At 35.7% G+C, this 144,179-nt stretch overlaps 2 protein-coding genes and 2 pseudogenes across 2 annotated transcripts in view; 2 read left to right on the top strand and 2 right to left on the bottom strand.

Moving 5' to 3' along the window:
* Positions 1-27,472: 27,472 nt before the first annotated feature.
* LOC145276990 (stabilizer of axonemal microtubules 1-like) lies at positions 27,473-107,026 on the top strand. The gene is made up of 5 exons (XM_080128559.1): positions 27,473-27,763; positions 95,837-96,010; positions 98,025-98,137; positions 102,677-102,763; positions 105,756-107,026. Exons 1-5 carry the CDS (start codon positions 27,726-27,728, stop codon positions 106,727-106,729), a joined length of 1,386 nt encoding a protein of 461 aa, XP_079984685.1. The 5' UTR covers positions 27,473-27,725; the 3' UTR covers positions 106,730-107,026.
* On the top strand, positions 42,214-42,330 carry LOC145277150 (5S ribosomal RNA; annotated as a pseudogene).
* LOC145277355 (5S ribosomal RNA) lies at positions 65,020-65,136 on the bottom strand (annotated as a pseudogene).
* A 28,586-nt stretch (positions 107,027-135,612) lies between the features above and the next one.
* LOC145276989 (uncharacterized) overlaps positions 135,613-144,179 on the bottom strand; it is a 110,673-nt gene continuing 102,106 nt past the window's right edge. Inside the window, exons 13-14 of the mRNA XM_080128557.1 lie at positions 143,244-143,337; positions 135,613-135,849 (exon numbers count right to left, since the gene is read on the bottom strand). Coding sequence (XP_079984683.1) covers positions 143,273-143,337 — 65 coding nt within the window. The 3' untranslated portion in view covers positions 135,613-135,849; positions 143,244-143,272. The remainder of the gene's footprint in view (positions 135,850-143,243; positions 143,338-144,179) is intronic.

Below are 144,179 nucleotides of genomic sequence, written 5' to 3'. Positions count from 1 at the left end.
CAACTGTTTTTGTACACCTTCCAAGATCGCCTGAAAATACGCCTGGAAATTTCTTTTTTAACTCCCTCTTAAGTTTTTCTGCCTGCATATTTGAATCCCCAACCTTCTGGCAAAAAGAGCTTAAAAACAGATCCCATCATTTAAACCTTTTGAACAGATCAATTCCAAAGAGGTTATTTGATTTCCGCATGACAAAAATTTTTGCTTTTTCGGTTTTATTCTAAAAAGAAATATTCGTCAATAATTCTCCTTCGAAAATCATTTTTCACCACTGACGCTTCTCGCCGTTTTATGTGATTTAATCATAGCAGGTCTCCCAAGCTTCTTCCATGTATGTACATTAATAATGGAAATGTCAGACCCGCTATCAAACTGTAGTCTTACTTTCTTTTTAAACATTTTAACCTGTACATATCTCCGGATATTTCATTCTTTAGGTTCAATTTTTGTAAGTTTAATAGATGTCTTCTTTCTACCAGATTTTTTTCTACATGCCCTTTCTGGTAGCATATGTCACATTGTTTAAATTTGTAGGGACACTCATTGTACCAATGTTTATCTCCACACCTCCAACACGGTCCAGTTAGATCTTTTCCCTGTTTTTTTCCTCTGGATATTATTTTAAGTCAATTTTTTAGTTTGATGGATTTTTTTAATGTACGATACTCCGCTTTCCTCTATGTCACGACTGTCCTGTTTCAACGCAACAAACCGTTCACAGTCGTCCGCTAAGCTTTGTAGTTTTAAATTCAGCTCGTTTTCAAGTTTATTTAAAATACGCCGCCTGATTTCGGCGTCTTTATTTAAGACCAGCCTTTGCACAAAAATTAGACATTTAAAATTATCTGATGATAATTCCTCAAGTTTAAAGTCATCGCAATGCTTGTTTACTATACTTGCATAAGTAGTTTCGATTTCATCGTTCCAATCTGTTGTCATAACACAATAGTAAAAGAAGAAAATCAAGTCGAGGTTGGTTTAACAAACGAATTGTCTTAAGGTACAAAGGTAGGAATACGGGTATAACTGACTAGCGCTCAGCTAGGCAGTAGAGTACTGTCGCTCATTCTCACCGGTATAGATCATTAAATAATTTCTCTCTGATAGGCTCATAAGAGTAGTGGTTGATGGGCAGAAATCAGAGGCCCACAGTATTAATGCTGGAGTCCCTCAGGGGTCCATCCTGGGCCAAACTCTTTTCCTGACCTACATCAATAATCTCCCAAAACACTTACTTAAATCATTCGTTGACATCTATGCTGATAACACCACCATCTATGGCAATACATCAAAGGCCGTAAATGACAAAGTTCTCTCTTATTCTCTCTCCTCTGATCTCGAGGTACAGTGGGGGAAGAGGTGGCTGGTTACCTTTAATGCATCTAAAACCAAGTTCTTATCTTTACATCATCAACGCTCTGATCCCCATCTGGCATTAATTGAAATGGATGGCTCTCGTCTAAGGAAAGACCCATGTTTTGATAAGCTCCTGGGCTTGACCTTTACTCCTGACCTGAAATGGAACACGTACATCAAGTCTGTTGCCAAGGTCGCTAGAAAAATGGTAGGATACTTCTACCGCTCCAGAAGATATTTCACTGCTGAGGCAATTCTCGATCTATACATTTTCCCCACTCTTTATCTGTGCCAAAACCAAAACGTAGATTCCATGAACAAAGCTTCTTTCTTAGAAGTGCACGCCTGTGGAACTCTGTTCCGTTTGCCTGTTTCCCACCTGACTACAACCTGGATGTCTTCAAGTCCAACATGAACAAATTCCTGATTATCCACCTTCTTAAGTAAGACACTTTATCAAATCTCAACACTAATGTTCTGTACACGCAATAACCCTTATCCCCGAGCGACTTCCAGGCCTTGATAAGTGGTGACCACCTTGTAAAAAAAAAGACATTACTGGCACTATATATAAATATAGTTAGAACCGATGTAATTTCCCTTGTGCATAGAAAGGCCGGTATAACATATATGTATATATATATATATATATATATAAGTTTGGGGGGGGAGGGTGAAGAAATTTAGAAAAATAAGAAATCCGAAAATAAGAGCATATTATTTATATTTTGTTTACAGAAAGTTTTAGATGAGATATCTTAGAGATGAGTATGGGCTGAAGTATGAGTATCTAAAACGGTTCTAATTACTGGGTTTGCAACTTATGGTACCAATGACTTATCTCATCTAAAACTTTCTGTAAACAAAATATAAAAAACATGATATATGTCTATAATATACAGCTGTGTGTGTGTGTGTGTGTGTGTGTGTGTGTGTGTGTGTGTGTGTGTGTGTGTGTGTGTGTGTGTGTGTGTGTGTGTGTGGTCACGAATAGGCTCCTATATGGTTGATGGTTGACTATTTTAAAATGATTGCATATAATGATAGAAGATGTATCGAGACACAGGAATGGGTAGGTTTGATATGGCAGAACGGTGGTTCATTAAAACTATGGGGTCTGCGTACGCGCCTGGTCCACAAAGTATGGAAATAAAAAAATTTCAATTAAAAAAAAAAACGTTTACAAGTGTTTTTGATATAGATGTACACAAGAATACTTTGGTAAGTATGTTTTAACTTAAATAGGGATGGTACGATAAAATTGTGGGGTGATCGTTCGCGCCTGACCTCCATAGAATGGAAATATGTCACAAAGTTTAACAAGGTTTTTTAATATAGATCCACAGAATATTGTGATAAGTGTTTCAGTGTGAACAGGTATGGTATAATAAATTATGGGGTTTATCTATTTTATTTTTACTTTCATCATATTTTGCTTTTGTTTTGATACCCCCAAATTCGAAGCTATCTCTTTACAACACTTCCTTTTCATAACCTATCATACTTTCTGTAGGCTGTTTTTGAACCCAGTCAACGACGGGTACTTTTGCTAGTGTATATATATATATATATATATATATATATATATATATATATATATATATATATATATATATGTTTGTGTGCAATAGAAATGGACATGTTAACAGAATATTTAAATGTTTTAATAAAAGTTAATTTTTTTCGCAGAATCTGAAAATGTATTTAAAATAAATTAAGCAATATTTTTTTATATTTTTACCTTAAACGTCATATAAAAATTAACAATTATGCAAGTTTTGTGTCTCTTTACTTGACAAGTCTTAATAACTGACGTGGGTGTTAAGTCTGTCTTTTTTTTTTTTTTAATTCATTGGCAGAACTGAAAAGCAACGTGCGGGTCCACGGGCCGCCATTAAATAAAGGAGTCACGAGACATTACGCAACAGTCATCATAAATATAACTGCTGGGTCTACCGACCTGATGTTGTTCTCTCTAACTGACAACCAAGTCAGCCGGTTCTCAATAGACTGCATCAGACACGGCTACCTTTGAATAACGGCACCAGACGCAGCTAGCTCTCAATGCACAACCCAGACATAGCTGAAAGGGCAAGAGAGAGAGAGAGAGACTCGCGTCCTTGCTTGATTGTAATTTTCCAATCGACACGATTTTTTTCCTATTTCTTCTCTTTGCTTCTCCTCCCATTCTTTCCGATCGTTACCCTGTATATGCATTCCGGTTTTTGATGTAACGCCCACATCACGTGTTAAATGATAAGGGCTGTCCCCTTTTCATGTAAGTAAAAAAATAGGGAATTAGTTAAATGTAAATATGAAATAGGATAGTCAAGGATTCGAACTTGCGAAGCTAGACTTGGAATTGAGAATTCCAAGTATAAGTTAAAATAAACACAGAATGTTGTTATAAATGGAATGTCCAGTTAAATTGTTGATTCTGTTAAAATATTTAATAAATACAATTTGGATGGAAACTATTCACATTCTTAGAAAGAAAACATAATAGAAATTTGGGTCACAGAATTAAAAAATAGGTTAAATTCCTTTATGAAACAAAGAGAATAGAAAATGCTATTGTAAAGTGAGTTACGTAAAATTATTTTAGAGAAGGATTCATGTCATGGGTCTCATATACACGTGCTCGGTCATGCAATGACTTCATGAGTTATGAATTTAGATAAGTGAGAATCAGGATCAGTCAGTTAGAAGAAGCGAGAGGAGTCAGATCAGAGGAGCAGAGAAGATCAGCCCGATTCACCGTTAGAGTCCAGGCGCCCTCTGGAAGCGAGAGTTTTTTAGAGATAACCATGTAAAACTTTGAATCCCTGAAATACAGAATCATTTCCGACCGGTCGAAGAATAAATGATCATCATGTTTTTCATAACTGCCGTCTTTCTGTGATCATCATTACAACGAGAAAGGTAACGTGTTTATATTATATGTACAACTGTCAAAACGTAAATATCAAACTATCTCTCATTCTATCTATCAAAATATTCAAAAATCTCTTCTAGTTGAATTACAGGCTTGGTGCTCTTGTAGTAACATATACACTGCCTATTATATATATATATACATAACTGTCTCTCTCTTTATATATACCCTGTTTATGTCTCCAATATGCCATCTCAACAAACATGAACATCCTAAGACAATATGAACACTCACAATGAATATATATAATATCGACCATCCAACAACATGATCACACACATGAACACATTAATACTCTTACTAACATGAACAACAACAATAATATACCTTATCCCTTCAAATAAGAACAATTTAACATACTCTCATATTTGGTACCTTTTAATGCTGATTCGGCATGTGAGTCGTTATTCGATGGCGGAGCCAAAATACGTCACTTGCCAACCCGTGATTTGCTTTTTAAGAAAATAAGGGGGTCGCAAGCCTGTTTTTAATTTTTGCAGGAAGATAATTATTAATATGCGGACGTAGTTGTAAACCTATCAAATGACTTTTTGTTTGCTAAGTCTTTTTTTTTTTCTGTTTGTAGTCTCTGTTTATAAGAAATGAAATAGTTTTTTATGCAAATTTGAGTCCTGACATTTTAAATATAGAATTTAATACTGTAAACTCGTACTTCTTTTATTATTTCATATGTTTTTGTATTCTAAATATATTTTGTTTTACTTAACTGACCATCTCAAAACTTTTTTTGTATTTAAATAAACGCATAAATCAAGTTGTAATTTGAAGCGCATCGCAAACTATCTTATTTGCGAAGAATGTGATCGATAAACGATTGCAATTCGCTGGCCTTATCAAGAATAAAGCAGCAGCTGTTGGGGCGGATTTCCATTTTAGAATTACGTATAACAAACCATTTAATCAGTTTCAAAATAGCAAACACAAAAGAATCGATGTATTTTACTGGCTTATAATGTAAATAACGAAACAGTTAAGAGAAAATTGCATGCATAAAGCACGCATTTGTGTATGCGTAAGCAAACCTCAAAGTTCATATTCGCATTACGTCTAGCTACACTGATGAGTTACGAAATGACAAAAAGCTGTCTGTTGATAACTATAAATAGTTGTACAAACATACAAACATTATTCACTACATATGTGCATACATGTTTTAACTATTTTTTTCAATGCTCAGCGTCAGCAGATCACTAGTTGAGACTAATATATATATATATATATATATATGTACTAGCTCCTTCAGTGTTTGACAGACTATGGATACCCACGAAGGGGTGCCTGCGCATGAAATTTTTGCGGCAGAAGGTGTGCAATCTCCAACCACACATCTCCTGAGTCGACATTGTTAAATACCAGTGACAAGTGAAGTGTGTGACAACTGGAAACAAATGCCGAGATAAGCGGAGAGCACATACAGCGCCTAGAATTCCCAAATGGTCACCCATTTGGTACTAACCAGGCTAAACGATGCTTAACTTCTGTGATCTGACGAATACTGGTATGTCAACGCGATTATGCCGTATATATATATATATATATATATATATATATATATATATATATATATATATATATATATATATCGAGAGGAAGTCTCGAAATAAAGACGAAACGTTGATGAACACATAATACGGTTTGTTCCTTTGTATTTCTCTCTCTCTCTCTCTCTCTCTCTCTCTCTCTCTCTCTCTCTCTCTCTCTCTAGATATATATATATATATATATATATATATATATATATATATATATATATATATATATAGGGTGTCCGACAAGTTACTATACAGACACCCTACAGCTACACAAAAATAAATATTAACTATTAATACAAATATAATACAATAAAACAATAAGACTGTATAGTAACTTTACGGACACCCTGTATATACATGTAAAGAGAGAGAGAGAGAGAGATTTATAAGTTCAAATTTCAATTAAATAAAAATTTAAATTTAATGTTTGAACCAAAGTATACAAGGCTTAAATTAATGTCCTTAATCCACAGCAAAGGCGCAAAAAATACAAAAGTAACACTATTATTGTATATCTTGTAAAATTTTATTGAATAATTTTTAATCGTATTATAAGGCAATGTTTTCAATTGCACAGATACTAAATGAAAGCGTAACCTTTTCAGACAGCAGTTAAGGTAAAGTCATTAAAAAGAACGAGTTCTACTACCGTTTGCTCCCTCATAGGCTTTTGTTATCGGAAATCTATGATCTAAAAAAGTGAAAATGTGTGTGTGTGTGTGTGTGCGTGTGTGTGTGTGTGTGTGTGTGTGTGTGTGTGTGTGTGTGTGTGTGTGTGTGTGTGTGTGTGTGTGTGTGTGTGCATTTCCCTACCAAATTACTCGGTCTACAAACTCGAGATTTGACATAAGAAGTATTGAGATTTGGGAAAATCTTTTTAATTGTTTTTTTTTGTTGTTATTGGGTCAAAGTTCAACGATTTAACCTTTGAAAACTCTACCAAACTCCTCCGTCAATTTTGGGTCTAAAAATTTTAAATTTTAGATATAGGTTACTTGGACATGGATCAAACTTTTTAATTGAATTAATATGTGGTGCGAAAATATAGCCTTTCTATAATGACATTAGCTTTTTTAATATGCATGTGTAAAGACAGAATAATGCAGATCTAGAGGTGTAAATTTTGGACAAAATCCCTCTACATATTTTAAAAAGAAAAATGGAAATAAATACATTCATGCTCCTGCTTTACCTATTAACCAGGCGCGGGGGTGCATTCATAGGGACTCAACAGAAACACCCAGTGGTTGACTTTGTTTCCTGACTAGGGTAATGAATGCTGTTCCTGGCTCCCCGCTCCCTGCTCCCGCCACATCCCATCCACTAAAATTAGGCACTTTGGGGGTGCTTGAGTGCCATATATGCCAATGCAATTGGATTGGGTTGAATTTTTGTCTGATGGATTGAGAGTTTCTGGCTGCTGTTTCCGACTGACAGTACAAGAGCCCTAACTCTCTGGTAGAGCTTATAGCGGCTGTTCCATCATCAGTTGTATGATATGGTTGTAGTTTCATGTCACGTATGGAAAAGGATCCTGCACTTATCTCCGGTGGGCTTTTCCCAAGGCTATAATCCTGTAGATGAGGAATCAGCTGATGGTCTGCTTGTGTTGCATGTTTGGTATTCTGCACAACCACTTTATCAAGCACCTCTCACCATAAAACTGAAACTCTTGAATAAAATAAAATGACAGTTCAATCAAAAATTACGATTAAACCAGGCTTAAATTCAAACAAAACCAATTTGCCTCCTCCATACTCTCTAACCACTTTGACATGCCTGGTTATCTCCCACTTTGCCATAAGGACTACGACAGACATATGCACAGACGGAGTCTATATTCAAACACCCTCCCCTAGAGAAACAAAATAAGAATCAGACGACCAGGCCTTTATATGCTTTAGACTTAACATGGAATATAACATTAGCTACTCATATTTTCTATACCACTCTCCTTCGATCCAGAACGGCACCCTAATCAACAATGTATTTGACAGCATAGACACAGCACTCTCCCTCGATACTAGCGCACAAGTACATGTATTTGGTGATTCAATGTTCACCGTAGTAATTGGCTTGGATTCTCTACTTACACAGATTCAGCTGGTAGCATAACACATAGCTTCTCTATATCTCATTCCTTATCACAGAAGGTTATGTTTCTGACACGTTTTCCAGATCACCAAGATCGACATTCTAGATCTATTTCTGACCGTTTCTAGATCTAGTTCTGGCCATTTCTAGATCTAGTTCTGACCACAGTTCCCGATGATTGTATATTGTCACTCGGGAATGCTGATCATGCTGTGATAATGGTAGAAATCGCCTTAAATTCTTGACCTAAAACTGAAGAGCCATTGCTCAAAACGACAAGGTATTATAAGAAGGCTGACTGGGAAGCCATCAGCGATCTCATCAGAGATGCCCCATGGAGAAATATCTTTTCTCTTCCTGCTGAATAGTGGGCAAATGAAACCACTGGCTGGTTCAAAACGGTAATTGAAGCACATGTTCCTACATGGAAATTCTATAGCAAATCCCACTCTCTCCAATGTTTACTTCTACCTGTGCAACTGCCATTGCTCAATTGCCTACCGCAGATTTAACCGACATGTCCAGTATATGATTTCTGGAAAATCTACAACAGTGTAGTAAATAATGAGCAATCAACAATTCCCCCATTATTACACATTTTTTGCACGCTGGTTTGCCTCAAACTCCACTTTGGACCCAGCAAACCATTCCCTCCCTGACTTTTCTTTGCAAACAGAAACCACACTAGATGATCTGAAAATCACCCCTTCTCAGGTGCATAATATCATAAAAAACCTAGACACCTCAAAAGCATGTAGACCCGATCTCATCCCGGCTGTGCTATTAAAAAAATGCTCCGATGAGGTTGCTCCAGTCCTTTCTTCTTCAAGCTTTACAACAAATGTTTTAACGAATCTTGCTCTCCTGAAAAACTACTTCTGTGGTACTAGCTTATAAGAATTTTAGCGAAAGAACTGGCCCATTAAATTATAGTCCCATTAGCCTCCTACTGCTTTTCGACAAAATATTTGAGTCCATAATTAACTAAGCTCTAGTCCATTACCTTATAGCTACTCAACTTTTGACCAACCAACAATATGGATTTAGACAAGTTCGTTCTGCTACAGATAGCATAACTGTAATCTCTGAATGCAAATGCCATATACTGGACAAAGCATGGGAGGGTAGAGCAGTAGCCCTAGATATATCTAAGGCTTTTGACATGGTATGGCACGATGATCTTCTCAGGAAAACCACATCATACGGTATCACTGGATGAATACATAACATAATTAAATCATTCTTAAATAAGAGAAGAATCCAAGCTTTCATCGATGGTCATAGATCAAAACAATATGATATAAATGTGGTTGTATCTCAGGGGTATATCCTTGGACCTTTATTATTCTTAATATTCATAAATGCCCTCCCTGATAAAATAGTCTCTGAGATGGGTATATTTGCTAATGACACTACGCTCTATAACAGGGGAAAAAAATGAACACATATCTAAGAAAATGGCCAAAACACTAGAGGAAGACATCCAATCTGTTGTTGAATGGAGACACAAATAGATGGTCACATTCAATGCTGCCAAGACTAAGCTTGTTTCCTTCAATAATTATAAGAAACCTTCTCAAAAACCAATAGCTATGACTAAAGATACATTATCTGAAAGTAATTCTTTCAAACTCTTCGGCTTAACGTTCACAGGGAACATGAGTTGGAACAGATACATTGATAGCATTGTCAGGGCCGCTGTGAGGAAGGTGGGCTCTCTACCGTGCTAGAAAGTTACTTACACCTGAAAGTAACCTGTACCTCTACAAGACCACCATTAGCCCATGTAAGGAGTATTGTTGTCATATTTTGGCTGGTGCCTCTGCTACCAGTCTCTCGCTCCTGGATAGGGTTCAAAAGAGAGTCGCCAACCTGATAGGTCCTGAAATAGCATCTAAGCTTCAAACTCTGTCCCATCGACGAAATGTAGCATCCCTCTACCTGTTCTACAAGTATTTAATGGTGAATGCTCTAATGAACTACAAACTCTTGCACCTCCTCGACGTAAATACCCCGGACAAACCTGACAAGCAGCAAAATCCCACCCCTACATAGTAGAGATCCCTAGATGTAAGAAAGCCTTCTACTCTAATAGTTTCTTCTCCAGAACTACTAGACTTTGAACTCCCTTCTGGGTTCCTGCTTCCTCAACTGTACTGACATGCAGAAGTTCAAGTGTAATGTGAACAGATAGCTCACTACATAGTATCCCTGCAAAATATGTGCCTTGTTTGAGATGAAAATAGAATGAAAAATAAGTGATGATTGCTTCAATTATTAACAAATAGTTTTTTTTATGTAAAGAATAATAAAATGCAGTTATAATTAAATTTGTGATTTTAAATGATATGATATGTTATAAGATGAGCGAAACCATCTATTTTATAAAGGACAGTTGTCTGTGTGTATGTGTGTTTGCATGTTCAGCTAAAGACCAATAGCTACCAAACAAAAATCACACACGTTAGTATATTCTTGATCGGTATTGGCCTCGATGAATAATATCTAAAATTTAGAAAACATTATTCATTTTCTGAGCCAAGTTTCGTCAGGGAAATCGGATTTTCAATGTTACTATGTACTAATAATATGTATGTAATTTGGAAAGGAAATGTCGACTTATTACTCGAGAAATCTATTCTATTAAGGAGTGTTTACACTTTTTTTTCTTTCTTTGAATGCTGGGTATGGAGCAGCCAAACCAGCTGCCAACATTTCCCTGCTTTTTATTGAAACCAATCGAGAGCTCTTTTTAGTATCCTCGTTGTTCTCTTAAGTGTAATTGTTTGGATCTCTTTTGCACTTGGTTCACCAGGAATATTAGTTAGGTAGGACTTCAGGTCGTGTGTGTGTGTGTGTGTGTGTGTGTGTGTGTGTGTGTGTGTGTGTGTGTGTGTGTGTGTGTGTGTGTGTGTGTGTGTGTCCAGTTAGAGAGAAATGGGCTGCGTGGAGATGAAAGCGGGGTTTGAACATAGATAGATAGATAGATAGATAGATAGATAGACGGCTGGATGGATGGATGGATGGATGGATGGATGGATGGATGGATAGAAATAATAGTTTTAATAAAAATAGGTTATGTTTTTCCTCTGGGCACCGCAGGGTAGCTATCCTAGTTAAAGATAAACTGATAGGAATAAATAAATGATGTTTGTCTCTCGAAAAGAGAAAGGGCAGATTAAGGAGTGGAACTCAATTTATCGATACGAATTACAAAGCCCAGTGCGCGCGCACACACACACACGCGCATACACACACACACAACAACTAGTGTGACACAACATATAGTAGACATTGTTACATTAGTGACATGTATCGAAATACTGATAAGATAACTCCGTTCTTTGTTAAATATTAATAAAAGAAATAAAAACTAAGGATAAACATTTGTATGCGTTTATTGTGTGTGTGTGTGTGTGTGTGTGTGTGTGTGTGTGTGTGTGTGTGTGTGCGCGCGCGCGCCTTGTGCATTATTAACCGTCGAAAACTAATGATTTACTTAAACTTAGAAACTCCTGCGTCTTGTGCGGTATCAGGCAATAAAAATATACCGTCGTTTTGGGATCGATTTAAGACGTTCCTCCAGTTTTCTCGCGTTGAAATCAAATCTCTTTCGATTGTCTGTTTCCAGGTTATTTTTGGTCTTCCTCTTCTTTTTTTTCCATCAGGGATCCATTGGCGCACTTGGTTAGTAATTCTCTCTGGGGTCAGTGTTAGGATATGTGCGAGCCAGTCTAGATGTCGTTTGCTGATTATTGACGATACTACCTGTTAATGTGATCTCTGACTTCTTGGTTGGTAATTCGATCGCTCTATTTGATCCTTATGATCTTTAAGTAAGAGACAGAAAACTAATGGTTTTATATCAAATCATACACCGTTGGATCGTCACGTGACAAAAACTTCATTTTGGGTTGGAATGCAAAGTTACATTACCTTCTTCGGCTTTATCTTTTTTTACTCTTTAAGGATTGAAGACGAGGTAGAACTGAAGAGTTGTGGATGGGTTGCGTCAATCTTCAAATTTTCATTGGGTTGTAATGTTCAACAATCATGCATGTCCTTTCCTTTTTCCTGGAATTTCTCCCCTCCCTCCACAGACTCCGAAGCGAATGATATGTTTCTTTTTCACCACAGTCGATTTTTTTTTTCAACTGTGATGCTACTGCAAGTGACTACTTCACCTCCTGCTACTGCTTTTTTTTTTCATGTATCTTTAATGGCTGTTTTTGTTGTTGTTGTTGTTGTTTTGTTTTGTTTTTGTTTTTTGTTGTTTTTTTTTTTTTGGTTTTTTTTGGTTTTTTGTTGTTGTTTTTTTTTTTCGGGGCTGGATTACAGTAGATCTCTGTTTTAGGAAAACAGAGTTAGATTGTATGTTCTTAATTTTGTTGTTGGGAACGATAATACTCCAGCTATTTTGGTCATTCCTGGTTCTCTCTGGAATTGGGATAGCTGCTAATATTACAGCCGTAACATTCACCGCTGGAATCGTAGCAGTGGGTCATGTGGATTGAATCCTCTTTGGACTGAACTCGGTCATATGCTGCTTGTTGTTGATGCTGGGATTCATTTCCCCGATATCTTTCTATTAAGAATTCTTTCTAGAAGAATATCGAATACTTACGGAAGGAACCACGTGAAGGTTGCCAACATCCCTACATAAAATGTTTCCATTGCACGTCCGCTTTTAAATATTTCTTCACTTCCGGTGAAAAGCAGCATGTTTCACATCGCACAGCTCATGCAACACATAACGTTTTTTCAGTTTTCCAAGTTCTCACGGTAGTTCCATTGTTTTCACCTTTGATAGAAGTCAGATCACACGAGTTACGATATTTATCTTCCTCCCACGGTGGGATGATGTGACACAAGAGCCGTAAAGTAAGATTTGAAGAGCGAGCGCTCTAAAAGCAGAACACTCTGGTCTTCAAAAAATACCAAGCAAGCCGCGTCGGCATTTCCGGATAGGACGCCTCAAACTTTTAGCAATAAATTAACCTCTTCCCCAAGGAAAAGATAAAACCTAGAAGGGTGGACCTACTAAAATTGCACAGTACCAGAAACATGTGTCAGTCAACAAAAAACAAAAAACAATCTCAACAATGACATATACTTTAGTGCTGATGGAAAATCCATGACTGTTATTGTTCTGGGTTATCAAAGACAAAGAGAGGCGATGGTGGTTCAGTGGTTAACTACCGAAACTGCAACATGGGTGTCCCAAGTTCGAATCTAGTTCGGTCGACAATAATCACTTTCACTTATGATGTTGGCAACCTTCACATGGTCTCTCCCGTAAGTACCCGATTTCTTTCTAGAAAGAATTCTGACTAGAAAAATACTGGGGAAACCAATGCTAACATTAGTATTTTCGAATTCATAAGATATGATGATGATCAGAGACAAAGTCCTTTTGTTGAAGATTTTTCTATGTATCCAGGACAGTTTTAAGTAAATTTCCGTCAGGCCACTCTATAAAGTTTAATGAGTGTACGGTAGTCTATGGGAAAATATCGTAGTAATCGTTAGTAGTGGAAATTGGGTTAAAATGGATTACTTAAAGCGGCGACACATCAAGAACTTGTTTACATTGGACTTGAAGATGACCATATTATAATCAGTTGGAGAGCAGAAAAACGGAACAGAGTTCCACAGGCGTGCAGATCTAAGAAAGAAGCTTTGTTTATGAAATCTACGTTTAGGTTTAGGTACAGAAAAAGAGTGAGGGAAATTATTGATAGTGGTTTCAGCTAGATGAGTGCTTTTCGTGAAGGTCAGGAAAGGAGGGGCCATAGATTGGAGCTCAGACGAGCATTTGCCATAAAAATAATGATAAAGCAGAGACAAGATTACAACATTACTTCCGTGGGAAAAAGCTAGCAGGCAAGAGAAAAGGGCATCCCTCACTAGACTACGAAGTCTATTTTGAACTCTGTCAAGGCAAGGTAAGATGCTTCTAGCAAATTCTGTATAGATGTGGCAACAGTACTCCATCCTTGGACGTACTTGACTCTTATACAGGTAGAGATTGAATCAGCAGTGAGATAACTACTAGAGTGATAGAAGGATCCCACCATTTTTCCAACGATCTTGTCTACAGATTTGATATATTTGTTCCATTTCAGATCAGGAATAAAGGTCAGACTCAGAAGTTTGTCAAAACATGGAGCCTCTCCAAGAGGAGGGTCATTCATTTCAATTGACGCCAGACAGGAATCAGAGCGTTGATGATGTAAAGATAGACGCCTGATTTTAGATGAATTAAAATTAACCAGCCACTCCTTTCCCAATTGCACCACATGCTCAAGATCAGAGGAGAGAGAATCAGAGAAAACGTGGTCGTTTGTGGCCTAAGTGTTGCCATAGATGGTAGTGTCGTCAGCGAAAATGTCTACGAATAATCTTAAGATGTGATTTGGGAAATCATTGATGTACATCAGGAAGAAAGTTGAGTCCAGGATTGACCCCTGAGGGATCCTTGCATTAATACTGTGAGCTTCTGATTTCTGCCTATCAACCACTACTCTTATGAACCTATCAGAGAAAAACATTAATTGGAAAGACATTTCCAGCTATAGCATAGCTGCAAATTTTGTGGAGTTCACCTTTATGTCATGCCCTATCAAAGCCCTTTGATATGTCAAGAGCAATTGCCCTAGAAAGGAAGCCTCCGTCGAGAAATTTGCTAATCCCATGAGATATAACTGTTAGCACATCTGCTGTAGATCTAGCAGTTAAGCATTCGACTCACTGGATCAATGTCTTTACAGATGTACGAAATGTATATAATGTTAAAAAAAAAAATTTAATAAAAAAAAAATTCCCTTTGAATAATATTCGCTAAAATATGAAAACACAACAAGGCACTCGGGAGTTTCGACCTGGTCTGCCGAAAAGAAAGGTTTTACACGTTCTTAATAAATTTACAAAATTAGCACCCCAAAGTGACTGGCTGGACGCCGAACTTTCCCAGTCAAAAAATAGGAAAACCTTACTCGAGCTACTACTACTACTACTACTAATAGTAGTAGTAGTAGTAGTAGTAGTAGCAGTAGTTTGTGTAATCAATATTTTATGCCTTTGTTTTGTCAAACAAGTTTAAATCTTGCAGAGAATTATTCTCCCTCATAATAATAAGTAAGAATTGCTGCACATTTTGGGGGCGTAATGATTAGGGCTATGACAACAGCATATTCTTTTCATTGTTTTTACTCTCTAGGATATATCCGACACAGTTAGACACAATTAATCAACCGAGAATGACATCACTCTACATCAAAAAACATATAAGATCTCAATGGATATATACTCGAGAGTCAAAACAAGGAAAAGAATATGCTGTTGCCATAGCCCTAGTAATGATATAAAATAAATAATTATTTTCTGTAAAAAAAAAAAAAAAAAAAAAAAAAACATACAATATTTTTAAGAGAAAGATTTTGTACAAAGCCGAAAAAATGAGGGATAGGAGGACGCCGGTAATAAACTAGTGCTAAGCTAACCTAGCTAGTTCCTATTTTCACTCTACTCTCACAATACCACACGTATACTATACACCCATCACCGTATGCATCCTTCATCAATCACCATAAAAAAACATCATACAATGACTAAGCTACTTTAAAATATATCTAAATTTGAATTTGTTTAGGCTTTTACATACATAAAAATACAATTTTTCACGTGTACGAATATTTGTCTCCTCCCACCCTCACTGTAAATAGAAGCATGAATGGCCACTGAACTTATTTATCTCCCGGCTAGGATGATGCGACACAAGGGTCGAAAAGTGAGGTTGAAGAGCCAGCGCCCTAGAGGAAGGGCACTCTGATCTACAAAAAAATGTCTAGGCAGTCCCGTCGGCATTCCCCGGTAGATGTGCCTCAGATGAATAGTAATAAACTAACCTCTTCTTAAAAAGAGAGAATGCAAAGTCTAGTAGGGTGGATCTTCTAGAACTGCACAGGACCTGCAGCATACCGCAGTCGACATGGAAAAGGCAATTTCAGAAATAACTTTTTTGTTGGCTTTGAATAGTCATATGAAATCGCTTACATTTTTCTGGATTTTCTTCCGAGTTGGCACCCCATATCGATTAGCTGACTATAAGTAGACAATAAAATCTATTAAAAAAAATTTCTCGCGTATACATGACACGTTTTTCAGTGACAAGATCGGACATGACTTCATATCTGAATTCGTCAAACTTTTTCTCTGCCCAATTTTTGAGATTTCACAAATAGCTTACTGAGTTAGTCTTTTAATCAAAATTTCGTTCCTTTCTTTATTTTGTTTTACGGCATATCACCCGTTTTTATTGGATTATTTGATTAAAATCTGCAGCAATGCATTCATGGGGTTTGCTTTACAATTATTCACGCTATAAACGAATATTTTCTATTCAATTTTTGATATTTCACAAATTGTTTACTAAGTTATGTGATCTAGTGAATATAAGTACACCCTACAATATAGCGATTGGCTGGTTAATCCATAAATATCGGCTGGTAGAAACATTCGAGAGGAGAGGTGGAAAAGTACACAAGCCTTACGCTAAGAATTCCTGCTTCGACTATGACTCTTGTTCCATACAGCTACATACCAGATTTATTGCTTGAACTGAAGCAAAGCCGCTCAGCTACTTTAAACGATTTATATCCCTTTTTAGAGATTATATCAGTGGCGACGAATGGATTCGAAACGAACTCACAAGTTAGAAAAAATCTAATGATGATCTAATCGAAATGAGCTCGCAAGTTGAAAAAAATATAACAATGATAGAATGCCTTATCTTTACTTACAGAAACTGAGTATTTTTTTCTTTCCAGTTTTTTTTTAACTTAACTCTTATTCAATTTATACAAAAAGTAAGAATGTCTCTCTTTCTCTTGGTAATACTTTTTCTCATGGATACGTTTAAAACGAAACAGAGTGAAGTATTTGCTTCAAACCAATTTACAACAACAACAGTTCAGTTGGAATAACAGCAACAATTCTAACGCCAACAGCAAGAGAAGTTTAAAAATGATATTCAAACAACAGACAAAAGAAAGTAAATCACTTTTAGAAGACGTATTGTCTGGTACAACAAAATTAGCAAGTTGGATTATTTTTTTCAGCTGAAGGAATCTCAAATTTTATCGGAATTTAAATACGACCTAGATGTTGGTTCAACGTTTCCGGCTTATTTTCGTAGGTTTGAAACAATATTTACGAAAAGATGCGAACAATGATCGGACGAAAAAAAAATCATGCTATTGTGACAAAAGTGAAAAATGTGTATTCAATCCTTACAAAACAAATGAAGGACATGTCGTTTAGTGAAACAAATTTATTATCCTTATCTTCATAGCTGTTGTTGTTTTCACCACATTTCGGGCGACTATTCCAATGGCCTTATAAAATTACTCATCTCAAAAGAGTGCCAAAAAAAAATAATATATAATAGAAACCTTGTCGAAATTTTTAGATAAAGGAGAAAGTTTGTTTCAGACGCGACATAAATATCGTAAACATAAGGACGACCATTTTGTCACAACGTATGGTCATATGGTGAACGCATACTGTAATTTAGCGACATGTTCAAATCTTTAAATTTTTTACCAAGGTTTAACGACGCCGAAAGGATAAAGAAATGAGAACAGGGGTTTCTAGTAGCATGGAACACAACCCAAACGTTATGTTACAAAAGGTCCTTGGCTTTCGGGCCAGGATCAAAGTGTAGTATCTGTTCCGACAGATACTGCACTTAAGATAATTTGTGCCAGTCAATGGAGGGGAAACTCTCTATACTGGGACAATTATTATTTTTGGTAACCAGAGTGACCCCTTTTAGGGGAGCTGGTTTTTACCTCACATTAAAAACGGCCTTGTGCCTAATTTGCTCAGTGGGGGAGCAAATAAACACCATCTGTTCCGGCAGATACTGCACTTAAGATAATTTGTACCAGTCAATGGAGGGGAAACCCTCTATACTGGGACAATTATTATTTTTGGTAACCAGAGTGACCCCTTTTAGGGGAGCTGGTTTTTACCTCACATTAAAAACGGCCTTGTGCCTAATTTTCTCAGTGGGGGAGCAAATAAATACCATCTGTTCCGGCAGATACTGCAAGCTATGACTAGCTATGACTAGCTATGACTAGCAAAGACCAGATGTGGGGGCAACCCCACATGCCTGACCATTAACCAGCTCCCATTTCCCACCTCTCGGGAGCTGGTCCCCATTTTCCCTTCCCCCTCCCTTCACTCCTCACATTAAAAATCGGCCTTGTGCCTAATTTGCTCGGTGGGGGAGCAAATAAATACCATCTGTTCCGGCAGATGCTGCAAGCTATGACTAGCTATGACTAGCAAAGACCAGATGTGGGGGCAACCCCACATGCCTGACCATTAACCAGCTCCCATTTCCCACCGCTCGGGAGCTGTTCCCCTTTTTCCCTTCCCCCTCCCTTCACTCCTCACATTAAAAATCGGCCTTGTGCCTAATTTGCTCGGTGGGGGAGCAAATAAACACCATCTGTTCCGGCAGATGCTGCACTTAAGATAATTTGTACCAGTCAATGGAGGGGAAACCCTCTATACTGGGACAATTATTATTTTTGGTAACCAGAGTGCCCCCTTTTTGCCTACTTTTAGGGGAGCTGGTTTTTACCTCACATTAAAAACGGCCTTGTGCCTAATTTGCTCAGTGGGGAAGCAAATAAACACCATCTGTTCCGGCAGATACTGCAAGCAATGACTAGTTATGACTAGCTATGACTAGCAAAGATCAGATGTGGGGGCAACCCCACATGCCTGACCTTTAACCAGCTCCCATTTCCCACCTCTTGGGAGCTGGTCCCCTTTTCCCCTTCCCCCTCCCTTCACTCCTCACATTAAAAATCGGCCTTGTGCCTAATTTGCTCAGTGGGGGAGCAAATAAATACCATCTGTTCCGGCAGATGCTGCAAGCTATGACTAGCAAAGACCAGATGTGGGGGCAACCCCACATGATTGACCTTTAACCAGCTCCCATTTCCCACCTCTCGGGGGCTGGTCCCCTTTTCCCCTTCCCCCTCCCTTCACTCCTCACATTAAAAATCGGCCTTGTGCCTAATTTGCTCGGTGGGGGAGCAAATAAATACCATCTGTTCCGGCAGATACTGCAAGCTATGACTAGCTATGACTAGCAAAGACCAGATGTGGGGGCAACCCCACATGTCTGACCTTTAACCAGCTCCCATTTCCCACCTCCCGGGAGCTGGTCTCCTTTTCCCCTTCCCCCTCCCTTCACTCCTCACATTAAAAATCGGCCTTGTGCCTAATTTGCTCGGTGGCGGAGCAAATAAATACCATCTGTTCTTCAGATGCTGCACTTCCATTTCTTGTTCTCTTTCAATGGAGGAGCGGTCCTTCACGACTGAAACAATTTTTTTTATTATTTGTGTACCTTTTCTCCACGTTAAAAAACGACCATAGTGTCTAACTCTGTCCCGGGGGGAGGCATTGTAAATAGGTACAAAAGGTAATGTGTTACAAGAACATAAGCCTGTTCTTGTAAGTGAGTAAATATGAAATAGGATAGTCAAGGATTCGAACTTGCGAAGCTAGATTTGGAATTGAGAATTACAATCATAAGTTAAAATAAATACAGAATGTTATTGAAAATAAGGAATGTGGAATTGCCATTGTTTAGCTCACACAAAATATGGTAACTATGGTGTCTATTTAACATATACCGTACTTTGAGGTAATTTCGCCAACTAGCTAAAAGTGCTCTTTTGGCAAACTACGCATATAACGAGAACTTTTTTTTAGTTGGCGCAATTACCTCCGGATTTGGCGCAATTACCCCAAAGTACGGTAGTGCTCTGTCTAGTGTAGATCTTCATTGCTGGCCCTTTTTTACTGACGGTTTTCTTTCTAACTCGTCACTGGCAGAGGCTTCCGGCGACCGTCCCTGCTCTCACAGTTCTCATAGCATAGTTTACGATATTTTTATGACATTACCGGTAAAAATGATTACCTTTCATCTCTCTGAGGACACAATTGAATAATACTAGCATTATTTTTAGTATTATTTCTTGTATATACACATCATTTGTTTACCTTTTGCTTACGAAATATCTATCTAACCTCTCGTAATTTGTCTGTTACATGGGATAGTTTGTATTTTTCCCCTGTTTTATGCTGAAAACCTTTCTATTCTGTAAGTTTATTAAATCTACGATTCTCTTTAAAGTTTTAGCAAATTTTTTGTCTTTATTCTGTATTTACGTGTTTCTGAAATAATGTTTTTATTCCTTCTCAGCCAATAATCGTATCTAAAATATAACATTATTAAGAATCTTTATTATGGATAAGGGTTTATGAGAAAGTATATATAGTTGGGATACAAACAAGTATTACCAGTCTCTGTCAAAGTGGACCTGGGAGTAATGACAACTCTTGAGACTCTCAAATTTGTTCGTAACAACCGGATATGATTTAATGTCATTTCTGAAATCGATCACATTTGAACAATGCATGGAATTCTGCAGTATTTTGAGATTGACTGATGATGTATTTGATCATAAATTATAATGAAATGTTCAAATTCACAACCCCCTAAAAGCAATTATGAAATACTTTTTTTTGTGATTCGACTTTTCTCCTTAAGGAAAGACCTTATCCCCCTCTATCATAATTATAATATCGTATAAATACGAAGGTTAACATCATCAATGATATGCAATATGATTTCATAGAATTAGTGAATCTCTCGATGAAGGTTTCCCTTCTAGAGCAATTGCTCTTGACATATCAAAAACCTTTTATAGGGTGTGGCATAAAGGTCTACTTCATAATATCTCCAGCTATAGTATAGCTGGAAATGTCTTCTCGATTATTAAATACTTTCTCTCTGAAAGGTTCATAAGAGTAGTGGTTGATGGGCAAGAATCAGAAGCTCACAGTATTAATGCTGGAGTCCCTCAGGGGTCAATCCTGGGCCCATCTCTCTTCCTGATTTACATCAATGATCTTTCAAATGACATCTAAAGATAATTCGTAGACATTTATGCTGACGACACTACCATCTATGTCAACATCTTAAAAGACCGTAAACGACGAAGTTCTCTCTGATTTTCTCGCCTCTGATCTTAAACACGTAGTGCAATGAGAAAAGAGATGACTGGTTAATTTTAATGTATCTAAAACCAAGCTTCTATCTTTCCATCATCAACGCTCTGAACCACGTCTGGCATCAACTGAGGTGTATGGCTCTCGTCTTGAGAAGGCTCCATGTTTTGACAAACTTCTGAGTCTGGCCTTTGCTCCTGATCTGAAATGGAACACGTACATCAAATCTGTTGCCAAGGTCGCAGGAAAAATTATGGGATCGTTCTACAGCTCCAGTAAATATCTCATTGCTGATGCAATTCTCTACCTGTATAAGAGCCAAGTACGTCCAAGGATGGAGTACTGTTGCCACATCTAGGCAGTAGCTGCTAGAAGAATCTTATCCTGCCTTGACAGAGTACAAAATAGACTTCCTAGTTTAGTGAGGGATGCCGTTTTCTCTTCCCTGCAACCTCACAACCACAGAAGGGGCGTTGCGAGCGTGTCTCTGCTTCCGCTTCCATACTTTGCAGCTGACTACAATATGGTCGTCTTCAAGTTCAACGTCAACAAGGTCTTAATGAGCCATTCCCCTTAAGTAATCAAATTTACCAAATTTCCACTACTAACGATTGCTACAATATTTTTATATTTAATACTGTACACTCAGTAATCCTTATCCTCGAGTAGCCCCAAGTCCTTGATAAGTAGTGAGTTCTTTGTAAAAAAAAAGTAGTCCCTTTCTAGAAATATATCGGGGATTGCAGGAGGGGCTACGAGAAAGTTTCCAACATTCTGAGTGAAAGTGATTTTCCTGGAACGAACTTTATTTGAACTTGAGACACGCAGATCGTTAGTTCCTGTGGTTAACAACTGAACCATAGCAACCTCCCTCTACTCTATTATAAATACCAATATGTATTTATTTGTTTGTTTCATATAGAGAAATATATATAATTCCATCTTGTCACGAAAAAATTAGCTAGTACAGTAAAAACGTGATGTAAGACGACTAAGGTTAGTTTTTACTATATAAATATTAGCATTATCATTATTGACATGATGCGCAGAGACCGGTCAGGAAAGTAATATGAAACAGCTAACCTAGATTTAAATTCAAAGTCATAATTCATAATCTAATATATAAAAGGCTATATGTCTGTCTGTCTCTCTCCATATTTTCAAATTCTATCTCCGAAACTAAAAGTCGCAGAGAAGCGTAAGGGGCCTTAAATGGTTAGATTTTTTATGGACCGTTCTTTTATGCATCTTTAGCCGGTTAAAATAGTTAAGGGGTCAAAAATAGGTAAAAAAAATTTAAATCGTTATACATTTTGTACATTCATATTAGTTTATTTTTAATTTTTAATTTTTAATCAGAACATATGCGTGTCGCATTGGTATAGTAGTAACGTCACCAGCTTTGAATGTTGTAGTTTCGGTTTCGATTCTAACTGATGGCACCCAATTCTCTTTTTTTATTTATTTTTGAAATCACGATATATATACGAAATCTGGACAACTTAAAATATAATATTTAAGCATATTTTACACCCGGGCAAAGCCTGGCGCCCCGGCCCCGCCCCCGGCTAGTGAGGCAATAGAATTTGAATGTAGATCCCGGTTAGTTGTTTCATACTACCTACCTCGTCGGTTTCTATCCATAATGTCAATAATAATGATGATAATATTAAAGAGTAACAAAAACCATCTTAGCCGTCGCGTTTTTATTTATTTTTTTTTTATCTATCTATCTATTTCCGTATCTAGCTACCTATTTATCTCGAAATTGAACTTTCATGAACAAAGTTTCTTTCCTAGAACACCCGACTTGTGTAACAAAATACCGCTAGTCTGTTTCTGAATGTGTACCCAAGGATCGAACTAAGACAAATCAATAAAACAGACACGAAATATTGGTGCAGGAGAGGTGAAGTTAGGGAGTGTGAAACATTTGTTTCTATATAGACTGATGCGAACAGATTTACGAGAAAATCTAGCTCCCCGGACTGGGAGAAAACCAGTTGGTCTCCTTTTAGTCACATATGGAGAGGTGTCGCTCGGAAATCTAGTGACAATGATCTCTTCGGTTTTTTAAAGCCTCTTTATTGCTAGCGTCTCTCTACGGTGTTGGTATGTTCATGGTGGGTGCTCTACGGCTCCAATCCCTGGTTCCCCCCTGTAAAACATGCAGACAGAATTCGTCTAACTACAAATACACAACCCTCTCTCTCTCTCTCTCTCTCTCTCTCTCTTTCTCTCTCTATCTCTCTCTCTCTCTCTTTCCCTATGTATCTCAAAATGGAAATTTCATGAACAAAGTTTCTTTCCTCGAACATCTGACCTGTGGAACAAAATACCGCGAGTCTGCTTCCAAATCAACTACAACGTGGTTGCCTTCAAGTATAATGTACACAAATATAGGTTAAGCGTTCCTTTTGAAATAAGCAAGTCCTCTTTAAAGATTTTCTGTGTCTATTGCACCCATTGTAGTCGTCTTGTGGGAGCAATCATCGTCGATTTGGCAATCTTACTAACCCTTATTTTCGAGCGGCAGCGGATCTTTGATAAGCGATGACTCATTAATAAAAGAAGAGTTCTTTTTTTTAATAAAAAAAATGCCTGAAGAGACGTAAAAGTGCATATGACATGAATCTATAGTAAAACAAAGTTGTCTGTGTTTTGTTCGTTTGTTTATTTGCTTGTTTATTCATTTGATAAGATATAAATTTTCTATCATCGGCGTTCTTCTTGGCCCAGTTGGTAGGGCACTGAAAGCAAACCACTTACGTCCCTGTTTCGAATTTCACTGTGTCTAGCCATACTGATCAATATTAAAAATGCGAAATAGGTGGCTGTGGAGGACTGTATTATCTATTTATACACATAAAATGATTTTTGTTGCCCTGAGTTTGATATTAAAAAGCTACGTTTTCAATTTTAAAATTATCAAAACGAACTTCTTAATATACTATTAATATATAAATGAACTTTCATTAATTAATTAATCATTTTTATGTTTTTTTTTATTAAATGATTGGTTTCATTTAACTATTACGCTCAGTATTACTTGGGCATGTTTTCTACGTTGTGCATAATTGCATAGCATTTAGGATAAAAAGTCCTAGTACACGTACACACACATACATGTATATATATATACGTGTATGTGTGTGTGTGTACGTGTTTGTACTAGCAGAGGGACACGACGTTGCCCGGGATTGAATGATGATCAACGAATGTTCCACACTCTCATATCAGTGAAATCACCCATTTTTCAATTAAATCGATTGATTGCTTGCTCTAGAAAGAGACCCACGGCGATGCACCACGAGAAAGCTTCACATGCCTCACTGCACTGACTTAGTCCACAATACAGTGTACTTTACATTGCAATGTATAGAACATACTGTTGATTTGATATGTCGGGCCTTTCTGCTTGTGTGGTAATAAAACTTCTAAAATGCATTTGCTATGTTAGGCTGAATAAGGTGTTAACTTTGATCAAAATCACCTGTTCCTTTTTAATCGAAATGTTTCGATTATCGATTATCGATACTTATCAAAGACATTCCGATACAAATCCTGCCTAAGAACACTGCCATATTCATAAAGTACGTTGGTGCGACATTTCGAAGTTACCTTGTCTGTGTATGCGAAAGGGCTTCACCAAACTCTTTTGTCAATTTTAGGTGTACAGACTTGAAACTTGATATATAGGAGATTTGTGCTGGTAGAACATATTCGATTTTGTTTGTAACCAGTAAAATAGTTGCTTCAGGGTCTGTTTTTTTTTTTAATTTTACTTTGCAGGCGTAAGTCGACTCTAAATGCTCTTCGACGCATGTACAAATATAAATTTATATGTTAACATCGGTTAAATTTTAATGTTTTTTCTTTTATTCATCTGACGATAGTAACGACTAAGGCTGGAGCGTTAAATGTTTTGGTTTCGATTCTAGCTTAATCCAAATCATTGTTTTTAAATTTTGAAATGACTACTATATAGTAGGTACAATGTAATAATCAACAGAATATTCACTCTATAGTAATAAATACAAAATCTGCATAAATTAATTCATATTTAAGCACATTTTACGACGGACACCGCTGGGAGGCCTGCTAGAGTATATACATATATATATATATATATATATATATATATATATATATATATATATATATATATATATATATATATATTCTGTTCCATCTGCCTGCTTCCCTCCGGACTACAACTTGGTTGCCTTCAAGTCCAATGTTAACAAATTCCTAATGAACCGCCCCCTTAAGTAAACATATCAGCAAATCTCCTCACTAACGTAATGTACTTGCAATAACCCTTATCCCTGAGTGGCTTCCGGGCCTTGATAAGTGGTGATCACTGTGTAAAAAAAAAAATTATATATATATATATATATATATATATATATATATAAAGCTGAATGTCTGTGTGTGTGTGTGTGTGTGTGTGTGTGTGTGTGTGTGTGTGTGTGGTCACGAATAGGCTCCTATATGGTTGACTCCATAGAATGTAAGTATGTCACAAAGTTTAACAAGGTTTTTTTAATATAAATCCACAGAATATTGTGATAAGTGTTTCAGTGTGAACAGGTATGGTATAATAAATTATGGGGTTTATCTATTTTATTTTTACTTTCATTATATTTTGCTTTGGTTTTGATACCCCCAAATTCGAAGGTATCTCTTTACAACCTTTCCTTTTCATAACCTATCATACTTTCATAAATCAGAGTACATTTTCTGTACGCTGTTTTTGAACCCAGTCAACGACGAGTATTTTTGCTAGTATATATATATATATATATATATATATATATATATATATATATATATATATATATATATATATATATAATGCTCCTCATCTTGAGTTAAGCATATTAAGAAGTGATACACGAATTACCATGAGCGCATAAGCGATGCTCTTTGTGTAAACAAATCGAGCAGAGTTAGTTCGGACGATGTCAAAACATCGTTAAACTCATGACTAAAACAGCAGCTGCCGATAGCGTAGTGATTAGGAGCCTTGACTGTCGTATAGACGGTCGGGTTTCAATCCTGGCTTCAGGTAGTTGCCTGTCTAGCCGCACTGATGAGCTGCGAAACAGTACTTTATGTGGATGGCTATATATGTAATATATATATATAATAATAATAATATGAGTTTTATATATATATATATATATATATATATATATATATATAATTCGGGCGAAACGTCGAGCCTCCGATCTTCCGCTTCCTTTTCACATAATATATATATATATATATATATATATATATATATATATATATATATATATATATATATATATATATATAGTAATTCATAAAACATGTATGGCGATTAAGCTACACTGAATATTCGGCGTTTCATCCACTATAGGATTCGTCAGGCTTATGCGCGAATTCTATGGTTATTTCTCGTTTTTATATATATTGAGGATGTTAATTAGCCAATGAGTTATATATATATATATATGTTATATATATGTTATATATATATATATATATATATATATATATATATAACTCATCAGAATTAAGGGCATAATAGATTCACTGATTGATATAATAATTAAGTAATTGATTTTGCGCTACGAAACAGATACTGTGAAGAATTGTAAATGTCAACTGAATTAAAAGAAATAAATTATAAGATGGTCGTTATCATGAACTTTGAAATATAGTCTTTGTCATTTATTCACTATTATAGCTCTGTAATTACATTGGGCTTCTTAAATAAGGATTAGTATATATTATAAGAAAATATATTTCCATATATATATATAAAGGTAACCTCGTCTGTCTGTGTGAGGAACGGTCTCTACCAAACTCTTTTGTTAATAATGAGGTCTCAGTAAGATCTCTAGATGGCAATCATTATCTCATATGTCTCACCACACCGATGAGCATGTAAATGACGAAAGAGCTGTCTGTAGATGACTATGTTTGCGCACATGTGTGTGTGTGTGTGTGTGTGTGTGTGTGTGTGTGTGTGTGTGTGTGTGTGTGTGTGTGTGTGTGTGTGTGTGTGTGGGTGGGTGTGGGTGTGTGTGTGTGTGTGTGTGTGGGTGTAAAACTTGGTTGGAAGATAGATTTGTAGATATTAGGTTAGTGCAAAAATAATGTCGTTTTTTATATACGTAAAAAAAAAACGATATTATTTTGGCACCAACCTAATATTATAGTTACTTAAAAGAAATAATCAGATTTATCGTGGTCGTATGAATATTCAATATAAGTGACCTGTTTGTTAAATGTTAATTTCACCTGATTGACAAGTGTCGTCTTCTTTTCCAGGGCGGCCTTTTTTTGCCGCTGCTGTCGTTGTTAGTAAACCAAGTGCCAAGCAACGGTTGCTAACCACCATCTTTACACAAAAAACAATATCGACTATTATTATTATTTTTTATTTATTTTTTTTTCTGTACATGTTTGTGTGTCTCCGTTTTGCGGTGCCATGACTGGTTCTCAAGGCGACGTGCTGTTGTTATTGACAAATAAACGTTCTCAAACACGCACTCAAATTCCTCCTTGCTGTGTGTGCGTGTGTATCGAGACGTAATATCTGACTGGGGTGACCGCATTCACGGACGATAGAAACGCGAATGCTCTTTGAATATTTCTGCATCTTTTAATTATTCCACTCTTTTGGGGAAATTCTTCATCGACAACCTACTATGGCGTCTAAATGCGTTTGTCAAATATGTACCTGCGGGTGAGTTTTATCATTCCCTTTTTTTTATTCGCGGCTCAATAACACTTTTTATGTAATTATATATCAATTTGCTTAAACATAACTTCGGAAATATACTACTACTACTACTACTATTACTACTATTAAAGTTACTATTACTACTGATACTAATACTACTAATCTATTATTAATGGAGATTTGGTATATGTCTGTCTGAAGCTGAAACGATACTATTTCTTCAGTTAATTTTATTATCTTTCAGGAGTTCAGGAGAAAGGTCGTTGTTATAATACTATACTCCCAGGAATTATTTTCTTCTTTTTCATTGGAGTGTAATATCTCTTCTGCTTTTGTGAAACCATCCTACCAGACATTACCTAATCAACCGAATCACCGCCACTTCCTTCAGTACAATTTATTAATAACGAAGATTGGGTATCTGTCTATTTGAAGCCGAAACTATACTATTTCAGACTATTGTACTATTATAAAATAATTGTAATTATTATAGAGTTATTTTGTTGTTTTTTTTACTTGGGAGTCACCACTTATCAAGGCCCGAAGGCCATTCGAGTATAAGGATAACTGAATGTAGTGTAGTATCTGTCCTGTTGTAATAATATCATTATCTCAAGTATTATCTCTTCATTTAAAAGGTACTATAGTATTTGTTTGCCTGTCATGATATTATCCTCCCAGGCATTACCTACTTCTTTTCTGGAGGGAGGGACCACCGCAGGCATCTGTTTTGTTGTCATGACACACACCGTCCCTCCAGACATTACCTCCTCCTTTTGTGAGGGTGTAGTATCTGTTGTAACTTCCCAAGCATTACCTCCCAATTTAAGGTTTAGTATAGTGTTTATACATTTTTCATGATCCCCCCTCTCCCAGACATTACCTCATCCTTTTGGAGAGGGCAGTATATGTTCGTTCGTCATGATACAGTCCTCTCAACCATTACCTCCACTTTTTGGATGGGCGATGGAATGCGGTATTTGTTCTATAGTCATTATGCCACCCTCCAAGGGATTACCTTCTCCAGTCTTTTTTTTTTTTTTTTTTTTTTTTTGGTGGGGGTAGCGACATATTACCAAAACTTAGAATTAAAATCAACAAAATTAAAAATTAAAAGGTGATTACAAACACGCAATGTGGTTATCAATGGCGATTTAATACAAAGAATACTGGGCACCTGGAATGACTAGTTGTCACTTGGTTTCCGGGGACCACCACTTGTTATTGCCAGTGAGCAATCATTGATAATGACTCGTATGAAAACTTCGAGTGAGTAAATAAGTTATAATCAAAGTCATCATGTATGTTTTTTTTATTTTATCTGTTCCATCTGATTTAAATTAGAAAGAAAAATTATGAAATTTATTTGTTCCTCTACCACCCCCTCCCACCACCCGCGCGGCGAATCGAACTTCAACTGTCAGATAACGGGGCATTAATCATTAAACTATTTGACTTATTTCAGAAATTAGTTAAAACTCAAGTTACGTCGATAAAGGGTAAATGGATTTTCTTTATATACACTTGCTACAGCATAACCATGTTCAAACACAGGTTCCTGTGAGATTACCGAACTTAAGCGACATTAAGCCTTAGTCAGTAGTAAAATCGGTGATCATTTAGGAATACCAGGTGCTGTATGTGCTCCCTATTTATCTAAGCATTATTTCTAGTCGTCCTGAACTTCTCCTTGTCACTGGAATCAATCAGTACCGACTCAGAAGGAGTGTGGTTAGTGATTGCGCAACTCTTGTTTCATAATTACACATGCAGCCACTTTTACAGGGGGGTATTCATTGTCTCTTAAGACTGAATGGATGCTATAAAACTTGCTATTAGAGTACATCCAAATCACTGATATTGACCACTGGAGATTTGGTCCTCGAGCCCGGATCAGAGTGTAGTATATGTTCTGAGTTCAGTTAGAGAAAGGGTCTTCCTTGACTGGGGCAAATTTTATATTTGTAGTACATGTTCTGAGTTCAGTTAGAGAAAGGGTCTTCCTTGACTGGAGCAAATTTTATTTTTGTCCCACTCAGCGTGCCCTTTGTGGGGGGGGGGGGGGTCGGTATCCTCCACATAAAAAATACCCATGTCTGTAATGTTGCCCTCGTAGGGAAATTACAAAATGTGGACAACTGGGAGTATCCCACGAGATAAACACTGAGGAAAGGATTTTTGTTGTTGAGCATCATTCGTTCATGCAGTATGAATTCGATGACTATTGTTGGCATTCGTTTCCCTGATATCTTTCTAGTTAGAAGGGACCACATGAAGGTTGCCAACATCTCTAAATGCAAATATTTCTGTGAGACGAACTGGATTCAAACTTGGCACATCGTGTTATTAACCACTTAGCCACCACCCCCACTTCCTGAGGAGATTGAACATTTTGGATTAAAAACTGACTTAACGTCACGAAATGTTTTTCAAATGAAATACACAGAGCCATAAAACAAAATATTTGCTTTTTTCTTATCTATATAAGAATTAGCTTGATTGAGTATTTATTTTAGATTTTGGATTCAAACTTAATGACATTAATTTAATCATACTATAATGCACGTTCTGTGTCTGTTTATAAACAATGTGTTTGTTGAGTTTTTGCGCATCGCCCGTTCAATAATTTCATATAAATCTGATGATTATTGTTGGCATTCGTTTCTTTGATATCTTTCCAGTTATTATTCTTCCTAGAAATGGACTTACGAGAGGGAACACGTGAAGTTTACCAATATACCTCAATTAATGTTTCTGTGAATCGAACTGGATTTGAACTTGGCATACCCTTCTGTTTCTGTACTCAATACAAAGTCGAAAGAAAAGATCTGTGCGGCGAATGATTAATTCAAAAGCAGAAACTATCCTTTTTTTTATATGCATAATATGAAATTTATTCACTAAATAAATTAACCAACATTTGACAAAATTTGATTATTAGATTTAAATTTAAATCCTAACTCATAAGGCTGAAGAATATTTTTTCTGTCGTTTGGGCGGTCCTGGCTTGAGGTAGTTGCCTGTCTAGCCGCACTAATGAGCTGTGATACAGCGAAACACTAATGTATGTGGATAGCTATAATGCTCCCTATCTTGGGTTGAGCATATTGGGAAGTGACATAGAAACTGCCATTAGCATATTAAGCGATGTTCTTTGTGTAAACAAATCGAGCTTAGGCATTTGGACAGTGTCAAAACACCATTAATCGGCGGTCACTCGTGTCCAAGTAAGACTGTCCTCCGTTGTGGCTTCTGTGGGTCCTCAGGTGAGCATAGAGCCCAATCCTAGACTCAATTTGTCTTGTGCAATTTGGGCAGATAAAGGTAGTGGTGGTGGGGTGGGGTTGGGTGTGTCTGGTTGATAATCTGTCCTTTCTGTGCTTGCGTTTATCCTCAGCAGCTTGATTTAGGTCACTACTATAAAGTGCAGCACCTTCGTGGACAGCGCTCCTCCATGCCAACCTGCTCCCAGCCATGTCCTCCCATGTCTCAAGGTCCATGTGAAACCGCTTTAGATTTACTTAGATGTTGTCCTTATACCTCATCTTTTGGCCACCCTGGGCACGCTTTCCCTCAACAAGCTGAGAGTAGAAAATCTGTTTTGGGAGGCGGAGATCCGGCATTCAGACAACATGACCAGTCCATCTGAGCTGGCGTTGAGCAACAGTAGCGGTGATAGTGGGAATGTCAGCCTCACTCAGGACGCTGGTGTTGGTGCGTCGGTCCTTCCAACTGATTCTGAGGATTTTTCGGAGGCATCTTTGGTGGTACGTCTCCAGGGTTTTTACATGCCTCCTGTATGTGGTCCAGGTCTCCGATCCATAGAGAAGAGTGGGCAGCAAGACAGTTTTGTATACCATGATTTTGGTCTTTGCCAGAAGGTCACGGTTCTCAAATACTCTCTTCCTTAGCCTTGAGAAAGCCCCACTGGCACAGCTGAGACGGTGTTGTATTTCATCATCTATGTTGGCTTTTGATGATAGGATGCTGCCTAGGTATGGGAAGTGGTCCACATTTTCCAGTCTAGCGTTGTCGATGGAGATGTTTGGGGGTGAGACTGGAGTACTGTTTGGTGGTGATTGATGGAGGATTTGGGTTTTTTTATATTAATTGTTAGTCCTAGCTGTTTGTAGGCCCTCGTGAAGGCAACCAGTGTACACTGTAGGTCCTCTTCTGAGAGGGCTACAAGGGCGTTATCGTCTGCATACTGTAGCTCCATAATGGATATGGTGTTCGTTCGACCTTTGGCCCTAAATCTGTTGATGTTAAAAAGTCGCCCGTCAGTTCTGTACATAATCCGAACTCCATGGGGAAGATGTTTGTCCATGAGATGGAGGATAGCAGTAATGAAGATGGAGAACAGGGTTGGGGCAATGACACATCCCTGTTTCACTCCCGTGTCAACCCTGAAGGGCTCTGTTTCATCTCCACTACTACTGAGGACTGTAGCTGACATATTGTCATGTAGCAGTCTCAGTACCCGAATGTACCTCTCTGGGCATCCAAACCTTGCAAGAATCAGTCAAAGGCTTTATTAAGGTCTATAAAAGCCATGTATAATGGTAAATTTTGCTCCCTGCACTTTTCTTGGAGTTGACGAGCAGTGAAGATCATGTCCATCGTGCCTCTATTTGGTCGAAAGCCACTTTGGGACTCGGGAAGGATGGTTTCTGCAAGGGGTGTAAGCCTGTTGGCCAAAACCCGAGCTAGGGCTTTCCCTGTGGTAGAGAGGAGAGAAATGCCCCGGTAGTTCCCACAGTTTGCCTTGTCTTCCTTCTTAAAGATGGAGACAACTAGGGCATCTCTAAGTTGTGCGGGATTTTCTCTTGTTCCCATATTTTGAGCAGCAGAGCATGGATGTGTCTGAGAAGATCAGGCCCGCCTTTCTTCAGGATTTCTGCTGGGATGCCGTCAGAACCAGCCACCTTATTGTTTTTCATCTTCCTAATTGCATCCCGCACCTCTTCCAGACTGGGTGGTTCTCCCATGCTCTCAATTATGGGCTGTTGGGGGAGTTTTTCAAGGGCCTCCATCTCTTGAGTGGTGTCCCTGTTCAGAAGATACCTGTATGCGTTTTTGCCAAGCTAATCAAAAACCTTGATTCCAGTAAAGCAACTGGTTCTGACGGCATTCCAGTCATAGTGCTTAAAAGGCTTCAACTGGAACTAGCGCCCATACTTACCAAGTTATTTAAGCGTTGTCTTAAGGAGAACTACTTCCCAACACCTTGGAAAATCTCATCAGTATGCCCTGTATTTAAGAACTCAGGTGATCGCTCATCTCCCTTTCAGTACAGACCAATAAGTCTCCTATGCATCATGAGTAAGCTGCTGGAATCTGTGCTGAACAAGGAAGTAGTCAACCATTTCAGCAAGAATAACCTTCTTAGTGACATGCAATATGGTTTCCATTCTGCTAGATACACAGTAGACATGCTTACAGTTATATATCTAAGGATTGGAGAATCCTTCGATGGAGGCTTCCTCTCTAGGGCAATTGCTCTTGACATATCAAAGGCCTTTGATAAGGTATGGCATAAAAGCCTACTTCACAAGATCTCCAGTCATGGTATAGCTGGAAATGACTTTTCAACTATTAAATCATTTCTCTCTGATAGGTTCTTAAGAGTAGTGGTTGATGGACAAAAATCAGAGGTTCTCAGTATTAATGCTGGAATCCCTCAGGGGTCCATCCTGAGTCCAACTCTCTTCCTGATTTACATCAATGATCTTCCAGACCACATCCTTAGATCATTCGTAGACATTTATGCTGACGACACTAACATCTATGGAACCACTTTGAAGACTGTAAACGACCAAGTTCTCTCTGACTCTCTCTCCTCTGATCTTGAGCATGTGGTACAAAAAACGTGGGGAAAAAGTGGCTGGTTACTTTTAATGCATCTAAAACCAAGCTTCTATCTTTACATTATCAACGCTCTGCTGCCCAGCTGCCATCAATTGAAATGAATGGCTCTCGTCTTGGGGAGGCTTCATGTTTTGACAAGCTTCTGGGCTTGATCTTTACTCCCGATCTGAAACGGAACACGTATATCAAACCAATTGCCAAAGTCGCTGGAAAGATGGTGGGATCCTTCTAACGCTCCAGTAAATATCTAACTCCTGATGCAATTCTCTACCTATATAAAAGCTAGGTATGGCCAACGATGGAGTACTGTTGTCACATCTGGGCAGGGGCTGCTGGAATCAGCTTATTCTGTCTTGACAGAGTTCAAAATAGACTTCGTAGCTTAGTGGGGGATGCCCTTTTCTCTTCTCTTCAATCTCTTTCCCACAGAAGAGACGTAGCAAGCCTGCCCCTGCTTTATCGTTATTTTCATAGTAGGTGCTCAGCAGAACTTCGATCTCTGGTCCCCCCCTCGCCAGACTTTCACGAAAAGCACTCGTCTTTCCAGAACTACTATCAAGAATTACCCACACTCTTTATCCGTGCCTACACCTGAACGTAGATTCTATGAACAGAGCTTCTTTCTTAGAACTGCTCGCCTGTGGAACTCTATCCCGTTTGCCTGCTTTCCAGCTAACTACAATCTGATTGTCTTCAAGTCCAACATGAACAAGTTCTTATTGAACCGTCCTCCTAATTAATCCAAGTTACAAAATTCCCACTAATGTTTACTACGCTAAAATCACAATGACTAATGTATACCTATTAACACTTATCCTCGAGTGGGCTCTGGACCTTGATGAGTGGTGACCCCCATGTAAAATATATATATATATATATATATATATATATATATATATATATATATATATATATATATATTGCCTTCACCGCTCTGTATCAAAAAACTCAAAATACACGTAATCTGTTATACAAGAAAAATGTCTAAACTCTTCTATACCAATATCACAATTCGTATTAACTCCTTTTAACACAATTTACACCACTAACTGCTCACTCTTAGCTGTCAAAAATAAGTCTCACTGCCCTTCCCAATTCGGTCATTTTATAACCTCTTTTCTTCCATATATGCAAATTAATGTTACATGTATATAACGAGCCCACACACTCACGGCCCTCTTTTCTTTTTCTTTACTTTACGGTCGAAACAGGTGCGATGCCGCTTGTGAGTAATTTATTGAATCACAGCATCTTTATTTGCCTTTACATTCTAGACCACACACTCCAATGATCATTTTCTTTTTTCTTTTTTTTTTTTTTTGTTAATAGTTATGTATTTTTTAAAACCATTTATCAGATCAGATTAAAAACACCAATATCGTAGAACTAACTTTCCACCTAGGTTATCTCCTTATAAATCTAACATCTATCACACTAAATCGTTACGCATCAGCGGCAATATTTCTTCAGGAGATTGTCTATAGTTTTTCGTGACCGAACGATATTTTAAGGAATTAATTCTTATTTTAGTCGCGTAAATTCCTTCGAGTTGAGAACAAAATGCAGACTAGAGTTGTATTTTGTTTTTGTTTTTTTCCCACGACGAAACATTCGCTTATTCCCCTAGGCAGCAACAGTCTTCTTCTTTCTTATTTTTTTCTCTCTCAGTCTCAACTGATAGCAAATTCATACGCGAATGAAACAAGGTCCAAAAATGAAAAGACGTCTGTCGAACAAAATAAATGTGAGAATTCCACATCAAATATAATGTTCTTTCCATCTCCATGTGGTCCATGTCATTCAACTTTTCTAGTTCACCAATTTCAATACAGCATATCAGGACTTTTACTGGCTTGACTTTACAATTTGTGGCCTGGAACATTGCCATGAATGGTAACACATATCCCATCTCATTGATTACATCCATTCTAATTATAATGTCGATCTCGTCAATGATGTAATTCATTAATATCGCTTTCACTTTTACTCGTACTCCACCTACTTTGATTTCCACTTGCCAGGCTCCTTTACATTTTATGTTCCGCCTATCAACTGCTTTCACGGTGCCACTCCTACCGCATCCACTAATGAGTTTGGATTTGATTAAAGTAGTAGCGTAGCCAGTATCAACAAGTGCAGTCATTAACGAATTATTTACCACCATTTCTATTATTTGAAGAGGCCAGCACTGAGCCTTTATTCTATTACCGAGGTAGCTATTGGCGCAGAAGCCACCCCCTTGATCGTTTCCCTGACTCTGAGGCCAAACTTCCCGCAATTGTAGCACCTTACTCTGACTCTAGGTATCTCCGCATAATCTTTTATAAAGTGAGGTCCTTGACATCTAAAACACTGAATACTTGTTGATTCCTTATTCTTCAGTGTATTGCTTTGTACATTCGCTGTCTCGGTCTCTCGAATTTATTTGCTGACTAAAAGCCGCGCAGTTGGTATCACTTTTCTAGCGCCGATTCTTTCTACATGAGGTAACTGCTGCAGTGTTACCGATACACTGTGTGAGAACTCTGCAATGAAAGCAAGTTTGGCTATATGATCCATCTCTATTCCTAGGTATCCTGCTAGTCCAGCCAATCTTTTTGATTGTATTGGCGTAAATATCAACTGACTCTCCTGTCCACTTTGATCGTTTTAGCTTTTCATATGTTTCAAGAGTCTCAATTTGTTTCAAACGAGCGGGAATTCTTCTCCTCGATTGAAAAATTGAAAGTTCGTACCTATATCTTAAGATGCTTTTTATTTCAGGATTTCACGCCTTGTTTGTATATACGTCAGAGTAATTGATTTGAGTGCATCTCCTTTCTACTCGATACATAAGCGAAAATTGAAAAGAAAAAAAAGAAAGAGAAAACTGAACAAACTAAGAGAGAAAGAAAGAAGCTTAATCTTTTTCACGTCGGCTCGCCACGCCCACCGACTTACTATAAGTTAATTGTTCATTTGGAGCTGTATAATCTAAAATTATCACGGTATTTTTATGTATATTTATCAGTAGCAAACATGTCCAGATTTGCTTTTAAGCAAATCTGGACAAGGAGTGCCATATTTGTTCATATTTTAATAATTCGTTCTAAAATATAGGATTTAAATCCAACACCATGCTAGTGATTCCATAAATATTAAAGTATTCTATTAAAAGGTCGATGCTTACAATTTTTTTACGTTTCTGATACAAAATGACTGAAAAATTGATTAATTCGTTTTTTATATTGCACACACACACACACACACACACACACACACACACACAGGCGTCTCACTTTTTTCTCGTTTCTATAGCCGTTTCATTTAAACTATCAAATTTAAATAAAACAATTCGTTTACATCCGTTGGGTGATGTGTTACACATATGCAACGACCACACATTACTTAAAAAGACTCTGTCTGTAGGCTTGTTTCACTTAAGTTTAATCATTAATGGATTGGATTAACGCATCTTAAGAATATCCGGTTTGCTTTGTTTTTGTTTTGTTTTTTGTTTTTTTGTTTTTTTATTTAATGCAATTGCATGTTTTTATTTAGGGTGGGCGATTGACCTAATAAACAGTGTCCCGAGCTACGGGATCGACATGCCAAGTTCGAATCCAATCAGAGTTGTTATAGTCACTTATGTACTAATACTATTTTGACGACACAGCTACAAGACTAAATTGCGTACACGATATATGCGTGTACGTTTATTTTAATATAGACAATCACGTGATTAATGGGGTTGGCGCGTTTAACGAAGTCCTTTAATGGACAATGAACATAAATTTCACAAAAGATATCTTACAAAAAAAAAAGTGTATAATAAAATATAATTTGTTGTTGATACTTAACCTGCATGAAGTAATAATATACAGCATAATCATGTTGTCACACTGATTTTCGTTAGCGACGTTAAGCCTTGTTAGTACCAAATAGGTGAGCTTTTTAAAATACCAGGCCCTGTATGTGGGAGAACGACGACACCCCCCTAAAACAGCTGCAAAAACTATTGTTATTATTAATATCGTTTAAGTGAGCTACACATAGTATTGGAGGACGCCTTGTAAATTTAATATTGAAAAAAAAAAGAAACTGGTTCAACCCATTAAGTGTGTGTCACATCGACACGACAGGGACATTACTTGGCTCCAAGGTTTTCGTTCTTAGATCGACGAGAAGTATCGTTCTGTACAGAGCTCAAATGTAATTTTCATAGGCATTACCTCCTTCTTTTGGTGGGAGATTATTTTATCGACGGTTGTCTGAAGCGCTCTCACCGAGAAATGCAGATGGATCTGATTATAAAAAAAATGCAGAATATCCTCTTATTTTTTCACTTTGGTCAGTTTTAAGAGATGAAGGGAGTTAACTCTTCCTAGAGCTAACACTTGCTTTCATTATGATTTTAATTTATATCCGAGGGTTCTTTTCAAAATATGGCTTCTATGTGTATTTCGTGCCAGCTTAGTCTTCTAGGGATGGTTTCCAAGTATTTCTTAAGATTTTTTTTCATTAGTCCAATTGCTCCTATCACAACTGGTATAATGCTGATTTCTTTAAGGGATCATGCCGTTTTTTAATTATTTTTTAGGTCCTGATATTTTGTTATCTTTTCCTGTTAAGCTCCATTGAGGCCATAGTCATTTGGGACTGTGACATCGATAATAAGCGCAGTTCTCTCAGGCTTCTCCCATAATACATTGTCTGGTTTAATTGCTTTGTCTTTTATGTATTTGCCTGCCTGCCTGTATGTCTTTGTCATAGAACACTGTCACTTTTCCGTTTAATGTTATCGGTGGTGGTTCATGTCCCCAGACGTTTGACGATCTGTCAAGCAGATTTTCCAATGGAGGTAATTACATATTTTGTTACGGCGGACAGTATGAAAGCCATCTGCCAATAAGGTTTCACACCCAGGCAATTAGGTAACTCGGTAGGTGTATCAGAATTTTGGGGGAATTTTTGACACCGCTAACGCGAAACTGCGAATAAAATATTTTTAAAAAAAAACTCGTAATTTCTCTTTTAAAAGTGGGTTTTTATTTTCTTTATGGATTATACTTCCAAAATAAACTATTAAAGTCGTTTTAAAAGTAATAGAAATATTTTTTTTTTTTTTTAAACAGTAATGAAATTAATTGAATTTTACGAGCTCAGTATTTTTCAATTTTTAAACTTTAAAAATCTATCAAAATTTTTCTATTGATTCTATTTTTACGATATTTTCAGGGTCAATGTGAAATTTTATGCTCTTTCCAATAAACTGAATATAATATTTTAGACAAATGCTTTTTTTAATTCACGCCCCCCAGCCCCATTTTGAAATGTCTATTAAAAAGTAAATAATTAATTTACTCACCAAAGTTTTATATATCACAAATTGAAGATAAAAATCAATAAATAATATATTAAAATTTAAAACAAAAAAGAAGTGTTTTTTTTTTAGAAATTTACCTGTAAAGTCCGAAGTTTTGTTTTTGTTTTTATTGAAACTTTGGTCCTTGCTCCTTTAATTGAAAAAATAATTAGGGTTTGAATTACATTTTTCGAGTAGTTATAAGCTTGGAAAGACAGGGGTCGAATTATTCAATATTTTTCACGCAGTTTCTGACACACCTAATGACTTGGTCTCTTATTTAGGTAGATAAATTTTACTTTAATTAATTTAATTTAAATAGCAGCAGCGACAGCAGCAGCAGCAGTAGTAGTAGTAGTAGTAGTAGTAGTAGTAGTAGTAGTTACTGGAATGGCGCGTACTTATTTGTAAGGGTGCTTGATTGGCCTGATTGATATTGTCGCCAAGTACGGGACCGACATGCTGAACTCCAATTCAATCAGATCTGTTGTGGTCACTTACGTACTAAAAATGGTGTTCATTAAAACAGAATTAACGCGTTGGGTGCTCTTTTTTATATCCCATAAGATTTTAGAGCCATTTTGTACTTACAAAAATACTCATAAAAAGTGCTTTATACAACGAATTTAATATTTACGCCCAACGCAGTAGACCACTGCATAATATTAAATTACCTTCGCATAGGGCTTATGTATGTTGGCCATTGTATGCGTGAGCATGTGTGTGAGTGACTTTGTGAATGTTGTTTGTAATCTCTCGAGAGGCTTTGCCTTTGTAATCGAGGCTGAATTTTAGTTTGTTCGCATTATTATGGAAATGACTGACAATGGTTCGTAGTGGCAGGTTTAGTTCTTTTTTAGTGCCTTGAGCCATCACTTAAATAGCTAGTGTACAACAGATACTCTCCAACGTGAATGTATTTTTTTTTTACATGGGGGTCACCACTTATCAAGGCCCGAAGGCCACTCAGGGATAAGGGTTATTGCGTGTACAGTAATCAATGAGATAGTATTGTGGTAATCATTAGTATTGGGGGTTTTGATAGAGTGTCTTACTTAAGGGGGCGGTTTGTCAGGAGTTTGTTTATGTTGGACTTGAAGACGTCCAAGTTGTAGTCAGGTGGGAAACAGGCAAGCGGCAGAGAGTTCCACTGGCGTGCAGTTCTAAGAAAGAAGCTTTGCTCATGGAATCTACGTTTGGATTTAGGCACAGATAAAGAGTGGGGAAAATTATTGACAGTAGTTTCAGCCAGACGGGTGTTTCTCGTGAAAGATTGGCGAGGGGGGACGAGGGATTGGAGCTCAGACGAGCACCTGCCATGGAAATAGCGATAAAACAAAGACAGGCTCGCAACGTCTCTTCTGTGGGAGAGAGGTTATTTAGTACTTTTCATCGGTTGACATCCGATTTCAGTAATCAATTAAAGAAGTATTTTAACCAATCAAATTTACGTATTTTTTAGATTCCATTTCGTGCTGCTACTGTCCGCAAGACAAATATGAGAAGCCGAATTAAGTGTGATTGACCAAGTAATCTATAGTATTATGAGAGTTAGCTCCTTTCTCGTCCATCTTATTTGCCCTTAACTTGCAAAAGTCTGATGACGAAATGATTCATGATATGTGAATCGGTAAAACTGCAACGGCTAAAGAAATGCTTTTATTTTTTTTTATATATATATAAAACTGGGCTGTGTTAGTTAGTTAGTTAGTGTTGTGGATGAATTACCTAAGAATGAACTGATACATATACAATAAAATACGGGAAAATGTAAGAGAGCCTCCTACTCCAGTAGTTTCTTCCCCAGAACCGCTAGACTTTGGAATTCCCTTCCTGGTTCCTGCTTCCCCAACTGTACTGACATGCAGAAGTTTAAGTGTAACGTGAACCGACATCTTGTTGCCCAACTCCCCACATAGTACCCCTGTAGCTTATGTCCCTGATAGTAGCCCCTACATCAAAGTGGTAATATGCCTTGTTTGGGGTGAAAATGTAATTAAAAAAAAGATTAGGCATTAATGAATGGTCTAGATCCGGAGAAATAACGGAGCGTGTTCGTTGGTTAGACAAACTACTCACACTTTTGTATGTCCTTATTAATACATTTTTCTACTCTATTCCCATGTTCTGTTTTCTTAATAATCATTGAACTAGTGTTGTAAAACTTACTTACTGAAACATTAATACTTGAGAGTCGACTAAATTATTGCTGATTCACCATAGCACCAAGTGCTACACCAAAATAATAACGATGTTTCAGTCTTTAAACCAAACCGGAATTTAACGGGTATTGGGTTGTTTGCACCACGATTAGGATTCGAACCTGTTTTTATAAAATCAGTTTTCATAAGTTGATCACTAAAAAAATAAATTTATAAATAATCCAAAATTGTTATCAATCTTTTCTAAACACTACGCCAGTCTCATATTAGCAGTGACAATGGAAACTTAGGCATAGAATATAAATCTCGAAAAGAAAAATCATATTAAAGTAAATGATAATATTCATATAAAAATCATATTAAAGTAAATGATAATATTTATATAAAAATCATATTAAAGTAAATGATAATATTTATATAAAATCATATTAAAGTAAATGATAATATTCATATAAAAATCATATTAAAGTAAATGATAATATTTATATAAAAATCATATTAAAGTAAATGATAATATTCATATAAAATCATATTAAAGTAAATGATAATATTCATATAAAAATCATATTAAAGTAAATGATAATATTTATATAAAAATCATATTAAAGTAAATGATAATATTCATATAAAATCATATTAAAGTAAATGATAATATTCATATAAAAATCATATTAAAGTAAATGATAATATTTATATAAAAATCATATTAAAGTAAATGATAATATTCATATAAAATCATATTAAAGTAAATGATAATATTCATATAAAAATCATATTAAAGTAAATGATAATATTTATATAAAAATCATATTAAAGTAAATGATAATATTCATATAAAAATCATATTAAAGTAAATGATAATATTCATATAAAATCATATTAAAGTAAATGATAATATTCATATAAAAATCATATTAAAGTAAATGATAATATTCATATAAAATCATATTAAAGTAAATGATAATATTCATATAAAAATCATATTAATGAGAGCCACAGTGCAGAATTAAACGATTAGGAAAGACTAAGATAAGATATAATATACGTATATATTATATACGTATATATACGTATATTTTATATACGGCATAATCGCGTTGACACACCGGTTCTCGTCAGATCACCGAAGTTAAGCAACGTTGAGTCTGGTTAGTATCAGATGGGTGACCATTTGGGAATTCTAGGCGCTGTATGTTCTCTCCGCTTATCTCGGCATTGTTTCCAGTCGTCCTGTACTTCACTTGCTACTGGTATTTAACAATGTCGTCTCAGGAGAAGTGTGGTTGGACCTTGCGCATCTGCCATAAAAATTTCACGTGCAGGCAACCCTTCGTGGGTCTCCATAGTCTGTCCAAGACTGAAGGAGCCAGCCAGATATATTATATATACGCATATATTATATACGTATGTATTATATATTCAGGTATTACTAAACCAGTAATGGCAACGATATATACGGATATATCGTTGCCATTACTGGTTTAGTAATATTTGAATTCACGCGATCTTGTTCGATCAACCAAAAGTCTTTTTTTTTTATCTTTCAACCTTCACTATCTCACTATATAATACTTATGGATTTTAAGATTGCTATTTTATGTTTAATCTATCGAGGGATAGTGACATACAAGGCATTAAAATGAACGTGATACTTCGTCAGTTAGGAAAGATTATCATGGGTTGAATTTTTATGAGAATTCAAACTATAGATTCAATCTTTATATTGTTAGGACTCTGGACACAATCAACAGTGACGTCGCAAATATTTTTGATCGACTTTGCATCGCTAGAATAAACGTTTCGTGCTTTATCGCCATTTGACGTCTCTGACGTGCATCTTTATCTCAATTGCTTCAGGCATATTATCTTAACCATCAACGTTTGGGACATTATGCGTGTGTACATTGAGGACCAGGTGTTTCATCTGGTTGTGGAAATATCAAATCCTTCTTGCTGCGTTCAAGATTTATAATGACGTCATTATAATTCAACAGTATTTCTATTAGGTAGCTTCGTCATCTGTATTACTTAAACTAGCAATAATTGGACCCCTCCCCCGGACGAACGAGCATATACCACATGCCACCGAAAACGGAGATAATGCTTGGGAGGATGGTATCATGACGAGAGAACATATATCACTCTACCCCGAAAGGAGATGGGTAATACCTAAGAGGATGGTTTAATCACAACAGAACAGCTACAATTACACTCACACAAAAGGAAGAACTTATGCCTGGGAAAATGTTATCATAACCACTAAACATATACTACATTATTCTCTCCAAATAAATGAAGAAAGTAATTCCTGTGGGGATGGATTCATGACAACAGAATAACTATTACAATACCTCTGCAAAAAAAATGAGGAGATAATACCTGGGAATATTTTCTCATGACAACAAAATTGATATTACACTACGCTTACTCCAAAAAAGGAGAAGAATGTAATCCTTGGGATGATATCATGATCATAGAGCAGATATTACAATACGCCAAGTCCAAAGAGAGAAGGTAATGCCTGGAAGGATGATCTCATGGCAATAGAACAGATACTGCACTACCAGTCCTGAATTTAACGCTATAAAATAGTACATTAATCTGAAATAATATTGTCAACTACATTGAGCATTAAAATATAGTAATAGTATAATTTCGGTTCTAGATATATCAGTAAAAGTATAGCTTTGGTTTCAGGCAAATATATATTGAATTTACATTAGTAATAGACATAGCAGGACCTGTGGAAATTCCATGGCGACATCTTTCATATGTAATATATTGCTGCTGGGCATACTGTGGTCGTTCATCGTGAATGAAGACCCCGCGATATTATTGTAACCCTTTTGTTAAAAGTATAAAGGCATTTATCTAAGTAGTCTGGTTAATGTAGTGTCAGAATACATCTGGTTATTACGGTTTATTTCCAATATCCTTATAGGAATCTATGATATATTTCCATTGTTTGGACGCGCGGCACGAACGGAAACCCCACGATATTATTATACCATATTTAGACAGAACAGATACTACACTTGGATCCTAGCCAGAAGACCAAAAAGTATATTTTAATTTTACGAACGCCACAAAAACGACACAAGTTTTTTTTTTATTTTGTTTTTGTTTTGTGTTTTTTTGTTTTTTTTTTTTACATTACGTCTTTGGTAATCGGAAGATCCCATTTATAAAAAAGGAAGGAGGATAGAAAGTGATAGTATACTACGAACATTAAATTAACGTCTCTAGATACTAATTTAATGTTCGTGGTATATTATCACCTTCTATCTTCCTTTTTAATAAATAGGATCTCCCGATCGAATAATTTATAATCTGGAAACCGTGACACACGTACGTGCGTACGTACGTACGTACGTTAAAGGTACTACGATATTAATATATCGCTAATAATATCATTTCCGCTTCAGATAAACATAGACAAAATCTTAATTAGTAATACATATTTAGAAGTTTTCCACAGGTCACTGCAAACAGTCGGATAATACAACGTTTCAGGCTAAATTGAGTGAAATTCCTGTTACCGGGTGTTTTTATATATAGACGTAGTATAAAGTTCAGCTAGTTACTCAATCAGATTCATTGTTATTCCCGACCACGGGTTAATGTTACTCTCTTCAAAACAGAGCAAAGGAAGTGGGAGTAAAAGTCACCCGAGCGTATGTCCGAGAATAGTCTTTCCATTGGCTAATGGAAACATTAAAAAAATATGCTAAAACTAACGTTTTCTTAGTGTGATACACATGCGACTGGGCACTATTTGTGAATTTAATACTTCCTTTAAAACTTCAGTGGAAACCTTCTTAACTTCCCTAGAGTGTGTGTTGTACCAGGTACTGTAATGAACTTAAATCAACTTTCCGATTACCTTTGTTATTATGATTGCTTACAGGATAAACTTTATGAATAAAACAGTTTAGGATGAGGTTGTTCGGGTGTCTTTGCAACACATCTTTAAATAAATGTTCGGATGTTAACTCCTTGCCCAATGTTGGATTTAGTTCATCTGCTACCTTAGGTAGGATTTAACTGCGTGTAAAACACTCCGGCAATAACTTTGATATGCCACGAAAGCGGATTAGTTTTTCCATTACGTCAAAGTAACAGAAGGTAAAGAGATAAAAGACACGTTTTATAACAAAGATGGCTAAGATTCTATCTGTGTTCAAAACATTTGCCAACAATAAACGATTACTCCCGACGCATGTGCAGAAGACAGTGGTTTCTCTTTTTCCGAATTCAATCTATTATACTTCATATTAGCTTTATTGATTTGAGATTCTGGTATCAGTCTAAATTCTTAGATACGCCCTCGTTGTCATCAATGATCGGATAGTTGGTTAGTCACGCTTAAGTTTGAAATAGTATTTTCATATCGCTAAAACCATAAATTTATTAAGAAAATCTTATTGTTATTGTATATCTAAGCACTTTTATAAAAAAAAAAGTACTATCTGTCGATCGGGTTTTTTTTTATTTCCGTTGGTCTATCACGCTTTCTTTGATGGCAATTTCTTTGTTTTCGTTGTTTTTGTTTTGTTTTGTTTTGTTTTATAAGGGGAGTCACAGTTTATCAATGCTCAAAAACCACTCGAGAATAATGAGTATCACGTGATCGGTGAGACAACACCGCGATAGTCGGTAATTGGGTCAGGTTTAACTATTTAAAAGGACGACTCAACAAGAACCTTTTTATATAAGACTTGAAAACGATCATGTTATAGTAAGCTGGGAAGCAGTCCCGAAGTATTGCTTTTCCACAGGCGGATGGTTCTTGAAAAGAAACTTCGTTCATGGAATTTTCATTTAGTTTTAGCCACAGATAGAGAGTAAGGGAAATGGTTGGCAGCTGTTGTAAATAGACGAGTGTCTGATGTGAATGTTGTACAGGTGGGGCCATAGATAGAAGCTTAGTCAGATACAACGTCGTTTTCATATGCGGATATCCAACTCCCCAAAAAGAGGGTCTTCCAATGTGACAAAAATAAAAAAATTACTACAGTCTTCTTCCTCCAACCGAGAACAAACAGATACTAGACTTTGATTCTAGCTCAATCGTCTGTTACGATTACATTTTACATAGTATTTTCTGTATAATACGCTTTGGTGTGAAAAATTATTTTTGTAGGTCTATCACGTTTATATTTAAATAGCATTATCATGCGTCTGTCACAGTTAAGCTCGAAATAGCATATTCATCGCTAAACGCGCTATCTGAAATGACGTCTCTTAAGAATGGCCACTTCTTGATTTCATCCTTTTTTCTTGCGCAAATAAAGGATTGGTTAAATTAATGTCCGTCATAGCTGATGTTGATCTTGACAATTGACTAGAGTTCGACGTTCGTTCGACATCTTGTCGGATCATGTCGACTAAAACACAATAGCTTAAAACAAGTGATTGGCTATTCTACGTCAAAGCCTTTTTAAATGACAACCATTTCAACGGAATTAATCATTTGTTTTTACTGTTTTAACATAGAACGCGTGATAGCATATGTTCATCAGCTCAAACCAATAATATTAATGTTACATTGCGTTTCCTCCAAGGGGAGGAGTCTAATGTATTGTGTGTCACGATGTCACGATTAAATAACTTATGTTTGTTATCGTAAGGAAATCAACAAATCATGAACAGCACATTTAAATCATAATTTGTGTATTCGACCCTTGGCCAGAGAGGTCCTCCGAAACTGAGAACACTTCGTCATAGATCATCTCTGGTCGTTCTCTAATTATTACTTATGCGTGGGAGTGTATTCTCATTCTGGAATAAAAGCCGACGCAACAGCACGAAAAAAAAAAAAACAAGATCCTGAATTATTAGGCTGTTAGCATTGCCTTCGTCTCTGCTAATTGCAGGTGAGAGGATATCTAGGCTACGGAGTTCTAGAGCCTTGCTTCTTCGTTTATAATCGATTCTTCAGTCATTTCTTATCATATATGGCCGCTTCAAACTTCCAACAAAGATTCCCCGCTCTTCGCTTCTATTCTATCTCGTGTGATGTCATTTCCTCTAACTCGTGTTCTCACTAGGAAAATGGTCCATACCTGACTTTTATTTTCTATTTATGCGTTAACGTTTTCCCTACGAATTTAAATCATCAAATAAGTACTAGCAGACGTACACTTACTATCTACGCTATTACAGTTTTTTTTGTGGCAAAGAATCCTGCATTTGCATTGATGTCACAGAGATGTGAACTTCGTGCTTAAAAATGCAACTTATGTATAAAGGTTTCATTATTCTACAAAATGAAATTCCAAAGACTTGATATTGTAACATAACGAAAGCCGTTAGTTGAATAAAAGATGGGAGATCAGAATTTATTTAGCCGGAAGTTGACGAAACCATGTAACTTATGGGAGAAGGAAGATCTTTCTCTTTCAGGATTTTTAGATGATATCTCAAATATGTGGGCACTAAACGTAGTCGCTCCCACGAAAAGCCTTAATGGAGGTGGAGCGATCGCGCAAAATGTTTTTTTTTTTTTTTTTTTTTTACATTTTCAACCCAAACAAGGCAAATTGACACTTTGGTCTAGGGGGCTACTGTCAGGGGCAACAACTACTGGGGTACTATGTAGGGATTTGGGCTGCAAGATGTCGGTTCACGTTACACTTGTTCTTCTGCATGTCAGTACTGTTGGGGAAGCAGGGACCTGGAATGGAATTCCAGAGTCTAGCGGTTCTGGGGAAGAAACTATTGGAGTAAAAAGATCTTTTACATCTAGGGATCTCTACAGTGTGGGGGTGGGATTTAGCAGCCTGTCGGGTTTGTCGAAGGTGCTCACGTCGTGGGGGCACAAGTGATTGCAGTTCGTCAGAGCATTCACCACTAAAATACTTGTAGAAAAGGCAGAGGGATGCAACATTTCGTCGATGGGACAGAGGCTGAAGCTTAGATGCCAGTTCAGGGCCTATCAGGTTTGCGACTCTTTTTTGAACCTTGTCTAGGAGCGAGACACTAGTATCAGATGCACCAGCCCAGATGTGACAGCAATACTCCATACATGGGCGAATGGTGGCCTTATAGAGGTACAGGATACTTTCGGGTGTTAGTAGTTGTCTAGCACGGTAGAGAGAGCCCACGTTTCTTGCAGCGGCCCTGGCAATGCCTTCAGTGTAATTGTTCCAACTCATGTTTCCTGTGAACGTTAGGCCAAGGAGTTTGAAAGATGTACTCTCAGATAAAGAGTCATTGGCCGTTGCTATAGGTGGTAGAGAGGGTTTCTTGTAATTATTGAATGAAACCAGTTTAGTCTTGGCAGCATTTAACGCGACCAACCACCTTTGTCCCCATTCCACCACAGATTGGAGGTCTTCCTCTAGTGTTTCTGCCATTTCTTTAGAAATGTGTTCATTCATCTTCCTGTCGTGTCTGCCATAGAGTGTAGTGTCATCAGCATATATACCCATCTCAGAGGCAATTTTGTCGGGGAGGTCATTTATGAATATTAGGAAAAATAGAGGTCAAAGGATAGAACCCTGAGGCACTCCCGCATTTATATCATATTGTTTAGATGTACGACCGTCGAGGACAACTTGGATTTTTCTCTTATCTAAGAAGGATTTAATTATGTTAAGTATTCTACCAGTGATACCGTATGATCTAATTTTCCTGAGGAGACCCTCATGCCATGCTCTGTCAAAAGCCTTAGATATATCTAGAGCTACCGCTCTGCCCTCCCCCGCTTTGTCCAGTGAATGGTATATACGTTCAGAGATCACAGTTAGGATGTCTGCTGTGGAACGGGCTTGTCTAAATCCATATTGTTTTCAGTCAGAAGTTTAGCATCTGTAAGGTGATGGACTAGAGCATGGTTAATAACGGTCTCAAATATTTTGGCAAAAAGTGGGAGGAGGCTAATGGGGCGATAATTTGATGGGTCAGTCCTTTTGCCAGAATGCTTGAATACTGGTACAACAGAAGCAGTTTTCCAACAGCCCGGAAAGCAAGCTTCATTAAGGCATTTGTTGTAGAGTTTGGAGAGAACTGGAGCTACTTCGGCTGAGCACTTTTTTAATAGCACAGCTGGGATAAGATCGGGTCCACATGCTTTTGAAGTGTCAAGGTTTTTTATGATAGCATGCACCTGAGCAGGGGTGGTTTTCAGATCGTCTAGCGTGGCGTCTGTCCGCATAGGAAAGTCAGTAGGGGGTGGTTGGAAGGGTCCAGTGTGGAGTTTGAGGCAAACCGACTGGCAAGCATGTTAGCCTTGTCGGTTGCTGAGGAGACAACCTCGTGATTGTTGGTTAGTGGGGGAATTGTTGATTGCCCATTATTTACTACACGGCTGTAGATTTTCCAGAAGTCTCGAGTTCCTAGTTTTTGTGCTTCGATGCGCTTTTTAGTGGTTTCTGTAAATTCTTTCTTAGCTGTCGCTATTTCTTTCTTAACGTTATTTCTAGCTTCTATATACTTCAGTTTGTCTGAACTGGACTTATGTCGGTTAAACCTACGGTATGCATGCTGCTTTTGAGCAATGGCAGTTGCACAAGTCGACGTAAACCAACAATTGGGGAGAGTGGGGCTTACTATAAAATTTCCGCATGGGAACATGCGCTTCGATTGCAGTTTTGAACCAGTCAGTGGTCTCGTTTGCACACTGTTCAGCAGGGAGAGAAAAAATAGTTCTCCATGGGACATCTCTGATTAGTTCCCTGATGGCTTCCCAGTCAGCCTTTTTATAATATCTCGTTGTTTTGAGCACTGGCCCTTCAGTTTTGGCTCTATGGCATGATCAGCGTTCCCGAGTGGGCTGTGGGCCTTCGTTATGCAGTCATCGGGAACTGTGGTCAAAATAGATCTAGAAGTGATGCGTGTTGTTCTTCCTGGTCAGGGAAACGGGTTGGAAACGTAACAATTTGTGATAGGGAGTGAGATATAGTGAAGCTACGAGTTGTGCTGCCCGCTGCATCTGTGTAAGTAGAGAATCCAAGCCAGTTTTTGTGGTGGACATTAAAGTCACCAAATACATGTATTTGTGTGCTAGTATCAAGGGACAGTGCCGTGTCTATGCTGTCAGAGACTTTGTTTATTATGGTGCAGTCCTGAGTCGAGGGAGAGTGGTAGAGAAAATAATAGTAGCTAATATTGTGTTGCATGTTTAGTCTAAAGCACATAAAGGCTTGATCATCTGTTTCTAGGTTTGTTTCTCTAGTCAGGGGGAGGGTATTACGAATGTTAGCTCCAAGTCCGTGCATGTGTCTGTCAGAGTCCTTACGGCAGAGTGGGAGATATCCAGGCATGTTAAAGTGGTTAGAGGGGATGGAGGAGTGTAGGTTAGTCTCACTTAGTGCTAAGATATTTGTTAAGAGAAATGCTTCAACATCAGCTAAATTAGTTCTAAGCCCACGGATATTTGTGAATGCAAGCCTCAAGGGAAGAGGCAAGTTGAATTTGTTTGTTCCTAAGCCTGGTTTAAGCTTATTTTTAGATTGTACTGTCGTCATATTTTTTTTTAAAGAGTTTCGGTTTAGGCAAGGGGGAGATAAACAAGAGGTTATGCAGAGCATCAGACATGCATCACAAGTAGACCATCAGCTGACCTTTCTCCAATTAGGATTGTGGCCTCAGGAAAGCCCACCGGGGATGAGTGCAGGGTCCCTTTCCATGCGCATTATGGCACTACAAACAACCCGATATTATTCAACTGTTGATGGAGTAGCCGCTCTAAGCGCTACCAAAGAGTTAGAGCTCCTATACTACCAGTCGGGAACAGCAGCCAGGAACTGTCAATCCGGTACCCTCAACCCATTAGAAGAAGGTCTACCCAATCTAATTGCTCAGGCATATATCATACTCAAGCACTCCCAAATGTCCAGTTTTAGGGGTGGGGTGTGCTGAGAATGGGGAAAAACTGCATTCGTTGCCCTAGCCAGGAAATAAGATCTACCGCTGGGTGTTTCTGTCGAATCACTGAGATAGTGTCTCTGCGCTTGACTAATAGGCAAAGAAGGAGTATGGAAGCCGGGCGATAGACAGAACCTATCTACTCCTTAAGCAGTTTAGGTTTGCAAACCGGTGAATTTGTTTGAGTCACTATCTCTAGGAAGGTTGTTATCCAAAACTGAAGAGGCTTCCCTCCCCTTTGGTTTAGTTTCAGAGTTTTCCTTCTAGACGGATGATCTGGGAAGACCTACTGGGTCCATCAGCACTGAGAGGGTTTTCTCCGCGCCTAGGTTCTAATCCAGGTATTTCTGCGACCCCGCGTGGTTAGTTAGTGTTACTGGGTTAGTTTGTGGGGGTTATATCTGCTGATTAGTTACACTTCTCAAAGTGATTTAGGGACATTGCTAATTGTTAATGGATAAAAGGGGGTAAGTGGAGTTCATGTAGTGTAAGCATCTATGATTGTAAGAAGGCTTGTTAGGGAGGAGATAATGTGGTTTGAGTCTTACCCTTTTTATTTATTTTATTTATGTTAGCTTAGGTCTAGGATAATGCTACAGTATGAGTAGGTATTAAGAATTGAGCTACGAGTTGTGCCCAAACTATTTTAGATGATAGGAGGATTAAGATGTAAGTGCAATATAGTATGGATAAAACAGCAAGTTTTGAGTCATGCATAATTAAGTGAATAGATATATGGGCAGGTTTTCAGTAGGTGCGAATAGAGTTGAAGTTGTAGGTATTTAATAAGAGTCATGGGACATTTTGTATAACAAGGAGTGTCGGTTCAATTTCGTATTAATCGTTGCAAAACTCTTGAGGAGACAGTTATGTAATGCAGATCGCTTTGCTTCTGAGTACTTTGACTGTTAAATACCTGCCTCTAAGTGCTTAGGCTGTTAAATCTCTTACTGGATAGGAATGAGGTGTAATGCATGCTTTAGAGGTAGAAATGTATAGATGTTTAGTGATGGCTATTAAAACAGTTCTCATGTGAAGGTTAGGGACTGGAAGTTAGCGATTCCACTACAAATGCGGTGCAATGTGGGAGTTTAGTGGCGGATAGGTTGGAAGGAGTAAATTGTTAGCGTTCAAGAGAAAAGGGGTTATTTATTTACAGATAGATTTCCATTAGGATTTTTGAGTTACAGGTAAGGTTTAGTTTGAAGAAAGGGGGAAATTTTTTTTTTTTTTTTTTTGCATGCAGGTAAGACAAACGCAATCGTCTTGGAGGTAAAATGTATATTAAGATTTCGTATCTAGCTATTAGGTCCCCCCCCCCAGTTATAGGAACAACTAGTTCATTGGGATTCGGAATTGTAGTCATTAAGATCAGGCACAGAGTGTTGCATCTACTCAGAAAATTAGCCCTAGTATCACAGCTAAGATTATGTATATTGCAGTTACAAATATAGTGATAGTTAAATTATAAGCCAAGTTCAGTGGTTTGGTATGGATATCATGGAGGACACTTTAATACAAGCAAGCGTGCGGTGATTGCAGGTATTAAGTATACTAATTAATAAAGTTCTTCTGTCTTCTATAGTAGAAAAAAAAGATAAATCCTCGCTCCTGTTCGGTATTCTTGCCTAGGCTATTCGTTTTTCGAATCGAGTTCTAATTACAAACGGCTCGCATAGAAGTAAAGAGTTAAAGACCATTTATACGCATATGTAATTGAAATACATTAAATAAATAAATTTAAAGAGAAGGTATAAACAGTTGGTAAAAAGCTAAAAAAAAATAAATAAATAAAAATAGAAAATGGCTCGCATGGAAGCAAAGAGTTAAAGACAATATATGCGCATATTGTTAAAATACATTAAATAAATAAAGTTTAAAAAAGCAGTTGCCATTTTGGTAAGATTAGGATTGATTAATTTCACTTAGCTTAATTTCTTTGGCCATCTACATTTGACGCGTCTGCCAGCGAGCGTAACCATGTTCTAGGTGAGAGGGCAGGTGGGGGCTTCACTTCATTTCCCGGATTTTGTATCTATTTATAGAGAGCGCACATGTGTATGATAATTTTACTTTTTTTCTTTTTTGTTACTAGGTGTAACGAAATAAACTCTCTCTCTCTCTCTCTCTCTCTCTCTCTCTCTCTCTCTCTCTCTCTCTCTCTTCTGAAGGACAGCACACATTTTTAAAGTCCACATATCTCTCAACTTGTTCTAAAATCGTTCACGTTGTCTGTATAATAAACATTTTATAAAAAAGAAGTAAACATCGGCGCCCGAGTGATTATATCCATCTATTATAAAAAAAACTGGTTCGCAAATTAGAATAGGTGTATATTGGGTTATGCACACCACTTAACTACCGAAGCAGCTACAATATTACCGCATCTTTTAATTTCATTTACGCATTAAAATATCACTTTTTCTCTGAAGCGGAAAGGCGCTGAAGATAAAAAACACAAAGCTTCAGTTGATCCAACAAGACCACGTGATTGCTATAGAGAGGGAACTTTTTAAATATTCACTTAGCAAGTGTGTAAAAATAGGGTTGGAGTGGAAAATTACCACGTCCGTTTAAAATTATGTAGAGTGAAATTTTCCATTGGAACGCGAGTGAGATCTACGTGTTTTTGGCAGTTTCGTCACTTAGAGAAAATCGCTAGTGTGACGTGGCAATTGTGTGTATACAAATATATTGTTAAAAAAATTGGAATAACGCAAAAATTGTTAGAAACCCACGTGAATGCGAGCTGTTCTTTATTATAACATTTACGAAAGTGTTAATAAAAGATACCACGAGAAAGAAGCGTATAAATGTAGGTCTAAAATACTAAAAACTTAGAACCCAACCAACATGTTGGTGATTTTGTAGTTTTCGTTTTCCTGTACTATCTCCCGTTTGTGTATTTGTCTGCATGTTTAAAGTACAGTCGTTTGCAGAGTTCCCAGGGTACTGCTTTTCCCTCGCAGTTGTGTCTCTTCTTGAATTCTTTTTAGGTAGTTTGCTGCATTCACTTATATGATTTATCGTATCGTCTCTTTACACACAAAGTCTATATTTACTGTTCCCCTATGTTTTATCTATTTTAACATTGATGTAGCCAGTTCTAATCGCATTGTTTTGTGCAGCAGTAGAGATTTCGTTCCTCTGTTCAAATGACCTTTGCTTAATCATGTCCAGATGCTTTCGTGATTCTCTTCGCTTGTCATTCTCATGAATCGTTTATGTAACTTCTTCTCTTGCCACATCTTTCTTGTATTTTAGTTTAGCTGCTTCCTGTGTTGCATATTTTGACGGTGTGACTTTTTGTGGTGGCCAGTCTTTCTGTGTTCTGAGTTACGTATTTTTCAAACCTTTTTTGTCTTTCATACTTCTATACTTACCAGTTCCCTTCTACAAAGAAAGAGTAATGTTTGTCCCGAGAAAGCAGATAACTCACGTGTGCAATAGTTTTGTAGATTGTATTGAAAAAGAACAGATTTTGTCCAATGAAGAATACATGGATCGAAAGTGTCCTATCAGGAAAAGGAGGAGAGCATCGGTTGATGGGATAAGTTCAGGGATGGTCAAGTATGATGACCAGGATGCAGTTACCGAAATAAATGGCGAGTGGGTTGGTTGAGGTAACGCCTGGACAGTTAGAGGTAGTCGACAGGCGGACAGCGTCACTGGAACATCAACGATTGGACATAACTATTTTACCGGAGCAACTGATTCAGTCAACAATTAGAGCAAGTGGTACTACTTAACGACCGGACATATTGGTTAACTAAGTAGTATGAACAACTAGAGTAGGAACTGATACTACACCTTGCACGATATAATCAAATGCAAAGCACTGACTTTTGCGACAGTATTCACTAACTTTTCATAGAAGCAACATGTGACACGAGTTTGTTTAACCTTATCCCTAACTCTAGGCTTCTTGTTCTCATGTAACAACAATTTGACACAAGCTTTTCTCTCGTGTTATCATAGTTTCTCTCTTACCTTAAATAATATTTGTTCATTGAGACAAATGGCTCTCTTCTTTCATATGTTTCGCTTTATGGCATTGATTATTGAAACATTACATTCAATTATAATATTAGTTTACTATCTCTCTCTCTTTCTCTCTCTCTCTCTCTCTTTCTCTCTCTCTCTCTCTCTCTCTCTCTCTATCTCTTTATATATATATTATATATAGTCTTATAGTATTGGTTTACTATCTCTCTCTTTATATATACTATATTCATTATACACACACACACACACACATATAAGTGAACGTCCCTGTGTGTTTGTCTGTGTGTCTGTCTGTCTGTGTACCTGTCTGTCTGTTTGCCTGCCTGTACATTTCCCTACGCAATAACTCTGTCATTTTTTAGTCTACAGACTCGAAATTTGATATACAGGGTACTGAGATTTGGGAAAATCAATGTGATTGCGTTTCGGCGAGAAACTTGGCTGTTAAAGGATCAAAGTTCTACGATTTGACCTTTGAGAACTTTACCAAACTCCTCCAACAATTTTGGATCTAAACACTTGAAATTATGGATATAGGTTCCTTGGACATGGATCTAACTTAATAACTTGATTTGAGCCCAAAACAATAAATGACCAGGGGTCATAATAGGGGTCAAAGTTAAAAAATTGACCGTTTTTTTGTTTGTTTTTGTTTTTTGTTTTTTTTGCTCAGCATACACCTCCAAACACCCGGGCAACCCTGAACACCCATGCTAGTATATCTATAAAAGTGAACGTGTCTGTGTGTGTGTGCGTGTGTGTCTGTCTGTCTGTCTGTCTGCCTGTGTGTCTGTGTACATTTCCCTGCGCAATAACTCTTTCAATTTTTAGCCTACAGACGCGAAATTTGATATACAGGGTACTGAGATTTGGGAAAATCGATGTGATCGCGTTTCGGCCAGAAATTTGTCTGTTAAGGGGTCAAAGTTCAACGATTTGACCTTTGAAACCTCTACCAAACTCCTCCGACAATTTTGTTTGTTTTGTTTTTTGGTTTTTTTATTTGTTTTTTTTTGGGGGGGGGTTGCTCAGCATACACCTCCAAACACTCAGGCAATATATATATATATATATATATATATATATATCCTCGCTAGATTCAGCCACTCTGATGAGTCGTAGACGACGAAACACGTGTCAGTGGATAATTATATTTTAAAAATAATATATATAAGGAACTTTGTGTGTGTGTGTGTGTGTGAGTTCATTTTCTATGGTCTCCGAAACAGCTAGGCTAATTATTATGAAATCTCACACAAATGTACTTTATATATCTGATAGTGTTCTTTGATAGGTTTTGTATTAGAATGTCTTCGATAAGTATCTACAATCGATAATCGAAAGTAATCCGATGAAAGAATGAACAGGCGATTTTTATCAAAGTAACACTTCATACAGCCTAACATCACAAGTGCATTGGAGAAGTTGTATTATCAGACAAAAAGTAATACCCAACATATAAAACCAACATTGGGTTCTTTGATATGACAGGGGTGCGTTTGAAATGAATATTTTTGTTTAAAGCACAATTGACACGTGATACTTGACTTTTTGATTTTAAACTTAAATTCAGGCCGTGATGACCGCACAAGCAAAAAGGCCGGGCATATAAAATTAATAGTAGGCTATTATAATACTATCTACACACGCACTGTTGTAGTTAGAACTAGCAAGTCGCCCGGCGTTGCCCGGTGGTAAAATACGTATAAATATATTTATAAATGCAGAATCATTATTTATTATAAACAGAAATACCGGGGGTATTAAATGGAACGTTAAATTCCTTTTAAAAATTGAAATAAAAATCGAAAAGAAACCCAAAAATACGACATGAACATACGAGTAATGTTTTTCTAATCAGTTCAATTCTTTAAGTAAAAAAAAAAAAATACTCGAGCTGAAATCGAAACCAATGCTTAAAGAAAGCACAATTGAAGCATGATACTTGACTTTTGCATTTTAAACTTTAATTAAAGTCATTATATATAAAAAATAATTTTATAAAATCAACAGTAGGTTCTCTGACATGGCAATGTAAATTATTATGTACTGTGGACTAAGTAACTATGATGGGGATGTGAAGCTTTCTTTCGGTGCGCCGCGATGGGTCCCCCGACTAGAGCAGGCAATCGGTCGATTTAATTAAAAAATGGACGATATCACGAATTTCGATGACAATAAAAAATATGGCAGTATGAAACATTCGTTGATGGCTTTATTAGCAAGGACCAAATCTATTCGGCTACCGTTAACCGCGAGAAATGCTGTTGAATTTTAAACATTTATTTGTTTAATGCTTTTTAACGTCTGTCAGAGTGATCTAATCATTATATGATGATTTGCACATAAGAGCAAAATTGACCGAGTTTAATTAAACTGAAATTGCACAACAATAAGGAATGCGTTTCTTAAAGGGGATGACATAATTATTTACTATAAGAATTATTAAATACGTACAGACACTATATATATATATATATATATATATATTCAAGCAAATATTATTAAATACAACGGAGACTTTTTTTCTTATAATTCTTTTTTTTAATTTTTCAATTTTCCGTATTGTCTTTTTTGTTTCAAAATCAAAAATATTAATAAAGGATCCATACATGTTGCTGTTACGAGCGCTTTCGATTCGTCCATGAATCATCATCAGGTGTTAAAAATACAGGATTGCGAAAATGAGGATTGAAAATGAAAACTAAAATATATATAGTCAGTGATGAGTTAAAATAAAAGTCGATTAAGAATAAAAGTCGATTAAAAATTCGAGTGTTAAAACCAGCACGTTCGTAGACACCATGTACGAAGTCCGTCCAACACAGACTACGCAAGACATTTCAGAACGTTACTACTTTTTTGAAATGCAATGTCATTTATATTAGGTTGAAGAGTTCTAATGTACGACGCTTCAAGAATCTTAAAATCAATGCAACCAGAAAACAAAATAATTTCTTCCCTTGACGTAGAAAGTTTATTTACAAATGTACCTGTAGTAGAAACAATAGATATAATTATCAAGAACATTTATAATAATCCATCACTCCCCCCACTTAAAATTAACAAAAGAGTTTTAAAAAAATTGTTACTAATTTGCACTACAGAAGTACCCTTCTATGACCACAATGGTAACATTTATACTCAAATAGACGGTGTAGCAATGGGATCAGTCCTCGGACCAACCCTAAGTGAATTCTACATGGCTGACTTAGAGAACAAAATATTTAAAAACAACATAAAACCCCCAATTTATGTACGCTACGTGGATGACATTCTCATTTTAGCTGAAAATAATGAACAGATACACCAATTACAGCACCTCTTTCAAGAAAATTCAATTTTAAAATTCACAGTAGAGTTAAATAATAACAATAAAATTCCATTTCTTGATGTCCTTATTGATACGTCTAATAACACTTGTAATACATCTGTATATAAAAAACCAACTAGCATAAACTCTAGCCTCCTGAACTTTAAAAGTGAGTGTCCACAAAGGTACAAAATAGCCATAATAAACAATTTACTAAATCGCGCTAAAATGATATCCTCCACAAAAAAAGCACTGCTAATTGAAATAAAAAACATTAAACAAGTACTCATCAATAATCATTTCCCCAAGTACATTGTTGATGAACAAATAAAAAAAATGCTACAATCTTCCGATAACCAGAATAATAACGTTAGCCAACACCGCAATGCAAACCCCATTAATATATTTTACCAAAATCAAATGACGCCTAATTTCAGAGTCGAAGAAAATGCAATAAAAAATATTATACGAAGATACTTGACGCCTGTTGATAGTAATTTTAAAATTAAATTTATTATCTATTATAGGAAATTTCGAACACAAAACCTTGTGGTTAAAAACAACTCTTCACCGGCGATAAAAGCGTTGGAACAAACCAATGTAGTGTATAAATTTAAATGCTCTATTGGAGAATGTAACTCCAAAAATAATACATACATTGGGCATACAACAACAACGTTGTCCCGGCGAATAACTATGCACCTTAACGACACAAGCGCGATTTACAAACATTTAAAAAAAGAACATAGCTGTCCCCCCTCCAATGTTAGAAAGGTCCTCGTTGACAACACAAAAATTATACAACGGGAAAATAATGTAAAAAAATTAAAGATTCTTGAAGCGTCGTACATTAGAACTCTTCAACCTAATATAAATGACATTGCATTTCAAAAAAGTAGTAACGTTCTGAAATGTCTTGCGTAGTCTGTGTTGGACGGACTTCGTACATGGTGTCTACGAACGTGCTGGTTTTAACACTCGAATTTTTAATCGACTTTTATTCTTAATCGACTTTTATTTTAACTCATCACTGACTATATATATTTTAGTTTTCATTTTCAATCCTCATTTTCGCAATCCTGTATTTTTAACACCTGATGATGATTCATGGACGAATCGAAAGCGCTCGTAACAGCAACATGTATGGATCCTTTATTAATATTTTTGATTTTGAAACAAAAAAGACAATACGGAAAATTGAAAAATTAAAAAAAAGAATTATAAGAAAAAAAGTCTCCGTTGTATTTAATAATATTTGCTTGAATGAAAAAATGCTGCCTAAATATACCAATATATATATATATATATATATATATATATATATATATATATATATGACTAATTTAATCACATAAATTAATATACGAAAATATAATTTTATGTGTCAATTTTCAATATTTACTTCAACAGTGCTCAATACATTGGTAGAGTTACTCAATACATTGGTAGATAGGAATATATATGGCAATTAAGCTGCATAGAATATCCTGCGTTTCATTCTCGTGAGAATTCGTAAGGCTTAACGAATTGTCTTTAAGCCTGACGAATTCTCACGAGAATGAAACGCGGAACATTCTGTGTAGCTTTATTTCCATGTATATTTTTATAACTTAATATATATATGTGTGTGTGTGTGTGTGTGTGTGTGTGTGTGTGTGTGTGTGTGTGTATACATATATGTATATATATGCAATGCACACAGGGTGATGTGATGCGCAAGTGTGTTAGCTATAAGGTAGCGTCTTGGCTTACGCACCATCTCGCTCTCAGCAACCACCACTGGCTAGCCTTGCGCGAAACGAGAAGCCGAGTGCGTAAGTCTTCTCCTGTCAGTACACAGCCTCTCCATCATCAAGACCTCTGCTGTGCCTCCTCGTGGTCACACACGGTAACTGGTTGTCATGCGACTCCAGGCTGAATCAGTAGAGGATCTCGGAACAGTAGGGAGTCCCAGAGGGACTGTGCTACGACCCACGGACGTGTGGACATGCCCTGACACATTACCAATCCCTATCCCAGCCATGGGTCAAATGGCCTCACTGCCTTGTGGGAGCCATGGAAATGGATAAGGCTAGGGGAGCAACCCCGACAGAAACGATGGAGTGGAGCCCCTTAGGCGGTTGGATGGCATACTTGCCTCCCTCCGGCAGCTCCTGCACCCTTGTTCATCCCCAGCCGTCTCGACTATGTCTTGCCGTTGGAATTGGGCGGGCCAGGACGAGAGAGTGAGGCCGATGCAGCGCAAGTCCCCCTCACTATAATCCAAATCCAGCGCAAGTCAGGGTGTCAAACATTGCGTCAACACCAAGCCCTGTGGCGATGGGCGAGCGGCAAAGCAGCAGGTGTGGAAATCATTTGGAGCTGTAGCTGCAAACCTGCACACAGGCGGCCCAGAAACTGGTCGTACTCCATTCGACCGAAGCAGCGAGGGGGTGCAGGCAACTTGCTGGCCGACCGAGCAGTTCTTTTCAGGATCACTCTGTTCGCCTCCATGGCATGAGGACGGGGCGATAAAAGGAGCCCTAAACATAGCTGCTTCACCATCACCCCTGGCCAGCATACCGCGGCTGGCGGGGTTTCCCTCACAGCGGTCGAGACATGAGAAAGAAAGGGTTGGTGCTTACCTTAGCATCATGGAATGTTCGTACTTTGCTCAACAACACCAGAGCTGACCGACCCGAGAGAAGAACTGCTCTCGTAGCAAGGGAGCTTGCCCGTTATAAGGTAGACATCGCAGCCCTCGGTGAGACTCGCCTCTCAGACAAGGGTCAACTGACAGAGTCAGGTGACGGCTACACCTTTTTTTGGAGTGGACGCAGCAGCGAGGAGTGCAGAGAGGCTGGCGTGGGCTTCGCCATCAAGACTGAGCACGTGAGGAAGCTAGTCAGCATCCCGGACGGCATCAATGACCGGCTGATGAAGATGCAACTCCCGCTCAGCAAGGCAAGAACCGCCACACTGATCAGCGCCTACGCACCAACCATGACTAACCCCAAAGATACCAAGGACCAGTTCTATGAAGATCTGGAAAGCCTCATCTCCGCTGCTCCGCAGAGAGAGAAGCTCATCGTCCTCGGCGACTTCAATGCCCGCGTTGGCACGGACCATTCCACTTTGGACCGGGTCCTTGGCCACTATGGAGTGGGCAAGTGCAATAGCAACGGCCTACGGCTGCTCAGCCTTTGCGCTGCACACGAACTTTCCATCACCAACACCATGTTCCGCCTACCTACCCGTAGCAAGACGTCGTGGATGCACCCACGCTCCCACCACTGGCATCTGATTGACTACGTCATCATCAGGGCAAGGGACAGGAGAGACGTAAGATTGACCAAGGCTGTGTGTGGTGCCGACTGTTGGACAGACCACCGCCTGATCATATCCAAAATGTGCCTCTAAATCCAACCCAAGAGGCGGCCTCAGGGCCAGAAAGTCACAAAGCGCCTCGACCTGGAAAAACTTAAAAGTCCAGATGTCATCCATGAGCTACAGGAAGCAATCAACGACAAGCTATCTGTCCCCCTCACCATCTCGGACACTATTGAAGATCAGTGGGCACACCTCAGAGACTCCACCTACTCCATCGCTCTCGAAATCATTGGACCCAAGCAAAAGAAGCACCAGGACTGGTTTGATGAAAATGACTCTGAGATTCAGCCCCTCTTGGAGGAGAAACGCCGACTTCTCCGTGCACATCAGAGTGACCCCATGTGTTTCGCAAAGAAAGCTGCCTTCATCAACATCCGCAGCAAGGTGCAGGCCAGACTCCGCTCCATGCAGGATGCCTGGCTCAGCGCCAAAGCAGATGAGATCCAGGAGCATGCCGATAGCCATGATATGAGGAAGTTTTGTGATGCGCTGAGGGCTGTCTACGGTCCCCAGTCCTCTAGCTCCTCCCCCCTGCTTAGCTCCGATGGAACAACTGTCTTGAATGACAAAAAGCAGATCCTTGATAGATGGGCGGAGCACTTTAACAGTGTGCTAAACCGACCATCTTCCATCAACAATGAAGCCATCGACCGACTACGCCAGGAGCCTATCAACGAGGAGCTCGACATCCCACCCTCGACAGAGGAAGTAAGCAAAGCCATCAAGCAACTTTCCTCTGAGAAGGCCCCCGGCCCCGACTCAATTCCAGCAGAAATATACAAAGCTGGTGGACCTACACTGCTTTTAAGACTGACAGAACTCTTCCAATCCATGTGGGAGAGTGAAGAATCACCCCAAGATTTTCGTGATGCTACTATCGTTCACATTTACAAACGCAAGGGAAATCGTCAGTCATGTGACAACCACCGCGGGATATCCCTTCTTTCCATCGCCGGTAAAATCTTAGCCCGCGTCCTTCTCAACCGCCTGCTGGTGCACCTTGAAGATGGTCGTCTTCCCGAGAGCCAGTGTGGCTTTCGAGCGGGCCGCGGGACGACTGATATGATCTTTGCTGCACGCCAACTGCTGGAGAAGTGTGTCGAGCAGCACCGGGGCCTCTACACCACGTTCGTCGACCTGACCAAGGCCTTCGACACTGTTTGCCGAAATGGCCTCTGGCGGATCATGGAAAAATTTGGTTGTCCAGACAGGTTCATCGCCATTGTCAGGCAGTTCCATGAGGGCATGACCGCTCGTGTCCTGGATGACGGCGACCCCTCAGAGACCTTCCCTGTGACCAACGGGGTCAAGCAGGGCTGTGTCTTAGCCCCGATGCTCTTCAGCATGGTTTTCTCTGCTATGCTCCAGGATGCTTTCAAAGATAGTCACTCGCGCATTGTCATCAAGTACAGATGTGACGGGGAATTGTTTAACATCAGGCGAATGCAGGCAGTCACGAAAGTGAGGAAAACCATCATCAGAGACCTTCTCTTTGCCGATGACTGTGCCCTTAATGCCCCAAATGAGATAGAGATGCAACGTCAAATGGACGGATTTTTCACCAGTTGTGACAACTTTGGTCTCACCATCAGTACAAAGAAGACAGAAGTTATGTACCAACCCGCCCCAGGAGATGCATACCATGAACCCGGCATTACTGTCAAAGGGCAGAAGATCCATGCTGTGGAGCAATTCACCTACCTTGGCAGCACCCTCTCCCGCACCGCCAACATTGACATTGAGGTTAATTATAGGATCTGCACAGCGAGCAGTGCATTTGGAAGACTTAGAGACAATGTGTGGAAGAGGAGAGGCATTACACTCGCAACCAAACTGAAAGTATACCGAGCGGTCGTCCTGACAACCCTACTCTACGCCTGTGAAACTTGGACGCCATATAAAAGACATGAAAAACAGTTGAATGGCTTCCACCTCAGATGCCTCCGTAATCTTCTCAACATCCGCTGGCAAGACAGAATTCCTGACACAGAAGTCTTGAAGCGCGCGGGGCTCCATACCATCACCACCATAATCCGCAAAACCCAGCTCCGGTGCGCAGGCCATGTCTATCGCATGCACGACAGCCGAATCCCCAAACAACTTTTATATGGGGAACTCAGCCAGGGAAAGCGGAATGCAGGGGGCCAAAAGAAACGATATAAAGACTGTCTGAGAACGTCCCTAAAAGACTTTGACATCAGCCCCCAGTCTTGGGAGAGTCGCGCTGCTAAACGTTCGGCCTGGCGTTGCGTCATCAGCCTAGGAGCCGACAGGGTAGAGAATCAACGCATGACACATGACCAGCAGAAGCGCAAGAGGAGGAAGGAGAGAGCTGCCGGTTCACAGCCTGCCGATACCGCCTTCACGTGTCCAGAGTGTGGAAGAGTCTGCCGAGCACGGATTGGCTTCATCAGCCATCTCAGGACCCACAAACCCCTGACGCCGAACTGATTGATACCTTGGTCATCGTCGACTTCGACGGACGAGCAAGAATATATATATATATATGAATGGAAATGTATAAAAAAGAATACGAAAAGTATAAAAGCTTATAACTTTTCTTTATTCGTTTTCAATTGGTGACGTGCAGGAATACAAAATAATATATATATATATATATATATATATATATATATATATATATATATCATATCATATCATATCATATTATATCATATCATATCATATTTGCTGTAAAACGGACAGTCCAGACAAGTCTAATCGCTGACCGTCTTTCGTTTTTAACTTAATGACATCGGTGTGTTAATATTTCTGTCAACTGAAAAATCATATATCATTATAAGCATTTGTACATTCTTATCAAATCTGTCCAGGGGACACAAAGCGACACTCGAACTGGCCATATTTTATTCGTTTCACATAAGTATGGGGATTTTAAGTCGTATTTACTCCGATTAACATTGCACTCATATGACTCTATAATGCGCTTAGTTTTGTACTCACATATACAACGTATTAGAAAAGAACGAGAGACAAGGAGAGAGCAGGCAGACAAACAATCAGAAAAGCAGACATAGAGAAAGAGTTAGTAGGAATTTTGTATTTTAGAGATGCTTCTAAAGATATTTCGATTATTACTTTACTTTGACTAGCACCAATCGGAAGTTTATACATACATACATACATAGCTAGCTTCAAATTGACAGACTATGGATACTTACTCTGAGGATGCCTGCGCGTGAATTATTTGTGGCAAGAGTTGCGCAATCTCAAACCACACCTCTCCTGAGTCGACATTGTTAAATACCAGTGGCAAGTGGAGTGGAAGTTCAGAACGACTGGAAACAATGCCGAGGTAAGCGGAAAGCACATACAGCGCCTAGAATTCCCACGTGGTCACCCATCTGGTACTAGCCAGGCTCAACGTTGCTTAATTTCGGTGATCTGACGAGAACCGGTGTCTCAATGTGATTATGCTGTATACACACACACACACACACGCACACACACACACACACACACACACACACACACACACATATATATATATATATATATATATATATATATATATATATATATATATATATAATACTCCTAATCTTGAGTTGAGCATATTGAGAAGTGATACACGAATTGCCATTAGCGTATAAAGCGATGCTCTTTGTATAAACAAATCGAGCTTAGGTATTTTCGACGATGTCAAAACATCGTTTATTCACGACTTGCTCAGTAGCCACCGATTAGCATAATGGTTAGAAGCGTTGACTGTCGTACAGGCGGTCGTGTTTTAATCCTGGCTTGAGGTAGTTGCCTGTCTAGCCGCACTGATGAGCTGTGAAACAGCGAAACAGTAATGTATGTGGATGACGATATATATATATATATATATATATATATATATATATATATATAATGGCATATATATATATATATATATATATATATATATATATATATATATAATGGCGATTAGACGGTTGATGAAGCATAAAACAGTGTCCTTTTTGTTATATATTTTCACTGTTATAGGATTCCATTAATAATCATTCCCTATGAAGGACGCAGGCCGTTCAAAATACTGAATTATAACAAAGATAAAAAATAAATACATGTAATCGTTTTATGCGTCAACCATCACCTACTTGATATATAGATATATATAGAGGTGGTGAACTTTAATTCAACAACTCTATCTTTTAATGCAGAGTTAGAAACTATCGGTTATTTAGAGTTCAGCTTTGTTTGGCAATTCATCATTAAGAGACTGACATCCGAGCAGCGTTAGCAAATCGTGCAAATTTATTTTATAAGTTACGGTTCAGTTCGAGCGACACATTTTACATTAATTGAGTTTCATAATCGACCGTCGAAACGATTAATTAGAGAAACTGTGAATCGTAATCACATTACGTTCAGTAAACGATAATATCCCCTCTGTAAGACGTCATTCAATGCGCACACAACATGCAATTGCTGCTGTAGGTATATCAGAATTTTTGTAGGAATTTTTGACACCTCTAACACGAAACTGCGAATAAAATATAAAAATCTCGTAATTTCTCTGTTAAAAGTGGGTTATTTATTTTCTTTATGGATTATACTTCAAAAATAAACTATTAAAGTTGTTTTAAAAGTAATAGAAATATTTTTTAAACAGTAATGAATTTTCCGAACTCAATATTTTTCAATTTTTAAACTTTAAAAATCTATTAAAATTTTTCTATTGATTCAATTTTTACGATATTTACAGGGTCAATGTGAAATTTTATGTTCTTTCCAATAAACCGAATATAATATTTTAGACAAAGGTTTTTTTTTTATTCACCCCCCCCCCATTTTCAAGTTGCTATTAAAAAGTAAATAATTAATTTACTCACCGAAAAGTAAATAATTAATTTACCCACAAATTGAAAGAGAAAGGGTCAATAAATAATATATTCAAATTTAAAACAAAAAAACGTAGTGTTTTTTAGAATTTTACCTGTAAAGTTTGAAGTTTAAAACCTTTTTTTTTAAAACCACGTTATTTGTTTTTTCTTTTTTTGTTTTAATGGAACCTTGGTCCTTGCTCCTTTAATTGAAAAACAAATTAGGGCTTGAATAAAAATTTTTGAGGAGTTATAAGCTTGGAAAGACAAGGGGTCGAATAATTCACGCCTCCCATTTTTAAATGTCTATTAAAAAGTAAATAATTAATCTATGTACCAAAGTCTTATATATCACAAATTGAAGAGAAAAGGTCAATAAATAATATATTCAAATTTAAGACAAAAAAAAGAACTGTTTTTTAGAAATTTACCTGTAAAGTCCGAAGTTTAAAACTTTTTTTTAAAAAAAACACATTGTTTTTTTTTTTTTTTGTTTTTTTGTTTTTATTAAATGCAACCTTGGTCCTTGCTCCTTTAATTGAAAAAAAATTAGGGCTTGAATTACATTTTTCGAGGAGTTATAAGCTTGGAAAGATGGGGTGGAATTATTCACTATTTTCACGAAATTTCTGACACACCTATTGCTGTTGTACAGCGTAGTTTTGATGATAATGCAAACTTTTCAATTCGTCAACGTGCTTAACAATTAAACTTGTGCCTTTTGACTTCATGGAAATTTTTACGTGAAGATCTTGGTTTGCGCGCTTACAAGGTTTACCTTGTGAAGGAATTGAAACCAAATGATCATCGTTCACGCCGTACATTTGGTGAATGGGCCAGAAGAATCATTGACATTGATCAACCATTTCTTTTCAAAATTTTCGTCAGTGAAGCACACTTTTTGGTTAAATGGCTAAGTCAATAAATAGAACTGCCGAATTTGAAGCGGCGATAATCCACTACGCTATGGTCAAAACGCCATTACATCAAGAAAAGGTCATTGTTTTGTGCGCTTTACGTGTTGGTGGAATCATTGGTTTATATGCCTTCAAAAGTGATGATGCTCAAACGTAACAGTGAGTGAGAAAGAAAAATAATTACCTTCTTCGAGTCTCAATTGGAAGGCATTAATATTGCAAAAGTGGTTTCAGCAGAACAGAGCCATATGCCGCGGAGTGCGCGATACGATCAATTTATTGAGATAGACATTCGATGAACGAATAATTTCACGAAATGAAACTGTCAACTGTCAACCTCGTTCGTGCAATTTAATCCCATTAGATTTTGGAAGGGGGGGTATATAAAGTCCATTGTCTGTGCTAATAATCTCGACCGCTAATAATAGACCATTTGGAAGACAACATTCGATGCGTTATTGCTGAAATACGGCCTCATTTAATGCATAAAGTTGGTGAAAATTGGACGTCTAGATTACGGCATATACGCACGGGCCAATGGAGCCATATGTCCGAAATTGCATTTAATTACAAATGCCAAGCATTAATCTTCCGAATAAACCACATTTTTCTGTGATTTATTTTAATTTAAAGTTCGCCGCCTCTAAAACTCACTCTTTATATATATAAGATTCCAATTAATGCTAGTCAGATATTTCTTATTATCGATGACACAGTAAATAAATAAAGCACATTTTATTAACAAATATTTTAATACATTTCTCTCTATATCTTTCTCCCTCTCTATCGACCTATCTACCTTTGCTTATCCCTATATATATGTTTTATTTTAATTGACAGTATACATTCATCTGATCTGCCAAAATTACCTTTGGTTTTACAAAAACATTGGCATATGAGTCCTCAGATGTTAAGATACTGAATGTATACGATTCTTCAGTCGGTGTTTTTATAGCGTAACGCACTGTTCGACTTAGCGTCCGGTGACGTACAAAAACCGGGGATTTAACAGAGAATCCAACAAATAACTAAAGTATAAAGCAAAAATACAATAAATAACTGTTACTGTAGCCAATAAATATTGCTTTACTACCCATCTGGTTTATTTTTCTGTCTTTTAAAGTAATTTAAATGCTTTTTTTTTTATTTCAAATATGGGGGGGTACGAGCAATTTTGCAAAGAAGATGGCGGCATACAATCTTCTTCATAGGAAACAAACAAGCCGCCATTATTGTTTGCAACACTGCTTATAAAACCCGAATATTTGAGATTTTTAAAATAGCATTTAAAATGACTTTAAAACGCACAAAAATGAGCCAGATATGTACAAAAGTAACTTTTATTGGCTATGATACCATTTATTTCTTGTATATTTGATTTTTTACCCTTTTTTTTTTTTTCGTTTGTTGGCTTCTCTGCTAAATCCTCCATACGATTTTTCATTAATCGCTTAAAATTTATTTTATTTATAAAAAATGAAACTACATTATCAATTTATATGATTTTTTTTGTATGCGCTATTTTCTTTGTCACGCATGCGTACACGATAAAGATTTTTCATTACTTTTGTTGTTTTTTGTTTTTTTTTCTTGGAGAGATAGTTATGGAAAAATTATTTTTAGGTATAATCATGAATTTAATATGTGCGAAAGCGACCCTGTGATGCGGTTTCTGGTATATTTTGATGACAGTAACATCTTTGAAATGTGGCAAGCACAGAAGTTACAATGATTATAAATGTAGCTAAATTGGAGAATGAATCAGATGAAATGTTATGAATGAGTCACCCACGAACATGTGCTACCTCAACAACGAGATTTGGAGAATGAAAACGAGAAAACACGAGTTAACAGACAAAATATATTTATATATCAACAATTTTACAGAGATATAAAATATACTTTGTGTTATGACGTGGATAAATGGAATCCTTCATAACAGTAAAAAAAAAAAAACATGGTAATAAATCACATCGATGGAGAGGCAAACCAATGGTTATCGGTTAACAACGTTTATTGATGTTAACATAACGATTACATAAAAATATATACTCAGATGGGAACAGATTGAATTAGAAATATCTCTGCTACGAAGAACGATGTTCATTCCTCCATTGTCCCAATCACAGACTTTCCGCTTCTCGTGCCGCTCTCGTGGTATTCTCGTTCCTGTGTTTACATACGATAATTCCAGGGACCATTCCACAGTCCAGGGGAAAGAACTCTTCTCTGAAAATGTAGGAGTTATTTCCCTTAAATTGGATTCTTAGATTCGTTCTAATTGTCGTCCGAACACTTTAAAAGATCAATATTGGGCTGAGTTTTAAATTTTCTAAATAAGAAATAGAAAAAAAGCGTCGTAGAGTTCGTTTAAAAGTTACGTTGTATGTATGTATGTGACTTTACTTTCTGTACCCAATATAGTAAAAAAAAAAGGAAAAGAAACTGAAACATGTGCATGCGAGTATTATGGGGTTTTTTTCTAAACAGTTCACTTTTTTTGTAAGTAAAAAATTACTCGAGCTGAGATCAAAACCAAAACCTAAAGACAGGGAATCAAGTAGGATAACCATTAGACCAACTTACCACGATCTTTAAAAGGTGTTTTAAAACCTACTTATTCTTAACATAAGCAAGCTGTCATGTGAAAGAAGTTGACAAACAGATAAAATTCCGATGACCCCCAAGTACCAATTTTTTCATTTTTGATCCCTTAGCAGCCCTTTTTTTTCGAATGAAAATAGATTAAAACATTTTCCACATACACCAAATTTCAAGACTGTAGATCAAAATATTTTTGAATATATCAGATGAGGGCTGTCTTCATACACACACACACACACACACACACACACACACACACACACATTATCACTTTTATAGATATATAGATACATGATACTTCCGCAAACAAGAAGTAGCAGAGCTGGTCAGTTCGAGTAAAAATCGTGAAAGTCGTCGTACTGTCCTATTCGTAGCCGATGTTCCTAGCGTGAGGCTTGCGTATTTTTCGCTTTCTCTCCCGAAATAGCTTCATTAGTTGGTAATTATGGCTTTACCAGCCAATCACAAATTTACAAGGAGGAAAGAGCCGGATGTACTCATGTATTACATCACCTCTACCCGAGTTAAATTTTCTTAATATGAGCTTAATATCTTCTATTTTTACGGTATGGACACAATTTATTCACTTTTTACCAGAGGCTTTTCTTACTCAAGCCTTGCGTGGTAACATTTGGCACACTGGTAATTTTGGCCTTGAATTCGGGGATACCTCCATTGGCCTTGAATTCGGGGATGCCTCCATCGATCTATTAGGACAGGAATTCCAAATGAGAAATATAAGACGTCCATTAAAATCTCGTCGGTATTTTCCGTGATTTCTGTAGTGTGCCTGGGGCTCAACCGATTCCAATGTCTTTTTGCACGAAAGTTTGTTTTCTTTTATGTCATATATGACCTATCCAATTCTTTCGGTTACTATTCCTTTCTTCCCAAAACATTTTTCCAGTCCTAAATTTTTGCAAAATACTTTATACCTAAGCCTATAGACTTTAGTTATCTGCGTTTTTATTGATGACTTGTTTTCTCCGGAATTAGCAACAACATATTAAATACAGAGTGTATTTTTCTTTCACACATTAACTGCTGACGACAAATGTGACGTCGTATTCGGGTTTGACGTGATTTTGTAAACTGACACAAATTTCTAGAAAATTTCTTTCATTTGTGTCCACCCTTTGATTTTTCAGGCTGATTATAATGTGTCCGCAATTCGTTTCGATCTTAGATGGTAAGCTGGCATTGTCACGTGTTCAATTTCTAATGATTTGCAGTATTCCTTAAATTCTATTCTGGGTTCATTGTCGCTAACTAAAATTTTCGAGATTTCAAAACGACTAAAAATTTCGTTGAGTCTATGGTACTTGTTGCTGTTAAATGTTTGCACTTAACAATTCCTGGCCACTTTGTGAAACTGTCCACAATGACCATATAATACGATTCATCTATAAGGTCTGTATAGTTAATATTCAGTCGAGTTCATGGGATATCCGTCTCTGGCCATTGTTGAATTACCGGTGGATGCCTTGCTGCCAGTTGGCATCTTCGGCATTGTTTCACCAAATTTGCTTTGTCCTGGTCGTGAAATCCCCGGATGGTCCGGATGATATTCTTTGAGTGTTCTTTTCTGCGAAGTGGCCAGCATTACTGCTCTATCTGTGTATAATAATTCGTGTTCGCATATAGAAAATCAACTGTTCAACTAGACTTGCTTTTTTTATTTTTTAATGAAATTGTCCTTTTCCGCTATTTTTTACATTTTCCAGCGTAACCGACAGTTCTAACAGTATTGCATAACAATCCACTTTCGTCTTTTAGTGCCGCTATTACTGCTTCTTCGGGTGGTTCCGTATATTTAGGTATCAATATAGGTAACCCATCGGCGTGCTCTATCTTCGTTGAAAGTACATATTCTATTTTAAAATAATAATTCAATAGAATTATACCCCACTGTTGTAGTCGACTTGCCATAGTTAGTATATCTGTATTTTCGAACCAAAAATTATCAGCCGCTTGTGGTCTGTTTGCAGATTAAGCACTCTTCCGTATAAAAACCTGTGATTTTTTTACGGCATAAATTATTGTTAAACTCTTTTTTTTTTTTTTAATTTGGCTGTAATTTCGTTCCGCGGGTAACAACGTTCTCGGGGTATGTTCTGTTGGTTTTGTAGATCGGTCCTCGAATTTGTGAAGCAGTAGAGCACCCAGTCTCTCATTACTAGTATCTGCTGTTGCAATGGTTTTTCTCTTTGAGTCGAAATGTGCTAACGATAGGTTTTTGTTTTTTAGGGATAGAGATACAAAAAACATTTTAGGATAGAGATACAAAAAACATTTTAGGATAGAGATACAAAATAATTTTAAAACTAACAATAACAATAGAAAATAAAACAATAAAAATAAATAAATAAACATGCATATACATAAACTATCACACACACACACACACACACACACACACACACACATATATATATATATATATATATATATATATATATAAAGTAACATATAAAAAAACATTTAACCGAGATTTAAAACAGATCAAAACACTAGATATCTATGCTAAATAGCACACACAAAGGAACGGGTCAACCGGAGATCAACTGGGTCTTTGTCCTGTAAGTGCCTGCTCATTGGCTGATTAGGAAGGTGCGGTGGATACTAGAAAGCTGATTGTCTAACTAAAAACTCAACTGAAGATGCGTATATAAAAACACGAGACAACCACAAAATTCTCGCATAAGCCTGAAGAATCATAGAGTGGATGAAACGCGGAATATTCTGTGTAGCTTAATCGCTATATATATTTTATAACTTACTATATATGGATATATATATATATATATATATATATATATATATATATATATATATATATATATATATATATATATATATATATAAGACGATTCCGATATTTTCACGATTACCGTTATTTTAGAAATCTAAATATTTGATTATAGAGGTTTATTTTGTTCTTTTCTTTTCAGATTACCGTAAAACTCTATGCAATCTATGCATCTATTTTCGCAAACATAAAAAATGTGCGTAGGAGAGGTTATATATAGATTTTAATTTTTTGGAGAGGTAGCTTGAAATCAGCTGATATTTATCAGTGTTTCTTTTGTACTAATAATGGAAAATGAAGTTTAAAAAAAAAAATAAGCAAACCAGCAAACAGTGAAAAGTATCGTTTCTGACATTGGAAACTAGTGTCTGTAGGTATTTAAAAAGTATATATATATATATATATATATATATATATATATATATATATATATATATATATTATTTCTCTTAGTCTGCCTGTCTGTCTGTCCGCACTAGTTTATTTCTGAAACTACTAGACCGATCTGGCCGAAATTTTGTATGTACCATTTGTTATTATCAAGAATAAGAATCATGACATTTGTTCAGATGCAAAGTTAGGGATTAATAGGATTAGTAACCGTAATGATACATTTATTCTAGATGCATTCTAAGTCAACGGACTATAACTTTTACATTAATATATATATATATATATATATATATATATATATATATATATATTAAGTGTATATATACATTTAGAACATATATATATGTATAGTATATCTATATATCTATAAAAGTGAAATTGTCTTTCTGTGTGTTTGTATGTGTCTGTGTGTGTACATTTCCCTACCAAACTACTCTGTCAATTTTCAGTCTACAGACTCGAGATTTGGCAAAAGAGATATTGAGATTTTGGCAAATCTTTGTAATGGCTTTTCGGCCAAAAATTTGGCTGTCAATAGGTCCAAGTTTAACGATTAGACCTTTGAAAACTCTACCCAACTCTTCCACTAATTTTAGGTCTAAACACTGGAAATTTTAGAAGACATGAGTCAAACTTTTTAATATATATACATATACACATAAATTTATGAACAGTACATGGGCCCGAGAAAAGTCGGGCTTAACTGTTAATGTATATATATATATATATATATATATATATATATATATATATATATATATATATATATATATATATGCACAGTAGTTTAAAAGGTTATCGGTTAAATATTTACACATACAGACGCACACATACATCTACTGTTTATATATATATATATATATATATATATATATATATATATATATATATATATATAGGGAGAGAGAGGGGGAGGGAGAGAGAGAGAGAAAGATAAAGTATATCAGTCAATATGGTGCCAGAGATGTCAAGCCCGGAGCGGGTTCAGATCGAAAATTTATATTTCGTTTTATTTGTTTAGGTCTATAAACAAATCACTATTTTCAGCCATACTTGATTTCGAAGCACTACACAATCCTACATTTGCTTTGTCTAAATGAAAAATTGGCCATTATTACTTTTCCGTATAAAGTTAAATTACTGAATCAAAGTGATGAATTATGTATTAGGTGTAGACACTTTAATCAGTTCACCTTGTGTATATATAGTTATAATGCAATAAATTCTCTATAACTTTTCATAACGAAAGTTAAGTATACTTTCTGGTATAACACGATAATTAGAATATTCCCGGTTAAGTATACAACTGATATTACTTTAAATACCTTAATAATTATAAGTAAGTTTTGCTAACATATTAATCGGTAAGTTAACTTTATAAACTACAGGAGAAAGCTGTGGGACTTTAGAATTCACCAAGTTAGTTCAAATAGACTATACTTAGCAATCAAATAAATAATTAAATGGCTAGTAATCATAATGCTGGCCTGGCTTCTATTTTGATACGCTAGTAGTTGTGAATTGTTTTTTCACATTGTACAGCTTGTTTGTATAGTTGTGTATATATTTTGTGAAAATATTCTTTGATGCATGTAAATGATGTGACAGAAATATAATTATGAAAATATTTATTCACAAATTTTGTCCCAAACTAATTAAATTTTCTAGTAAACGGGTCTGAGTATGAGTTCAAATATAATTAAAAGTCAACATGTTTTAAGTGCGCAATTAAATATAGTTTTGTTTTTTTATTTAAACCTACATATAATTTTATGAATTCAGATGTATATTTCAATATGTAACTGAGTCAATGTGCGTGCAATATTGCAAAGTGTTCCCCTTCTAAACTGTGTAGATAAATACTTAATACATGATGAAATGTGTGTGTAATAAGTTGAGTGTCTGTCCATGTTTTGCCGTCAAGAAAGTAGGTGCATGAATATAGTTTAAGCTTGTCTTGAATTTGTAGTTTGTGGCGAGCAATGGTAGGAGGAGGGTAATAAAGTTTTATGCTTAGCGTGCATATATTTTTGCATGTATATGAATTGGCACTGAGCCCTTCCAATCTGCAGCCTAATAAAATCTTTATTAAAATAATTATTAATTAATTAAAACCTACGATACATAATAGATGTCAGATATATTGAATCTCTACTGTTATATAAAAAGAACTTTGTGTGTGTGTCTGTGTGTGTGACAGAAAATGTTCATTTCTTATAGACTCCATAACAGCGGGGGCGATTTTTTTATGAAATTTCACACGAAAGTACTTTATGTATCTAATAGTGTTCTTAGATAGGTTTTGTATCGAAATGTCTTCGATAAGCATCGATAATCTAAAAAAATCACATGAAAAAAAACAGGCGATTTTGACGAAAGTTAACACCTTATACACCTTAACATCATAAGTGGATTTGAGAAGTGTTATTATCACATAAGCAGAAAGGTCCAGCATATAAAATCAACAGTAGGTTGTTTGATATGACATGGGCGCGTTCGAAATGAATGTTTTTGTTTAAAGCACAACTGAACTATGATACTTCTTTTTCATTTTAAATTTAAATACGTCATTATCACCACACAAGTAGAAAGGTAAGACATATAAAATCATCAGTAGGTTCTTTGATATGACAGGGACGCGTTCGAAATGAATGTTTCTGTTTAGAGTACAATTGAATCATGATACTTGACTTTTGCATTTTAAAGTTTTATTTCCATTATATCATAAAATAATAATAAAAAAGCCGTTATATCATAAAATAATTTAATAAAATCAACAGGTTCTAGACAATGCAATGTAAACTACAGTGTATTGTGGATTACATTACTGCGGGGAAGCATGTGAAGCTTCCTCCCGGTGCACCGGGATGCATCCACAATCAGAGCTGGAAATCAGTCGATTTCTTTCTTTTTTTTTTTTTACACGGTGATCACTACTTATCAAGGCCCAGAAGCCACTCAGGGATAAGGGTTATTGCAAGTACAGTACGTTAGTGTGGAGATTTAATGAAGTGTTTACTTAAGGAGGCGGTTCATCAGGAATTTGTTTACGTTGGACTTGAAGACATCCAGGTTGTAGCCAGGTGGGAAGCAGGCAGACGGAACAGAGTTCCACAGGCGTGCAGTTCTAAGAAAGAAGCTTTGTTCATAGAATCTACGTTTTGATTTAGGCACAGATAAAGAGTGGGGAAAATTTTTGACATTGAAAAATGGGCGATTTAATCGGACAATAAAAATATGAGGGTGTGAAACATTCGTTGATCATCATTAAATCCCGGACAACGCCGGTCTCCCTGCTAGTCTATAATATATACAGAATAACTTTTAATTTCAACTACAGACTATGACAGAGAAATTAAGGTATACTTATGTCTAGAAATCGAATATAATATTTCACTATATAGAAGGGTAAAAACCCATATCTCGTATATGTAGAAAGACATTTCATTAATTTTGAGAAGTAGTAGATCAGGATTAAAGTGTAGTATTAGTCTAAGATGAACTAGGTTGTATGCACCAAAAGCGCCAATTGTCCAACTATCCTATTCTAATTTTCTAAACTTAAATGATGACCATATTATAAACTAAAACTATTAATGTTAGAAGTTTTAAAGTTTCGGGACAGACAGGAAAGGGTATGCTTAAGAAATAATGCTGTTAGAGCTGGAAGGAGGCATAAGACGTAAAGAGGGGGAGTATAAAGAAAGTAAACAAATTAAGGCGAAAGGGGGAAGGGAAAGAAGGAGAGGATCTAACTCTAGCTCATCAATGAAACGTATTGTAGCAAACAATAAAGGAATAAAAGTGTAAGGGCTACAAAACTTAAAAGTGGTTTATTTGTACCAGATCCTATGCATACGTGGATATAAAGCCTCTTCCTTCTTGTTTATTAGGGGGACATTTTAATAATGGACAGGTTTTCCTCCCTACATGGTTTATTGCCAAAATAAATTTTATCATACTTGAGCAGATATAAAAAGCAACGTTTGTAAGTTATTTCGCTACACATTTGCAAGACATGTTTTGGTTATAGCTATTAGAAGCCAAACCTCTTCAAGGCCAACGTCTTTTTGCGGCTTCATTAAATAGAATGAGACAAAGAGACAAAACTATTCTTAGAAACTGAACGTATGATCATATCATGGGGATAATTACAATCATTTTAAATTGTTACTAAACGTTAAATTTTCTAACTTATTCATTAATTTCTTCTTTTTTTTATTGGTTGATTTATTTATTTTTTTACACAGTGGTCACCACTTATCAAGGCCCGGAAGCAACTCAGGGATAAGGGTTATTGCAAGTACATTACGTTAGTGTGGAGATTTTATGAAGTGTTTACTTAAGGGGGCGGTTCATTAGGAATTTGTTAACGTTGGACTTGAAGACATCCAAGTTGTAGTCAGGTGGGAAGCAGGCAGACGGAACAGAGTATCACAACCGTGCAGTTCTAAGAAAGAAGCTTTGTTCATGGAATCCACGTTTTGATTAAGGCATAGATAAAGAGTGGGGAAAATTTGTCACAGTGGATTCAGCTAGACGGGTGTTTTTTATGAAAGATTGGCGAGGGGGGGGGACCAGAGATTGGAGTTCAGACGATCACCTGCCATGGAAATAACGATAAAACAAGGATAGGCTCGCATGTGAAAGAAGTTGACAAACAGATAAAATTCCGATGACCCCCAAGTACCAATTTTTTCATTTTTGATCCCTTAGCAGCCCTTTTTTTTCGAATGAAAATAGATTAAAACATTTTCCACATACACCAAATTTCAAGACTGTAGATCAAAATATTTTTGAATATATCAGATGAGGGCTGTCTTCATACACACACACACACACACACACACACACACACACACACACATTATCACTTTTATAGATATATAGATACATGATACTTCCGCAAACAAGAAGTAGCAGAGCTGGTCAGTTCGAGTAAAAATCGTGAAAGTCGTCGTACTGTCCTATTCGTAGCCGATGTTCCTAGCGTGAGGCTTGCGTATTTTTCGCTTTCTCTCCCGAAATAGCTTCATTAGTTGGTAATTATGGCTTTACCAGCCAATCACAAATTTACAAGGAGGAAAGAGCCGGATGTACTCATGTATTACATCACCTCTACCCGAGTTAAATTTTCTTAATATGAGCTTAATATCTTCTATTTTTACGGTATGGACACAATTTATTCACTTTTTACCAGAGGCTTTTCTTACTCAAGCCTTGCGTGGTAACATTTGGCACACTGGTAATTTTGGCCTTGAATTCGGGGATACCTCCATTGGCCTTGAATTCGGGGATGCCTCCATCGATCTATTAGGACAGGAATTCCAAATGAGAAATATAAGACGTCCATTAAAATCTCGTCGGTATTTTCCGTGATTTCTGTAGTGTGCCTGGGGCTCAACCGATTCCAATGTCTTTTTGCACGAAAGTTTGTTTTCTTTTATGTCATATATGACCTATCCAATTCTTTCGGTTACTATTCCTTTCTTCCCAAAACATTTTTCCAGTCCTAAATTTTTGCAAAATACTTTATACCTAAGCCTATAGACTTTAGTTATCTGCGTTTTTATTGATGACTTGTTTTCTCCGGAATTAGCAACAACATATTAAATACAGAGTGTATTTTTCTTTCACACATTAACTGCTGACGACAAATGTGACGTCGTATTCGGGTTTGACGTGATTTTGTAAACTGACACAAATTTCTAGAAAATTTCTTTCATTTGTGTCCACCCTTTGATTTTTCAGGCTGATTATAATGTGTCCGCAATTCGTTTCGATCTTAGATGGTAAGCTGGCATTGTCACGTGTTCAATTTCTAATGATTTGCAGTATTCCTTAAATTCTATTCTGGGTTCATTGTCGCTAACTAAAATTTTCGAGATTTCAAAACGACTAAAAATTTCGTTGAGTCTATGGTACTTGTTGCTGTTAAATGTTTGCACTTAACAATTCCTGGCCACTTTGTGAAACTGTCCACAATGACCATATAATACGATTCATCTATAAGGTCTGTATAGTTAATATTCAGTCGAGTTCATGGGATATCCGTCTCTGGCCATTGTTGAATTACCGGTGGATGCCTTGCTGCCAGTTGGCATCTTCGGCATTGTTTCACCAAATTTGCTTTGTCCTGGTCGTGAAATCCCCGGATGGTCCGGATGATATTCTTTGAGTGTTCTTTTCTGCGAAGTGGCCAGCATTACTGCTCTATCTGTGTATAATAATTCGTGTTCGCATATAGAAAATCAACTGTTCAACTAGACTTGCTTTTTTTATTTTTTAATGAAATTGTCCTTTTCCGCTATTTTTTACATTTTCCAGCGTAACCGACAGTTCTAACAGTATTGCATAACAATCCACTTTCGTCTTTTAGTGCCGCTATTACTGCTTCTTCGGGTGGTTCCGTATATTTAGGTATCAATATAGGTAACCCATCGGCGTGCTCTATCTTCGTTGAAAGTACATATTCTATTTTAAAATAATAATTCAATAGAATTATACCCCACTGTTGTAGTCGACTTGCCATAGTTAGTATATCTGTATTTTCGAACCAAAAATTATCAGCCGCTTGTGGTCTGTTTGCAGATTAAGCACTCTTCCGTATAAAAACCTGTGATTTTTTTACGGCATAAATTATTGTTAAACTCTTTTTTTTTTTTTTAATTTGGCTGTAATTTCGTTCCGCGGGTAACAACGTTCTCGGGGTATGTTCTGTTGGTTTTGTAGATCGGTCCTCGAATTTGTGAAGCAGTAGAGCACCCAGTCTCTCATTACTAGTATCTGCTGTTGCAATGGTTTTTCTCTTTGAGTCGAAATGTGCTAACGATAGGTTTTTGTTTTTTAGGGATAGAGATACAAAAAACATTTTAGGATAGAGATACAAAAAACATTTTAGGATAGAGATACAAAATAATTTTAAAACTAACAATAACAATAGAAAATAAAACAATAAAAATAAATAAATAAACATGCATATACATAAACTATCACACACACACACACACACACACACACACACACACATATATATATATATATATATATATATATATATATATATAAAGTAACATATAAAAAAACATTTAACCGAGATTTAAAACAGATCAAAACACTAGATATCTATGCTAAATAGCACACACAAAGGAACGGGTCAACCGGAGATCAACTGGGTCTTTGTCCTGTAAGTGCCTGCTCATTGGCTGATTAGGAAGGTGCGGTGGATACTAGAAAGCTGATTGTCTAACTAAAAACTCAACTGAAGATGCGTATATAAAAACACGAGACAACCACAAAATTCTCGCATAAGCCTGAAGAATCATAGAGTGGATGAAACGCGGAATATTCTGTGTAGCTTAATCGCTATATATATTTTATAACTTACTATATATGGATATATATATATATATATATATATATATATATATATATATATATATATATATATATATATATATATATATAAGACGATTCCGATATTTTCACGATTACCGTTATTTTAGAAATCTAAATATTTGATTATAGAGGTTTATTTTGTTCTTTTCTTTTCAGATTACCGTAAAACTCTATGCAATCTATGCATCTATTTTCGCAAACATAAAAAATGTGCGTAGGAGAGGTTATATATAGATTTTAATTTTTTGGAGAGGTAGCTTGAAATCAGCTGATATTTATCAGTGTTTCTTTTGTACTAATAATGGAAAATGAAGTTTAAAAAAAAAAATAAGCAAACCAGCAAACAGTGAAAAGTATCGTTTCTGACATTGGAAACTAGTGTCTGTAGGTATTTAAAAAGTATATATATATATATATATATATATATATATATATATATATATATATATATATATATATTATTTCTCTTAGTCTGCCTGTCTGTCTGTCCGCACTAGTTTATTTCTGAAACTACTAGACCGATCTGGCCGAAATTTTGTATGTACCATTTGTTATTATCAAGAATAAGAATCATGACATTTGTTCAGATGCAAAGTTAGGGATTAATAGGATTAGTAACCGTAATGATACATTTATTCTAGATGCATTCTAAGTCAACGGACTATAACTTTTACATTAATATATATATATATATATATATATATATATATATATATATATTAAGTGTATATATACATTTAGAACATATATATATGTATAGTATATCTATATATCTATAAAAGTGAAATTGTCTTTCTGTGTGTTTGTATGTGTCTGTGTGTGTACATTTCCCTACCAAACTACTCTGTCAATTTTCAGTCTACAGACTCGAGATTTGGCAAAAGAGATATTGAGATTTTGGCAAATCTTTGTAATGGCTTTTCGGCCAAAAATTTGGCTGTCAATAGGTCCAAGTTTAACGATTAGACCTTTGAAAACTCTACCCAACTCTTCCACTAATTTTAGGTCTAAACACTGGAAATTTTAGAAGACATGAGTCAAACTTTTTAATATATATACATATACACATAAATTTATGAACAGTACATGGGCCCGAGAAAAGTCGGGCTTAACTGTTAATGTATATATATATATATATATATATATATATATATATATATATATATATATATATATATATATATATATATATGCACAGTAGTTTAAAAGGTTATCGGTTAAATATTTACACATACAGACGCACACATACATCTACTGTTTATATATATATATATATATATATATATATATATATATATATATATATATATATATAGGGAGAGAGAGGGGGAGGGAGAGAGAGAGAGAAAGATAAAGTATATCAGTCAATATGGTGCCAGAGATGTCAAGCCCGGAGCGGGTTCAGATCGAAAATTTATATTTCGTTTTATTTGTTTAGGTCTATAAACAAATCACTATTTTCAGCCATACTTGATTTCGAAGCACTACACAATCCTACATTTGCTTTGTCTAAATGAAAAATTGGCCATTATTACTTTTCCGTATAAAGTTAAATTACTGAATCAAAGTGATGAATTATGTATTAGGTGTAGACACTTTAATCAGTTCACCTTGTGTATATATAGTTATAATGCAATAAATTCTCTATAACTTTTCATAACGAAAGTTAAGTATACTTTCTGGTATAACACGATAATTAGAATATTCCCGGTTAAGTATACAACTGATATTACTTTAAATACCTTAATAATTATAAGTAAGTTTTGCTAACATATTAATCGGTAAGTTAACTTTATAAACTACAGGAGAAAGCTGTGGGACTTTAGAATTCACCAAGTTAGTTCAAATAGACTATACTTAGCAATCAAATAAATAATTAAATGGCTAGTAATCATAATGCTGGCCTGGCTTCTATTTTGATACGCTAGTAGTTGTGAATTGTTTTTTCACATTGTACAGCTTGTTTGTATAGTTGTGTATATATTTTGTGAAAATATTCTTTGATGCATGTAAATGATGTGACAGAAATATAATTATGAAAATATTTATTCACAAATTTTGTCCCAAACTAATTAAATTTTCTAGTAAACGGGTCTGAGTATGAGTTCAAATATAATTAAAAGTCAACATGTTTTAAGTGCGCAATTAAATATAGTTTTGTTTTTTTATTTAAACCTACATATAATTTTATGAATTCAGATGTATATTTCAATATGTAACTGAGTCAATGTGCGTGCAATATTGCAAAGTGTTCCCCTTCTAAACTGTGTAGATAAATACTTAATACATGATGAAATGTGTGTGTAATAAGTTGAGTGTCTGTCCATGTTTTGCCGTCAAGAAAGTAGGTGCATGAATATAGTTTAAGCTTGTCTTGAATTTGTAGTTTGTGGCGAGCAATGGTAGGAGGAGGGTAATAAAGTTTTATGCTTAGCGTGCATATATTTTTGCATGTATATGAATTGGCACTGAGCCCTTCCAATCTGCAGCCTAATAAAATCTTTATTAAAATAATTATTAATTAATTAAAACCTACGATACATAATAGATGTCAGATATATTGAATCTCTACTGTTATATAAAAAGAACTTTGTGTGTGTGTCTGTGTGTGTGACAGAAAATGTTCATTTCTTATAGACTCCATAACAGCGGGGGCGATTTTTTTATGAAATTTCACACGAAAGTACTTTATGTATCTAATAGTGTTCTTAGATAGGTTTTGTATCGAAATGTCTTCGATAAGCATCGATAATCTAAAAAAATCACATGAAAAAAAACAGGCGATTTTGACGAAAGTTAACACCTTATACACCTTAACATCATAAGTGGATTTGAGAAGTGTTATTATCACATAAGCAGAAAGGTCCAGCATATAAAATCAACAGTAGGTTGTTTGATATGACATGGGCGCGTTCGAAATGAATGTTTTTGTTTAAAGCACAACTGAACTATGATACTTCTTTTTCATTTTAAATTTAAATACGTCATTATCACCACACAAGTAGAAAGGTAAGACATATAAAATCATCAGTAGGTTCTTTGATATGACAGGGACGCGTTCGAAATGAATGTTTCTGTTTAGAGTACAATTGAATCATGATACTTGACTTTTGCATTTTAAAGTTTTATTTCCATTATATCATAAAATAATAATAAAAAAGCCGTTATATCATAAAATAATTTAATAAAATCAACAGGTTCTAGACAATGCAATGTAAACTACAGTGTATTGTGGATTACATTACTGCGGGGAAGCATGTGAAGCTTCCTCCCGGTGCACCGGGATGCATCCACAATCAGAGCTGGAAATCAGTCGATTTCTTTCTTTTTTTTTTTTTACACGGTGATCACTACTTATCAAGGCCCAGAAGCCACTCAGGGATAAGGGTTATTGCAAGTACAGTACGTTAGTGTGGAGATTTAATGAAGTGTTTACTTAAGGAGGCGGTTCATCAGGAATTTGTTTACGTTGGACTTGAAGACATCCAGGTTGTAGCCAGGTGGGAAGCAGGCAGACGGAACAGAGTTCCACAGGCGTGCAGTTCTAAGAAAGAAGCTTTGTTCATAGAATCTACGTTTTGATTTAGGCACAGATAAAGAGTGGGGAAAATTTTTGACATTGAAAAATGGGCGATTTAATCGGACAATAAAAATATGAGGGTGTGAAACATTCGTTGATCATCATTAAATCCCGGACAACGCCGGTCTCCCTGCTAGTCTATAATATATACAGAATAACTTTTAATTTCAACTACAGACTATGACAGAGAAATTAAGGTATACTTATGTCTAGAAATCGAATATAATATTTCACTATATAGAAGGGTAAAAACCCATATCTCGTATATGTAGAAAGACATTTCATTAATTTTGAGAAGTAGTAGATCAGGATTAAAGTGTAGTATTAGTCTAAGATGAACTAGGTTGTATGCACCAAAAGCGCCAATTGTCCAACTATCCTATTCTAATTTTCTAAACTTAAATGATGACCATATTATAAACTAAAACTATTAATGTTAGAAGTTTTAAAGTTTCGGGACAGACAGGAAAGGGTATGCTTAAGAAATAATGCTGTTAGAGCTGGAAGGAGGCATAAGACGTAAAGAGGGGGAGTATAAAGAAAGTAAACAAATTAAGGCGAAAGGGGGAAGGGAAAGAAGGAGAGGATCTAACTCTAGCTCATCAATGAAACGTATTGTAGCAAACAATAAAGGAATAAAAGTGTAAGGGCTACAAAACTTAAAAGTGGTTTATTTGTACCAGATCCTATGCATACGTGGATATAAAGCCTCTTCCTTCTTGTTTATTAGGGGGACATTTTAATAATGGACAGGTTTTCCTCCCTACATGGTTTATTGCCAAAATAAATTTTATCATACTTGAGCAGATATAAAAAGCAACGTTTGTAAGTTATTTCGCTACACATTTGCAAGACATGTTTTGGTTATAGCTATTAGAAGCCAAACCTCTTCAAGGCCAACGTCTTTTTGCGGCTTCATTAAATAGAATGAGACAAAGAGACAAAACTATTCTTAGAAACTGAACGTATGATCATATCATGGGGATAATTACAATCATTTTAAATTGTTACTAAACGTTAAATTTTCTAACTTATTCATTAATTTCTTCTTTTTTTTATTGGTTGATTTATTTATTTTTTTACACAGTGGTCACCACTTATCAAGGCCCGGAAGCAACTCAGGGATAAGGGTTATTGCAAGTACATTACGTTAGTGTGGAGATTTTATGAAGTGTTTACTTAAGGGGGCGGTTCATTAGGAATTTGTTAACGTTGGACTTGAAGACATCCAAGTTGTAGTCAGGTGGGAAGCAGGCAGACGGAACAGAGTATCACAACCGTGCAGTTCTAAGAAAGAAGCTTTGTTCATGGAATCCACGTTTTGATTAAGGCATAGATAAAGAGTGGGGAAAATTTGTCACAGTGGATTCAGCTAGACGGGTGTTTTTTATGAAAGATTGGCGAGGGGGGGGGACCAGAGATTGGAGTTCAGACGATCACCTGCCATGGAAATAACGATAAAACAAGGATAGGCTCGCAACGTCTCTTCTGTGGGAGAGAGGTTGCAGGGTAGAGAAAAGGGCATCCCCCACTAAGCCACGAAGTCTATTTTCTACTCTGTCAAGGCAGGATAGGCTGTTTTTAGCAGAAACTCTGACATGAAATTATCAAGTCGAGGTTAACGCAAACAAACATACGCGACTTCAATATCCGGTCGTCTACAGAATCGACACTTAAGCAAACACAGATGCATCCTACGAACACACACACACACACACACACACACACACGCACGCACACAACGTGCGCAAATACGTCCGCAGATGTCAGTATGAAACAAATGAAACATAAGACATAAAAGAATCTATTTAAAAATAAATTCTATAACTTTTTTTTTTGCCCCCAATGAAGGCGTATTGCCACTTGGTCGTAAGGGGCCACTATTGAGGATCATGTTTAACAGGGGGGGGGGGGTTGAGGGAGATGAGTAGTGATTTGTTTTTTCACATTACATTTAAACCTCTGCATGTCAAAACAGTCAGGAATCAGGAAAGAGGGATGAAATTCTAAAGTCTGGCAATCCAAATGAGGAAACTATTAGAATAGAAGACATCTAGAGACTTCAGCAGTGAAGCAGTGGGATTTTGCTGCTTGTTGGGTTGTTCGGAAGTATGTACGTAGTGGGGGGGACAAGTGTTGTGAGTCCATCAGAGCACGTTCCATTAATGTACTTGTAAAACACGCACAGGGATGCAGCATTGCAGCGATAAGACAGAGGTTGGAGCTTGAGTGTCTATCCATGTAAAAAATGCATAAGACAGTATAGGTTGTTTAGTTTTCTTCCAGGGTAGGAAAGTGGGATCAAGAAGTCATCGCCCCGAGAAGGGTCATCTGCAGAAAGTGCCTGGGTATCCCCGGCTGAGGGCGCCTCAGGCGATTAGCAATAAACTAACCCGTTCTCAAAAAGAGAAGGTAAAGCCTGGAAGGCTGAACCTCCTAGAACTGCACAGAACGAAGCTAACAGAGACCGGATTTTACAAGTGTAGTCCAATTAATGAGGATTAGTCACCACAATGCCACATTTACTCTCACTTTTTTCCCGGAATCTTCTGGGACTATCTGCCTGAAAATGTGTATGAACTTTTGTTCTGATAAGGCACAGTACATTAAATATTATGGTATCCGTTCCATATACAGCCAACGATTAGTAGGGATGAGCACAAACTTAATCATGTTCCACCATCAATTTGGCATCAGGATTTATTTCAATTAAAGTACAATATTGAATTTCAGATGTAAGCAATTTTTTCCACTCTGCACTAAAGTGGGTCACGCACTGTATTTTTTATGTAGATTTATTTGATTGCGATAATTATGCTCTGGCCGGTTGACATAAACTGCCATTAAAAATGAAACAATAGCTGAAAACGTGACCTTCCAATATGAAGAAATCTAACAAAAAATGTCAGAAATGGCGCTGACGTTTCACGAGTTGACAAGGTCATCTGAATAGGCTACCCTGTTAAGAAAAAGCAGTTAATCAAATTATGGGTGGGCAAGATTTAATAGGCCACATATTATGAGTTTCTTTGATTAAGAAAAAACAAGACAGTGGAAACAAAGTCAAGTGCCTATTGATTATTGTCCAAGTGAATTTGATCACAGCAAAAAAGATAACCAAATTATTTTTTACTCATACAAAATGACACTTGAAATAAAAAAAAAAGAAACCATTGATTATGCAAATGAATGATGGGCCCTCAAACGTGAGCGATGGTAAAAGGTAGAGACCCAACAGAGGGTGAAGACAATGAACCCGCCCATTGGGAGTGGCAGTCAGAGATGCACATTAAGGAAGAAGAAACGGAACATTTTTAAAGCCTGAAAATTTCAAAAACTTCCTGAGATTTGTTTTCTAAGAATTGTGAAATGAAATTATGGGAATTGGAAGCGAGGTTAAGTCCACCTAATTCTCAATATAATGAAAGACAAAAATAGCCTCGAAGACACACTTTGCAACTGCCTTGGGGCTTCACACTTGTCAGAGATAGACTCCCTGGCTTAAAACATGTTACAGACAGACTAAAATGGTATTTCAAAATAAACATAAAAGACCGACGGAAATGTTATTTCAAACTAAAGAGTAACGGCAGACCATCCGACAGGGCCTTTTTATGGGGATGTTTTTTGTGCCTCCATCGCTTTCTCCGTCTCTCATAAGCACTATTTTTGTCTTTTATCGAAATCGCGTCAGAAATATTGCTAATGAAATATGAGGACTAAAGGACAAAATAAGGCAGCGACAGTTACGAGGCTGCCGGAAGTAAACCCATGGTCCACTTTCTACTCGCTTTTAAGTCTAATACTACTAAACTATCAGTTACAATAGTGTAGAATGTAAGTGTAGAATGTAAGTGTAGAATAGTGCATACATATTGAAGTAAGCGACGCGAAGAAAATGTAAATGCGTTAGAAAGCATGAATGGATATTCATAAATTGCATCCATTTAATCTGCACGTTTAACGATGAACTTTCTGTTTTAAATTGAAGCGTCACAAATTGATCAACTTATTCGTAAAAAAAAACTGATTCTTATTTAAAATTAAAATTTTACCCGATATTTTTCCTAATTTTTAGTGAACATATTTATTTTTGTCTGGTATGTAAATAAATCAAAGTTTTATTTGGAAATGCACATTTCTCCTGTTTATATATATATATATATATATATATATATATATATATATATATATATATATATATATATATATATATATATATATAACGCATATTTCAACAAAAGATCAAAGGAATAACTTGAACAAACCGTTCGCACATTTCTTCAAAGTCGTGTGCGGTCCCTCCTTGTCTTCTCTTTTTATTGTCACTTTTCCATGTATGGTTGCATCGTCTAGTGGTTGTTGATCGGCTATTTAACTTAGGTGAAGCAAACTCATGTATGGGTACAATGGAGACTTGTTGCGGTTTCAAGGGTTTTATTGGAAAATTCGGTCACAGAGGGAGAGACTAAAAGAAAGGCTAGAATTAATTCCTTCTTACTTAATTGTCTTCCTTATCCTTAAAATTGTCGACGGAGTTCCAATGAAATATTCACTCAGATTTCTACATCGTCGAGCAACGTCTTGTTTGCCCGCTTCTCCGACTCGAACTGTCTTGAAACTCTAATCTGTCAACCCGAACACGTTATGTAATTTCTTTGTAATATTATTCGATACCTAACTTTTTTTTTTTTTTTTTTTTTAATTCAATTTTCACCCCAAACAAGGCACAGTGCCACTTTGAAGCAGGGGGCTACTATTAGGGAATTAATTAGCGGGGTCATTATGAAGGGAGAAGAGTAGAAAGATGTTTGTTAACATTACACTTGAACTTCTGCATATCATTGCAGTTGGGAAAGCAGAATCCCGGAAGGGAGTTCCAAAGACCCGCAGTTCTGGGGAAGAAACTATTGGAGTAAAAGGCTTTCTTGCACCTAGGGATCTCCACTGTAAAGGGATGAGACTTAGTAGCTTGTCGGGTTTGTCGGGGGTAGTTACGTCGGGGAGGTACAAGTGTTTGCAGTTCGTCAGAGCATTCACCATTAAAGTATTTGTAGAACAGGCAGAGGGATGCAACATCTCGTCGATGGGACAGAGGTTGAAGCCCAGATGACAGTTCAGGACCTATCAGGTTTGCGACTCTTTTTTGAACCCTGTCCAGGAGCGAGAGACAAGCAGCAGATGCACCAGCCCAGATGTGACAACAGTACTCCATACATGGGCGAATGGTTGCCTTATAGAGGTATAGGATACTGGCAGGCGTAAGTAGTTTTCTAGCACGGTAGAGGGAGCCAACCTTCCTTGCAGCAGCCTTGGCAATGCTATCAATGTATCTATTCCAGTTCATATTCCCTGTAAACGTTAGGCCGAGGAGTTTAAAAGAAGTACTTTCAGGCAATGTGTTCTTGGCCATTGCTATTGGTGGTAGAGAAGGTTTCTTGTAGTTATTGAAGGAAACAAGCTTAGTCTTAGCAGCATTGAATGAGACCAACCATTTTTGTCCCCATTCCACTACGGATTGGAGGTCATCCTCTAGTGTTTCTGCCATTTTCTTGGATATGTGTTCATTTGTTTTCCCCTCATATCTGTTATAGAGAGTGGTGTCATCGGCAAATATACCCATCTCCGAAACAATATTATCAGGGAGGTCGTTTATGAATATCAGGAACAATAGAGGTCCAAGGATAGACCCCTGAGGCACTCCCGCATTTATGTCATATTGTTTGGATGTACGTCCGTCGAGGACAACTTTGATTTTTCTATTACTTAAGAAGGATTTAATTACGTTATGAATTCTTCCAGTGATTCCATATGATCTAATTTTCCTTAGAAGACCATCGTGCCATACCCTGTCAAAAGCCTTAGATATATCAAGGGCCACCGCTCTACCCTCCCCTGTTTTATCCAATGAACGGTATATACGTTCAGAAACTACAGTTAAGATATCTGCTGTTGAACGGGCTTGCCTGAATCCATATTGTTTGTCAGTCAAGAGTTTAGCAGCTGTTAGGTGCTGGACTAGGGCTTTATTAACTAAGGACTCAAATATTTTGGCGAAAAGCGGGAGGAGGCTAATGGGGCGATAATTTAGTGGGTCAGTTCTTTCACCAGAATTCTTGAAGACTGGTACCACAGAGGCGGTTTTCCAGCAGTCGGGAAAACAAGATTCGTTAAGGCATTTATTGTAAAGTTTGGACAGAACTGGAGCAACCTCGGCAGAGCATTTTTTTAATAGCACAGCCGGGATGAGATCTGGTCCACATGCTTTAGAGGTGTCTAGGTTTTTTATAATAGCATGTACCTGAGAAGGGGTGATTTTCAAGTCGTCAAGTGTGGCGTCTGTTCGCAGAGGAAAATCAGGGAGTGAGTGGTGTACCGAGTTCAGTGTGGAGTTTGAGGCAAACCGACTGGCAAGCAGATTAGCCTTGTTAGTTGCCGTGCAAGCAACCTCATGATTGTTTGTTAGTGGGGGAATAATTGACTGTCCATTATTAACTACGCTATTGTAGATTTTCCAAAAATCCCGGGTTCCTAATTTCTGTGCTTCGATGCGCTTTCTGGTGGTTTCAGAGTAATCTGACTTAGCTGTGTCTATCACTCTCTTACAATTATTTCTAGCTTCTATAAACTTCTGTTTATTTGAGCTGGACTTATGTCGGTTGAATCTGCGGAACGCATGCTGCCTTTGACAAATGGCAGCTGCACAAGCAGAAGTAAACCATTGGGGGGAGTGGGGCTTGCTATAGTATTTCCGTGCGGGAACATGTGCTTCAATAGCAGTTTTGAACCATTCAGTTGTCTCATTTGCACACTGTTCCGCTGGAAGAGTAAAGATATTTTGCCATGGGGCATCTCTGATGAGCTCCCTGATGGCTTCCCAATCAGCCTTTTTGTAGCCTTACAAGCGTGTTTTGTATAGGGAGCTGACCTTTGAGTGTGTCCTATCTTAAAAAAGTAGAGTAAATACTAATGCTTTTATTGTTCCGTATAATGTACGTTGCTTGTCTTGCATAATTGTCAACTGTAAAATGTGTTAACGTTATTTGATTTAGTCTTTCGTTCTAATGATGGATACGTTTGGAATATATGTTTAATACATGAGTTGTAGAGTAATATATATATATATATATATATATATATATATATATATATATATATATATATATTACTCTACAACTCATATATATATATATATATATATATATATATATATATATATATACGGTGGGCACCACTTATTAAGGCCCGGAAGCCACTCAGGGATAAGGGTTATTGCAAGTACATTACGTTAGTGTGGAGATTTGATGAAGTGTTTACTTAAGGGGGCGGTTCATTAGGAATTTGTTAACGTTGGACTTGAACACATCCAAGTTGTAGTCAGAATAGAATTATCTGTTCGTCGGATCTGGAGTTAGTGGTTATTTTAAATTTACATTTATATATAACTCCAGATCCGACGAACAGATAATTCCATAACGGTAAAGAGACCGAATTTAATACCACTAGATTATTTACGATAAACCCTCCCACCCCACCCCACTGGCAATTATAGTGTTGTCCGGTATATACTCGGTAATAACGACTTGATGATATTTGTTGTCCGAAATCTAAGTTGGGTGTACTTATTCCGAAGTACCTGTTTATCCAAATTACTTATAAATAAATGAGATAGCTTTAAGAAAATAAATTTTCTCTGCAGATAATACATTAGTTATTAAACTGATTTAAGTCAAAAAGATCAAATACTACCACTAGACATTATTAGATTTAATACAAATCAACACAAAACTTTAAAATAATAACTATTTTATTTATTTATTTATGCGTGCATGAAAGTACTTTTGTGTACGGAATGAATAAAAGTATATATTAACCGAAACTATATACGTCCTATGGAATTGGGGGCGACTAATAATGCAATTTTCTGCATCTTAATCAATTAGGAAGTGAAATATTAGTGAGCAAAATTACAACGACCGCTATAATCACCAATAAAATTAATTACATAAAAATATATAAAATATTAACTACATAAGACTCAATTTTTTGAATTCATAGTAATATATTACAAATACAATATTTAAATGCATTATAAGATATTTATTTCTAACTAATTTTAACATGATAACATACAGATAGTTTTAAAACTTTGTATATAAATTTTGTTTTTATTTATCTTTTAATAGACTTACTTTCCATGACTCAATTAACTCTATGACGCGCGTATAATCTCCATTTTCTTTCCCTTCTCTTTCTCAGAGATTCTAGACTAATGAAACCATATGACAGGCAGCGGATGGTCACTCTCTTCTTTTTTCTTTCTTCTTCTCTTTCCCTTACGCGCAGTTTATTTTATTTTATTTCCTTCTCTCTATATCCGTATATTTCTCCCTCTTCTTCCTAGGTTAGTAAACGCGTGTCAAGGCATTTACGTGTAAGAACGTACATATTTAGGTGTGTGTGTTGCGTGTGTGTGTGTGTGTGTGTGTGTGTGTGTGTGTGTGTGTGTGTGTGTGTGTGTGTGTGTGTGTGTGTGTCGGTTGTTACATCGAGCTACCGGACAGCAGTTATAAGTGTCATAATGTTGTTGTTGTTGTTGTTCCCTCCCACCCTCTCTATAAAATGTATTAAGTGGATTGCTACTACCACCCCCTCTAGTTTTTTGACGGTCGAGGCCCGATTCTTTTTCTTTCTTTATTTCAGTATCAAAAATGTAATTGTCTAGTTTAGATGCTTGAAAATACCATAAGTTTGAAATAAATTATTGCATCGACAATTATGTAATTTCCGTGTTATATTTATATATATATATATATATATATATATATATATATATATATATATATATATATATATATATTCTAACACGAAACAGCTTGGTTAAAAGTATAATAATAATAATAATAATAATAATAATAATAATAATAATAATAATAATAACAACAATAATAATAATAATAATAATAATTACAAGCGGATCCCATGGAAATTCCACGGTGCTTTCTACGTCAATCTGTATAATTTACTGTTAATAATATTTCTTTTGAAAGAATAAATGTCTGTCCAGGTCAGTATGTCTGAAAACGTTTACAAAAGTAATTATTTTTTCTTCCGTAAAAATAATTGTCATTGTCAGATAAATAAAATTTAAATAAACAAAACAAAGAAATAAACAAAACAAAGAAATTTCTTCTTTGTTTATTAATTTTAAATCCTAGCAATTTAATTCTTTTTTAAAACAATAAAAATTGAAAGAAAGAGAGTTTTTTGGATTAGTAGATATAGAATGATTGAGATGGCAGGGTAAGCCCACAGTACGCCAAGGAAAACATGAGAAAAAAATTTATGGGTGATGCGGGAAAGGAGGATAAACAAAGACCTGGTCAGAGATAGGTAAGCTTTAAGTTAGCAGGTAAAATGGACGCAATGATAATGATGGTGGTGGTGGTCAACTATGATCCATGATTCATGATCCATGTTTTGGTGGTGGTCAACAATGATCCATGATTCATGATCCATGTTTTGTATGGAAAATTCTGTAAATGGATAATAATTGTCTTTGGGACTGAATATGAGGAAAATCCAAAAATTAAAAAAAACGAGTCTTTGGCAGGATTCAAACGTATGCATAAACTAAGGAACCAGCGTAATTTTTTATCTCTATCACTATCATTATTATATAAAAGTCACTTTGTGTGTGTGTGTGTGTGTGTGTGTGTGTGTGTGTGTGTGTGTGTGTGTGTGTGTGTGTGTGTGTGTGTGTGTGTGTGTGTGTGTGTGTGTTTCTTCCTTATAGTTTCCGAAACGGCTGCGTCTATCTTCTGCAATTTATATGTCTGGCAGTGTTCTTAGATATGTTTTGTACAGAAATCCACCCGATAAGTATCGAAAATCGAAAAAATACGATCTTTTCTTCTCTTATAGATAAAAAAGAATTTTTACAAGTCAATATTTGACATTACACCGGTATAACCTTGGCCGGTGTAACGTAAAATATTCACCTGCAAAAATTATTTTATCTATAAGAGGAGAAAGACTATTTTTATGATCAAACCTAAATATCAGCTGATGTTATATCGTAAACAAACAAAGACGAAATTTGATGAATGACATTATCATTATTATGCTATTATTTTATTTATTTATTTTATTTTATTTATTATTTATTTTTTAATTTATTAATTTTATTTTATTTTATTTTATTTATTTATTTATTTATTTATTTATTTATTTTGCGAATTAGTCCATCGGGAAAATTATTTCTGGTAATGTATAACGTTCAATAGAGAATTAATTCTTTAATAATACATACGCAATCTGTATAAATAAAAGTATCATGTTTTAACGTATTGTACGACCGGGCGACGCAAGTCTTCTAACTAGTTTTAGATATAGGATTGAATACTTTCTGAAACCCTGCTTTCTCTATGCTATAGAGCAATTGCTTTTTGCATGTAATTGGTCTGCACGTTCGCAAAATTGTGGATCACCTATCATCTACTACTATTGTAGTGAAACTACTAGAGTAAACTAGACATTCAAGACTCAGTAGCGCAATTATTGTAGTAGAAACAAAACTCTGATATAACACCTATGATCTCAGTTACTGTTATGATGATTATTTTAGAAGGAGGAGGGACATGAACGGAAATGTTCTCTTGTTTTTTTTTTTATTGAAAAACTTGTAAGAAGATAGTTACTTTAACTTTTAACTAGATTTTAATTTACTTATATAGTCAGAATTCCGTTACTAGGAGTTGCTTCTGAAATATCTTCATAGAAAGAACGAAGAGTTTTAGCACGTTTGCTTTCTTGTTACCTTATATGACATGTGGATTCACTAAAATTCTGACAACAATTGAATTAATTTCAATCTCAAATCATTGCGTGATTCAGCTAACAAACCAATTTTTTCCCTCTGTGTGAATTCTAGATGACACCATGGTCATCACACGTCGATCATGCAAGATAAGCAATTGCAGCTGAAGAGCCATCGTTGTACTTCACTTCAACAGTGAGTTCAACTTAAACCCAGCAAATACTACACAACAAATACTACACAACAAATACTACACAACAAATACTACACAAACTTTGCAATTTTACTGCATTCAAATCTTGAGAGCGATTTGTCCCGCAGCCTTAGTTCAACCATCATGAATGTGGAAATCACTATTTTGTGTTTACTTTTGTCCATCTCAAATAAAACATATTGGCATTGCAGCCTAAAAGGCTACTGTGATAGGAGCCAGATTTATAGGACGCAACCTGGGTAGGGAGTAGGGCAGCAAGCTGTCTATTCACATTACATTTTAAATTTCTGCATGTTGGTACGGTCGGGGAAATAAGGCGCACGGGGGAGGGAGATGCCAAAAGAGACAAGCGATCTCAAGAGAGAAGATTGATATCTTAGTGGCTCGAACATTTTAGTATTAGAACAGTCAATAATGTGTGTGAATAAAAAATTTAGGAAATGAAACCTAAATATTCATTTTTTTTTTTTCAGACGAACATCTTTAAAATTCTATCCAGTAAAAGAGAAGAAAAAATAATATTCATTTTTTTTTTTTTCGAAATACTAAAATATTTGTATTCAAATTATTTTAAAACAGACGCCATTATTGCAAGCATTTACCGACGAGTTTCATGGGAAAGGGAGAGAAACCTTGCCGACTAACTGAATACAACGCGAAATTCAAAGAACACAAACTCAACAAAGTCGAACCATTCCGACCGGAAATAAAACCTTTACCCGAAGGGAAAATGGAAAACAAAACTGTACAGAGGTAAATATCATTTTGTTGCAAATGAGTCATCGCTTACAAAGGCCAAAAGTTAATCAGTGTAAATGATGTGTTTGGGTTTTTATATTACGCGCAAATATTTGGAAGCAAATTTTTGTGAGCTGTGGTTGGTTTGAAAGAAACTGCTGATTTTATCTTTTCTCATATGAAGTTAATACATGAAAATAACATTTGTTGTTGCTGCTTTCATCAGTCTAATACACTTCCCAATCATTCTGTTACACTTCTATTGACTGTTGAAAAGGATTATTCTGTATTCCTCAACTCGGTCATTATTGTTATCTCCGTTGTATTGTGATATAAGAGGTTTATTCCTTTGTGATAAGTTTTTAGAGTGACCTCCCTTGCTTGTTGCTGTTGTTGGTTACTGACTGGGAAAACAAACATGGCGATTTGGAAAAACGGACGCGCATCTATGACTGGATTTATGTAATGAGTAAACGAATAGTTACTCATATGAGCCTCTTGATTTCTACACAACTACACAGAATATCCTTTCGACAGTCGATAGAAGAGTAACAGAAAATGATTGGGAAGTGTATTAAACTGATGGAAGCAGCGGTAGCAGCAAATGTTATTTTCATTTGTTAACTTCATAACTTCAACCTTGATTTTGTTGTAGAACATAATTTATTCCTTCATTTCGTATGAATCAAATGATTTTTAGTTTTCTTGACATTTGTTTCCCCGATATCTTTCTAGTTTGAATTCTTTCGAAAAAGATATCGGATATTTATGGGTGGAGCCAACTGAAAGTTGCCAACATCCCTAAGTGAAAGTGTTTCTGTTGAACCAACTGGATTCGAACTTGGCACACCCAAGTGTGAAAAATTTCCCCCACTCTTTATCTATGCCTAAATCAAAACGTGGATTCCATGAACAAAGCTTGTTTCTTAGAACTGCATGCCTGTGGAACTCTGTTCCATGTGCTTGCTTCCCGCCTGACTACAATTTGGATGTCTTCAAGTCCAACGTAAACAAATTCCTAATGAACCGCCCCCTTAAGTAAACACTTCATCAAATCTCCACACTAACGTAATGTACTTGCAATAACCCTTATCCCTGAGTGGCTTCCGGGCCTTCATAAGTGGTGACCACTGTGTAAAGAAAAAAAAAAGTTGTCAGTCCGTGTCATTAACCAATTAGCCATCATCACTTCCCTGTTACCATTGATGATACCCTGCAGAGGGAAAGACAAAAGTCACATGGAACAAATCAGCAAAAACTTTTGCACTGACCTGATACATACTTTAGGTGAAAAAGCTGAATACAGGTCAAGAATGGGTTCTCTCTGTTGTGCTAGAAAACAACTCACATAGAACAGTGTCTTTTATCTCTACAAAGCCACTAGTCGTCCATACATGGAGTATTGTTGCTACCATTAGTATTTCCCTCTTAGACAAAGTCTCCAGTCTCCAGTGTAATAATTCCTGCAGTATCAACTAAGCTTCAACATCTGTCCCATCGTTAGAATATTGTATTCCTGCGCCTGTTTTACAAATATTTTAATAGTGTGTGTTCTAACGAACTCATAGAACTTGTCTCCCATTGACGTGCATACTCCCCCGACTAACCCAACAAACAACAAAACCCCACCCCTTCACTGTGGAGGTCCCTTCTACTCTAATAGTTTTTTCACACGAACTGCTAGACTTTGAAATTCCCTCTCTGACTATATTGACTTGCAGAAATTTAGAAGCAATGTGAACAGACATCTCACTACTCAACTCCGTCCGTAGTGCTCCTGTAGATATGATCCTAAATAGTAGCCTCTTACGTCCAATTTGCAATCTACTTTATTCAAGTTGAATAATCAATAAGAAAAAAAAAAGAAACAAGAAACGCAACAGTAAACAAATCTACACACTTTCCTCTGGCAGCTAAAGAAAAACTCTTTTAATCATTGTGCATTTCCACAACATTCAAGCATCCATTTTCGTTACTATTACATACTCTCTTGAATTAACGATATTGTACAAATATTTTCATGTTATAGGGTCGATTTTCAACCTTATACAGTAGAAAAACCATGGGTCCGGCAACTTGAAGTGTGGAAAAAGCCGCCAGGTAATATGGAAGGGCTGACCTCATATAAAAAGGAATTCACAGGTAAACGTTCAACATTTCTATCAAATTTAATATCGTGTATCAATAGCAAATATCTGTATTATTTGGATTCTTCAGACTAGAATTCACATCTTGAGTATTATTTTGTACTAGAATTTTCCACAAGGACCCGTGGCGTAGTGGATAGAGTACTTGGTAAAATTCAGTTGTAAAATTACACTCTTTTGAAGATTGAAGGTTCAATCCTCAGTGCAGGCGTCATTCAAAATACAATTGCGAATTGCTTAGGAGAGCACAGTTATGGCTGACGGAACGAGAACATGCTATCTTCGTGGAATAAATGAAGGGTTTTGTTCAAAATTCTGTGCTGATTTTCGAGTTTGACAGAAGGAATTCTAAGTTCAATAGAAAGATTCCCGAGTTCAATAAGATACAGCTGAAGAAGATCGGATGTTACATCAACTAAAACATTGCGAAATTAACATTCAAGATGAGAACAATATTCTGAAGAATCCAAATAATACGAATAATCCATCCTCATCTCAAAAATTCAGAAAAGTAATTTTGGAAAAATTATGTTATAAATAATGTTATACAATATTTTATTAAATGAATAAAATCATATTTTTTCATGGAAATTTAAATAGTATATACCTTTTCAAAGGATTTTTTTCTTTTCATTCCGCAAAAGGTAGGTGCCTCGCGGAGAAAGCAAAACTATACTTGCAATCTTGACGCTTGTTGTGACATCTGAATCCGATGTGTTTGCATGGTTGGCGCGAATTTTGAATAGGAATTAGGTCACATGATTGAGAACAAAATTAGTGCCAACCATGCAGACACATTCCTTGGATCCAGAGTTCATGACAATCGTCAAAAATATCATACATATACTTTGTTCTCTCCACTAGACGTTTACCTGTCGCAATTATAATCCTAACAGCAGAATGAAGGGAAAAAACCTCTTTTTGAAAAAGATGTATACACCAAAGGTTTCAGAAAAAAAAATAATTAAAAAAATCTTTTATTCATTTGATAAAAAATATATAACATTAGATGGTGATGGAAATTTTTTCAAATAACTTTACGTAATAATGTTTTCGTAATGTGACAAATCTCCTTTTATTCAATAGAAAAATATACTTTGTTTGGAAAATTATATTTCGATTCGTTTGATATGAGGAGTGATTATTTAAATTACTTTTCTCAGGGACACGTGGCGCAACGGATAAAGTGCTAAGTCAAAATAGTTCTAATTGACAGTCTTTTAGGGGTTGAAAGTTCATACCTCACTACATGTGATAATAGAAATATAATTAAGAATTCCTTAAGACTTTTACTTGATCATGGCTGACAGACTGAGAGCAATCTACTCTCATGTATTAAATAAAGGTTTCAATTCCAAATTCTGTACAAATTCATGAGTTAGACATAAAGAGTCCATAGTTTAAAAAGAGGCACCTGAAGAAGGCTGGAGGTTACATCAGTCGAGACGTTGTGATAATAACACAAAAGATGATAACTAATTCAAATAATCCAAATAATATAATAAAAAAATAATATTTATTGAAACAAAGAATTCCTTTCCAACTGTGAGCATTTGATCGTGCGGAATCACCTTTCGACTTTATGTAATTCCCTTCAGTTGAATATATATATATACGCGGCGCTAACAGGCAAACTAAATATTAAGTCCAAGTACTTCGGTTGTCATTTTATGGATAACTAAGGAGATAACTTTCAATATACATTGGTGTCCAAAAAGTCCCTGAAGGGTTTTGAACTTAAATAGATTCTTTACATTTCATGATATCTTTCTGTAATTTTTAGATGATCTGACTAAGACATTCGGATTTTTTTAAATGTAAAATTTAAACAATTTTTATTTATGAGAAATAATGTTTTTTTAATGTTGCCCATTTTCAGCTTCGCATGTTTGTGCTTTTTTTTTTTTTTTTTTGATATTATTCATGACAGATTGCAAAATCTCTAGATTGTCATTTACCTCCCTTATTTGGTTTCTAATGGTTTCCTTCAATTTTTACAAGGTTTGGGATTTGTTAACAAAGATTATTTCTTTAAGATTCGGATTGTGTTGCAAGTTGGGCTATCTCTTACATGAAAATGCCGTCGATAAACTCTTTCAGTCAAAACAATTGACCCCTGATTTTGGTAAAACAATTTCACAACTTGCGTACGTTGTTCAATGCTATACTCATCCATTAATTAATTTCCAAAATATTATCTGTAAAATATCTGAAATAGAGAAAAAAAACTCATTAATGGTAAAATGACAAAGATGTTCAACTCTTCAGTGACTTTTTGGACACCCTGTATAAGAAATCATCGGACCACTGTTTAAAAACAGTGTAAAACACTTTCCAGAAACCGAAAAATAATTTTCCTTATAAAATTTCGACCCCCTTAATTTAAACCTCTCTTTTTTACCTCTTTAGAGAATTGTATAGATTTTTTTTTGTTTTTTTTTTTGTTTGGTTTTTCTGTTTTGTTTTTTGTTTATTGTCACCTTATCAAGGATGCCACTGCTTATCAATGCCCAAAGGCTATTCGAGGTTAAGGGTTAAGTGAGACAACACTGTAACTTCGGTAATGGTAGAATTTGGGTAGTGTTTGATTATTTAAGAAGATAGCTCAACAGGAACTTGTTCACGTTAGACTTGAAAACAGCCGTGTTATAGTCAGCCGGGAAGTAGCCCCGCGGTATTGTGTGCCACAAACGGGAAGTTCTAGGAAAGAAACTTTGCTCATGGAATTTACGTTTAGTTTTAGGCACAGCTAGATAATAAGGGAAATTGTTAGCTCTTGTTGTAGCTACATGAATGTCTGCTAAAAATGTTCTAGGGGGGGAGACATAGATAGAAGCTCAATTGAGAATCTGCCATGAAAATAACAATAAAGTTATGTTTTTTCTCTGAGAAAATGGAAGGAGAGTGAAAAAGAAGACTTTGCTCACTAGATTTCAAAGCCGATTTTAAATCTTGTCAAGATAGGAAAGGGTACTCTTAGCAACTCCTCTCTAGATGTGGCAACAGTACTCCATTTTAGGACATATCTGGGTTTTATGCAGGTAGAGAATTGCATCAGGAGTAGATATCTTTTGAAGCAGTGGTATGATCCATCCATTTTACCAGCGACAATGGCCATGGATTTGATGTAAGTCTTCTATTTCAGGTCAAAGTTGAAAATCAGTCAGAAGTTAGATAATAAGGTGAGTGTTTGCTGAAAATGTTCTATGGAGTGAGACATAGATAGAAGCTCAGTCGAGCACCTGCCATGAAAATAATGATAAAGCAGAGATAGACTCACTATGTTTCTTCTGTGAAAAAGAGGAAGAAGATTGAAAAAGAGGGTTTTTCCCCACTAGATTTCAAACTAGGTTTTGAACTGTCAAGACAGATTTTCACATTACATAAACACATGTAAATGACTTTTGGCCCATTGACTTTAATTTACTAATAAAAAAATAACTTGTAGTTGAGGTCGGTTTTCAAAAACTAATAAGCTGCATCTCTGTGCCTGTTTTATAAATATTTTAATGGAATGCGATCTGATGAACTCGTTGCACTTGTGCCCCCTTGACTTACATATCACCAACAAACCCGCTTAGTAACAAAATCTCATCACTTCACTGTTGAGGTCTCCAAATGTCAGAAAACTTTCTACTCTAATACTCTTTTCCTTCAAACAGATAGATTTTGGAATTACCTTCCTGCTACCGGCTTCCCTGGCTGTATTGATATGATATGCAGAAGTTTAAATGTAACGTAAACCAACATCTTGTTAATCTTTCCTACACCTGGTCCCAAATAGTAGCCCCTTACATCCAAGTGGCGATATGCCCTGTTAGGGGTGAACGTGAGTAAATAAAAAAAATTTCTTTTTTTAAACATTTCAAGGGAATCAAAAATCTAAAAAGAAATTAGTCGAGTAGTTTCCATATGATATAAAAACTATTTAATTTAACTCATTAAATTCAGGCCCATAAAACTATTTATTTTATTTTTCAAAAGCTAATATGTCTAGCCAATCGAGAATATGTCCTCAACATAGTCTGACAGAATCTTGGTCAACCTTGCATCTGTCAAGCAGAGATAAGTTTCTGGGTAGTCCTAGGAGGTCTACACTCCCAGGTCGCTGTCTTCCATCTTTCAGGTGGAGTAAGTTTACTGCTTACCGTCTAAGGCGTCCTTACTGAGGAATGAGAACGAGGTTGCCCTGGCAATTTTTAAAATGCCAGGGTGCTTTAGGAGTGCTAGCTTGATTCTCTCCACCTTCTTGACCTTCTGTCACATCTTCCTGCGATGGGAAGGAAGTAAATAATAGGTACATCTAAAGAAAATTTCATAGATTTTTCGAAGAATAATCTTCACGTGATGTAAACACTTGTCAATAATATCCAATGATTTTAAACCTCACCTTCACCCACTCCAAAAAAAAAAGACTATTTTTTTTTAAATATAATAATCCCAAAATACTCAGAAATGTCACAAATCCTTTTAGTTTCACGTGATGCGGTGCCACTTCATTCAAGCACTAGCTTTTTTTCTTCTTTCTTTGAAGGGAAGCACATAAGTCCACCACTTGCTATTCGCCATGATGCTATGCCGTCCGTGTCTGGGAAATTCCAAGGTGAACCAACTTACAAGAGTAAGTGAAGTTGTTTCTGATTTTTCTACATAATTTTTATCATGATGATACGGATTATTTGATATTTGCACACCCACACACACATATATATATATATATCAGGTTAATACGAAAGTTGTTACGGTTTTTTACTTTTAAATTCAGATGAACATATCTCGGCTCAAATCAAAATTTATCATCCGAAATAAGCACCATCAGAATGAACACACTTTTGCCAACGTAAAATAAGTGTATTTATGCCAGTATTTTTACATTACTTGCGTTCTGGTGGCGATGGAGTCGCTGAAGGCGTTTTTTATATCATTTAGGTTTTGGAAGCATTTCTCATGCAGGACGTTGTGGAGATGCTTGAAAAAGTGGTAATCGGTAGGTCAGAGGCCTGGAGAGTATGGTGGATGAGGCAGAGTTTCGTAGCCCAATTCATTCAACTTCTGCAGAGTCGGTTTAACAACGTGCGGTCAGGCACTGTGGTGGAGGAGAATTGGGCCGTTTCTCTTGACTAGCTGGGTGTTGTTGTTGAGGTTTCTGATGCATTTCATTCATTTATTAGCCTTTTCCATCGTAATGGTTTCGTCTGCATTTAAAAACTGTAATGGATGAGACCGGTTGCAGCATGACGTTCTTTTGGGGCAACTCTGGCTTCGGGAAGTGTCGTGGAGCTTCATCAACGTCTAACCACTGAACTGAGTGCAAATCACAACCCAGTCGAGAAACGGGCCATTATTGTTGCATAAAAGAAGGGAAGATGACACTTCATAATAGCATTTCTTTTGTTTGTCATTCAATTCGTGAGGCGCTCATTCATCAAGTTTTTTTGTCTTTCCAATCTCTCTCATGTGATTGGAAATCGTCGTATACGTTACGACTAATTCAGAAGCAAGCTCTCGAACAGTCGTGCATGGATTGGCTTCAAATAAGGCTCTTAATTGATCATTGTTAACATCTGATGGTCGACCACTACATTCATCATCTTCAAGGCTCTCGTCGTTGCCACAAAATTTCTTAAACCACTGTTGTATTGTGCGTTCAGTAGTAGTTCCTAGGCTAAATGCTCAATATCGTGAGATGTTTCAGGAGCTTTTCGGCCTAGCTTGAATTGAAATAAGGAAATTGTGCTAATTTTCTTTTTTTCTATCTTGTATTCAATGTTTTGAAAAGATGTGACTGTTTTAAAACGATTGTAATTCAAACGATTAGATAGAGTGAAAAACGCTCTTTAAAATGATATATAAAGTTATTATAACGAAAACGCATTTGAAAATACATTATTTGAAATAAAAATTATAAATTCCGCACAAACTTTCTTCTATAACTAACATACGTGTGTGTGTGTGTGTGTGTGTGTGTGTGTGTGTGTGTGTGTGTGTGTGTGTGTGTGTGTGTGTGTGTGTGTGTGTGTGTGTGTGTGTGTGTAAGGCCGTTTGGAATGCGGAAATGAATGCTGAGAAAGAAGATGAACAACAATAAATAAAACTGACAATAAATGCGATATTTCACTTTAAAAATTTATTGTTTTTTTAATAAATTTTTCACTCACTACTACTTGGGTTCGAAATGATGGAAAATATGCTGCTTTTTGTTTTTTAAATATTTAGACATTTCGTAAAAACAACCTCTTCTAAAAAAAAAAAAAAAACGTTCTCTCATAACCATAATTAAATAACCACCAATGAAATTACAATAATTATTTTTTACTCATTGGCATATATATATATATATATATATATATATATATATATATATATATATATATATATATATATATACTAGCGGGGGAAGGCGCCCGGCTTTGCCTGTCTTTGCCCGGCTTTGCCCGATCATAAAATACGCTTAAATATGATATTTTAATTCGTCCAGATTCCGTATATATTATTATAGAGCCGTGATTTCAAAAGTAAAAAAAAAAATGTTTAGGTGCCATCAGCTAGAATCGAAACCGAAAGCAAAATTGTAGCATTCAAAGCTGGTGACGTTACTACTGTACCAACGTAACACGCATATGAACTTATTAAAATAAATTCAGATTAATGTACAAAATGCACAATGATTTTTTTTCAATTTTGATCCCTTTTTGACCCCTTGAAAACTAATTTTCCGGCTAAATACTCATAAAGGAACCGTCCATGAAAATGCAATCATTTGAGGCCCCTAGCGCCGTTCTGTTACTTTTAGTTTCGATAAAGATAGAGTTTTAAAATATGGAAACTTAATAGACAAACAGATAGATAGACAAACAGACATGTAGCCTTATTTATATATATATATATATATATATATATATATATATATATATATATATATATAGTAGAGAGAGAGAGAAAGGAAGAGAGAGAGAATATTATACTACATTCCTGTCATTAAGATTTTATTCATTTTATTTATGATATGAACAGTTAAATAAATAAAATCTTGGTCACTGGAATGTACCCTTATATTGTCTGTTTATATGTGCTCTGTTATTATACATTAACAAAAGCGTAATCTATAAAAGAAGGAATGTATATGCATAAAACATATATTTGTCTATAAATGTGAGTCTATGTTTTTGTTTGTATATATATATATATATATAAATTCCGATGAAATTGGTACTCTACCTCATCTCTTGGGTTGAAAATCCAATGGAAACAGTAATATAAATTTATTATGGGCTCAATAAAAAATTAAAAAAATTATATACCGCTCTATCAACATATCGAGCACTTTTATCGGTTTTTTTTTTTACCTTATTTCCCTTGAAAAGAAATATATATATATATATATATATATATATATATATATATATATATATATATATATATATATATATATATATATATATATATATATATATATATATATATGGGGGGGAGGTATCGAGCATCGATTTGCACCATTTATTGCATTTTAATTGCTAGCCTTCATCTTGGTTCATTTCAAAGATCCACACTGCAGCTATGTTATTATTCGGTATAAAATGAAATAATAATTTTTAACTTTGATTTTATTTCAGGTGACTACAAGAAATGGGATGCTAGTCCTATGGTGAAGTTCAGCCAACCTTCGACCTGGCGACCCCCAAGTCAGAAACTAGATGGCGAGTCGACTTTCTCGCGAGACTTTCGATACAGCTACGAGCCACCAAGAAAAAGCCTGAAGCCCGCCAATGCTGCACACACATCTGATGCACCACTCGATGACAAGACTGGTTATCGGACGTCTTATATAGAATACCCGCTACCCCCAAAATACCAGAAAGAAAAAGAGCAATACTCTGTCCCTCAGGTTCCGTTAGATGATCTGACAACGTTCAAACGGGACTTCCAAGGCCAAGGGGGGCCTCGAATGCAAAGTTGTAGGCCAGAGGTCAAAGCAATGGCGTCAGGAGATCCTTTCCAGGATATGACGACGTTTAAAAATGATTTTAAAGCGTGGCCAATCGAAAAACCTTATTGTCACCTACCAGATCAATACATGAAACCCCCAGGGAAGTTAGAGCATGATACAACCCATAAGCTGGCCTATCGCGAATTCCCAATCAAACGCACACAAGGATTCCGACCGGCATCGGCTAACAAGCAAGTTGGAAATTTCGACGGTAAGACCAACTACAGCATCGACTTCAAACCATGGGAAGTTTCCCCGATGAAGGTCTCAGTAAGACACCATTACGTGCCGCCAGTAAACCCATTCAAAGGTATATCGACGCAAAAGGCTCATTTTGTTGAACACCCGATTAACGTCGCGAAAAGCTACAGACCTCAGGTTACATACGAAAGCAACAACGCCCCACTCGAAGACAAAACTATGTACAGAAGGGAGTTCACCCCGAAAGAAGTTCCGTTGTGTCCTGCAACCTTACTGGAAAATGATGCGGGCCCATTCAGTTTTGAAAAAGAAGCGGACAATGGCCATCGTTTCTACAATTTGACAAATAAACATTTATCTCAGCTTACCGTCAACAGGCAGCAAGTAGCGGTCGCTTAGGTTTGGACACAGATCCGAATAAAATCAAAACATGTTCTTATACATATATAAAAACAATCCATGATATTGACTAGAAGTCATTTATATGCGAAAAAAATACATATCTACATTCAACCAATAATAATGAAATCTCACAAATAATGTTTTGAATGATGGGATCATACTCCTGTTCAATAGAAAAATACGTTTGGAATAAATTTCTCTCTCTCTCTCTCTCTCTCTCTCTCTCTCTCTCTCTCTCTCTCTCTCTCTCTCTCTCTCTCTATGTATATATATATATATATATATATATATATATAATTGGTATTAAACCGCGCAACGTTATAAACAAGTATTGTCTAAAATATGTTGAATCAAAAAGCAACTGTATCAATGTAATTAGACTAGAACAGTATATTACGATGTGAAATGACTAATAACTGTTAATTTAAGCGCGTAAGTCATAACAATATTGGTTATGTACATTTAAAAATAAAATATAAAGAAAACGTAAGTTTTGACATATCATAAAAAAATATTATAAATATATAATTCAAATATATATATATATATATATATATATATATTCATAAATAATTATTTTAATACCTACAAACACTAGTGTTTCATGCTTTCGAAATCATCAGTGCAGAAATTGACGATTACTACTAATTGAGGGATTCGAGCCCAACCACAAAGCTACCTTCGAGTTTATTAGCAAGGAACGTTACCCATAGGTTACCATCAACCACCACGGAAATTTAAGGGAAATGAAACCAAATACAGGTACAACATTATTAAGATAGTCTGTAGTGATCTAGCGACCGGAAATATTTAAATAAAACAATATATATGCAAGGGTTGCACAATATTAAACTGCACTTCTCCTGAAGCGAGATTGATTCAGTCAAGTAGCAAGAAGAAATCCATGACTTAAAACAATGTCGAAATAAGCAGTAAACGACTGATTTTATTTCTTTTTTTCCTGAAATAATTGCAGAATACAAGAATTCGTACCTTTCACAAAAGCATAAGCGAAAGAATGCAGTATCTACGACAGAACTTGAACTCGCAACATTAAGCTTACAGTTCGCGCCAGTAACCATTATATTTGCGAAGTAACACATAGCTTTTAAAATTTTGTGGAATAAGTTAGAACTTTAAAAGTTAACACACACACACACATATATATATATATATATATATATATATATATATATATATATATATATATATATATATATATATATATATATAATTTTCAGAATGCGATAGATTATATAATTATTTCCACAGCCAAGCAACGTCGCAGCTCAAAGAGTCATGACAGCCAACAAACCGGAAGGCCAAGGCTCGAGTTTCACCCTCATTTGGGTTCATCAGTTAGACATATCCGAACTTGGAATTCAAAACCCGAGCCTCTTGCATACAAGGCGAACACTCTGCCACATGAGCAATCACACCACACACAAGAAAGTCTATTAGCTAACACAGCTCAAGCAAATCGTGGCAAAAGGCAAAATCTGAATGTGAAATGAACCTACTTTGTCTCGAACAATGGGCGTGATAATCCAACCAACACTAACCCTAGCCGATGTGTCACAAGTAGGAATTTTATACTCGCTAGGACAATGTCACCCCAACATGCTAACTTAGCGAGAAATTAGTAATAGAATTTTCAGAATGTGAGAGATTATATAATTATTTCCACAGCCAAACAAAGTCGCAGCTCAAAGAACCATGATAGCCAACAAACTGGAAGTCTAAGACTCGAGTTTCGTCCTCATTTGGGCTCAACAGTAGATTCATTTTGTAGTCGGGTTTTGCTGATTTCGAATCCCAAGTGCGGATATGTCTAACTGATTAGCCTAAATGAGGGCGAATCTTCTCGGGTTTTGAACTTTCAGTTTGTTGACTTTCATGGCTCTTTGAGCTGCGACGTTGTTTGAGTTTGGAAATTATATATATATATATATATATATATATATATATATATATATATATATATATATATATATATACAATTATTACTATAATTATTTTTAATAATCAGTTCAGGGAGTCATGATTACCATCAGGCTGGAGAAACGAAGTCATCTCTGACTTCATTAGCAAGGAACAAACCACTCGGCCAATGTTAATCGCAGAGAAAATATAGTTGAAATTAACATTTATATAAATCATAAATGTCATTCAAGAAGGCCGAGAGTTATCATGTGATTTTAACATCATGATCTGTTCACGTGCTAATTTTATTTATTTCAATCTTTATATATATATATATATATATATATATATATTTACATAGATACATAGATAGCTATACACTATATATATACACTATATATATATTATATATATACACTATATGTATACATACATATATATATACACTATATAAATATACACTATATGTATACATATATATATATATATATAATATATATATATATATATATATATATATATATATATATATAAAATATATATATATTGCGATTAAGCTACACAGAATATTCCGCGTTTCATCCACTCTAGGATTCTTCAGGCTTATGCGAGAATTTTGTGGTTGTCTCGCATTTTTATATACGCACTTTCACGTGAAACAACCACAAAATGTTCGCATAAGGCTGAAGAATCCTAGAGTGAATGAAACGCAGAATATTCTGTGTAACTTAATCGCCATATATATTTTATAACTTACTACCTAGCCCTACCTATGTATTGAGCAATGTTGTAGTAAATACTTAAAGTTTACGCATAAATTTATACTTTCGTATATTAAATTTATGTGAGTAAATGGAGTGGTTATATATATATATATATATATATATATATATATATATATATATATATATATATATAGGTTGAAATAAATAGAATTCAAACACAACATTTTATATACGATCGTTTCTAAAAACGATTTGTCATTTTTTAATGTATAATTTCTTTAATTATATGGTCATAATATTGTCATATGTTATCATTATCAATTAACGTTATTAATTATAGAAATAATATGTCTTTTTATTATTGTCCTTATTATAACTTATTATTATCTCAATTATTATGTTAATTATAGATTATACAATATAGAATCCACTCATTCCACCCATTTATGAGTTAGATAATACAACTATTTTTCTTCTACCAATTAATTGAAAAAAATAAATCACAAAAAAACACATCAACTCAATTGTAAATAATGTAAATTACAAACGTTTATCTCAAAATGTTGATCTAGATTAATTTGATTTAGTTCTTCGGAAAATTGATATTGACATTTAAGCTCTTTGAAAAAATGACGAAGAACAGATAATAAGGTTTAACAAAATTTTACCCAAATCTTTTTGGCATAAACTTTTTAATTGTGCAGGTCAGCTCACAAATTGAATTTATATTTTATTTACTGTAACAATGGTAAAATTTTCGAAATAAATTCAGTCTGGAAAGGGCTAATCAAATCAAAACTTCTTTTTTTTTTTTTTTTTTTACAAAGGAGTCACCACTTATCAAGGCCAGAGGCCAGTCGAGGATAAGGATTTATAAGTGTACAGTGATCAATAGGACAATGTCGTAGTTAGTAGAAATTTGGTAAATTGGATTACTTAAGGGGAACGGTTCATCAAGAACTTGTTTACATTGGACTTGAAGATGACCATATTGAAATCAGCTGGAAAACAGGCAAATGGAAGAGAGTTCCACAGGTGTGCAGTTCTAAAAAAGAAGCTTTGTCCATGGAATCTACATTTAGGTTTCGACACAGATAAAGAGTGGGGGAAATTATTGATAGTGTTCTCAGCTAGACAAGTGTTTCGTGTAAGTTTGGCGAGGGGGGACCATAGATTAGAATTCAGAAGAGCACTTGCCATGCGAATAACGTTAAAGAAGAGACAGGCTCGCAACGGCCTCAGACATTGAGCTCACAGAAGAGATGTTGCTAGTCTTTTTCTACTCTGTCAGCATTTCCATCGTAGCTACTCGGTTGAGCTCCAATATCGCGTTCCCTCCCCTCATAAAACTTTCTCAGCAAGATATCGTAATTCTACCAACACAGCAAAGAACTCTCCTTTCGTCCTCTGTTTCCATAAAATCAATCGAAACTTCCATGAATAGAGTTTCTTTCCAAGAACTTCCTACCTGCAGAGCAAGTTATCGCAGTACTGCTTCTCTGTGGGCTACAACAAAGCCGTTTTCAAGTTCAATATCAACAAATATCTGCCAAGTCGTCCTCTGAATTAATTAAACATCGTTTTCACTGCTCTATCATCCAACTGGTAATCTAATCTTTTTTTATCCTCGAGTGACCTTTAATCTTAGTAAGTGATGATCCCGTAGTATAAAAGTAGTATAAAAGAGAGCTCCATAGTTTCCGAGACTGAAGGATGGCTATATATATATATGCGTGGGGGGGGGATATGTTTATTCAATTATATTTCAACTTTTATTTATATCAATCCTTTAATTTATGGAGCTCGATGTAACTACAGAGCATAAACAAATATTGTGCATGCCAACGTACTTAAAGAAATAAATGGTATGATGGTCAACATCTTGAAATTTGGAATATATATATATATATATATATATATATATATGATGATTGCAACGTCTTGTCAGATGAGTGCCACTCCCTCAGACACTTAAAGTCCATGAGCCCATAAATGACTTTCATCGCCACAGAACCATTTTAATAGACAAATGCCTGAGGGAGTATCTATACACAGATGATGTTACAGAGTCTTAGCTTTGTACGACAGCTAATTCTCTCTCTTGGTTCAAAATGTTGAGATCCAGCAACAAGCAAGAGCAAGATAGCCAGCAACAAGTTAAACTGCAGACCAGCTTAATGCGGGTACTGGTCTTCCACTCTATGGTTTTTTAAATCAGAGATTTGCTTCTCCTAGAAAGGTTGCCTTCACCACGACTTACGGGAACCCTCTCCACCCCAACACACACATACATATACACAAACACACACGGTACTAGTTGGCCGTTGACCCCGAAAAAAGGTTCATTCGCCCTATATACATATATATATATATATACACACATGCGGCAAAAAGAAAGTTTGCACTTGTAATTTTTTCAAAAACTGCAAATTTAAGCTAAATTTAATGTAACTGTTTAAAAAAACTATACCTCATTTGATTGGCCTTTTATTCTTCTATGATTTTACCTTTTCATATTTGACTTTTAATTGAAATATTCTAGTGTTCACGTCAATTTAAAAAAATAATTATAAAGGAATAAAAGGCCAATCAAATAAGGTATAGGTTGTTTAAACAGTTACATTAAATTTAGCTTAAATTTGCAGTTTTTGAAAATATTACAAGTGCGAACTTTCTTTTTGCCGGCACTGTATATATATATATATATATATATATATATATATATATATATAGATAGATAGATAGATAGATAGATAGATAGATAGATAGATTCGAAGCCTATTTTTTGCTGTTTTAAATACCCACCAATAATCTAAGTGTACAATGAAATTAATATACAACAGCTTTCAAGCAAGACACATATATTTTACCTTACTAGATAATTATGCATATTACGTCCGCTGTTAAGTTAACAATAAAAACATCGTGTTATGCCGTTTTGTGATGAGGATTGATGATTCGGCTTATTGTATTTATTTGCTTCCCCACCAAAGCAAATTAGGCACAAGGCCGTTTTTAATGTGGGATAAAAACCAGCTCCCCTAAAAGTAGGCAAAAAGGAGGCACTCTGGTTACCAAAAATAATAATTGTCCCAGTATAGAGGGTTTCCCCTCCATTGACTGGTACAAATTATCTTAAGTGCAGCATCTGCAGAACAGATGGTATTTATTTGCTCCCCCACCGAGCAAATTAGGCACAAGGCCGATTTTTAATGTGAGGAGTGAAGGGAGGGGGAAGGGAAAAAGGGGACCAGCTCCCGAGAGGTGGGAAATGGGAGCTGGTTAATGGTCAGGCATGTGGGGTTGCCCCCACATCTGGTCTTTGCTAGTCATAGCTAGTCCTAGCTAGTCATAGCTTGCAGTATCTGCCGGAACAGATACTACACTTTGATCATGTCACCCGGGCCCCGGAGGGCGCGCGGGCAAGCGGCCTGTCGGCCTGTGATTGCATCTGCAGAACAGATACTACACTTTGATCCCGGCCCGAGGCCAAGAACAACAGAAAAAAGACAAGCCTCTTTGACATCCAAGATCAGAAAAGCAGTTTGAATCATCATCATCATCATCATCATCATCATCATCATCATCACCACCATCATCATCATTCGTTAAAAGTGTGTTTTATATGCTGGCATGCTTTCGACAGCTTTAGGTAATTGACTTTCAAAGTAATAAAGGAAGTAGAAAGCAAACCTAGGGTTTACTTTCGGTAGCCTCATAACACTTGCTCGCATCCCTTATTACGTCCTTTAGTCCTCATATTCTATGAGCGGTGTTTCTGACAAAGGTGAAAAGAATTGCTGTTTTCTAGGTCAGAATCTATCCGTCTAAAGTTTGTCGTTGGCTTGTTTTTGATCTTGAAGTGTTATTTTTTTTATCTTCTTAAATCACGTGGCTTCATGCCTTGTCGTTAGCGATTCCCATGAAAAAATATTAAATCATTTTAAACTAACCTATCTATGGTCAGGTCTTTATTTATGCCTCTTTCCCTCAGTTCTGTCCTTATCATCTCCTTACATTTTCCTTGGCTTTCCTCCAACTAACTCTGCTACCTCATGTGTTCTACATCTATTGACCCCCAAAGAACACTCATTTATTCTTTTTCAACGTGGCGAAACCATTGAATTCTCTTGTTCTGCATGCATCTCCCTATAGTGTCAAGATTTTATCCTCTGAGCTCATCATAACTAAGCCTGTCTTTAAGACTCACATTACACATCTATCATACAATTTTCATATCATTCCTCTCCAAGCAACACATGTCCTCAACCCCCACTATCCAAGTTTTGTTACTATACATCATCACGCTGCATACATGTGCCTGATAGACTCTTCACTTGATCGACAGTGCTAATGTCTTGCTGGTTGGTAATAACAGAAGTTCCCTTAACTTATGAATAATTGAATATAAGACAAAATATAAATATTTTTTTATTATTTATTATTCATTTATTCTTGAATCCTTTTGAGATTAGCAATTTATACATTTATTTATTTATGAAAACCAGATAAGAACAAAAAACTCGGATTTATAAAACCAAATACCCAACCTTGATCGCCCTTCAGGGCCCGTGGCACAAGGGTAGACACGTTGAATCTCTACAGTTCCAGGTGAGTATTGTCTGAAGATAGCGGTTTCAATCCTACCTAAAGCCGGCCAGAGGATTAGTTGGTCAAAATGTGGTGAGATAACAACAACTATGGAAGGCAGTAATTACTGAAGATACAGTTAAGAGATTCACCATTCCTACCCTGTTGTGGTTTACCACCTGACGAAGGCCAGAGGAATAATTGGCCGAAACGTTGTGAAACGACAATTAGAAGATGAGGATAATAGTCCACAAATAAATAAATAAATAAATAAACAAATAAATAAATAAATAAACAAATGAATAAATAAACAAATAAATAAATAAATAAATAAACAAATAAATAAATAAATAAATAAATAAACAAATGAATAAATAAACAAATAAATAAATAATCTATCAAAAAAAAAATGTGCAAAAAAAATTTAGCCATTAGTTTATTAGTTATCACTATAATTGTAATAATAATTTAGTGATATTTTTGCATTTAGCATACTGGATTTCTGTAAATGTTGGTTCGGGCTCAATCTGCAGCTGATATAATATGTCGGAATATGCCGAGCGCTGATCAACTTGATCAGCCAATAAAAAAGCAATAACAAACCCGCTTAGCCAATAAAAATCAAAGCAGACGACTTTTAATAAATTGGAAGAAAAAAATTAGTATTTAATCATTAGGGCTATGACAACAGAATATTCTTTTCATTGTTTTGACTCTCGAGTGTGTATCCGTTGGTATCTTATATGCTTTTATATAGAGTGATGTGTGTTCTAGGTTAATTAACTGTGTCTAACTGTGTTGGATATATACCCGAGAGTCAAATTTAATCACTCCAATCCTAAAAAAAATGACAACAATTTTCATAACAATTCTTACAACTTTTCCTCACAATAAACATTAAAAACTTACTGAAAAATTTAATTTTTTCCTTAAAATTCTCTTGAAAAAAAATAACTGTTTCTATTTATTTAAAACAACAAAATAAATAAATTATTTATTCAGAAAACTTACAGTAAATTGTTGTATTTTATTTTTGTTTTGTTTTTTTCCATTGTAATTAGTATCCGATAAATGTTGTTATTTTTTGTTTCCTGGCGTTTTTAACTCTGATTAGAACTACTGATCAAGCCCACACCAACATCACAGAAGCCTAACCCTAACCCTAACCCACACCAACATCACAGAAGCCTGGTGCACTAAATGAAAAGTACTAATTTAGCAAATACCTTTCATGCAAATAACACAGACTAATCAAAACAACAAAATCACACTCCTTCACTATTGAGGCCCTTAGATACTGAAGAGCCTTCTACTCTAAAAGTTTCTTCTCTTGAATTGCTCGACTTTTGAATTTCTTCCATGTATCCTACTTTTCCGACTGTAATAACATTGAGAAATTTAAGTTTAATGTGAACAGACATCGCCCTGCTCAACTCCCTATTTAGAGTATCCCTGTAGGCATGGTCTCTAATTCATATTAGCTCCTTAAGTCCGACTGGCAATTTGACTTGATTGGGATGGAGATGAGTTTTAAAAAAATGTTACGTTCCATAACAATCAGAAAATTTAACTCAACAAATTTTACTTCAATAATTCAAGTAGATTTCAGAGTTGTATTTACTTTAATGATGTAATGAATGTTTTTATACATCCTGCTCTTTTCTCCTGCAGTCGAAAGGTTCGACAATCAGTCCAACAGAAACTGGGCCATTCCTGTCGCCTTTTTACTGTCGGACGGATATAAACGTTCTTAGTAACCCTAGGAGGTCCACCCTCCCAGGCCTTGCCTTTCTGCTTTTGAGAGGAGCAAGTTTATCGCTTGTTGTCTGAGGCGCCCTCATCAGGGAATGCCAACAGGGCTACTTAGGCTTATTTTTGTAGGGCCAGAGTGCTTTTCCTCTTTAAGTGCCGGCCCATTTTCCCATCTTCCGACCTTGTGTCATATTCCCTCGCATTTGGAAAAAGATAAATATTGAGACATCGAAAGGTACACTGTTTCACGCTATTACTCTGTTGCATCTATGATAATCGTCCATACTGCAACGTATTAGATTTATTACAGGAACTGAATTAAGACCGCTCATCTATTTTCAAACGATATATATCCCTTTTTAGATCATATGATTTAGCAGCTTCTTTTTTCTTTTATGATTGACAAATAATTCGTAGTAAGGAATGCAATTTCAGGAAAAAAAAATCTTTTCGATTTTTTTTTCCTGAAATGTAAATCTTTGGACATTATCAATATGAACGTCAATACTGTTTATCCAATACCAACTTTTCTAGCTGCGATTATGTTTTGGATGCAGCTCAGTGATGGTCAGTTTCAGCACTGAGTTTGCATTTCAACTTTGGTTGAAGTAGAGATCAAAAATCATCTCATCCCCCATGTAAGAAAGGGAGATAATCCAACTGTGTAATTTCATTTCAAGTGATCTCTTTACCTATTCTTGTTTTAGATTCATACATCTTCAGATAAAAAAGATAGGATTCTTATCTTAGATTTTTTTAGGTTTGTGAGTATGCAGCATAATAAAGACACACTCATCCATTTGAAAATTCAAGTAGATCATATTTGCATTTGAATTAGATCCATAGTCATTAGAAACGAAATAAGTAAGATTCCTTGAATTTCAGTATCTCTTTAAGCTTTAAATTTTTAGATATTCTCTAAAATCACATAGCATCTACAGTTCCAGGTGAGCATCGTCTGAAGATAGTGATTTCAATTCTACCTAAAGCCAGCCAGAAGCTTAGTTCGCCAAACTGTGGTAAGACGACAACAACTATGGAAGGCAGTAATTACTGAAAATACAGTTGAAGATTCAACATTCCTATCCCATCAAGGTTAACAACCTGACAAAAGCCAGAGGAATAGTTGGCTGAAACGTCGTTAAAAACAACAGCTATAAAAAAGATGAGGATAATAGTCCACAAATAAAGAAATAAAAATATACAAATTACTCATCTCAAAAGAATTCCAATAATTTAATAATATAGGATTGGACATGCTACACCAGTTCTATGTTACTTTGCTTTAATGATCATTCTTCTAAACTAGTTACGTAACAAGATTTACAAGTCCAGACTACCCTACTATTTCAGCCATAATTAAAAGAAAAGAGGGTCGCCCATGTATGGAGTATTATTGCCATATCTGGGCTGGTGCATCTACTACTAGTCTCTCACTCTTAGATAGGAGCAAGAAAGAGTCGCAAATCTAATAGGTACCGCACTCTTGGCCAAGCTCCAACCTCTGTCCCATCGCCAAAATGTTGCATTCTTGTGCCTGTTATACAAGCACTTTAATGGAATGTGCTCTGATGAACTCATTGCACTTGTGCCACCTCGTCGTACATAATCCGACAAGCAGCAAAATCCCACCCCTTTACTGTTGAGGCTTTTTGGTTCCGTAAAACTTTCTACTTTAATAGTTTCTTCCCTTGGATTGCTAGACTTTGAAATTCTCTCTCTGTTGCCTTTTTTTCCTGACTGTGCTGCCATGCAGAAGTTTAAATGTAATGTAAACAGACATCTTGCTATTCGACTCCTCACAGTCCCTCCAATCAGACATGATTCCAAATAGTTACCCCTTACGTTTCATGTGGTAATATGTCTTGTTTGGGATGAAAAAGTAGTTTATATTAAAAAAAAAGATGAATCAAAAAGTACAAAGACTCCCAGGAAGAATAGGTACATTTAGTAAAACAATAAAATGTTGAAATAAATATTTTCTCTATGCAAAATCCTAGTTCAAATATGTTAATAAAATTCAATTAAACATTATCTTTTCCATTGATATTCTTTATGCTTTAGTTTCCCCATATTTTTTTTTTTTTGTTTATTCCCCAGGTTTTAGAAAAATTTGAAGCGTTATTTCATGACAAAAAACTTAAAAGCATTGATTAATAATCAGTTCTGAATGAATCTTTTGATGGTTGAAGGCGATAATAACTAATGCATATAATAAACTAGCTAGCAGCCCGGCGTTGCTCAGTTGTACAATATGCTTAAACCTGATATTTTAATTCATGCAGACTGCGTGTCATATTATAGAATCAATCTTCTATTGTTTATTATATATTATGAGGAATAATTGGCCCTGTGGACTAATTCGCAAAAAAAAAGAGAAAAAGAAAAAATAATAATGATAATGTCAATCATCAAATTCTGTCTGTGTTTGTTTACAATATCATGTCAGCTGATATTTGGGCTTGACAATTAATGCCTTGGAAAAGTCACTTCTGATTAATGTTTAGTTTTAAAATATGCAAGTGAAGAAATGATTTGCAGCGATTTTAAATGGTACCTCTTCTATTATAGTAAATTGAACTCATTAATAAAGAAAAAAATTAAAATAAATGGTGAGGTGCACCTGGGCTTGAACAGGGGGATCATTTGATCTGTAATCAAATACTCTACCTCTGAGTTACATCAAACACGTTGCTTGATTCTTGAACAATACAAATACAGCAGTTAACAGCATGTATAGCTTCTCCGTTTCACACTCCCTCTCACAGACTAATTTTCTCAACCCACCTCCCAGATCATGAGAATCATTGGCCTATTCTTGACCACACTGCATGATGGATGTGTGACAGATGATTATAGCCCTGTGGGCAAAGCCAATCACATTGTGGTAATGATTGATAGCATCCAAAAGTCTTGATCCCAAGCCGATCTGCTGTTACTCCAAATAACGAGTACTTCAGACTGATTGGGAATCCATTAACAATCACGTTAGAGACGCTTCATGGAGTAAAAAACTTTCTCTTCCTGCTGATCAGTATGCAAACACGGTAACAAAATGGGTCAAAGTGGGTATTAAAACACGTGTCCTCACACGGATATTCTATAGTAAGCTGCACTTTCTCTCTCTCGAATGATTCACTTCAAACTGTGCTGCTGCTATTGCTCAGAGGCAGCAAGCATTCATTCGATTCAGCTGCCATAAGTCAACAACAAATCAACAAATTTATAACATAAAAAAAATCATAAGATTTTAATAACTGCAGCTAAGAGAAGGTATACACATTAAGTCACAGAAATTAGAAACTTGTGATTTCTGGAAAAGTGTTGTGACAATCAACAATTCCCCTTCTATCCAGCCATAATGTTGTTTGCACAGCAACTTATAAGCCTTAATTACTTACCTATCAGTTACCCTTGAAGTCCACTTTAGATTCCATGAACGACTTCCTCTCAAATTTCTCATTGCAGACTGACGCCACACTTGATGACCTGATCATCATTCCTTACCATGTTCCCATTGATACCTCCAAAGCATGTGAACCTGATTTCATTTCAGTTATAGTAATAAAAAAAAATTCTCTGTTGAGCTGGCCCGTTCTCTCCAAGCTCTACAACAAATGTCTTGTCAAATGTTGCTTCCCACATAGCTGGAAAACAACTGTCTCTGTGGTATAAGTGTTTAAGAATTTCAGGTGAAAGAACTGATCTTCAACATTATCAGCCCAGCAATCTACTCCCATTCTTTGTTAAAATCTTTGAATCCAGTAAAACAGTCCCAACATCTCGTAAATGCTAAACTTGTTTCTCACCATCAGTATGGATATAAGCAAGAACATTTTACTGTGGATATCTTAACGATTATCACCAAATGCATATACGATACACTAGACAAGGCTGGTGAAGCTAGGTCTGGCATGAAGATATTCTTATAGAAATTAAAACCTATAGAATTACTGAACGAATATTCCTACCGAAACAAAAGATCTAGGTTGTCCTCGATGTTTGTGCATGCAAAAAAACATGATACTAATGTGAATGTATCCCAAGAGTGGATCCTTAGACTTTTATTTTTATTTATTTATTTTTTTAACTTTATTTTTATTTATTTATTTTTTTACTTTATTTTATTTATTTTTTATTTTATTTTTATTTTATTTTTTAATTTATATTAATTTATTTTTTACTTTATTTTTATTTATTTATTTTTTTAACTTTATTTTTATTTATTTATTTTTATTTATTTTTTATTTTATTTTTATTTTTTTTTTTTAATTTATATCAATTTATTTTTTACTTTATTTTTATTTATTTATTTTTTTAGCTTTACTTTATTTTTATTTATTTTTTATTTTTTTTTTTTTTTTTACTGATTTTCACCCTAAACAAGGCACATTGCCACTTGGATGTAAGACCAAAGCTACAGGGAAACTATGTGGGGAGTTAAGCAATAAGATGTCTGTTAACATTACACTTGAACTTTTGCAGGGAAATAGGGACCCAAGAGGGAATTCCAAAGTCTAGCAGTTTGAGAGAAGAAATCCCAAACTAGTCACATTACCACTTGGATGTAAGGGGCTACTATTTAAGGCCAAAGCTTCAAGGACTTTATGTGGGGAGTTGAGTAGTGAGATGCTTGTTAACATTATACTTGAACTTTTGCATTTAATGTGGAAAAAGTTCAGCTCACTTAAATGAGGCACTCTGGATCAAAATAAAAAATAGATATTGACTCAGTTTTGAAGGACTTTCTCTTTTTTGACCGAGGACAGAATAGACTATGTGTAACATCAGGACAGATGCTGTAGTTTGTTCCTAGTTAAAAGGTCAAGGATAGGAGTGTTTCGACTCCTTGTGTCCCCTCCCAAAAAATGACCCATAGTTAATGGATTTAATTGAGAATTTTAATAAGTTTTTCATCCTTCTTGTAAGAAATGTTCCAGCTTTTCAAGTAAGACTAGTGTTTAGAAGACAACGTCACCTTGAGAAGCGAACACCAATGGCACACAGTATTAGAATTTTGTTTGATCCATGTTAGAATTGTCTTTTTTGTACTTCATCTTTAACTGATGTAGACGTAGTTATATAAAACCTATACCTGTCACAATCTGTACACTAATCCAGACTTCACAGTTCAAGTTTGTTGTTTTATGCTCATCTGATGTTTCTTCCAAGTAAAATTAGATGGGTAATCTGATTTTGATGCATTTGTGAAGAAGAGTCACAAATCTAATAAGTTCCGCACTATCAACCAAGTTCCAACTTCTGTCCCATCATTGTCGTAATGTTGCATCACTGTGCCTGTTTTACAAGTATTTTAATGAAATGTGCTCTGATGAACTCATAGCCCTTGTGCCCCCCCCTGACGTACACACTCCTGACTAAATTGACAAGTAGCAAAATCCCATTTCTTCACTGTTGAAGTCCATAGATGCCAGAAAGTCTTCTAATCCCTCGGACTGCTAGACATTGGAATTCCCTCCCAGTTTCCTGCTTCTTTGACTGTACTAAGATGCAGAAGTTTAAATATAATGTAAACAAACATTTTGCTGCTTGACGCCTTACACTTCCCTGTTAGACACAATCCCAAATAGTAGCCCCTTACATTCCAAGTGGCAATATACCTTGTTTGGATGAAAAAGAGTTTTTTAAACAAAAAATATAAGAAAAAAAGCTATTTTGTTCTGATAATTTTCTTCTATTCGTCTAACATCACTTTTCCTTTGTTCAGAGATCAAACGTTTACTGATATTACACAAGGTCACTTTCCAATTCTCACAATTCAACAAGTCAACTGTCTCCAAATTCTACTTGGTATGATCTTGTCTAATAATTTGCTTTCAAGTTTTTTTTGGTTGGCCAACCTTCCTGCGATTTAAGACATTCATGCTTTGGAAACATTTTATCCAGGATGATGAACGCTCCACATGACCATACCAGCATAACTGATTCATATTTAGGATAACCTCTACACTGGACAAATATAGTGCTTTCAGCAAATCTTCTGACCTAATGTGTTGGGCTTGGTCAGAGTTCACATTGCAAATCCATTTAATAGGGCTATGACAGCAGCACATTCTTTTCATTGTTTTAACTTTTCAGTATATATCCAGCACAGTTAAACATAGTTAATCAACTGAGAACCACATCACTCTATATAAAAGTATGTAAGATATCAATGGATACACGCTCCAGAGTCAAAACAATGGAAAGAATATGCTGTTGTCCTAGCCCTATTAATCATTGCACTGGAGTCAAATGAAAGGATTGGATGAAAGTCCAGCATTCACTGCCATATAACATGATGTTCCTGACATAAATGCTGTATAACTTAGCATCGTGAGCTATCCCTCTCTACAACCGGGATATCAGAGGTAACAGCTCATGAAATTTCACACATACTGCCTTCAGCCTTATGGTTGTACCCAGTCTACTAGCTTCAGGGTGTTGTCATTTAATTTGCCACCTTTGTAGGGACAATGGTTAATAGGGTGTGTCTGTTCCATGCATGTCATTCCCTTGAAGTTGGGCCTAATTTGCTCTTCAAATCACTTCACTTTTTGTGGACCCATAACAGTAGCATTACAAGTTGATTTTTTCTTTTTAGATAATTGTTAGTTTTCAACTTTCATGAAAAGAGCTATGTAAAATATGCTTAAAACCGTTTGAATTATGCAAATACCATCAGTAGTTCAAAAGTTATGAGAATTTTAAGTGCCAAAATTTAGGTTTTTCCGTGGACATTTTTCTTCAGAAAAAGTGGGCTAAATTACGGACCTCAACATTTCAAGAAATTCGGTCATTTTGCCACCATTTATTTATTTTTCAAGCTATTCTCATGAAACCTGGTACTCTTATGTAAAATTGTGTGCTCTTTCTGATTATGCAGTCAAATTTGATGTATCTCTTTAACATAAGCCATGAATTATAAATTAAGATGTACAAATTTCAATTTTTTTAAAATGGCATATTATATTATACAGTGGGTGTCTATTTATGAACAAAACTAAGTATTATAGTAGTATTTAAATATAGCTTTATTGAGAATAAGCATTTTTCTGCCTCCTCACCAAAGGAGAGCTTCATCTGGGGTGTATCCATTGAATGCCTAAAGAGCATTCACGGCCGGTACTTATTACTCCCCTCAAAGAAAAACAAAATTGAGTACATATGAATTAATCTCAGAAATAAATCGAAAAAAATTTTTCATATAGATTTTGGATTTCTGTAAAAGATGGAAATTCAACCAGAACTTATGCATTTTGGGACCAGTCTAATTTTTATTTTTGTAAATCCTCTCTATCTGGTCCAAAATATTCCCCTATTTTCTGAGATGCAACTATAAATCGTACTCTACATGAATCCTTGATGTAACTTTCACAGTACCAGGATACCAGGAATCCTGATAAGCAACGACTATGTATCCACCAGTTGCTGGTAATTTTTGTCATTTCAATTCAGTTGCTTTACTGAAAATTCAACTATGTAAACAAAGAAATAAAATGGTAATTTTTTACCTTGTTTCCACTTTAACCTTTAAAATGATTACTTTTATAGGTTTTAGGGTATGCTGAAAACGAATATAGCATTTAAATTTTCTGCAAATAAGTAGTTTTCTGGATATTAAGTAATGTCATTACTTATGTTATCACTGGTGGCCATCTTCGTACACACAAGCGCACAGACACAACCCCGAGAAATTATGTGCAAACGTGCATACCAAGATAGCCACCAGCAATAGCATAAGAAATGGCATAGCTTAATATCCGGAAAGCTATTTATCTGCGGAAAATTTGAATGTGATATTCGTTTTCAGCATACCCGAAAACCTTTAAAGGTAGTCATTTTAAAGAAAAATGTTAAGGTGGAAACAAGTTAAAAATTTACGAAATGCATCACAATGAAATTCTTTATTGAACTGCCTAATTATTATTATTATTTAGATATCCTCAGTTAAAAAACAAAAAGCGGGTTTGTTTTACAGATCTGAAAAAATGGTCTTGACAATGAGTTAAAAATAAATTCAAGTTTCACAATATCTTTTTTATTTAATTGTTAGGTGAAAGTACAGAATAGTTAACAAAACACCCTTCCTTCTCCATGTTAAGATTGGGTTTCTAAATAATAACGTTATTATTTCAGCATGGTAGCATAAGTGCACAAGTACTTTTAATTTGTTATATATTTTTTTTTTGTTTTTGACCACTAAAACACACGATTCTACCTTAAGTACAAGTAAGAAGTTAAACGCATGCACTTGGTACATTTTGTTGTTTTTTAGTGCATGTGTACTAAAAGTGTTGAAAACAACAAAATAGTATTGTTTGGAAATCAAATTTGAAGAAGTGAAAATAATTTTTTTTAAATTGACAAACTCAGAATAAAAAGTGGCTAGTCTAGTAAGACGAAAGCAGAAAAAGTTTCTATTTTTAAGAGAATACTTTAATTAGCTCAGCGCATTAGCGAGCCGTTTTTCTGTTCAACGGAATGGAATTTCTATAAAAGATAACATTTTAAAGAAATTTCTGCACAATTAATAATTATCCAATGAAAATAATTCTGAAACTATTATCTATATGAAAATGAATGCTATATGCCGATTTATTTTATCAATTTTGAAATATTCTTCGTCAACTTTGCTAGGTCGTAACTTTGCTTCCTGTGGTTGTAAAAATATAAATCAAAATCCACTAGAGATGGACTTCTATGCTTATATCACCTGTAAAATTTTAGCCATATCCAATCAAATTTAACTCCGTGCATGTGTATCCAAATATATAAAATGTAAACATAGAAAAAACAGTTTCCCTTTTTGTTGTCGTCATTTTTTACCCTTTCTTTTCATTTTTAAATTGGAGCATAAAAACATTGAACTCATAAAAGAAAAATAAATTAACATCATTGGAATGTCTATTCTCTTTTCCATCAATGTAATTCTTTTAAAAATTGACCAACAAATAAAAAAGATGACTTGTTGAAGCACATTAGGTATGTAATATTGCTGATGTCCACGAAAATACAGCATACGCTTGTAATGCTAATAACAGGCACAGGTTATAGTGTATCATATTGTATCAAACACCCTTTCAGCAAACAGACTAAGGATGCCAACATAAATCCTTTATGGATGGTAGACCAGAGCCAAACACCATCACATTAGTTTTGGGTTTTTTGGGGGTTTTTTTTTAATTACATTTTCACCCCAAACAAGGCACATTGCCACTTTGGTGTAGGGGGCTACTATCAGGGGAAACATCTACTGGGGTACTATGTAGGGATTAGGGCAGCGAGATGTTGGTTCACGTTGCACTTGAACTTATGCATGTCAGTACAGTTGGGGAAGCAGTGACCCGGAATGGAATTCCAAAGTCTAGCAGTTCTGGGGAAGAAACTACTGGAGTAGAAGGATCTTTTACATCTAGGGATTTCTACAGTGTGGGGGTGGGATTTTGCAGCTTGTCGGGTCTGTCGAGGGTGTTCACGTCGTGGGGGCACAAGTGCTTGCAGTTCTTCAGAGCATTCACCATTATAATACTTGTAGAACAGGCAGAGGGATGCAACATTTCGACGATGGGACAGAGGCTGAAGTTTTGATGCCAGTTTAGGGCCTATCAGATTTGCGACTCTCTTTTGAACCTTGTCAAGGAGCGAGAGACAAGTAGCCGATGCACCGGCCCAAATATGACAGCAATACTCCATACATGGGCGAATAGTGGCCTTATAGAGGTACAGGATACTTTCGGGTGTTAAAAGTTTTCTAGCACGGTAGAGAGAGCCCACCTTCCTTGCAGCGGCCCTGGCAATGCCCTCGATGTAACTGTTCCAACTCATATTTCCAGTGAACGTTAGGCCAAGGAGCTTGAGAGACGTACTCTCAGATAAAGAGTCGTTGGCCATTGCTATAGGTGGTAGAGAAGGTTTCTTGTAATTATTGAATGAAACCAGTTTTGTCTTGGTGGCATTGAACGTTACCATCCATTTTTGTCCCCATTCCACTACTGATGTGAGGTCATCCTCTAGTGTTTCTGCCATTACTTTAGATATATGTTCGTTTGTTTTCCTGTCGTGCCTGCTATAGAGTGTGGTGTCATCAGCATATATACCCATCTCAGAGGCAATCTTGTCGGGGAGGTCATTTATGAATATCAGGAACAGCAGAGGTCCCAGGATAGATCCTTGGGGCACTCCCGCATTTATATCATATTGTTTAGATATACGACCGTCGAGGACAACCTGGATTTTTCTCTTATCTAAGAAGGATTTAATTACGTTAAGTATTCTACCAGTGATACCGTAAGATCTAATCTTCCTGAGGAGACCCTCATGCCATACCCTGTCAAAAGCCTTAGATATATCTAGAGCTACCGCTCTTCCCTCTCCCGCTTTGTCCAGTGAATGGTATATGCGTTCAGAGATTACAGTGAGGATGTCTGCCGTGGAACGGGCTTGTCTAAATCCATATTGACGGTCGGTCAGAAGTTTAGCATCTGTAAGGTGCTGGACTAGAGCATGGTTAATTAAGGTCTCAAATATTTTGGCAAAAAGTGGGAGGAGGCTAATAGGGCGATAATTTAATGGGTCAGTTCTTTCGCCAGAATTCTTGAATACTGGTACTACAGAAGCAGTTTTCCAACAGCTCGGAAAGCAAGATTCATTAAGGCATTTGTTGTAGAGTTTGGAGAGAACTGGAGCTACTTCGGCTGAGCACTTTTTTAATAGCACAGCTGGGATGAGGTCGGGTCCACATGCTTTTGAAGTGTCAAGGTTTTTTATGATAGCATGCACCTGAGCAGGGGTGATTTTCAGGTCGTCTAGCGTGGCGTCTGTCCGCATAGGAAATTGAGGTAGGGGGTGGTTTAGAGGGTCCAGTGTGGAGTTTGAGGCAAACCGACTGGCAAGCATGTTAGCCTTCTCGGTTGCTGAGCAAAGAACCTCGTGATTGTTGGTTAATGGGGGAATTGTTGATTGCCCATTATTTACTACACTGTTGTAGATTTTCCAGAAGTCACGAGTTCCTAGTTTTTGTGCTTCGATGCGTTTTTTCGTGGTTTCCGTAAATTCCCTCTTAGCTGTCGCTATTTCTTTCTTAACGTTACTTCTAGCTTCTATGTACTTCTGTCTGTTTGAACTGGACTTATGTCGATTAAACCTGCAGAATGCATGCTGCCTTTGAGCAATGGCAGTTGCGCAAGTCGAAGTAAACCATTGGGGAGAGTGGGGCTTGCTATAGAATTTCCGCATGGGAACATGCGCTTCGATTGCAAGCGCACTCTCAAATACTTAATCTCCAGACCGTTTTCCATACTTTTAGTTTATCCTTGTAACTGTTCCAAGGACTCTGCAGTGATAACTAAATCATGAGCATAGAGTGGGAGCCGACGGTGGTCTGGTGGTTAATGACATGGACTGACGACCTGGGTGTTTCAAGTTCGAATCCAGTTCATTCCACAAACTGCTCCAGACAGGACACAAAGCCACTTGAAGTAAGGAGCTAAAGAAACAAAAAACATATAGTACTTCTTCAAGGTCAATAACTTGTCAACGATAAGTATTAGATGGAATAGATTCTGACCCAGAAAACAGCAATTATTTCCTCTTTGTCATAAACATGGCTAATGGAATGTGAGTAGTAAAGGGCAAAATAAGGGAAGCAAAAGGTATGAGGCTGGCTAAAGTAAACACAACTTTTTACTCTGCTTAAATTACTGATAATTCACTTGTCTGGAAACTAAGGCACATAACTTTTCCTTTGTGTGAGTGCTTTTCTTTTCTTTTCTTTTCTTTTCTTTCATAAAAGTACCTTTCTAGTGAAATAGAGCAGGAGAGAAATGAGAGAATCACAATTCCCTTGATACTTACATTTTCGGACCAACAGGATCTCGTGTAGCTCAAACATAGCAGTTAATAAACAAGCTTACACCACTGCATTTATATTTGCCCTCTATCGCCCCCACAGCAGTGGGGTTACTATCTTTAAGAGCATATCTGAGAAAATTGACCACATCCTGTCTGCTCATCCTTCAGCTAACATTCACATTTGCGGTGACTTCAATGTCCATAATGTGGAATGGCTGGCCCACTCAAATAAAACCGATGACGAGGGGAGGTTTTGTCATGATTTTGCCATTGCCTATGACCTCACTCAGATTGTTCATGAACCCACCCGTGTGCCTGATACACCCGGTCAATATGAAGGCCTTCTAGACCTTTTCCTCACAACTTTCCCTGAGCTGTATTCATGTTCCATTCTATCTCCTCTAGGATCCTCTGACCACTCTGTTGTAACAGTTAAGATAAAAATGAAATGTAATAAGTCTTCAGACGTACCTCTCCACCGTACTGTATATCGATACTCTATGGCTGACTGGGATAGCTTCCGTACATTCATATCTGACCTACCTCTGCATTCCATGTTTAAAAAGGATGTGTCCTCTATAGTATCAGACCTGACCAAATGGTTAATTGTAGGCATAGACCGATTCATACCATCCAAAAAATTCCAACAAAAACCTAACAGCCAGCCATGGTTCTCCCCTGAATGTGCTGCTGCCATCGCGCACAGAAATCACTTTTTCCATAGCTACCAACGTAATAGATGTACTGAGACTAAAGCTACTTTCAGGACTGCCAGTAACCACTGTAAAAGAGTAATAAAACATGCAAGAGAGCTATATGCTCAGTCTGTTAAATCCAAAGTAGCTGAGCAGCGGCTTGGTTCCCACCAGTTCTGGCAAATAGCAAACAGTATCTTGAACAGAAGCATGCGTTCTATCCCAACTATCATCAATGGACCTTAGGTGATCTCGTCAGCATCAGACAAGGCCAGACTATTTGCTAAGAACTTTGCAGCTAATTCTACCCGATGCAACAATGACCATCAACTCCCTGTATTTCCTCCTATAACCGACAACACACTATGCAACATACAAATATCTGTGCATGAAGTCGCCAAGCTAATCAAGAACCTTGATTCCAGTAAAGCAAATGGCCCTGACGGCATTTCAGTTATAGTGCTGAAAAAGCTCCAACCTGAACTTGCTCCCATACTTACAAAACTGTTTAAGCGTTGCCTTAAGGAGAGGTGCTTGGCAACACCCTGAAAAACCTCATCAGTATGCGCTGTATTTAAGAAATCATGTGAAAAGTCATCTCCCTCTCAGTACAGACCAATAAGTCTCCTGTGTGTCATGAGTAAGTTGCTGGAATCCATATTAAATAAAGTAGTAGTCCACCACTTCAACAGAAACAACCTTCTTAGTGACATGCAATATGGTTTCCGCTCTGCAAGATCTACAGCAGATGTGCTAACGGTTATATCACATAGGATTAGTAAATCTCTTGACAAAGGTTTCCTTTCCAGGCCAATTGCTCTTGACATATCGAAGGCCTTCGATAAGGTTTGGCATAAGAGCCTACTTCACAAGATTTCCAGCTATGGTATTACTGGAAATGTTTTCTCAATCATTAAATCATTTCTCTCTGATAGGTTCATAAGAGTGGTGGTTGATGGGCAGAAATCAGAGGCCCACAGTATTAATGCTGGAGTCCCTCAGGGGTCCATCCTAGGCCCAACTCTCTTCCTGATCTACATCAATGATCTCCCAAAACACATACTTAAATCATTCGTTGACATCTATGCTGATGACACAACCATCTATGGCAACACATCAAAGGCCGTAAATGACAAAGTTCTCTCTCCTCTGATCTTGAGTGCGTGGTACAATGGGGTAAGAGGTGACTGGTCACTTTTAATGCATCTAAAACCAAACTCCTATCCTTACATCATCAACGCTCTGATCCCCATCTGGCATCAACTGAAATGGATGGCTCTCATCTTGGGGAGGCTCCATGTTTTGACAAGCTTCTGGGTTTGACCTTTACTCTTGATCTGAAATAGAACACGTACATTAAATCTGTTGCCAGGGACGCTGGGAAAATGGTGGGATCCTTCTACCGCTCCAGTAGATATCTCACTACTGATGCAATTCTCTATCTCTATAAAAGCCAAGTACGTCCAAGGATGGAGTACTGCTGCCACATCTGGGCAGGAGCTGCTAAAAACAACCTATCCTGCCTTGTCAGAATACAAAATAGACTTTGTGGTTTAGTGGGGGATGCCCTTTTCTCTTCTCTGCAGCCGCTCTCCCACAGAAGAGACGTTATGAGCCTATCTTTGTTTTATTGTTATTTCCATGGCAAGTGCTCGTCTGAGCTCCAATCTCTCGTCCCCCCTCGCCAATCTTTCACGAGAAACACCCGTCTGGCTGAAACTACTGTCAATAATTTTCCCCACTCTCTATCTGTGCCTAAATCCAAACGTAGATTCCATGAGCAGAGCTTCTTTCTAAAAAGTGCACGATTGTGGAACTCTCTTCTGCCTGCCTGTTTCCCACCTGACTACAACTTGGACGTCTTCAAATTCAACATGAACAAATTTTTGACAAACCACCCCCTTAAGTAAGACACTCTATCAAATCTCCAATACTAATGATTACTACAATACTATCTCATTGATTACTGTACACGCAATAACCCTTATCCCTGAGTGGCCTCCGGGCCTTGATAAGTGGTGACCTCCATGTAAAAAAAAAAAACTGTATATCTTGAATTCTTATAGATGTATGATCATCTCCCGCTCATTCGCCTTAGAAGTGGACATTAATGAGTGATATACAAATGGTCAGTTCCATCTGGCCTATCTCGCTCATCTACCCAATCTTTGTCAAACTTCAAGTCCTGAGAATCTACCTCTTATGGACATATCCATTAACATCTTGCTAAAATTTGTTGCTCTGTAATAAACTTAAATATTGATTTTATGTATAGCTAATAACTTTTGAGATAACTGATTGTCTAAATTGAAAATCAATTTCCAATCATATCGTAATTCAGATATCAGCTTATCAGTTATGGATGCAATGCTTTTACAAGATGTCCCAAAAGAAGCTGACATATTTTAAATTTGAATTCAACTGAAAGTACCACTCTACAACAAATATCTGCTCTCCAGTAAGGTTACTCTAGTTGCTCTGAAAGAATATTAAAAATTAAAGAAGTTTTGAATATTTTTGTCCGTCAGCTTCTTTTGGAACACCCTATATTACATAAACTAACATGCACATCTGGTATTGCTTGGGAAGTAATAAAGACCCTTATATATTCCTGCTCCATGTTCTGAACCCCATATCTTTATTCTTACTTAAATGATTCAGACTATTATTCTCATTTCAAATGTTACTCTCACAAGGTTTCGAATGATGTAACCTTAGATCTCTCTTCAGGTCAAACTGTGCAATCTATATGGAATTTTGTAATTGTATCCTTTATTGGATAAAATGTTCTGAGAATACCAAGATGAGAATAGTCTGAATAACCCCAAATAATTAAATCTCACCGTTAAAATCTAGAAAATCTTTTTTTAATGTCTAGGCTTTTCAATTTTTAAGTTATATAACATTGCCATTTACAAATGTCTGGCATGAACTCTACAATATTATTGCAAAACTCCATAATCCAAAATAATTATCAATTTTTCCTTGTACAATTTGACTCGAGAAAAATCATGTTCTGATGTTGATATATGACTGTTTTTAAGAACATTCTCAGACAGACATCATAAATACAGTATTTTTTTTTTTTTTAATTACATTTTCACCCCAAACAAGGCACATTGCCACTTTGATGTAGGGGGCTACTATCAGGGACATACGCTACAGGAGTACTATGTGGAGAGTTGGGCAGCAAGATGTCAGTTCACGTTACACTTGAACTTCTGGATGTCAGTACAGTTGGGGAAGCAGGAACCCAGAAGGGAATTCCAAAGTCTAGCAGTTCTGGGGAAGAAACTACTGGAGTAGAAGGCTCTCTTACATCTAGGGATCTCTACTGTGAAGTGGTGGGATTTTGCTGCTTGTCGGGTTTGTCGGGAGTATTTACGTCGAGGGGGCACAAGTGCTCGCAGTTCGTCAGAGCATTCATCATTAAAGTACTTGTAGAACAGGCAGAGGGATGCTACATTTCGTCAATGGGACAGAGGCTGAAGCTTAGATGACAGTTCAGGACCTATTAGGTTGGCGACTCTCTTTTGAACCTTGTCTAGGAGTGAGAGACTCGTAGAAGATGCACCAGTCCAAATGTGACAACAATACTCCATACATGGGCGAATGGTGGCCTTATAGAGGTACAGGATACTTTCAGGCATTAGTAGCTTTCTAGCATGGTAGAGAGAACCTACTTTTTTCACAGCGGTCCTGGCAATGCTCTCAATGTAATTTTTCCAACTCATGTTTCCTGTATATAGGGTTTACGAAACAAATTTGATAATTTCTTATATTATTTCAATTCCAAACGATTTGAAGTATTTAATAATGGAACAGTTCAACAGACAGCGGTTTCTGTGTATTATTGGTAAACAAGTTCTTGATGAGCCGTTTTCCTTAAGTAATCCAATTAACCAAATTTACACGTCTAACGATTACTTTGATATTGTCTCTTTGACTACTGTACACTCTTTAACACTTATCTTCGAGTGGCCTCTGGGCCTTGATAAGTGATGATTCCTTTGTAAGAAAAGAAAAAAAAAAAAAAAATGAAAAGTCAGTTACTACATCGCCCCAAAACTTCTAATAAATATTAATCTTTTTATAATGCAAATAGGTCAAAAATACATAGGTAAATCAAAATGATTTTGTTTCTTTTTTTTCAATAATTTCGTAATTGTAGTTTCTATAAAATAAGTTTGTGCTTAAACCCGTTGACTTCTTTTTTTACAAGGAAAAAAGTTATATTGCTTAATATTTGAAAAACTACCTATTTGTGTACAATGATAATGCGGTATTTTTTATTTAAACGCAAATAGGTCACAAATAACGTAGATAAACGATAATGTTTTATTTTATTTGGAAAACTTATTTGCGGACAATTTATATGCAATCTTTTTTGTCAAAATGCAAGTAGGTCACAAATAACGTAGATAAACGATAATTTTTATTTTTATTGATTTCGCAACTATATTTTCTATAAAATAATTTTGTGCTTAAAATGCAAATACATCCCAAATATCATGGGTAAAGCAAAATTTTTTTTTTTTTTTTTTTTTTAAATAATTTCGCCACTGTATTTTCTATAAAGTAAATTTCTGCTTATCATAAGTAAACCAAAATGTTTGTTTAAAAAGATAATTTCGCAACTGTATCTTGTCTTGTAAAAAAACCGCTGAGTCGAGGGTGAAGGAATGAATGTTTTGGGCCAATTTTTTGATATTTGTCGTCCAAAGGATCAAGCTACAAAATGACACCGATCTTGTGAAAATCCGTCGCCTGTCAAAAGTTTTAGGCAGACATACAAACATACATACATTTAAACAGACAGGTGAAATATATATTATAGATTATAAGAGAGCAATCAACATAATGACAATTTGTGCTAGATTCAAAACTGCTCCTTGAATACTTTGAAGGCCATGAACTGTGAGCTGGAGAACTACAGAGATTTGGATGCAGTGGTTGGCTAAACAAAAGAAAAAAAAAATTTACAACAGCCAAACAAGGCAATGTCAACCGTGGCGAAAAAGATGAGCATTGCTATGGCAACCATGAAGAAAGCATTGAATGAGGAACTTTGCTACTCCTTATAAAAGAGAGACATGGGTGGGCCAACTATTCACCGTTAAGATCTAAGAAAACTGCCAAATAGAAGCCAAGGAAGTTTTTGATCAAGTCAAACATTCAATCAAGTTAAATATGCTTTGGTTCTTCGTAGAACCAGTTATGCAATGCACAGAAAGGAAAATAGCTAGCCTACAGTCATTCAAAAATTCAGAGAGACAAAGGTTCTTCAATTTGATAGTCTGAGTGCTTTCAGCAAAAGACCATGCAATGTCATCCCACATCATTGACAAGTACTTAGACTCAATTCAGATAGCAATATTGAGTAAGTGTCCACTGTGGTTAAGCAGAGTGAAGATGTTGGCTGCAAGAAGGCCATATATATATAACAACAAAACCCAGCTCTGTATCATACCTGCAGGAAAGCCCAAAAGTAGCTGTCAGAACTTCCACAACGTAAGTTCTATCATCTGCCCACCAAGACCTCCGTCAACCTTCCTGATTCCAACCTCGTGTGCGGCACAATTGACAAAACAATCAATCACACTATTTGCAAACTGAGGATGAGCTGATTGCCAGGGTCAAACTGATGTTCAGGAATCTCTCAAAGGACACAGTGATCACCGTACACTCCAAGTTCAAGTTCCACCTGAAGGTCATGGTGGAGTGAACTGTATTTGATAAGTTTTCTAAAAGATATACTTTAAATTTTGAAAATAGATTTGTTACAAATTATTTTTATTCTTTTTCACACCAAACAAAGTGTATTTCTCACTTAGTTGTAAGGAGCTACTATTTGGAATTATGTTGAGCAGCAAGATGTCTATTCACATCACATTTAAACTTATACATGCCAGTATAGGTAGGGAAGCAGGAAACAGGGAGGGAATTCCGAAGTCTGAAGGAAGAAACTATTAGAGTAGAAGGCTTTCCGGCATTTAAGAACCTCAACAATGAAGGAGATTTGCTGCTTGTCCAGTTAGTCGGGAGCATGTAGAACAAAGGGGCACAAATGCTATGAGTTCATCCAAGTACATTCCATTAAAGTACTTGTAAAACAGGCGCGGGAATGCAATATTTTGGTGATGGGACAGAAGTTGAAGCTTGGTTGATATTGTGGGACTTATCAAATTGGAGACTCTTGATCCTTACCATAGTGTTCTATTTTTTCTTTGCAAAATGTGTAAAATTTGTCTCGAACACCGTGCAGATGATGAAGAGTGATGATTCTTCACAAAAAGAGAAAATCTGAGAGGAAGATAAATAAAAACAAAAAAGAAAAGACATTTTTTTTAAAGTGTTTAATTCAATAAAGTGTTCATCTCTTCTTTCCAACGGATCTATGTTGAATGTCTTATACTTAAAATATATATATATATTATGAGTAACCATTTATGTTGGCTCCAATGAGAAAGCTCAGTGGAAAACAGATAAAGAAAAGGACAAAAAAGGTAAAAATGAATGAAAAAAAAAAGAAAGAGAAAATGAAGTTAACACCACATTAGAAAAGAGTCAGCAAAATTGAATCATTGGTGACATTTTTTTTTTTTATCTGGTTACATATTAATAAGTGGTTATAAATGTAATCAAGCTACTCCTTTTCAAAGTTTGTTTATGAGAATCAAATGAAAAAAAGGCAAATATTAAAACTCACCCAGTCTCCCCCTTCATATCCACCCAGACAATATTTTTTGTTTTTGTTTACTTAAACACTTTTGGAGAAGTAAATGGGGCTGGATTTCTTGCTTTATTTTGTTTATCTTGTTGTTTTTTTTTAAATGAATCAATTGAGATAATTTTTTTTTAATTATATTTTTGAATGGCTTCAAGATCTATGATTCCACTCTTTCTTCCATTCTTACATCTTACTTCCCCCTCTCCTCCCTTTTCAGTATATGATTATTTTATTCCAAGTTATTGTTGACATGGAAACACTGCCCAATCGAAAAATACTTTTGGATTTTGTTCAGAATTCACACTATATAAAAAAAAAAGAAAGAAATATTTGTATGATGCGACAAAATGAAAATATATTCCAAAAAATCACGTAAATTGATTAAGTAATTTTATTTTCAAAAAAAGAAAATCAAATTTTATAAATAACCAAAAGGGCGACTGTCTTGTCTGCCAAAGTTAAGAAACAAAGGAAGATGACAAAATTCAATGCCTATGAATTTCCATTAATTGCTTAAAAATGATTTTCTTTAATAAAATAAAACCTCTTGATCAATTTACGTGATTTTTTAAATATATTTTTGTTTTGTCATGGGCACAAACATCATACATATTTTTTCTTATTTTGTTTTTTTTTTTTTTTTAATATGGGGGAATTCTGGACAAGAACCACATTTTTAAACAAAAAAAAATATTCAAGCAGGTAACCACGTTGTCAACAGTGAAGATGAAAATAATGATGCTATGATGATGACAAATGATGAATGCTGGTGATGGTTTGTGCCAGGAATTTTCTTCCAAGATAGTTGCAGAGGGCAGAAATACTATAAACGCCAACAGTGGTAGAAGTCTGTAAGAAAAACACAAAAAGAAAAAAAAAAGGGATCATTATTCAAAAATTTCTTTTTCTTTTTAATTCTCATCAGAGTGGACAAAATACAATTACTTTTTTCAGAATCTTCTTTTTAATCATGTTTTAAACTCCATCCATGAAAATTATTTTTATTAAAAACATAAATATTTATGCGAGGCATTCCAAAAGTAATGGCTTCTATTTTCATCCCGCCCGAATGTATCAGAGGGGCTTGCAAGTTGCATTGTTATGATGACTGAACTTATGCATTTATGAGCTGAAAGTTTACACTCTAAGTTGCATATATTGACAGTGTGAGACTTTAAGAAAGCAACTCTGTCATGGATGTGCATCACAAGCAGAAATTTGTCATAGAATTCCTGATAAAAGTGCATTGAGGATATATTTATCATGTAGAAAAATAAATTCTCAAGCACAAAAGGTTGCTTGTTTTAATGGTACCACTCCTATCTTCATAGCTCTTTAACTTTATGAGTTTAAAAAAGTTTGTAAACAACCAATGTATATAGTGTTTTTTAGAGGTGGTGAACTGTAATTGCAGATTTGGCAAATATCAGTTATTTTGAATTCAGCTTAGTTTAGCAATTTATTCTAAAGAGATTGACACCCGAGCAGCGTTTTCAAATTGCAAATGATACAATCCATTTCCTGAGAAACATTTGATCAGTGAATAATTTCAAGAAATGGCCACCTTGTTCATGCAATTTAACCCAATTAGATTATTTTCTTTAGGGATATGTAAAGTCTCATGTCTATGCTGATATACCAGACACAATAGACTACTCTGAAGACAACATCTGATATGTTATTGTTGAATTACAACCTAATTTAAATGCATAGAATTTGTGAAAACCAGACCTTTAGATTATACCATATATGCACAACTCATGGGGCCATATGCCCAAAATTGGAATAAACCACATATTTGTATAATTAAAATATTTTTCTGTGATTTATTTTAATGTTTGCTACCTAAAAGAAAAAACAAAAGCACCTTTTATATAAATTCTTATGATTATGAGAAAATATATACTATCAAAGTATATATATATTTTACAAATAATACGTCGACTTTTAACAAATATCAAGCTCAATGAAAGTAAATTTTCACTTTTAGAGCATTTTCACTTACAAAACCAAAAGATGTAATTAATTTACACTTCTAATTTGATTATTGTAGGTACCTTTCGTTTTCTAATTTGTTTTAAGATTTTTAGATTGGCTAATGAATCTAATTAAATTTTATTATAAATATTTTTAAAATAGAATCCACCAGAGTTTTATTAAGCTTTTTGTTTTTGAAATTCAATTATCTATTATTAGGAGAAGGGTGGGGAATAAACAATACAATAAGTGTTTTTGTTTTTTATTAAATTTATGGTTTTTGTAGACTTTACATCTTCATTTTCTTTTATCTTCTCCAAATCTTTTTTCATTCTATATAATAAACTTTCTAACAGTTTTTTGAGGAACATACATTTGTCCCTGAGGAGTTGTTTAGTAATCTTCCACTATTCAACAAAATGTGTAAGACATACTATACAAAAAAATTATAAGTGTGAATCAACTACATCTTTTGGTTTTGAAATGATAAAACTAATAAGAGAGAGAAAACTAAAATTCCATTCCGATTCCATCTTTAAATCTTCTACAGCATTGTTAAATTTTCTTTTCTTTTACTCTTTATTAACTCCAAACAAAGCATACTGCCACTTGGGTGTAAGGGATTACTATGCAGGGAATCGAGCAGAGAGTTATCTGTTTACATTACATTTAAATTTCTGTACGTTGGTACAGTGAGAGAAGCAGAAAATAGGGAGGGAATTCTAGTTTAAGAGAAGACAAAATCAAAGTGCATTTCACAAAAACAGAAATCTTCAAACAGAAGATATTTACCCAAAAAAAAGGTAATAAACCTTGTCATTTCATAGTAATTCTTTCAGTTGTAAATTGTTTAATAAATCATTTATAGAATCATTTTCATCCATTTATTTCTTCTTATTTATGCCTTACCATTCGAACAAACTATTTCAGTTGGTTTATTTTTATATTTGTGCGTGTGTTTGGAAGCAATTAATTTAATTTGTAATATATTTTCTTCTATTTGACAATTCAATTAAAATATACGTTATTAGGTTCTAACTTTGTAGGACTTTAAGAAAAACACATTAGTAGAGTCAAAATAATAAAAGATGGCATTGATCAAAAAATAGAAAAGACTAGCAATGGGTCATCCAACATTGCTGGTCATAAAATACAACTAAATATATTTTAATTCATGCAGATTTTGCATGTATTATTATAAAGCCAATTCTCTATTTAATGCTATATTGTACCTAATATATAGTACATATTTTAAAAGTTAAAAAAAAAAAAAATTATTTAGATGCCATCATCTAGAATCGAAACCAAAAGCCAAAATATTTAGCACTCCAGCTGCGTTTCAGATACATTCCCTACTGTTTAAGCTAACTCAACAGATAGATAAGATTTTAAATTAAACAACTGCTAGCTATAACTATGATGACTATGATTGAATTTGCATAGGCATAAAACTAATAAAAAATATGTCTGCAAGTTGAAATGAACATTTTGTATTACAACTTGCCAACCTATTTCTGTATGCATCATTTATCCATCCAAAGATTTTGCTTGTTATATACTGTCTTTAGTGTATGATCATCATTATTTCTTGTTAGTTTCAGACTTTGTCGGCTAAACACATGCACACATACATCTGTTTTATTTATATAGATAATATATAAATATGTATGGATAAAAAATCAATACGAAAAATATATTAACGTTTATTTCTTTTCTGTATTTATTTCCTATTTGTTAACGTGTAGGAATACAGTCTTTCGAAAATATGTGCTTTTGAAAGAAACGTTTTCATTTTTTTTTCAAAAGACATTTTGCATTCCTACACATCAACAAATAGGAAATAAATAAAGAAAAGATAAACATTTATATATTTTTCGTATTTATTTTTCAGCCATACATATTTATATACATCAAAAGGAATACATGAAGATACATGTAATTTATAAAGATAATGATTTTTATGAAAATAGTAAACACATACAAAGTCAGTGAGTAAAAAAATCATTAAAATTCTATAATGATTTTAAAATGCATAAATTGTTTGGTGCTTAACGGTAAATTTTACTTTCATGCATACAATAACATGGAATTATTGAAGCTTTAATAATCTAATTTAAATATACGAATAATGATGACTGTTGGATGGATAATTCCATTTAGAAAGTTTATGTTAAAGGGAAATAACTCTAAAATTATCTCCCTTAAAAATAGAGACAGTTTTAAAAGCAACATTGATCGATATTACTTGTATCGATCGGACTATTGTTTTCATCTTGAGTGTTATTTGTTATTTTATAAAAAACAAACAACAACCAACATGCCTGAGGATGGTCGAAGGACAATCTGACTGAAACATTGCACAAATAACACTCAAGATGAGAACAATAGTCTGATCATTACAAATAATATAGACAATCAGCTCCCATCTAAAAAATTCAGAACTTTAAGATTGATCTCCCCAAGATTATCTGTCTCTAACTAGACAATAAAGATGGAAGCCAAAATGGAAGATTACTGAAATCATTGATAGTAATTTTTAGCTATAAAATTGTTAATTAATCATTTATATTTTTGATCTTTATGGAATTGCTTTTGTCCATTTATTTCTTCATATTTGTGTCATAGCACTCACGCAAAACACTTCACAGCAGTGATAACAAGCCGTGTGTGCATGGTCCCCCTCTTGTGCTGCATTTGAGATGATGCCACAAAAAATAGTGAAGAAATGATGAATATGAGAAGTGTGTAGTACCAACGTTGCCTTCACATTTTCGCTAAGTATCAGAAAAAGTTAATGGATGGGGCAAAAGTTATGGGTATAAAGTGTCATTTTTGGCAATTTTGGGACATTTGTCACCCCTTTTGAGCTCCTGGGAATGCCAAATCCCACTGAAAATGGACAAATGATGCAGTTTCACGCCTTAAGACATGTATATTTGAATTCAGCATCATGGAAAACTACTATATAGATATACATATCAAGTTCTTGAGTAATATGAAAAAAGAGCTCCAAAAAGCATGTTTTTTTAGCCCTAAAAGTCTCAGAGGGATGCAAACCAGAATTTTGCCAGGGTCATCCATACTGAATTAATATTAAGAACAATGGCCTCCACATTTTGGTCAAGTTTCAGAAAAATGTAATGGATGGATCAAACGCTATGGGGCAAAAAGTATCCGTTTTGGCCATTTTGGGGCATTTTTTTACCTCTTTTGAACCCCTGGGGACGCCAAATCCCAGTGTAAATGGATAACGATGCAGTTTCAGGCTTTAAAACATGTATATTTGAGTTGACCACCATGAAAAACCACTATACAGTCAGACATATCAAGTTTTTGTTGAGAAATATGAAAAAAGAGCCACAAAAAGCGGCATTTTTAGCACTAAAAGTCCCCGGGGTTGCGAACCAGAATTTTGCCAGCGTCACCCATACTGGATTTATATTCAGAACAATGGGCTCCACATTTAATCTAATGGATGCATCAAAAGTTATGGGGCAAAATGTGTAATTTGGGGGCATTTTTGACCGCTTTCAAGCCCCTGGGGCGCAACAGGAATTTTTGTAAAAAAAAAAGGTTTTTAATGAAATACAATTTGTGGCAAAATTTCAAGAAAAATAATGGACGATTGTCTGGCAACAGTCTGGACCAATGGACACACGGACGCCACTGAAAACCTAGGTCCCTCTCCGAAATCAAGGGACCAATAAATCAAGGTAGTTCTCGTGAACTGCACACAGCAGCAAATGTGTCCAAACAAGCATCTTACCACAAAAGTATGCTCTCTTTGGTCATATATTTTTGCTTGTTACACACATTTTAAATGCACTACCCTTTCCCTAAAGAGGTAATGCCTGGAATAATAATTTGACAACAGGATCAGATACTAGATTATCACTCTTCTCTGATTTGAGCATTAAAACATAGTAATAGCTTCACCATCAAAACAGCAGATATCAAATCTCCATTCATAATAGATGCCAGGAATTCTTTTATAACACAGATTAATCCCACAAGGCAATTCAGCACAAACTAGAAATTAGCAGTTCTTCATAAAAAAAATAGAGATTTTTTACATCTTTAATTATCAAAATATTTGATAACTACCAAGAGTCTGCGGCGATTGATTTCTTCTATATCTCTATAATTCTCTTGAAATAAGAAATATATGTCAGTTTTGATTATATTAAAACCATGTTCTCTTCTTCAGTAAAAATAGCTGCGTTATGATCAGTTAAATATCCTTTAAATAAATAAACGAATATGTTTATTCTTGACTTATTGAAAGGAGACCCGACATTGCCTGTGATTTAAATGAGGATCAACGAATGTTCCACACTTCTAATACTTATATTGTCAATAAAATCGATTAAAACACTTATTTTTAAATGAAATCAATTGATTGCCTGCTCCAGTTGGGGACCCACCGCAATGCATCATATGGCTCCCTGCAATGACTTAGTTCACAATATAATATAGTCTATGTTGCATTGCAGAGAACTTACAGTTGATTTTTATAAATTTATTTTTATATAATGGCTTGAATTAAAGTTTAAAATGCAAATGTCAAGTACCATGATTCAATTGTGTTCTAAACAGAAGCATTCATTTCAAATGTGGTCCAGTCTTATCAAAGAAACTACTGTTGCTTTTATACATCAGGCTCTTCTGCTTGTGCAATGATAAAACTTCTCAAATACATACATCATGTTAGGCTGTAAAAGGGTGTTAACTTTGTTCAAAACCAAACTGTTCCTTCTTTAATGGGATTTTTTGGTTATCGATTATCGATACTTATCCAAGCCATTCCGATAAAAAAAAAAAAAAAAAACTATCTAAGAACACTACCAGACACAAAGTACATATGTATGAAATTTTTAAAATCAGCCCAGTTGTTTTGGAGTCCATAGGAAACAAACTTACACACACACAAAGTGCTTTTTATATATAAAAAAGAGATAGAGATCCTGTTTCTTCTTAAGATGAAAATAATTGCCCACTAAATATTCTTTTAGTAAACAAAAAAATTGTAACTTTTTTAATTGATTCATTTAAAATTATAACAATTTAACAGTTTATTAAAATTACACAAACAATAGGATTTTAAAACTCATTAAGTCAGCAAAACAGAATTCTATTTTCGAAGGAGTAATGTTGCAATTTTTTTATCTTAGCGACATCAGTTAATTTTAAATTCTTTTATGGCATTGTATCATATTTGGCAACTAGCGGGGCTACCCGGTGTTGCTCGGGATCGTATAAACAATGAGAAAATCCAATTGGATTTTGAATATATTTGTTAATATTAGTAGAGAGGAATTTTTTAATGGCTATGTAGTATTTGGTATTTCGAGCATTAAGTACTTGCTATTTTGAGCATTAAGTAGTTACCATCTGATAATGGCCTTTGATTTAAAAAAGATCCCCTGGAAATATTAAGAGTAGCATTGTAAATAGCAATGTTTTCAAATGTTTTTATTTCAGTACAGCCTCTTTATATTAACAGAAGAAAGTCAGCAAATTCATTCACATTTCGTGTGCATTGTTTACATTTTGAAATCGAGTAATTATGATCTTGGTCGGTAAATATATGAAATCAGTCATAGTTTGATTTGTTCCAAATCGATGTTCATGAAAATTTGATATTTGACATTTCTTAAATCAATAATTACGATGGTATAATTATTTTGACCGGAAAATAAATATTTAACTGTGTGTACCCACCATCCCTCACCCCAAAATAACAAAAACAAAAATACCAATGTTAAACTTGGAAAATTTGCCACCCCCCTTCAAAAAAAAGAAAAGAAAAGAACGATGTCAAACTTTCCATAACGCTTGGAAAAATGTAAACAGAAAAATAAAAAATCGAATGTAACGAAACAAAATAAAACGGAAATGAATTAATAAATGGTACCAAAAAAAGAAAAAAATGCTTCTTGTAATAGTTCCCATTGATAAAGTAGCAAATAATATAGCTTTTATATGCAAAAAATATTATATACAATGCTTATTTGTTAGAAATAGGAATCGGTAAAGGTTCAGATATGTATAAATTAAGTAATAATGAAATTGATAATATTGTTCTGAATAACAGCATTATTTGTGAAAAATAGAAAAAAGATTACTTCACAGAGATTAGTTTCATGTGTGTACTATCAATAAAAGTGTCCATACAAAAACATCTGAAAACTTATTGCAGGCACCTAGTATGTAAGATAAACAATATCAAAACTTTATAATTAAATTATAATAACAAATACATTTACCTTGTCTAAAAAGTGTGACTTCTGCAAATTCAGGCAGTGTCTCTTGGAACAAGGACATCTTGATCAATGTCATGCAGAACCACTTCACTGCCAACTAAAAAAATAAACAAATAGAAATTTCATTCCAACAAAATAGGTTTCAAATATAAAAGACAAAAATAGTGACAGGACAAAAAGTGAAACATAAAATGGAGAAAAAGAAAACATCCAAGTTTATCTTGAAACTTTTAAACATTTCAAACAGTAAAGAAAAACGAAATCTCAAAACTTTCATTTTAATTTTAATATTTTATAAAAACATTTTGTATGTATTTCATCATAAAAAGAAAAAAAATTAAAGTAAAAGATATGTTATTGAAATGTAGTAGTTATGGTGGTATCACTAATGCTTATTTATAGTGCTTGTATATATAAGTAAACATTAGCAATAAATGCATTTTTAAGTAAAAACACTATTATGTAATCAGGAGTCATGCCAAAATTAGTAAATATTCAAAAATTTACAACAAAAAAATGATAAAATGAATAAAAAAAAAATGATAAAATGAATAAAAAAAAAATGAGTAAAAAAATAATTACAAGAAAAGACAAAATTTATTGACTAATGCAATTTTAAGGGTTTCGATACTTGTACAGTTTAATCAACACATTAAAAAATGAAAATATCGAAAAAAAAAAAGTTTAAATTGTACGTATCCGTTAATTTCATCAGTAGTTTTTTTTTTTTTACAAAGAAAAAACAATTTGTTATGATACCGAACAAAAGTTTCGATTTTTAGGAAGAAAAGCTAGGTTGGTTGGTTGTTTTTGTTTTACGGCATATCAACCCCTTTCAGGTTATTTAATGCTGAATCCAAAGATTCGGAAGAAAAATTTTTTAATAGAATATATTTGTTGTTTTCAAGTCAGTTTCTATTTAACCCATAGTTGGGACCC

This window comes from Euprymna scolopes, chromosome 5, assembly GCF_053919585.1.
Source record: "Euprymna scolopes isolate OS-2025 chromosome 5, ASM5391958v1, whole genome shotgun sequence".
Taxonomy (NCBI): Eukaryota; Metazoa; Mollusca; class Cephalopoda; order Sepiida; family Sepiolidae; genus Euprymna; species Euprymna scolopes.
The sequence above is the reverse complement of the archived record's forward strand: the minus strand, read 5'-3'. Positions and strand labels throughout refer to the sequence as shown.

Coding starts and splice junctions, on each gene's coding strand:
- LOC145276990 (XM_080128559.1), top strand. CDS start 27,726: ATGGCGTCTAAATGCGTTTGTCAAATATGTACCTGCGG. Junction 27,764..95,836: donor TGTCAAATATGTACCTGCGG/GTGAGTTTTATC, acceptor ATTTTAAAACAG/ACGCCATTATTGCAAGCATT. Junction 102,764..105,755: donor AGGTGAACCAACTTACAAGA/GTAAGTGAAGTT, acceptor ATTTTATTTCAG/GTGACTACAAGAAATGGGAT.